The sequence below is a fragment of the Diuraphis noxia genome, unplaced genomic scaffold (genome assembly GCF_037042655.1).
Source record: "Diuraphis noxia isolate RWA-SAM2 unplaced genomic scaffold, SU_Dnox_SAM2 contig0005, whole genome shotgun sequence".
Classification (NCBI taxonomy): Eukaryota; Metazoa; Arthropoda; class Insecta; order Hemiptera; family Aphididae; genus Diuraphis; species Diuraphis noxia.
Window position 1 is genome coordinate 20,087,808 of NW_028301715.1, and position 130,054 is coordinate 20,217,861.

General features: G+C 30.0%; 2 protein-coding genes and 2 long non-coding RNA genes across 7 annotated transcripts; 1 reads left to right on the plus strand and 3 right to left on the minus strand.

Moving 5' to 3' along the window:
• Positions 1–65,225: 65,225 nt before the first annotated feature.
• On the minus strand, positions 65,226–74,802 carry LOC149055023 (uncharacterized). The gene is made up of 4 exons (XM_089228247.1): positions 74,119–74,802; position 73,973; positions 65,473–65,588; positions 65,226–65,411 (listed from the first exon to the last, which is right to left on the minus strand). Exons 1-4 carry the CDS (start codon positions 74,298–74,300, stop codon positions 65,345–65,347), a joined length of 366 nt encoding a protein of 121 aa, XP_089084373.1. The 5' UTR covers positions 74,301–74,802; the 3' UTR covers positions 65,226–65,344.
• LOC149055024 (uncharacterized) lies at positions 65,364–73,848 on the plus strand. Its single transcript, XR_016191865.1, has 2 exons — positions 65,364–65,733; positions 73,730–73,848. It is a non-coding gene; the product is annotated as an uncharacterized LOC149055024 (long non-coding RNA).
• An 11,526-nt stretch (positions 74,803–86,328) lies between the features above and the next one.
• LOC149055025 (uncharacterized) lies at positions 86,329–86,867 on the minus strand. The gene is made up of 3 exons (XR_016191866.1): positions 86,777–86,867; positions 86,513–86,702; positions 86,329–86,449 (listed from the first exon to the last, which is right to left on the minus strand). It is a non-coding gene; the product is annotated as an uncharacterized LOC149055025 (long non-coding RNA).
• Positions 86,868–87,868: 1,001 nt separating this feature from the next.
• Mcm10 (minichromosome maintenance 10 homolog) lies at positions 87,869–121,180 on the minus strand. 4 transcript variants are annotated; one of them, XM_015515001.2, is made up of 8 exons: positions 120,909–121,171; positions 109,345–109,557; positions 91,812–91,876; positions 91,220–91,426; positions 90,755–91,132; positions 90,547–90,687; positions 89,530–89,789; positions 87,869–89,454 (listed from the first exon to the last, which is right to left on the minus strand). In XM_015515001.2, exons 4-8 carry the CDS (start codon positions 91,329–91,331, stop codon positions 88,468–88,470), a joined length of 1,878 nt encoding a protein of 625 aa, XP_015370487.1. In that variant the 5' UTR covers positions 91,332–91,426; positions 91,812–91,876; positions 109,345–109,557; positions 120,909–121,171; the 3' UTR covers positions 87,869–88,467. The 4 variants fall into 4 exon arrangements, with proteins under 4 accessions (XP_015370487.1, XP_015370486.1, XP_015370485.1 ...); XM_015515000.2 differs by having other exon boundaries at positions 91,220–91,876; positions 121,040–121,180; XM_015514999.2 differs by having other exon boundaries at positions 91,220–91,876; positions 120,940–121,171.
• Between the last annotated feature and the right edge of the window lie 8,874 nt (positions 121,181–130,054).

The window sequence follows — 130,054 nt, forward strand, 5'->3', positions numbered from 1 at the left end:
TGTTTGAATAACCATTACCGTCGCCGCCGTTGTTTGCACAATGAAAAAAAATATATATGTACACGTACCTATAATACGTACTTCACATGGTAAATAATATTGATAAATTTTGCGTTGATATCAATTCTCGAGACGGACGACTGTACGTTCGTTGGAATTTGATTTATTGGTTTAAACTTTATTTTTATTTTTTTATTTCCATTTCCAACACATTAAACGTCTACTTGTTGCTGCAGAATACACGTGCATTTAAATGCACATAATATATTATCATTTTTTTTTATTTTTTTATGTACATTATTATTATACACGCTTGTACAATAATAATCGTCAATTATTATTATAATATTAATCCGAACGATGTGTGCTTAATAATAATTATTACCGACGCCACCTCGTTATCGACGGGCCCACGTTGCCGTTACGTGTACTTAAACGCGATCCGGCAACGTTGCATAATTAAATGTACATGCGAGTGTGTCGGGCAAACACACACATCGCTCACACAAACGGTTAAAATGTTGTTGTCGTTGAAAAAAAAAAGCACTATTTCGATAACCCTTTTACGGCATAGGATCACGCATAGGACTTTACCGCATAATATTATTATGTAACATAAATTTTACCCACTCGGTTAATGCGATGTAATAATATTATTATCATGTGCGGCTAAAAAGTAAAATCGTGTTTTGTGTTTTTCGCCGTTGATTTACACACGTGGCAAGTACAACAATTTTCGGTTCACCGATCTATCCAACGTGTACGGTGAAAACTGATATTGTATTAGTATTAAACTTCGTTCAACGAACGGTTCGAAATGTTTTTCATAATATTATGTTTTTTTGGGTTTTCGTAATTTTAATAGTTGTACGCTCGCGTTTTATACTGTTTTGCGTAAATAATTGGCGCCTATAACCTAACCTATTGTATATATTTTCATGATATTCGTCGGCGAAAATTCAAAACGAACGCATTTTGTTTCAGACGGATTTTGTATTGTTCAACTAAAATTTAACTAAAAATCTGACCTACATATATCGATTTTTCGTCATCAAAAGAAGACAACGCTTATACTATTATAATATTAATAATATGTATGTAAAAGTGAAATTATCCGTCGCAGACATTGCAGCGTAGATAATAATAATAATAATATCAATAATATTAATAATAGGAACATGCGAAGATATTGTAGAATATTGATTTGTCGCGTGTTTTGTGCCGAAACACGTTTTTTTTCTGCGATAAACGTTATAATTGTACAAACAATAATTTTATTGTTTAATCTTCTGCGCCCGGTGAATATCTACCTACAATATTTTGACTGTCGATAATACAATATTATTGTTGTATTTCTTCGTTCTTGTCGTACGACGTCGTATATACGTATTATTCGATGGTTTCGGCCAATTGATCGTTAATGTTTTTTTAACGACCGGAAACCACGGGAATTGTGTCCTTTCGGAACACATTACTACAACAATCATTATTTAACATCGTTCAATAGGGTACGCGAAATTAAAATATAAACTACAACTACTGTGCCTGCGCAAACACATGCCGATATCATTTCGTATCAGCCGTCGTGGATTCGTCATCCGACATGAATGTCGACCGTTTTCGTTTGATTGTTCTGGAAATGCTGGAAAGTAAAAAAATAATAATAATAATATTAATAAAAACATTAATTATTGTTGCACACAAAATATCGATTATGGAAAACGGTCAGAGAAAAATACAAATATTGTGCCCTCGTCTCGTTTTGTGCGTACCTACACCACAGAGTGCAATCGTATATTACAATACTATACGGAGCGACGTAATGACAACGACAATAATAATATGACGTGCTCCGATCGATTAAAAACATATTTTTACAAATCGAAGCTATTATGTTATTATAATAATATAATGTGGACGACCTCTGCGAGCACTATGTCGGTCACATACCGTAATATTATTATTATGATTGAAACAATAATTCGTACAGTCGTAAGATATTATTAACATTATTATTATTTATAATATTAGACAAGCATAAACAATATTACGGTGTAGTGTGTTGGTGTAATATGTAAATCGTTGAATAAAAAAATACGGTTTTTTTCTTTTACCCCGTCAACGGTTTTTTGGCGTTCAGACAGGTTAGCAAAGAGGTATTACATATTGTGTGCTATCGACTGGGCGTGGGGTGGGTTACCGATGTCACAGTCAAGTCTATAAATTCGTAACCCAAAAATAATATACCAATCATTTACAATGATAGATTTCCGTGAACTGCAGAGATAACTTGGGTGAGCGACTGCGATATGTTTAATGGGTTGGGTGGGTAACATTTCTGTGACTGCTCTTGAAATACCTTTGTGCGATGTTGCAATAATACGTCGACGAGTATAATTGCACAGATGTCTGTCAGTAATAAACGCATTGCAGTGCATCATAATAATATTATTGAATCAAATAAGCACCCGTCGAATAAATTTTGATTTGCTGAAAGCGACAGAAAAATTCTTTTGGCGCTTTACAGTGAAAAAAAAAACCAATTACGGATAATCCAAAATCGTGCAACGAAAACGTAATTTTATAGTATTTTAAATTTTATGGGTGTTTATCGTGTTGAAACATGTTATTAATAATGATACTATCGTCGTCGTCACAACGAGATTGCTTCAGATAACTGAACGAAATGCGACAAGTCTGTACTGTCCGTCGGTAATTTTATTGGGACATATTATTTAAAAATAATCTGATAAAACCGACGTGGGTTGCGTACGTATTTGTTTTCGTCGTCCAGTGCAGCAGCTGTGAACTCTTTATTTCGTTGTGCCGTATTATTATAGACAAATCTTGGGAATTTTCACAATTTTTATAGTCATAATTTCTGTATGTCTCACGTCCATCCAATGGAGATTTTTTAAAGTTTCAATCGGTTAGGTTAGGACACGAAAAATCAGTGAATCAATGACAACACGAAATCATTTGCAAGACATGAAAACAAAATGAGCTATAGTGGCTTGACAACAAGTCGCGCAACGTGATTGAGAGCACGTAGCACCCGCTGCCACTAGTTCCCGGATGGGTGACCACTCGGCTTCAGGTTGGCAAAACCCTTGCCACACATACGCGTGTGTTGCCAACCTATACCATCATGCCAATATTTCACACGGTAAAAAAAACCCACCGAGAATAACCACCCAATGGCCAACACGTTGCCGAGGATTAATTGATCAAAACATAAATAAATAATATTGTTAGAGGAGTAACAAATTCCATTTCTCGAAACCGCTGCGAATCTTATCGTGTTGCATCGTATGTTTTAATTATAATTATTGTAGGATTGCTGACTTTAAAAATAATATCATATTTAATACGGTCAAATGTAAGATAATCATTAGATCAACGATATTACGAATGGTGTGGTTTTTTTTCTTTATCCCCATTTCGTCCCGAAACGACCGCGACTGGCTCGTAAATTATTTTGTGGACAGTTTTAATTACTAAATTTACGATGAAAATATATATTACAGCACTGCAACATCGTTGTCCGTCAGAATGTTGTGAAATCCCATTATGAAGTATTATGGAATATCAATATAATATTTTTATGTGCGAAGTCGAGAACGGCTAAACATCGACAGCGGCGGCCGTCGGGCTTATCGCTGCAGCGTTTTTTTCCGTCGCTCACATCGTTATCAGCTGTTCGCTTTGGCTCATGCCCGCGACCTTTGATACGCCAACGGTCACGTTATAATAGGCGTTCCAGACCGTATAACCGCGTCGATGTGAACAACACGACCGAATAATATTATCACGAAACGCAGTCAGTCGAGTGTAATCGGAGCAGTAATAATAATAATAATAATTTACTAATCGAATGCTCTTCGAACAAAGAACGATGATGATAATATTATATTAATATCATACTCCGCACCAACGTTGAAGTAACGGATGAACATTATTCCTATTTTTTTTTGTAAGACCGAACCGATGACGTGTCGGTACAGTCACAGTGTGTGATTATGTAGTGGCAGAGTTCGTGTAAAATTGTGGCAAAACACAACGACTTGGCATAACGCAGGCAAAAAAGCCCCCCCCCCACACACACACACACACGCGCGTGCGCGTGGCAAACCGAAACTTTTTGCATTCGAATGTTCGAATAACTTACTTCGAAACCTGGCTAAAAGCAACTCAATCATAAAAGTCTTAAAAACAACCGACTTACATAATTTTCTATCTAAATCATTTTTTTCTCCATTTTTTCTTTCACCTTGTGTGATATACTCTGACGTTTCAATCTCGTATATCACGATTCCACATATCTCTTACATTTTTAATCTCACGATGTAAACCACTTATATCGTAACACTATTGTCGACAACATTGCAGGTTAGTTGCGGCTCTGTCATGATCAAAAAAAAAAGCAACTGCAGGACATAAGGTCTGCCCCTAAGGTGGTGAGGGGGACACATAAATCGAGAAGGTTAAAGCCGAGAATAAAATATTCGACAGGATCAATAATACACATAAAAGTGTAGTAAATACTAAATAGGAAAAGTATTATGCGTAGTACATTTGATATTTTCGATAAAAGTATTTTCCGGAATGATATAATCACGCAGGAAAATTAAATTCAAGGACCAAAATATCTACTAGATGAATCAGGCGGTGTATGGCGTACTCCTTCATCCTGCAACGATCACAATACACTTTGCGATGGTTTTTTTTCTTATGTTATGCACAATATTTTTTAAGTTGGCCCCAAAGCACTCTCGTGGTTGTTGGACATCTGTAAGAAAACGTAATCGTATAAATAAATATATCGTAGGTACCAACCATAGTATGTTACAAGTTAAAATTTATTCTCTCATAAAAATTATGTAATAATAATATTCTTTAACCTCCCCCCCCCTATTTTGATGTTTACACAGTGTAACGCCCAGAACGCTATATTATATAGTTTTGTGCAGTCTAAACGAACAGAAGAGTAATACGCGGCATAACATGGACATTATTTAATTGGACAGAACTACAGAAAATGGAAGTTTTGGGGTAGAAACTCTGCTAAAAGAATTCGAGGTTAAGGAATGTGTCAAATTGGAATAATAATTACAACAAGTGTATGTCATTATTGGTTCAATGCATAGCTGATACTCATTTAGAGTATATATATATAATATATATATATATGTTAGACTTGTTAGAGGTAAGACATCTTTTGGCCCCAAAGCACTCGCGGTTGTCGGACATCTGTAAGAAAACGTCATCGTATAAATAAATACATCGCACAAACTATAAGTAAAAAATTATCTCTCTTATAAAAAATTACATAATAATAATATTGAGTATGTGTTCCTTATTATTCGAAATATATTAAATTTGAATTCTAATTTAATATATTCACAACATTAAATGCTATACCTAATCGATTGAAATGCCAATAATATAAAAATAAATTATGCACACACACATACGCACACGCGCGCACACACAAACACTCGCGTTTATATATATTATAATAACTATATTAGAATGCTAATGTGTTGTACACACAACCATTATGAATACTTCAGCCACACGAGATATGTAGCAACCGTGTTTAAAACGTCATCATCGTCATCATCATCATCATTGTTGTGCGAAGACAACCAATCGAGTGGAAATAATCTTTTGAATATTATTATAATTTGACTGATAAAAATGTAATTTAAATGTTTTAATTTTAAACTATAATAATATGCATTGTCGACGCTCGTGTTTATGACAATCCATTAATTTCAGACCACTTTTTATGAAAACTTGTATATAGTTTAAAGTCTTTAAATAGATATAAATGCAACATTCCAAATATGCGAGTTATTTTTGGATATTTTTTATTATTACTACAATTAATGACGAGACGAATTTATCGCTCCATTTGTGAATGCTAAGACCGCGAAAACTTTCCAAAGTACGAAAAGTTTTTTATTTATATTTTTTGATTCTATAAAATCGTATTTTATTTCAATTCATTGCGAGATACGAGTAGAGTTCAAAAACAGAGTATTTTTCAGCAGAACAATATTCAACGAAATCCACGCGTAAAACGTTTTATAAACTTTTAAATCACGAACTTTTCGCCAATCAAAAATTAATAAAAACGTGTACTTGACGAAATAATTTGAAAATTATATTTGGGTGGGGCAGAGAACAATATTATACCATTATAGATTTATGTATCATATTTAAATATCAATAAATAATAACCAATACGTTCGGCGGACACATTTTAATTTATCGATAATTATTAATTTTAATAAATAATTATCTAAATTTCAAGCGACGTTTATTTCGTTAATCACGCGTTCACGATTTTATTGATAATATTATATACGTTTAATTTGTACACATTATATATTGCTATTGCAGCTATTCAATAAAACTTCACAATAAAAAGTGATTATAGAAAGTTAATAGTATAATAGTAATACGTTTAACGTGTACGCTCGTGTATGAAAACTATACCATAATAATATAAGTGCTTATAAATTGTTCGTAAATTACACTCAATCATTAAAACTCTAATGTTTAATTATTTTATAATTTTCTCGGTTCCAATAGTGATTAAGAAAAATATTTCTCCAAATACGTAATGCGTGAATGTGCTACAACTACGGAATAGGTATCAAAAATAATCTAATTTTGGATTCGTTATTTTATATTATTATGATATTAGTGACGACGTGCAAATGTGCAATAGCAGAATAGTAATAACATTATATTATGTTCGAAGTATTGTAATAAGTTAGAAAGCCGATGTCATGACACAAAACAATATCACATGCAATATAAGTCTCAAGACTCAAGGTGTCCTTTGGATCGTAATTGTATTTTAATCGAATTTAAAAACATTTGTCGATAATCGTTCAACGAACAGCGATTTAGGTGTTCTAAATTCGGTGCATGATAAATATTCTACTATGTCGTACATAGCACACATATTGACATCGTGTAAGTACATCGAGTTATGTGTGTTGAAAAAAAACATGAATATTTCGTATGGAAACTAACAGGTAAAACTATGTAGATTTTTTTTTCATTCATTCACCACACATAATAATAATATACTTAGTGCGAGAAGATCTATAGTGTCTATTGTTTTTGGAGGGAGTGGTAAACTGAACGCTAAAAAGTGATCATATAGAATATTCATAACCGTACGCCATAGAAAAAAAAACTGAATATGATTACAATATTATTATACCTGCAGCGTACAACCAGCATTGGAATATTATTATGGCTTTTAAAAGGTCTATTAAAAACAATATTATTATTTTCAGACCGATCATTAAATTAATTGCCACAGTAGCCTTCGCTGTAAATTACCACGAGAAAACTATTGAAAACTTTGATATATATTATATAGTCGTCTTTATACGAACCTCGAGAAGTGTATGTACATATTATTATGTACCAGTCATAAAATAACGGACAGGGTCGCTTAAAAAAGGCCATCATATACGCACACGACTACAACAACAAGTGTCTGCATAGTGCATGTTTGCAGCCATATTATAATAGTGTTATAATGTCTTCCGGTGTTATCAGCTGATAACCATAAATTATGTTATTATTTTTTTTAACTATAATTAAATAGTACATGTTAAAAAACCAGCCAATAACAGTATTGTCAATTTCTATTATAATTTATCTTTCTATTCTACATATTGCAACACGAGTTAAATTAAAAAGAGCCAGTGGTAATCGAGAGCCCGGATCATAAATACGAAGGGGGGCCCGGGGTGCTACTTGGTGTATAGCACCCTGGACCAGTCCGCCCCTGCCAAGAAGTAATTCTTAATATAGAATCAGAATTAGACACGCACGGTTAACTCATAAACACCTAATAATGACCAAAACGAATCCCGAACCTTGTCTCACTTGCGGTGAAACTCCTCTTCAGTCAAACACATCATCGTATTATGCTTCTGCCGAGAATACAACGGCATTAGAATCAACCACAAGCTAGCTGACAACCTTCAATGAAGCACTATAGGCCCTGATCCGGATAACACCAAAAAAAAAATTTACTAAATTATACAACCTAATCTAATTATACGCCCCTGCAAACTTGAATTGTATATACCTAACTCGCCCGCCGCTTCCTCTTTATATTAATAAAATGTAATACTCTATATCTAAACACATACGCGCATATTACCCCATTGTGTATAAAAAAAGCCAATAATCTACGTTGCTGTGGCTTATTAAAATAAAAAAATAAATAAATGAATAAACGTTGGGCATAATGACAATATTTGTCGTGGCGCGCAAACAAGCGACGTCCGCGTAAGTACTTACCTATACATTATTATTGGTGCTTATATATAGATTATAGTTAACTACGAGCACTTCCTATTTAATATTGTTATTATTGTATAATATTGGTAATAAATAATAACTAGGGCTAGGATTTATATGCAATAAAAAATTGTAAAATATGCATTTTATTTACAAAAATATGGAAAAACAAATTTTTATTATTATTTATTATAATTCATAATTTATTATTAACTCATATTATTACATTAAATATTAGTTTAATTAGACGTAACTTGGCACTTTCACTTTGAACTTTCGGCATACTAGCTGGACACTGTTATTAAAACCATTCAAATTATTAAGTATAAACGTCTGCACACATTTACGCAACACACGACGTACTAATACAAATTATTCTGTGCTGTCTCACTGTATAACAATGTGTAGTAATTCTACCAGTCGTTCGACCAACGATAAGGTAACGAACGGATATTATCCGACCCAAGATAAAGTAGGTAGTGTTTATGCTATATATTTAAAAAAATTCAACGGATAAACCAAAAGCTGTCGGTTTCGTGAAGTACCATTTAAAATAATTAACAATAACTTATGAAAATTAAAAAACATTAGTTAAAAAATACCTAATTCTAAAAAAATCTATGAATATGCAATTATATGCATTATGTTCAAAATATGCAAAAAAAAAAATTGGTCTTATTTAAACGAGAATAAGCCAAATAGTGGACAAATCTGACAACCACTCAATTTGGACTTAAGGAAAAAAAACATGCAAATGCATATAAATCCTAGCCCTACTATAATAAGTAATAACTATAAGAATATAACTGTTATAACTGTTTTAAATTGTGAGTAACGACGCGGCCAATGACAGGGAGACACCACCGTATAGGACTATTATAGTCCATAGGCGTATAGCGTGAAGAGTTCATTTGGGGGGGGGGGGTTAAATAAAAAATATTTCAGCTCTCATACATTTACTTAATTCTGGGGAGGTCTATAGCCCCCTTAGACCCCCCCCCATTCTACGCCTGTATAATATATATATACGTTTTTCCAAACGACAGTTGTGATTCAGTCGTATTAAAACGTATTATTATTATTATGCACACACACGACACGTGTCCTTCTTTTACGACTGTATATAAAAGTCGTCGGATTTTAAATATTTTATTTTTTCATCGCACCACTCACAGCACAGACTACCGACGACGATGAATTTTTTCAATTTCTTTCTCTCTCTCTCTCTCTCTTCTTGCAGCGATTTTCTGCGGGCTTAACGCTATCCCGAGCCGCCGGTTATAGAACGGAATACGAATATTATTTACTTACCACCTGCTGAACATATAACAGGTGTCATATACATTATGTAATGCACTAAATGTACACAGTGTAAAATACCAATCGTTATCGATATTTTTTCGTTGCAGCGTTGCACAGCGGCAATATTATACAGGCAAAGTCCCCATTTTATTGTCATACACTTTTGCACATTCTACTGCAACTGTTGTTGTTGTTGTTGTTATAATAATAATAATTATTATTATTAATATAACAGTTTAAGAGGGCGCGACACTCGTATTCGTTGTCTCGGTCTTACAAACGCGAAACATGACAAATTTACGCTCAGCAGTTCACGTTTTACTCCGTTAGCTTAAAGATTAAAGCGAATACACGTGTTATGAAACTTTATGGTGAGAACATTATCTGTGTTTTGTTGGAATTTTCGAAAAAACACTTCCAACAAAACACGGATAATGTTCATAATAGGTCTATTCCTTCTAATTTTTAAGCTGACGGAGTAAAACGTGAACTGCTGTACGTATAAATTTTCTATTATATATATGTTGCGCGTTTGTAAGACCGAGACAACAAATACGAGTGTTGCACCCTCTTAACAAATTATTATTATTAAACTACCCCCGGACGGAGAACATTATAATATCTTATAAATTATTATAATATTGTTGCGATTTCGTTTTGTAAACGAGGTGATGTTGGTATATAATATATATATATACTATATATTATATGCACTGCACTGCGTTATGTTCATATATACAGCGTTTTACCGTGCAGTCGGTTGTACGACACACGATGCCGGATGCTGCTGCACATCGACTGTTAAAATAATAATGGAAAAAAAATTATTATAATTTAAATATACGTCACGATATCCGCATAATATATACCGCATCACGCGGCTCGTACAGTGTGGCGTACTTGCGTCGCGTGATCGGATGTAAATTAAACGAACCATATTTTTCGACAGTTTTTGTGCGGGGTCGGAGACCACAAAAAAAAAAATAAACATATTTCGTTGATAAACAAATAGTACGTATATACAGGACGATTCACACCGAGAATGTTCAACCCCTTTTTTCTTCTTGTATATAACGCGTATTCGATGGCGTCATTCAAAATCTGATTATTAGATTTTTTAAACATTATACTTAAGTACTTGCAATATTTTTAAGATTTTTTTCACTGCTCAACGAGTGTCCATCCGTAACTTCCGTGAAGAAACAAACTTCTATTGTTCAAATTACAACCTTCATATATTGTCTATACTGCAAATTTGTAATAAATGTTTTTTATGAAAATTGTGTTTATTAAGATTAAATTTCGAACGAATAGTTTTGGTGCTATTTTACTTATTTTAATATAAGTAAAACATTTTTTAATTTTTATACTAATACGTTAATCTATGAATATTAATTATAATATTTAAAAAAATGGTTCAATTATTTTGATTACTATATAGATATAATATTATATCAACTTTACATAATTTCTGTAAAACTATTTTTAAGGCCTATAAAGTATAAGTTTTTTAGTATAACTAAGAAATCATTCGTTCGAATTATCAATAATTGGGTGAATCAACATTTTTAAAACAATTATCCATTAAATGATTTACCACAGAAAAGGGGTTTCTAATTTGAAAAACCGAAGTTCTTATAGCCACGGGACACTAGTTAAGTATAGTATGAAAATACTCAATCTATTGTGAGCCTGATTTTTTGTTCAACCATAAACTATCATAACCGAAATACAGAAAAACATAAAAATATAACATTTACATGTTCTTTTGATTGGTGACTAGGTACAAATATTTTTTTATTTTTTTAAATTAATTCCATTCCGTCAAGTAATATGCATTTATTTTTTATAACATGATCAGAAGAAAAAATAAAATATTAATGGATAAAAGCGCGGACGTATATAACATAGTAGGTAGGTATGTGTGTGTAGTGTGAGTGGACTTTTGGCATTAGAACTCGTCTTGTAGTTTTCTAATGGCCGCAACACCAGTTTTGCGTTTTTTTTTTTTTTAACGTTTTCTACGATGTCTAATTTTATCTCAGTTAATAATGCAGGTATATCTACATACATAATATGTGTACACGAAATTTGTGTTTATAGTTGGTATATACCTATAATACATTTATAATATATGATGTATACCAACCCGTTTCCCGTAACGCATTACACACAGCAGCGCATACACCAGAACAGGTTTTATAATTAAAAAATCGGTTTGATTTTACATATTATTATGTATACGTAAAAAAAAAAAAAGGAATGAGCCAAAACGCATTATAAAATAAATTAAACGCATTTTTTTACAACGTTTATTACACACACTTTATAATATGTATAATATTATAATATACTGTATATACCTATTGCCGATACAAAAAATATCACAATCCTTCTGTATGCCTATATTATAATAGTGCGGGTTGCTTAAATTATTATTAATATTATTATTATTATTATATTTAAGGTTAAAAACGCGCGATGACCGTCGGTAGGGCGCGGTTGGTCTATTATTTTTCAGTCGACATCGTATAAATCGTAAATAATATATTATAATAATACATATACGATATACAGTGTATTCACCGATTTAGGGAACACTGAATTTCTCGGCCGGATTTGTTTGGAATAAATCGATTTTTTTTACAAACTGGTGGTATATGAATACACATTTTTCGATACATTTCAAAAATTTTTGAGAATTTGGTATGCGCATGCGCAGTAAAAACTAATAGCAACACCTATTTTTAACACCATATTCGGATAGGCCTATTTTTTTAAATTATTTTCGTGTATCAACTATAGCTTTAAGTTCAATATTGACTGAATAAGAGCCATGTCAATTGTATTAAATAAAACATTTTTAATTAATTCTTATTGGTTACTTTTTGAATATTTGTACGTATTTTTTTTTTTAGAAATGTTATAAACAAGACTAACATAATATGGATACAACATTATTTATTAAAAATCGACTAGGTACAACAAGTGAACAAAAGTTATTTTATAATTACACAATAAATTAAATAAATTGTTCAAAGTTTGCTTCTAAGCAATAAATAATTATAAATGTTTAAAAATGTATTATTTAATAAAATGTACATGGCTCTTATTCAGTCAATATTGAACTTAGAGCCACAGTTGAAAATTACTTTTAAAAAATAGGCCTATCCGAATATAATATATACCATATTATGGTGTTAAAAATAGGTGTTTCTATTTAAAAAAAAAGTTTTACTGCGCATACGCAGACCAAATTCTCAAACAATTTTGAAATGTATCGAAAAATGTGTATTCATATACCACCACAGTTTGTCAAAAAAAAATCGATTTATTCCAAACAAATCCGGCCGAGAAATTCAGTGTTCCCTAAATCTAAAACCCTAAAAGTTTAAATAAAAATATATATAATATATATATATATGTATATGTATATAGGTACGTACTTCGCAGTACATGTGTCCAGATTAATCCTCCATCGTGCTAACTTGAAAACATTTTTTTTATATATATACCAAGCAGTAAACGTTAAACAGTAAACTAATATTCGACGATTGTTTCTGCGTCACGAGCCTCGTCCCGGGCCGATTCACTGGCGCTCGCACGAGATCGTCATCACGAATACTATTTCGGGATTTTTGAAAAAAAAAACACAATTATTTAGCTGCCGACCTCGGCCGATTGCGAAAAAATCGACCCCTTCGCCCGTTCTTGGAACATTTATGCCACACCTCAAGTACAATGTTATTATTATCTATAATATTACCGCGTGAACGTATTTTGGGTTCCAAGGCCTCCTCCTCCTCCTCCTCCTCAATTGGTTTATCTATACGAATTATTCTGTTTCTGCAGATTATTGGTTTTACGAATAATGAATTATCAAAGATTGTCGTGGGCGCTTCGTTTTAAACGTTATCAAATGTTGCCCCCTTCGTTGAGTATACATCATATTATGAGTACTAATACGTAACAGTGGTATTTGTTGTCTCCGTCTTACCAGTGCGTAATATGGCAAATTTACGCTCAGCAGAACACTTGTAGCTCCTCTTTAGTTTAAAAATTGCAGTGAATCGACCTATTATGAAACTTGACGGTAAGAACATTATCCGTGTTGGTACGTTGGTTTTTTACGATAATTCAATTTTTAAGCGAGTTACGAGCATTTTTAATGCTAATAATGTTATTACATGCTCATAACTCACTTAAAAATTTAATTATCGTATAAAACCAACGTACAAACACGGATAATGTTCTTATTACGCACTGGTAAGACGGAGACGATAAATACCTCTGTACTCTTATACGAACAAATTCTTCAGGAACGTTCACTATAAACGTTTATTCGACTCATATATAGGTCACTTTATAAATATCGTCTCTATTCTTTATACGAATTACACGATAATATTATATTAGTCTTATGACAAAATCAAAATATTTTGACAGAAGTTTTTTGGTGAGTTTTTTTCTCGACCGAGAAGGTTCCTAACCCAATAAATTAATAACATATACGATCAACACCGCGATCATCGCCGAGCGAATTACTAATAGAAAAAAATAACGTCAAACATTGTATTTTACTTTAAACGAGTACAACACAAAATCGTATGTATTCATCGGGATTGTTTTATTTCGTATACTCGAGTACGACACGTGCAATACCCACACACGAATTCGGCCAACCCCCCCGTGACAAACACACCCTGCGTGCCAACCGCCCCGAAGAATCGTCGTCGGTCACGACTCGAGTGTTCCGTACCGGTCATCGGTATACCGGTACACGGTATATACGGTTGTACCATGCAAGTCGTAATGGAACGACAACGTCGTGCGTCTGTGCCGGTGGTAACGCCGCCTGAACCGCGGTATACGCCAAACATGGCCGTCGGCCCGTAACGTGCATGTAGCACACACACACACGCGTGCGCGCGCACTCACACGATCGCTCACACTCGCACTCGAAAATGCGGCTGTGGACGGTTGGTGCGCGTGCGCGAGCGTCCGCTGATGATGACCGGTTACCGCACCGCTGCGACGTCGCTGGTATGTCCGTACGAGTTTTTTTTCCATCTCTCTCTCTCTTTCTCTGTTTCACTGTTTTTGTCTCTCTTTTTTTCGTTCTTTCCACACACACACACACCACGCTGCCGCCGGCCGAGCAGAATATAATATAATATTATTATATTATGCTCACCGTGTCGTCGAAAAAATTCTATACGTATTCGGACGAAGAATATTCTAGAAAAAAAAAATTCGTAATAACAATATAAAATATAATAGTTAATCGAATGACTATTTTTTTGTTCGTCTGAATTCTGAATCGTTGCGTCGCACGACGTACACCGATTTAGATAAGAACCCGCCACGTTTGGTATACACGTCAAACGCTGAGTAAATAATATTATAATATTTATAAGTACCTTTGTACCTCGCGCACCACAATGATTATGAATTATTTTCGTACACACTGCACCCAAGTCAACGTCTCAACCATAGCATTATTAATATTAAATTTTTATTATTTTATTATTTGCCAACCGCGAGTAAGCGCATACGAACGTGTGCGGCGAGCACACGAAACTCAACGCGTGGAATAATATTATTATCCATTCAGTATTATACGCACTTATTCAGATTTGGGTAAAATGTTCGTGAAAATTATGCTTGGAATAAAATGCACTCGAATACTTGTGAAAATAGTATTCCGAATAAAGCGATTGAAAATCATTTCTAGTTTAAAATATATAAACACCAATATTATATTATAATATTATATAGTGCTTTTCTTCGGGGAAAATTTGAAATCAGCCCCAACATAGTATGTAATGATTGAATAATTCTAAATGTAACATAATAATATAAGTGTTGTTGAAACTCGGCGGCTTAAAGTGTGTGTAATATCTTAAAAATGTGTTTAAAAACCATTTATTCATAGGCATATGAAATACCTTTAAAAAGTCATCGGAACAATAATTCATTACAGGTACTTTTGGGACAATTATTATTATAAAAGTATTCAGAATAATATACCCCAAAATATTGCGCACCTCCATTATACGCCATTTTTATACAGGTACACAACGACTACACGATTAATAATATTATAACGGCAGTGAATTAGAATAAAACAGTCGCCCGAATTCTAAAACGATAATGTCGATCATTATTCCATACCATGGGCATCCAATTGAAATCGATTCATTAATATAATTATTCATGTGTAACCACGTTGTCTACTTATATATTATTTTATCTATATAGTCGGTCAACATAAATCATATGTAAATAAATCGACGTCGTCGATCGTGTTCTATATTAAAATGCCCCATTAGATACGATTCGAAATATTGTGTTATCATCAGAAACATTAATTTTTTATTTATCATTTAACTATCCATGCGAGTATTAACACCAAGTTAAAATATTCAAGATCGTTTGAAAAACGCATAAATCGAGATAATTTAGCATAATAGGCCAATAGGGGAGATTATACAAAACGAGCTACATTACGGTAGAAACGAGTGGACCTAAGTATGAACCTACAGAGTGATTCACCGAGCAAATTCTCGACACCCTTTATAGTTTTTTGTTTTTCCTTAGGTAATGTATATTTTTTTAAGCACTGTTATTTTTAAAAAATTTTAAAGTACTTACTTACAGCCATTTTTTTTTCAAATGTTTAGTGGGACGGTCAGACTTGATGTTTTCAAATTCCACAATTTCGACCATAAATTATTAAACTGATGGTTCTTATTTTTAAAAACTTTGATGCTTCTAAATCACGAGTGTGTATATAATGTATCCTACATGAGTTGGTTAAGCATAATGCTAAAATATATTGGATAAGTACATAATCAATTATTTAATTGCGAGTTGTCATATGATTTACGCAATGTTACGCAAGACATATTTTCGATATTCCATTATTTTTGCTCAAAATCATCATAGGGTACTAAAGCGTCAGTACGTCGCGGTAATTTAAACTCCATTAATGTTAAATAACATTTTGAATGTCCGAAACACTAATTTTCATTAGCACATCACAACACAACAGGTGGTTTTGAATCGGTCGTTGAAAAAAAAAAAAAACGCCGGGTCATCGACATTAGACCGGATTGGTATAAAACATGTACACACATTTCCTTTGGCTATATCATAGGAACAACGTTGAGTAAATGTGAAAGTTTACGACCACCGCCGAAGAGAGCTGAGGAACGAAATATTTTCAGCCTGAAGTCTGAACTGTTGTTGTTTTATTTTTTATTTTATTAATATCACAAACTTAAATTCGTTTCCATTTGAGTTTTTAAAATAATATGTAATACAGGTGTATGATGATAATCGATATTATATTTCAATACTGTACAACTATTGCCTGAATACTAATAGCACAAGCCATACAGCTAGTTGAAATAATAATCACAACCTATATGTTATTATTTTTATTATATACCTAGAAATGTGTAATGGGCATCTGCAGGATTTATATCAATCAATAATTCGTGTAAATATCATTCTGTTATATTGTATTATGTTAAACGAAGTACTTACGTTAATTTTACATTATTCAAGCGCTAAATCTATTATTAACCATACAGAATAATAAAACGGGATATCTCTGGCTATTTGTGTAGGACGACGATCGTATACTATATGCATAATAAACGTATCCGAACAGCATTTTAACAACAATCTCCTGTATGGCTGTATGCATATTATATTAGAGAAAATATTCGTTTATTGAAACATATAATCCATCATTATTGTTTTATAATAATATACTGTCATGGCTTTTTTTTTTTTTAATAAAGTGAATAATTTTTTAAAATGTGTATTACTTTTATTTGAATCACGAAATCAAACAATAATTACGATTAAAAAGATATTAAACATATTTTATGAACTCGCGTCGAGTTTTTTAAGGATAAATTCAATTTAGGTACCTAAAAAATAAAATGCTTTAAAATATAATATACATCAGTCGATTCCGCTTAGAATACAAACACCGGTTAACATAGGACAACCGCTCAATCGGGACAATTATTCTTCAATTACGAAAACAAATATAATATAGTTGTAGTGTAATCCGATAAATTTTCATCCCATTTTATAGGATATAATATACTTTTTTATGGGGTATTTATTTCTAAACAAGATATAAAAAAAATTAAAAATTTTTTTATTAAATATGTTGGTGAATATTTGTATTAATAATTAGTTTCGGTATACCATATTTTTCTTGCAATATTTATAAATAGTTTGTATAATATGTATATTATACGCATTGATAAGTAATAATAAATATATCAGTTTTCAACAAATTTGTATGTTCTTTTATTTTTATTCGGTTTATTGGGACAACCGCTTAACTGGGACAAAAATATAACATAAACCAACAATGTGTCTCAATAAAACGGAGTCGTCTGTATTATTAAATATATTCTTATTACTTATTATAAAAGGTTTAGTGGACAGAGACTACGATGATTTCAAACGTGTCCAATACATTACGACCTAACAGTGAAATAATTGTTTTCGATGGAAACCGTCAAATCGTACGACTGCAACACAGAATTACAGACCAAAAAACGTGTAAGAACGTAAATCGATGTCTATGTAGTGAGTAGTGTCATTCAAACGGTGCAAGTGAAAAAATAATTATCGACATAGTAGTTTGTCTGCACTCGGATAAAGTTTTAGTTAAGGAAAATCGAGGAGTTTGTTGTGAAGAAAATCTAAAGCAGTCGAACATTCTGAAATATTGTCTTCTCGCCTCTCGGTCGCGTAAAATATTATTATTTTTTTGTAGAAACTACCGAACCCAAAATAAAGACAGACCGCACGTCATAACTCCCAAAGTAGGTATAATAATAATAATATTGTAATAAATCACGATGGGGCCCGCACTCAGTTTTGTTTGCAAATACCAGTCAACCGCGTCGGCGATAGGTACATTTAGATATTATAATATATTATCCAAAAACCAGGCAACATAAGACATCATCAAAAATCAAGGTGGAGTCTTTTGGTATATCGTGCGTATAACACACACTCACACTACGTCGTAGTATCGATATCAACGACTTGCCACCCCCCTCCCCATATAGAATTCCTTGTTTTTTTTCTTCTTATGCGGGGCGACATCGCTGGTTACAACACAAATCCACCTTGACATTCTCACATTTCAAACGCGTTATACACTCGATTTTACCTCCCGACATTCCATCGCACACACACGTTACCAATTCTCTAGGAAGAGAGTTATTATTATGTATATACATATAAAGAAAGATGAGAATAAACGCACACACACACACACATCTCGACTGATGATGACGACGCAAGGGATTCGAAAAAGATCGCAATTGGTGGAAAATCGAAACAATTTTCACCAACAAATCAGACTATATCGGACGCACATCGGGGGTTATACGTCGGTGAATTTCAAAGAAATATCGTCTCGTAATATCATTTTTTCTATCTTGATGAAAAAAAAAAACAGGATAATTATTAATGATAAGTTTATATTATGTAGTATAAGGAAAAATACCGACAAGATACGACTGCAGAAACCGGATATAATGTTTTGAACACTCGTTTCGCTTCTCTCACCTCCGTGCTGCAAGAAAGAGTGTATATAGTGTGTAATTATTATTATTATGACTTTGAATGCAATAATAAATCATTGCAGTCTGCAGAGACCTATAAAATGGCTGCGAGCGGAGCTCGATTTAGTTGTGTTATAACATTACGTTAATATTTGAAAATGTTGATAATGATTAAGACATGTATATTATTTTAGACGTCTAATAAATATTTAGATATTAGGCAATGATTATATTATTATGTAGTTTAACTCTGTGTATTAATAAACAAAATTATACGAATTATGCTACATACACTGATAACCAGATGTGACAAACTGCTAACCTTGTAAATTACAAGTTGTAATAAGTTTTTAGGTCTCTAGAAAAAATGTCAAAATTGTGCAATATATAAATTACATTGTAAAACTGAAAAACAAAATGTTGTCTAGAATATTATTATATTTTTGAAAGAATGGAATAACAAATAACAATTGCCATAAATGACGCAATTATTTTGGGGTAGTATTTTTGAGCACGATGAAATTTATCAAAACATACCTATTACCAGTTTCAAGTTTAAACAAGGACAATTTTAACAACTATAACAAGCTCGAATAGAATGAAATAATTTGCATTACATTTAATACATATACAAATTATTATTAAATGTTGTAAATATATAGTATATATTATATTATGATCGTATTAATTATTGATTGCGCCGAAAAAAGTTTCCTTCAATTCCAATGACTTCGAAGTTTAATGAAGCACCCAAGTGCACAATAATATATTTTATTTTATAAAATTCAACTTACGGAGGTTATACTTCATCAAAACAAACAATATTTTGTAGTTGAATATAACATTAATATCCATCCCGGCATCCCATTATAGTTCCATAATCATATGTAAATGAATGTACCTAAATAATACCATCGGATTTTATCGATCAACTCCATAGAGTTACTATAATATAGAAAATAATGTAAACGAGCCGACGGCAACTGGATTGCATTCCTCGGAGGATTATAAAATTTATTATCTCCGACACGATTATAACCATCCTATTTTTCTTAAATACGAGTTACCATTATATTAATGGACTGTCATTAACTGACGAGTCTTATCAAAATTAATACGATCGACAAATTTATCGGTACTTTTTAGAATATTATCTGTAAAATAATGTTGTACACACATAACAATGGGGAAACATATTATCTAAATATACTCAAACCATAATTAACGATAAATTAAGTTTGGTTTACGTAAATTAATGAACAAATGGGACCACCAATATTATTACACATATTATATTAAATTTTCCAATAAGATTAATTATTATTTTCAATGGCACACAGAGGTATTTTAAGAGCACGTGCAGTTTTTAAAAAGGTTTGTCACTCACCCACCCAATTTAAATTTATAAAAAATATTTGTAAACCCTTTTTTATTTATTTTTTTCATCTTTTTTAATAAGTAAATCTTTGTTGCTGTAGCTCATTCGAATTAAATAAAATAAAAATATTTTCACTTATTAATCACTAAAGTTCTAGGAAATTAATTATTATAGTTTATGTTTAAAATGTATAAACTTCCCTGTGACACCTGCAGTGATACATTCCCACCCCCTTCGAGAACACGATAATAATATGTAGTTGCATTATTAGCTAACCTGCTTGGACGCCACTGAATTTATTTTCATAATGTTTACGTATTTTCAAACCATACAATCATTGCGTAATGAGTAGGACTGTACCTATCCTTGCACACAGTGCGTATTTGTATGGTATAATTATTGTGATTGTTTAAATAATTACAAATCGCGTTATTAAGATTAAATGCATTGCAAATACATCGGCGACGGCCCCTCTATAATATTAATTTAAAAATCGATTAACACAAATCGTGTACTTCACGTCAAATAGGAGGGTGTCTGTTTGTGTATAGGGCGCGTAAAATACAAACCGTCAGATTTAAAACAGTGTATAATAAATTAGTGTGATCCCGCGTACTCTCCAATTCTCGCCGACCCTAAACTAATTTAATTTTAACCGCTAAAATGTATTGTTTGTTTATTTTTTAATCGAAAAATAAACTCGACTGTGTATATTGACATTTAAAAAAAAACGATTGGGCAACGTCGACGGGCGTTCATTGACAGTGGAACACTGCGGCCATTGAAAATAATAAAATTCGGGTAAAGCGATACACTCTGTCGTAAAAATATTTAAAAAGAGTTGAATCGATTTGTCAAAACTGTGGAATTTGGCGGTGTTAATTATTGTTCCGATGATTTTTAAAATGTTTGCAGTGCCACTTCCCTCCCTTTAACAATAATATTATTGTACCCGATTTCCATCTGCAGTGAATTTACTGAAAACAAAAAAAAAATTGAATAAATAACGATGCGATTTCTACGGTCGGAGGCCCACGTCCCATTACACATAATATTCAAATAATGTATACGTCACGCGGTTAGGAGTGTTAGGACGCCTCGGACTGTGTCTCGGAAAGGGTATAGAATTGAAAAATAATCTCGACTCGGGAGGTTCTAGGGCCAAAATATTAGTAATATATATTGTATAATTATATTAGTATAATATATTGGGTGGGCACACGTTTTTCGTCTTCTCTCCTGCGCAAAGACTGCAGGCTCTCTTGTATTTTCCCGCGCGGACACGTGAACCGTGATGGCCTTGTCTACGTCGACACACACACATAAACACACGCACACACGCACACACATACAAAATACACACGCAGAGCGTTCCTCTAACCCTTTTCTCCTCTCTCTCACTCGTTCCCACACGGAACGGGCAAGAAGAGGAGCGGAGAGGAGGTGGCGGCGGCGGCGTTGGGACGCTGACAAAATACTCGTGTGTGCAGCATACACATGCACACACGCACTGGCGGCGGGACCCGCATGCCTATAATATTATTATACGATGGAACCGGCTATATGCGTGTACGACGACGACTACCTACTATAATAATAATAATAATAATGTACAAACGGGCATTATAACGACTCCGACGACGACAAACACGGCGGCGGCACAAGAGAAAAAGCGCGGGACGTAGTCGTGGCGACGTTCACACAAACGATGCGTCGGTCAAAACCACCACCAATGTTCGGTTTTCTACGACAAAACGAATCGGTTTTTTTCGTTTTAGAGAAAACGTCGAGATTTTTACCTGACGAAAGGTCGGTTTGGTTCTGTTTTTCACACCGAACGTGTTTTTCGAGCCCTGGACACGAATACTATTATCATCATCACTATATTATAATAAAGTGAGCACAGCCTGCTAGAAAAGTGTAGGCATTATAATAATACAAACTCGTACGTTTGTTCGTTTTTATATTATTATTATTATTGTATGGGACCCGAGAAAAAACACACTGACTACGACGACGACACGTGTACACCTGCTGCTGCTGTTGCCGTCCTCTCGTTTTTAAATCGGATGACATTTTTACGGTCACAGAAATAGGACATAATATTTGGCTATTTGGCTTTTTCTCGGTCACGATGAAAATTGTTTTTTTTCCCTTTAAACTTTAATGGAATTTCAACCAAGCCAGAAAAATAGTATGATATTTACGACGTATTTTTATCGGCGTCGTGCGTCGGGTTCTCGTAACGAACTCGTATTATACAGCGACATTAATTCTCATTTAAAAGTCATCAAAAGGTTTCCTTCCTCGTCAGCAATACGCGTATTTTTTTTCTTTACGATTTTTTCTAATAACACATCCAACCGCTATTACGGTACCTAAATACTATATTATACAGATTGGTGGTACGCGCTCGTGTTCGAATTTCGGTTAATTTGCGCGCAAGTCAGATAACATCGTCGGTTTTTTTCCTGACACTTGTTGATGTCCATTGATAGCCCGCCGTAGATAGGCCAACGATTTATCAGTAATTTACATACACGCACACGTAGTCCAGAGAACACAACACCATCTCTGATATTCCCACAGCTTCTCACTAAAGGTATTTTTCTCTCTGAATCTATAAAAATCGTTTACATACACTGCAGCCGGTTTGGTACAGCCGCTGTGTGTACTACAATAATAATATAAACTAGCTCCTTCTCGAACGGGGAAAATCTCCTCGGTCGTTATAGACGACTTTCGTGGCATAAATCTAAACTGGTTTTTTTTATCCGCTTTACTCGTATATAAATTCTAGTTCGATTCACTGCGAGACTTTTAATTAATAAAATATCTATCTATATACATAGGTACGCGACGACGTATTGTCCGAACCTTTGCAGCACAACTACCGTCATCTTGATTCTGGTTATTTTAATTTACTTTTACAACACTGAAGAGATAATAATATCCATTAAACATAATCGACATTCCACTGCACCAGACGTTAAATAATCAATAGAAAAGATGTGGCCAGGAACGCATAGAAAAACACTATAGGTAGTAAATACATTTTAATCCGATAGAAATAAAACGTATAAGGTGACAGTATTTTTAAGTGATCTGAAAAATATATTTTAAGATTTCTACTTCTAATTTAAACAGAAACAAGTTCCCGTAACAATGATTTCAATGTTGAAATATAACAAAATTCTATAAACTATTCAAATTTCGAACTTGTTAATTCTCGATTTATAGGCAGAAACACGCATTCCTAAGCGCCATATTATTATAAACTTAAAACTTGAAATACATTTCAAATCTATCATCAAGTTTGCTTTTTAAAATCACATAGTTAATACTAAAAACAAATGCAGCGTGCAAGCGCTTATGTAAATTTGCTTGTAATATTTAATAGATTTATAATTATTAAATCATTAATCACAGAAGTTATAGCACTTAGTAGTGAATATTTTAGTACCTATCAAAGTAATCAGTTAGATTTTCATAACAAAATATAATATATGCATATATACAGGGGAGTTTAATATTGGTAGGTATGTTTATTTTACTCTTAATTGTGTATAAAGGCGTGGACAAATATTTGTCTACTAAATACTATAATATTGATGTGTCAATAACAAATATAGTAAAATGTATTTTATCTAACCTAACCTCTGTATAAAGGCACGTTTTAACAATATACGCTGGCGAGTACCGTCGTACGTGCATAAAAATTCTTTGCTATGATTGGTCGGTATTCATGGTAAGCATTTGGTATACCAGAGTGTTTATGTGTGCATTCATATTCTTATCACACAATCAACCACGTTACCGTGAATCTTACTCAATATTTTTAAAAACTCGTGTACGTAGAAAACCATTCTTTAAGACTAGAAGATGATTATCTTCAATTTGTTGAATATGTTATCCATAATATTATTGAGAACCATACATTATAATATGACTAATAAGTTTTTTAGTAAAACCAATGTGAAACGTTTGGAGAACTGATCGAAGTAAACATTTCCACGTACACGCGAATGTGTAAAATGAAAATCTGCCTCAAATTCAAATTTGTTAAATTTTAAAACATAATACTACGTTTTTAATATCTTAACAAATGTCAATACATTGATGGTTTAATATGATAAGTGTTAGTTTCACCTAAATTTTCTAATTTTACTCAATCCACCCGTGTACTATTAAAATGTATATAGACCATACACATTTTGTTATGTCAATTTCCGCGAGTTTCATTAATAATATATCATTGTATCACGCATATCCATTGCAATAAGAGAAACAAAATTACCAACAAGAGCACTTGGTCTAGTTGTGATTTTCAAACCGAATTTCCAACGACATCGCTGTAATCGTATGATAAAATGGTTTTCAATAGAATCAACGATTTGTTGTTTGACGTGTGGTATACACTGTACACGTGGACCGGCGGTGGTTTTTTGAAACAAAATAAGTGTATTACACTCTGGATCGGAGTTGTCTGTTAATATTCTCTTTACAATTTCGAAAATAAAACCAAGCTTTCAACGGGGTTCGAAACTCATGTAAGTATTATGGGAGTTTACCAATGCGCTTTTTTGGACCGATAAACCAATTGCGCTCAATAAAAAAAAAAACATTCAATGAACGCCAATATTAATCTATACTTAGTAATACACTTTTAAAATTTAATAAATTATTATTGTAATATTATTCTACATAACACCTAGTATATATTTAAAAAAAAAATGTGTATTCATAAAAAAATTACATGATTACATAATTAACGTCAATAATACTCAATAATATACACACAAATAATTAAATAAATTACTTTTATCATATTATTCTTCATTACACCTAGTACTACTTTTATAAAAATTTATGAGCAGCGCAATATTGGTGTACCGACATAAAATATAAGCAGCACAATATTGATATACTGAGCTAAAATACAAATTTTTTTTACACACAAGACACAACTGGTAGATATTGAGCAGTTAACGAAAGGTAATCGAACTAAGCGTATACAATTTTGGAATTTCTTCAAGGTCATATCAAGTCAGCAGTTTTTGAAGAGGGTAAAAAAAATGGCAAAAAATAAAAATAATCAGTGCAATTTTTTAAGACAGAGGTAGGAAGAGTTTTATCTGTGCACATCAAATGTCAAATGTCAAGACCTCTTTTTTCGTCGAAACAATAGACTTCCTTTTTAACAAATACCGCCGTAATTACATGACTAGATTAATTCGTTAAATATATTATAACCTAAGTTTGTAGACGAAAAAAAATTATCTTCGTAATTCAATTAGGTATTTTATGTATGTAAAATTAACTAAATAAAAACATTATTTTACTTACTATTAAAACGGAGAATTATTTAAATTTAGAGATTTATTGTAACCTAAGCGTTAAATTATTTATTTCATTATAAGTATAACTATTCTTGTAATTTTTATTTTAAAATAACAACTGAATAAAATTTAAAAAAATATGTATTTGCGCAGGAAAAACACCATACTAATTTCGTATAAAAAATGTATTTTAAAACATATAATGTAAGTTACTTATATTATTACACCATTAACATGATGTAAGCGTTTACAGAATTTGTTATTTTAATGTTATTACATTTACAATTTTTTAAGAAAATCAACGTGGTACAATTTTTTTAGTTATTATATTAGTAAAGTAAGTTTACTTAGTAGTATTATACTGAAGTGGCGTAATACAATAATTGGTTTTCATGAAAAATATTTACACGACATATTATGTAAAAAAAAAAATAATACACAAAAAATATAATACGATTAAAATAACTGTTTTTAAATCGATTGAGCGTTGAAGCAGAGGTATTTATTAGCCAAAACACGAGGTCAAGAATAAAAATAGAGAAAAACACCTTTTTTTGGTTTAGTTATCTGACTCACATGATTTGGCAATAGCTAAATACTCAAAAAAAAAAAACACCTATTATTATAGAATAGGTCATATTGTGCTTAGTAGATTCCTATTAATAAATATAATATTTATTCAATTGAACTTTTTTCTACTCATTTTTATATAACCATGATAAAAAATAAACACATTGTACACAGTTCTAAAGTACGATACTGGTACTTAAAAATGTATGAATGTAAAAATCTGAAATCTGAAATCTTAATAATATTATAACAATTGAACAATGCATTGTATTCAATTTTGAGCTATATATAACAGCCAATAATTATTTCTGATTAGTTAAAGAAAATGTGTTACTCAAATATAATATGAAAAAATTTTAATATGTCATTCCATTTGTTTTACTGCGTACAATTATGCAATTTTATTATGAAAATCCGTCAGCCATCACAGACTGTTTTATACGTCAACAGTTAAATTTAATACTTGTGATATCGATACTTAACTATATACATATTTAATTTAATTTCGTAAAACTTCGAAGAAAAATATGAAAACAAATCGAGCATTTGTACATAATTAGAATATTCAAGAGGTTTTTATACTAATAAAATACACTCAACCACTGTCATTTAAACGTTAAACGCGTTTTCTAATAAATCTCAAGTTTCTATATGGGATATCAGAATAATATACTATACTTATAGTTTAGCGAAATGAATGATTCACCTGTTTACGGGCACACAAGTGTAAAACACAGTTTTACGTTTTACCGAGGATCTGAAAAGTGCCACTTACACGACAAAAATATCATAAAATATATTTTATATCACAAAGGTATATTTAGTATACAGACGAATACGATGTAAGTACTATGAATTAACAACATCCCGGAGGTATGAAGGCAAAAAACAAAAAGAACAACGACGGACCACGAAAGTTTTTTTTTAAAATTACAATTTCGTTGGCTTAATTATGATTTTTAATGGAACGGTCCTCAATGACAATTATTACATATTTTGCTGTAACAACACTAAAATTAAATATTATATGATCATAGATAGGGTGTAAGACCGACCGAGAGACGTCGTCGTCGGAATCGAATTCAGCTGCCTGCAAAGACGACAATAATAATAACAATAATGCGACTATTACAATAAAACATCCACTCGTCGCAGGTTCAAAAATCAGAACCGACGTATTATTACCTGCACGCGCGAGACACTTACAAAAACACTGCACCAAGAGTAACTTTATATATATTTTGTTTTATTAGATACACGTAAGGGGGAAAGGAAAAATATTTTATAACAGTCGGAGAGATAATCAAAGAACATGGGATTTTTTTATTTTATCGTCGACCTAACCCTCAAAAGGGCCACGGGGCACACCGCACAAACCCACTCGCATACGCGACCGACGAAACCGGTTTTCACCCCAAAGACAATAGACGGAGGAAGAATAAAAAAAAACGAAAAAAATTAATAACAAACGCGGACATACTCGAACAAGGTCAGTGAGTAGGACAAAAAGCGGGCGGCCAATTATGATTTTTTAATCAATCTGCAGGAAAACACAAGACGTGTGGATCATGACTAAGGACTAATAATTAATTATAACAACAAAAACGACGACGACACGGGCGGTAGTTCAGCATAGTATAGTACCTTACCTATAGTAGTAATAATATAAAATCATAATAATAAAAATATCAATAACCATGAGATTAATATTAAATTAAACGTACAATTAGTGTTATATTATAGGTAAAAATCGCCGAACGGTAATGAATGATTAAAAAAAAAAAATACAAAACAATGGGTAGACTAAACATACAATAACCTAACCTCTCGCGAGGAGGGACACTAAAAAAAAATCCACCGTAGATCGTTGCAAGTCCAAGAGCACGGTATGAAGTTCCTACGAGTAACATTCAAAATTTGAACGTAGGAACTCTATACCTCGCTAGTGGTCATTGCTGTAAAGTATCCGTGAACCGTAGATGATGATGATGTGGTTGTCGATGCCGTTGTGGTCGCAGAACCATGGTAAGTAGTAGTAGTAGTAGTTAGCAGGTAGCATGGTAACCGCACCGAAGACTACCACCCGACGGCGACGGCATAGAGAGGAGTCAAGAACGCGGAGCGAGGAGCAGCAGGCGGGCCCGCCGACCACCATCTGCGTGTGGGGGAATTTTATGTCTTTAATTTTTTTTTTGTTACTTCGAACACGCATTCAAAAGAAACGCAAACGACACGACACCCGGAGCGCGTTGGATTTTTATCGTTATTATTTTCGAAAAACTTGGTCGTTTAAACCACCATTGAGTTTGAGTAGGGCGGACAACGGGGCACACCGCACACCACGTGTACCACAGATGATGAAGTTTCTTGGAAACAAAACCCCGAAATCCCGAGAAAATAGTAGGTATTGCGTGGAGGATTTACAAAAATAAAAAAAACAAATCCGTAGATCGACGACAGGCCGGACACAAGTTAGTGGATAAGCCTACGTCGTTTTTCGCTTGGTCAAGTTTTAAAATTAGACGCGAACCGAAGACGACGACACGCGGTATTTTTTGGCGCGCGGAAAAAATACAAGAAAAAAAATAATATACCAGTTCGATAGTCGGGAAAAAATAAAAATAATATTAATAGTTAACGAAGCGAGTAGCAAAAATCGAAAACGTAGAAAAATTAATTTTAATGAAAACCATGTGGTGTGATGATGACGCGGCGACACACGCCCAACGGCGGACGCGAATGTGGAGGACGATAACATTTTATTTTTTTTCAATAAAAATTTCTAAATGTAAGTACTAGATTTGAATTAATGAACACTCAAAGAATAAAAAGAAAAACATAAAATAAAAAAAAATTACTGAGACTCACCTGTGTGATGATGTGCAGCAGCGGCGCCGGTCTGACGTTGAGTAACAGACAACGGTGTGTGTGAGTGATACACAGTGTTGGCGCTGCCGGTGCGGCGCAAGAGGCAGTCGACGGACACGACCGATCGTCAAGACGGTGGCGGAGAAAAGGACGGTGGGATCGCCAGTGGTCGGACGCGCCGCGTTCGCTCGGCCCGAGTCGGCGGCCGTCGGGCCGCGCCACTTGTCCGCCGACGAAGGTACAGTAGAGGGGGGGTAGAGAAGCGCGTGCGCACTGAGCACTGCCGCGACCCGCTTTCGACTTCGCCGTCGTCGTAGACGTCGCCACTCGCCACGTCAAACGTTACCACCACCACTCCGCCGCAGCCGCGGCCACGACCGACGCCACTGGACACGCGCAACCTTCGCTTGGACGCGACGACCGTCCAACAAACAATGTACGGCCAGCGCGCCACGTTTACCGCCAAAAACTAACGAAACGCACACTACTGGCGACGCGTAGGCACTTTCGAAAACGATTTTATACGATTTTTCACGGCCCCACCCGACGAAAACTCCCACCCACCAAACCGAAAGTGATCTACACCGGCGCCGCGAGCGTATATGATAGGTATGGGTAGGTTCGGTTAGATACCTATCTAACCCACCGCACGAAATCTGCGGCGTCCATTGAAAGATAGAATGGTCGCACCAAAGCGTGGAATTTATAATATATGAATAATTTTATTGTCGCGATAAACTCGCCACGTTCACTTACTACGGTCAACTAAGTAGTTAACGAAAAAAAAAACGATTGCAACCGCGAGTTTTGCGCTTCAGTAAAAATTGTATACCTCATAAATATCGTATTGAATAATATTATAGCGATCGCATTATTAAAATATTATATCGTACCTATATGTTACTGCCACCTAGTGGATTTGACGAGAAGTAATTTTGATAACCGAGCCGAACTACACACATAACTTTTGATATTAAACACGCAATGCGTACTATGTTACACGTCGTTTTTAACGTTTGTTTAATTGCCGTGATAATTAATGAATCTCGGTAAAATAACGTAATATCAGATTTAAATTATTATATTAAATAAAATTATTTTAGACTGTTGAGGTGGTCATCTACTGTATAATAATATTATACGAGCACAAAAGTAAATTTTAATATTTAATAGTAATTGCTTTTATATTACAGTTGACACGTCATCCCGTGGCGTTTTCAAAATCACGTTAAAAGTTTCGAGATCGACTGAATTAGCTGCAAGCCTGCAATTTAACTTATCGATATATTTTGGTGATGTTGGTTTATAATACTTATCTTGCTACACTAAACAGTAAACAGGACCGAATTAGTTAGAAAACTGTAAGTGTATGGAAAGAAAAAAAAGATAGATTACGGACGAAATGATAAATATCAAATTTTAGTTTTGTGACTGACTACAGACATAATAATTAATGATAATACGATAACTATTATGGTATGTAAATAATTGTTATGGTATTACCCGTCATCGGGTCACCATTGCAATCCATGGGTGGAAAATATGAACAAATCAATTTCAAACGGTGCGCAGTTAAAGAAGAAATATAACATACTACCATATTATTGTATAAAATAATGTGGAATATATGTTCGCGTACGATTCTGTGCGTGTGGGGAACAATCATACGTACCGCACCCCATTTTGAAAGTTTTTTTTTGTATGTATTTTTTTTTCTGGTCGGGGTATCGTTCCGGACGACCTAACACACAAAATCGATCGGCCGCCGGATTTGTCAACAACAACGCATCGACCCCGTTAGAGTAATCCAATAAAAAATGTTCTCCGGGATCGGGGGACAGACACACACGCACACATACGAAAAAAATAAAGCCAAAAACACGTATTCCACCCCCTTTTGCGGACGTCGCAGTCGGTAGTCGACGCCATTGACCTTCTATCATAATATTATAATCGTATAATATGTATAATACATAATATTATAAAATATGCACCGCGACGTTATGACTACGTGTCTACGTATCTAGGAACCGATAGATCGTTTATACCTAACCTAACCGATCCCAAGGCCGGGGGGATGGGAAAAAAAACTGTTTTTACAATATTATTGGGCAGAAAACTAAATGTAACCTATTAATGTTTTGATAATTTTTTAATGACTACGATGAAATGCATACCGAAAATATTATTATGTACCTACGCCGAGACATTCGTATCACGTGTTCGAGGAGTGCCGTTCACTGACAGATCATACCACCGTGTGTGTTTGGTTGTCTGCCGAAGACGCCTGCAGTGTAGAATAATTGTGGTGTTCCAACTCACTAAGTATTAATAAAAATATTTTCATGATATTCTTACATTATTTTCGGGGGAAAAAAAGTGTGTATGTGTCAAAGAGTGTTTTAAAAAAGAGAACCGCATTATACTACAGGAGATCACCACCACATGCATAGCGTTAATTTTAGGAACAAAAATATACGAAACGCGTTGAGGTTTGTAAACGAGCAGAATAACATTAAGCCTATAATTAATACAAATAGTACATTATTATTATTATTATAGCAGAAAAACGTTTATTTTTAAACACGGATTAGGTTTTTTTTGTCTAACGCGAGTACTCGCACGTGTGTTAAAATTTACATTATTTTAAATATAATTACGTTACAGGATATACGAGAAATGGTTTAAACATGATCATATTATAATAAAACATTTGAATATTACTATGAAGATAGTTAAATCAAATATCATGAATATTCAAAGAGAGCTTAGGAAAAAAAAATTTAATAAGAAGAAAGACAATATTCGTTTAACCTTTTGTGACAAGACTGAAAACCATAAACATTTGCGTGAAATGTTAATAGATAATAACTACTAAAAATCATCAAATAAAGTCACCGAATTATAGTTAGCAGAAACAAAAAATTATAATAATAAAGGAATAAAGGATAATTTATGAATTATTGAATGGTCGCCATAGTATTATATATTATAATATATTTGCGATGATAAAATATGCATTACACAATTGTGTGTTAGGTATAGGTTTTTTTAAGTTGTTAAAAAGATTACTCAATGGTACATATAATAAAAGATATAATATTGTTTTGAAATAACGATAAAATATTATTTATCTCAAGGTAACGGATTATATTAATTATTTAATCAAGTTTATTTTTGTTTCTATTACCTAACAACATTTCTAGATAAGTGGGTATAAAAATTAGAATAACTTAATTTATTTACTTATACAAGTAATCTATTTAAACTAAACGAAGGAAATTAAAAATTAAAAAATATGCAATACTATTATTTTATCTTCATTTATAAAAAGTGTACCTACCTATTCGTTTATTAAAAATTACCACACAACGAAATTAATAATAATAATGGCACCAAAAAATATTTAATGGAATATATTTTAAATTAGCATGATACTACTGTAATTTAAGTTCAAATAATTAATTTTTATTCCAAATATTTAAATTATATTTTATAGATTTTTCAAATCCATCAAAAGAAATTTTTTAATTTTGCTTTGATATTTAAAATAAGTTATTACATTATAAGAATACATTTACATTTTCGTAATAACCAATTATATTTTATTATTGGAATCCGAGATTAGAGTATACAAAGGGAATTAATCCTAACTATTAAATTAGTCCGAAAAAATTAGAAGAGTAAATAAAAAATATGTTTCATAGTATAAAACCCGAAAACCGTAACGATAACATGACACTGTTATTATAATATAGTGTTTGACACGTCGAAAAAACACCTGTGACACTTATAATGATCTATACTATAACACAATATATGAATTGCCTGCAATGGTTAGTTTATTATAATTATGTACACGAATACTTGCAGGGATATTATAATTTTGATTGTATAAACATATTACAAAACGGACTTGAAAAAACAACTACAACAGGAATAATAACAATAATAATAAATAATAATAATACAACCAATAACGTTTAGGTAGGTACCTACAACCTACCAATATTGAATTTCGAGACAGAGATTTACGACAAATTATTATTGAACAGAATGGATAAAATTTCGACCACGTCATAATGATATATAAATTATAAGACAATAATATTTTTGTCCATAACATAAACCTATAAAATATTATATAAATTGTAGTATTATTACGTGTTAAATAATGACATACTGACCTTAATGTGCGACGACGGTGGCGGTGACGACGGCAGTGGCGGAGAAATTAAGTGAAAAAAAAATCGGTTACATATTTCAATTATTGTAATATTATAATGTAATAATTGAAATGCGACTAGTCGCGTCGTGTGAGATGGCAGAAAAGATGCCGAAAAAAAAAATTTTTTTAAAAATGAACGAAATTATCCGAAACATAATATGGTTACGTGTGTTGCGGGAGAGGCGGTGCGTGTGCGAGTGATGAGAGTGTTTCGGGCGGAACGGGGAGCGAGAGAGACGGAATGAATGTGAGCGGCGAAAGAACGGGACATTGAAAAAAAAAAATCGGAATGTTCTCCGAGTTGGCAGAAACGGCCGCGGGTGTGAACGGGACTCGTGTGCGTGCGCGCGCGTGTGGGGAGGGCGCCGACGACTGACCGTGGCCGATGGCCGGCGGCGCGTGCGCGGTCCGTCGAGCGTGTTGCCGGCCGAGAGCGCGCGAAGAGAGTGTCGGCACGGCGTCCGCGGTCGTCTCGTCGTCGGCCGCGCGGCACCACCGTCGGCGGCGGTACGCGCGCTTGCGCACGTCCCATTGGCCGGATGGCCTCCGGTCGACACGCCTACCGCCGCCTCGCGCGCGGTCGTGGCTTCAGCCACCGTGGCCAGTGTCACCAGTGCCGCTATCTGTGTCCGTAGACGTCACAACAGCCGTAGATTTCGAGTCTCGAGCGGCGTACAGGCCGCGCTACCATCGCTACTGCTGTCACGAGTGCAGATGGCGTTTCCGTTCCGCTTTGCTACAACCGCTAGATGGCGCGTAGTGTACGTACCACCGAGTTATTGAAACAATATTATTTTATTATGTATTCTTGGGCTGTGGAATATATTTTTTTTGGGGAGGTTGAGGTGGGGGGCAAATTATAAAGTTACCTTATATTACATTCTAAGTACATACTTGAGCTATCATAGTTTCAACTAATAGCTAATAAAAAAAAAAAAGTACATACTTCTTGACTTTTATATTGAAATCTGTTTGTTTTGACATATTAATTCAATGTAACTACATTTTGATAATTTTAAATAACAACTACCTATACAATCTATTAATTTTTTATTATCCTCCAGGAAACATAATATCTATAAAGCAATCTTATTCAACTAGCTATTCTTAGCTTAAATTTGACATTAACAAAGATTTTAACACTTATGTTTGAAAATGCAATACAACAGGTACAAATTATAAAATGGAGCAATCCACTCAATTACAAAAGTGTAATAAGTAAATAAGGTCAGTAAAATATATATGATAAAAAATTTAATTTTTTATACTATTATTTAAGATTACATGAAAACTAGTGAACAGGATTTTTTGAATTTCTCATGTTCACAATATTATTCAAACAAAATAACTTCAAATAATACCAAACTATAAACAACTCTCATAAGAACTAATTTTATGGTTACCACAATTCCTAATAATATTAACTTGCCCGAATCCACAATTTTTGAGTGTATGAATCCATTTAAACTTCAGAGGAGGCTAACATTTTTAACTTTGATATGAGGATAAGGGCTTCAGTCCCACATAATTAAAAATTGCTAATTTTCGGTTTTGTTTTTCGATTTGCATCCGGTACGATGCAGAGAAGACTAAAGACTTTATTATGTCATTGCATGACACCTTGAATACGTTTATGAATTACAACGATTTTCTTAACGAATTTGATATGATAAAAAACAAAAATAAATGAATAAGTTACTGATCATATGAACTCATATAAAAGAAATAAAACAAACATTTTAGATTAAAAATTTTCGTGAGGGGGAGGGGGCAAAAGTTACTGTTTCCCTTCTCCCCGAGAGATACGCGCTAATGCTTATAAATAATGATATAATGTAACTGTATAACATTATTCATACACCACTTCCAAGTCTTTTAACGATTTTATTACGTAAAGGCATTGATTAATTAACTTACTAAATTTATTTAAACAATGGTTAAGGTCATTCATAATCATCTATCCATACTTCTGTACGCGATAAGTCTTTGAGTTTTCTCATAATAATATGAGCCTATAATACTACTTTATAAATATAATATATATTGTGTTTATACATTAACATTAACGCAATCTGAATAGTGTTTTTATCATAATTTAAATTTAAAATTATGATAAAAACACTATTCTATCTAATCAATATAGATAAATATTTAATGACATACCTAATGGACCTACGACCTAGGCAAGTCACAATGTACACCTGAAACAAATAAACATTGTTAAAATTAGGTAGCTGGTAGATTGATTGTTAGGTACTTAAATTTCATAACTGATATGATTGATAACTGTTTATTACAATTGAATATTCGTAAAACTGACGTAAAAATGTAATAATTTTGAAATATTGTGTAAACCTATCACGTTGATTTTGAGGCCGTATTTGTGAAAAATCAAACAAAAGAATATCATACAATTTATGCATAATGCATATACCTATAAAATGGTTAGAATATTATTTGTATTAAATTAGACAATTATAACATATTGTCATAAACTTTACAAGCAGGTGCTAGATAGTACCTTAATTTAATTGTATATATTTATTTTGACTTATCCATTTGCATATTAAGCGAAACTAGAAAATGTTATTGGAACAGGCCTGATGATTAATATAATGATAATTTTTAATAATTAAAAAATAAGTGTTAAATTTAAATTTCTATTAAATGAGAATGTCATTCAGTCAGTATTATAGGTCAAGTCGTCGTTTCCGCTTACGTCTATATTGGTATGTAGGTATGTGTTTAATTGTAATTACTTTGTATCGTTTGATCAACAAATATCGTGTGAACGATCAGTGTGTCTACTGTAATAATTGCGATACGTTGTGTGAATTTATTTTACCCTTACAATATGTTACCGAGTTGTAGATCCACGGCTTTTGGTTCGTAGTGGTTTACATTGAAAAACGAATATGATGCGTACGACGATTATGTCGATCGAGTCGCTAAAACGAGTGTAGATGAGTCGTTAAATTCACATACGATAAGATCAGGCAGGAACTCGAATTGAAAAAAATTTATATACTTCGTAGGTTATTCTCGCAGTTCAGTTTAAAATCGATATTTATTGAAAATAATCAAAATACGCGAAGAAATGATAAATTTCTTTTATAAAATGTTTTAAAAAAATATTTCAGTACTTACGACGTAATCAAACAAAATATCATGTACAAAAAATTATACGTCGTGTACTACATAGTAAGTATACACACCAGTGCACCACCAGAACCCTATCAGTGGGCGTCTGGCCATTTTGATTGATCATCGACGTCCGTAACGATAGATTGGTTTTTTTAAAATGAGTCAGTGCATTATAATAGCGCATTAAGTGAAATTACGGATTCCGACGTACAATAGAATTCGTTGTTCATTCATTGTTCATCTAAGATAAAATCATTTATGGAATATGTACCGGGAAATAAAACACTTATCCCCTTCATACATGTTTAGTTATCTAAACCGACCGGCAGATGTCGTTGTGTATTGGACTGTACCACGATTATAAAGAACAGGTTGGCTGTCGGTAATATGATTTTTACACGACTGCCGGGTCACAACTACTTACGGTTCTCGTGGTTGTAATAATATCCACTAGGTTGGCGCTGCTAGTCAAACGAGCTATCTCATAAGTGAGTTTGATGATGTTGAGCTAAGACTGTTTTACAAGTGGATATTTTAAATTATATTAATTATATATTGATATTACTTATGTCTTATTATTAATACGGTAGCCTGTAAATTGAATTAATATTATAAAATTACAACAAAATAACTAAAATCATTGTTCTTAGTTATTTAATATTTAATATTTATATAATATGATGTAATTTTGTCCAAATTTGATCATAAAATAACTATAAAAATAACCGTGTGCTTATATTTTTGAGATTTTTTGGTTACATAATAACCTACTAATGTGGAACCATGTTTTAAATTTTCAGTCCATAGCTATAAACATTTTATCAATATTTAACTACTAAATAACTTGTAAATTTTCAACTTGATAAATTTCGTAAAAATTCGAACTTTAAATGCTTATAGAAAAAATCGTACATTTGAATTTTTGAAATTTTACAACTGCTATTGTAACAATATATCAGGAGCCTTATATTAAATTTTCACGCTTTTTGGGCCAACAATTAAAACTTTATTGATATTTATAGAAAAAAAAACTAAAACAATGGAAATTTGAAATTGTCCATAAACAGCTCAAAAAGAGTCAGAATATTTTAAAATTTTATGATATATATAAAATGAAAATATAAACATTCAGTCAAATTTTCAAGCATCTACAGTGATTCTTTTTTGATTTACAACAAAACTAGAAAAACGCTACATGAGAAATCGGGTAAATATCCAATGTTGTAAAAATGTGAACTTCAAATGATCATAAAAATTTAATTTGACTTTCCGGTAGAGATTTTTTTTTTGATAAAATTCAAAAAAAAAACCTAAAAAAAGTTGGAAACTAAGTATATCCGTAAACAGCTCAAAACAAGTCAAAATATTTTGAAAATTGTATCAAATATAGAAAGTGCTAATATAAAAAACCAGTGAAAATTTCATGGATTTACGGACATTTTTTTTAGAATTACGCCAAAAAACGAAACGTTCTTTTCTAATGGGAATATATGGAATAATAAAAATCTAGCCCGTCTGACTAGCAGCGTTCGGCGGTTTTATGAAGTACGCGGAGCGTAACTAGTTCTGACCGCTGATACGGCGCGCGATGCTTAACCTGTTCTTTATAATCGTGGACTGTACAAGTGTACTGTGTAGTAATAAATATAACTATATGAGGTTCTATCTGTGAACTCAAGCTGTGACCAAGAACTGACTATCAATCGTATCCACTCTAGAATGCCAACATTTCAACAGTTCCAGAGAGATTTCCGGAAACCCATTAAAAAGCACTTGGAGAGGAAAATTCCAAAAATAAATAAACAATTTTCACTAACAAAGGTTTGGCAAAAGTTCTGTAAAAACAAAAAAAATGTATATACCACTCATTTACATAGTATATTTCGCTATAACTGTACTATAACTCCTTCTAATGTTAAACATAATCCCCATAGCTTTAAGACCGTGCAATATTTTATAATTAATACAGGCTAACGAACTCAGAAGTAAAAGCATAATTATTAATCACCCCTCCCCCTCCAAAAAAAAAAATATTTTCATGTACCTACCTATATCACTATTGGAACAGGGGAAATAATATTATTACTATGTATAGTACCTATATGTTTTTAATAATATCGCAACAGTGCGTTTTTTTATCATAATATACTTATTAGTTGAGTATATATTATAGTGTGCTATTATACTCGTTTAGTTGAAAAAAATTACAGCCAATTATTCATATTTGTTGTAGGTATAGGTTTGCTAATCGTTAAAAGATATTATGACTATCGATGTGTTATTATACTTATTATATGCATACTCGATATTCGATTATAATAAATCGATTAGGGTAATACAATATGCATTGTGTATACAATATATATAATGCCGACGATTAAGCAAATTTAATCATTTGAAGGGTATACTTAAAACGATTGCATTTGAATTTACAAATAATAAATGCATATATGAAAACTTAATCTCCAATATCATATTATATTACAAGGTGATCCATTTAAGAACCTACATTCATTAAATTTCTTAAAATTTTAGGTTCTATAAAGTATTTTTTTTACGTAACTTGATGAAAAACAACATTTTTTATTGTTACAATTTTTAAGTGGCTTTACTTTAACACTTTTCGAAAATGTCGTTTTGCAATGAATTAAAAAATTTGAAACTTTTATTCAATAACGAGTATAGAACAGTAGAAACTTAAATGAATCATTCTGTATAAATGGATAAATTTAAGTGCGAAATATTTAAATTATATTTCGTGTATTAACACCAATAAACGGTAGGTGGTCGGATCGTTACTTGACACTCGTTATTTATTTTGTAATGCATTTTTTTTTCACAATAGATATTAAAAACTGTTAACACTTATGTTATTTGAACTCGCATCAATACATTATATTATATTGACTGTTTAAAAAACAATTAATTAATTCACTATAAGTTAAAATTACGATCGTTATTGTTGCGTTTAGTGTATATTATGATATAATAAATATGGAGTTAATCTTAATAATTTTTTTTCTTATTAACATTAAAAAAACGTTTTTTTTTCTTCAAATAAAATGTTTATCTATTTAATATAAATAACTGTCTGATGTGAACGGCGACTATTCACGCGATTAAACAACGGATCATAAACATACTATAGGTAGCTCATAAGCCACTGACTGGTTAGGTTAATTTGACGGAACTATAAAAGTTATGAAAATAGTTGATATTAGTTCTATTCATCATGTCCACATATTGCTTTTTATGTTTTATTAAATCAATGAATTAACTTATTGTTATTTATGATGTTTATTATCAATGGCAAAAATAAAAAATAAAAATAAAATTGTTTTCGTAACAAGACATATTTTTGGAGTTCTTCTGCAATGAATGACGGAATGCTGGTGGAACATGTCTGTTACGATAAGTCTGGTACTGCAGGAAAAGTAAGCCCTGCAAGTGTGTGAATATACCGTATATGTATGCATAACTACCTACCTATAACTTTATGTGCAATCTGTACACCAAAATCGAGTAGAACAGGTACCTCCACACATATTAATATTATTCTTTACGGCAATATTTGGTCACATCAGCAGTGGTGTGTCAAAAATACGACGACATTAATGGGATTGCGTTTGCACGAATGGAAAGTTAATACAATTTATGCGCGTATATATATGCGATGGTGTGCGCGAGCGAAGACTAATGGATTGGGCTGACAGGGACCTGTCAATAATTGTGCTCACGTGTCACATCTACCCACCCACATACACACCTATATGTGTATTGTATAGATAATGCTTGTGTGAGAATATAGGTATAAATGTGGGAGTTAGTGGAATAATGCAGCCGTAATAATACATAATTATATTGTGTGCGGATACGTGTTTACACGAGCTGATATAGGTATAATAGTTTATTATTATTATTATATATTTATAAAGCCTCAGTCGCAATTTTGGTCAGCGAGCGCGGCACGCACTATTTTTTATACCATATTATACATACTATGTATAAATAATAATAGTAAAAAGCATTACAAACACCGCCCACAAATGTCACCACGATAATGCCCTATACATGCGCATAATTTAATATAATATTACTTATGTTATTATGTGCTTATATCCGACTGCGTATTATAAACAGTTACTTCCATGGTAACATGTACACGGAACGTGTACGAAAACTATATACACATGATGACTTTGCCGACGATTGGCGAGTATAATTCATAAAAAAAGATTAATAAACATTCAGCTGAAAATATGCTTGTACATACATATGATTTAATTTAAATAAGTGTAGAATATAGTCCGATTGCAAATCAATCTTACGGAGACGTAACCGTAGAAAGTACATACTATACAACTGCATAATGCAGCATAAGCAGAAGTATATGCGTCTATACAATTCGTATCTACGTATAATATATAACATACCTATGATAAATAGGTATATATGCCTATAAATGAATAAACGCATTATTTGGATTGTTATTGTAATAAAATAATATTATAAAATATATGCCTCTTGTAACAGTACATCCAGAGAGCAAAAAAAATCCAAGAAAACGCGTTTCATATGATTCAGCCCCACGTACGTTGTTTTTGAAAACCCTCTCTACCGCGATAATTCATTCCGTCGTCTCACCTGCCCATCGTTCGTGCACATTATAATATTATATATATATATGTAGCACTGGTGTGTACCGTGAGGCATTCTCTTCTATACATGTATCGGGTACACTGCCAACTCTACCCCAGGGATTCAATATGTAGCTAATTATAATACTACGCAGCGGCAGTATATATAGGTACCTACATCATCTATACATATATATATATATCCTATAACTACACTGAAAAGGGTTACCTTCGCGTTACACATATATAGTTTACATATTGTATACACCGCGAGTTTATAGTAGGTCAACGACCAAATATGATCGTTATACTATACGTGCATGTGAATAATGTACTCGAACGCTCGTGTCGCGTATGACGTGCGATGAGTTTCGAGTGTTAAAAGATAACGTCTGCAATAAGACATATATACGCCTGTATGTACATAGAATGATGTGTTTTTCATCACGCTGGAATCGATGGGGTGAAAAAAATTCCTGTGTTATACATTTGCATAGATGATCCATATACACAAGATAATATATCATATTGCATGACTATTGGAGACGTATCATATAATAAATAGATATCGGATATAATATAATAGGCACCTATATCCAGTACCACCTATTATGTATATACACATACAATTCGAAATGAATTAAAAACATTTAACCACTGTTAAGAGTTTAGGTACTGTAATAATTTCGACATGTATAATTATGATATTATGTACTCAACTATAGCTGATCCTGGTGCACTTGGTTGCCCGTTAAAAATACGAACTCTATATTATATGATTCGAAATTTGTGTTGAATTCGTCGTAGCAAGTGATGTTCAAAACTTCCCGTGGAGTTATCCAATCTTAATCCCTATCAAGTGGAAAGAGGACGTTATAATACCCGCTTGTGTTGTCTCCGTCTTACAAGTGTGTAACACAGCAAATTTTACGCTCAGCAGATCACGTTTAGCTCCGTGAGCTTAAAATTTAGAGTGAAATACAAAATAAAATCCCTCCTCTACTTCTTCTCACACAAAAAAATCGGGCGACGTGATGATGATACTCAAGAACAACTCTGTTAAAAAAATTGCAACATAAAAAAGGCCTGTTCTTTTATAAGGATATAAAAAGTGGATTTACACAATTGTATAAGGCTACGATCTCGATATATCTACCTATATATTGTAATTTTCACTACCCCTCACTCGCTCTAACCATCTCTCCTCAACACTCATCGTACATGTGTTATAGTACATATTTTGACAAGACTTTTAAGTCGTATGATAATAACTTAATATTTTAATAAGACAACTGTGAGTTGAATCGTTTTTGAACGCAATTATAGATTTTTAATGATGATGACATAACCTGCAGTAACGCCGGGCCATCCGATAGGTAGATTGCACTATATAATTTAGACGTTCAATTTAAAATAAAACATACTACAATGCACTATATATTATATTATACATTCACACTACAATAATTGACGTATTATGTCTACGAACATTGCACAACTCGTTATTGCCAATCGTTATAATCATCATCATTATTATTATTGTTATCATTATATAATATACATACTTAAAACAGGGATAGACAGAGAGAGAAAGACATATATTATATGTATAGAGAGAGAGAGAGATGCTCGCCCGTAAAAAGGGTTTAATATTATGTGTGCGGGTTTCGATATACTACGCGCGTAGTATAACACAATAATGATACGGTTAAAAAAAATTGATCTAGGCCAAACATACACACACTCGCGGGCGCATCAAAAGAGACCTAATAATAATAATAATAATAAACACTAGGTCGCGGTAGGCGTGAATAGTCATTTAACGTGAAAACAAGGTGTTGGGTATACATAATTTTTTTTAACCGTTATATTGTTGTACATGAATATATATATATAATATGCCTACACACAACACACACAACCGTGTGCGGGGCATCCGAGTCAGAATTAATGGGCTGTCTGTTTGGTCCGTCTGGCCGCATAAAAGGAACATCGTTAAGGAACCACCCCGCGATATTTGTATATATAACATTATACGTATGAATATACACGTTTTTATGCAGATGGCATGCACGCACATACACAAATCATCGTATATATATACTGCAGGGGTGAGAAAAAAACCGATCAGCTGGCCCGCGGGGAAAGGGTTATGACGTGAGCGCCGCTGTATTCATAAAAAAAAAATATATATTTCGAAAAAAAATTTTTTAATACTGTTTTATTTCTATTCGCCTAGCCAGTGTCCTTTTGCAACCGATCTCGATCGCAAAAACAGGATGGTGCATACATAACGTCCTATTGTGCAATCTGGTTATGCTAACGTATAATATGGTCCATATAAATATATTCTGCGATTTAACAAAAAATATAGTTTTTCTTTTTTATTTATTTTATTATAATGGTAAAATCTATTAATAAGATACTCAAGGTACTAATATTACGTTTCATTTTCAAAAATCGTCTTTCTGCAGCGTACACGGGTATGCTATAATGTTATCGAAAAAAAAAAGGATAATTATGTAATAGTTGTATCGTCTCTGGAAACGACAGGTCTCACGTGAGTAACAATGCGATATGTATATTTCAATGTATATTATATTGTATATGGAAAGGCACTTTTTTGCTACCGCACCGTTTAGCGATTTATAGACATACACGAACGTTTACAGTCAACGTGTCTTACATTTATTCGTATATGTATATTATTATAAATTTATAACTATTACCTGTATGGCTGTATAGTAGGTATATTATATATATATATATATGATGTACTACAGTTTACTCTCCACGAGAGCTGTTTTTTATTTATATAGTTAAAGTATAATATAGATACCTACTCGGGTGTGTACTTTGACACTGTCACGTGATATCGTGTACGTAGACGTTTACTCAGTTATTTTTATTATATAATATTCGAAAAAGGTTTCCTGCAGGGAAACGTCACCGGTCACATGTCATATATTTGTGATATACGCATGGTAAACTTTAAGTATATATACAATATACATGTATAATACGTGCTCATATGTATATAGTAACCAGATACCCACCCAAATTGTATATATACACATGCATATATATGTATGTGGTCTACTGAGTACAATACATAATATATATATATATATATATATATTATGTATCATGTCAGAAATATTATGGTTGTCTTATATTATATATTATTTAAATGTCATTCTGTGTATAATATACCTTTGGAAATTGGAATATGCGCACCGTAGTCATCCCTTCCGCGACCGCTAAGAGTCTTTTTGCTATAGAATGCGTGTATAATGTACTTAGATATAAAGTGTATACGTGACGCGTGCGTTGCAAAACCACCATATAAAAGCATCCTGAAAAAATATATACTGACAATAAAAGTTTTCACTGTTCAACGTGCTTAAATATATTTTCATGTACATATATCCTATATTTGCACGTGAGAAATAATAAACCAAGTCAGCTGCAGCCGTTGTGTAATGTTCCTAACTTTAAGTCTAAAGTGTTTTACCTTATAATATTTTTGTCTAAGAATATTTATAGGTACTTTGAAAGAATAACACTACCGCTACCGCTATCTGTGTATATGACAAATATATATAATTTGTTAAAATATAAAACGAGAACATCGTTAAATTTCTAAAGAATTATAGTTGTTCATTTGAGTTTATTAAACTAGTGTAACAATAAATACATAAATATATATCATATGTCAATAGAAATTTTAATACAGTAGAAATCATTTATAATGACACCGGTTGTAGTGACATGCTGAGTTGAATGATCTAAAATTAAAGGTTCCGAAAAACTATTATGTTATATTATGTTCTAAGTTTTATCGGTAATTATGAGTTATGACGTTCTTATAATAATTAATAACCATATAGATTTAATAACGTTTATTATTGGTAATTTTGGACAAATATTATATTTATAATGACCACGCAGTTTATGGACCGTGTTACTGACGGTTTATAACAAGAATACATATTAAGACGATGCAAACAGATTTGAAAAAGTAAAAACGAAACTAATATGTTTTTATAAAAATGCATGTTGTTAAAAACTAAAATAACAGATTATTTCGAATGTAGAATAAATAATAATTTAGTATGCAATAAAAATTTTACATTTTCTGTAATTTTTAGTAATATACATGATTAGAGTTTAAATGTTGTGATTAAGATTTAATAAAATTATTATATTATACTGGTGTGTAATAAGTTTTTTTTTATATTTTGGTTTTTATCACTATCGGTTAATATGGTATATTTGTTCTGGTCCCTTGAACTTTATTAGTTTATTACAAACTATTTATACTGTATAATGTATCTATCACAATGTATTTAATTATTTAATATGTATATACTATTAAAATCGATTTTTTCAACAAGAAATTGTTGGAAATATTTTTATGTTTTAATTTCATCGTATAGACTATATTAAATATTTAAATATTATGAAAAGAGAAAACCCAAGAATCTACTTTACAAAATGATATAATATGAAGAAATATTTGAGATTTTCACTTTGTTGACGCCATTATATCGCCCATACATAATATTATATATTGTCGGAGTGGTTTGAATCGAGCTCGTACCACGAATTAATCACGATGATCTAAATATCTAATGTTAGTATAGTTCCATATATATATTTAAAAAAATAAAAATAAAATGCTGTATAAATATTATTTTCTGTCAACATGTCTACAAGAAAAAAAAAGAATAATTATTTAAAACACGACGTGGTCACAAATCACAATAAAATATTATGATTTGGATAATGTAGTAATCGCAATCAAAGACTTTTTGATTACGATTTTAACGTAAGTAAGCATGTTATATATTGACACGTAATATTAATATGATAATATATGCATCTATCGAAAACGGAAAGAATGATTTACATAAACATGTAGGTATATGCCCGTACGTGTACAAACGAGTTTTTGCTTTACGTATCGACCGTTAAAAAGAAAAAGTATTTTTTTTAATTTTTTTAATCACGCGTGTTTTATTACAATTCATCGGAATATAATATTACATTCTTATCAAAAAGAGCGTTGCACGCAAATTATTTAACTATGCACAATGTATAATTATATAATAATATATAGAAAAATATCAATTTTGTTTAAGAGATTTGATATAAAATTATTTCCAGACGAATAAGGTGAATAAGGTTGTAATTCTACGATACCAAATTACGAAACAAAAAATAATCTCATACATACACGTATAGACCGTATAGTATATGATATTGAATTGTTTTCGTTTCGTGGTAACAACCATTACTGCTGACGACAACCGTTTTTTGTATGTTCTATAATAATTTTTCTTTTCTGTTATAATATATCCATTGTGCTGTCCCAGTTTTTTTAGCGTTTCGTGGGTTTTTCGTAGGTACTATATACATAATATAGCAGCAGTTCAATGAGCGTATATTATATAGGGTAACCACCGCGCCGAAGAGGGTTGGCCATTTTGGACGAGGTCCGGTAGACCGAATCGATATTAAATTATATTTTGAGGACTGCCTGCCTATTGGTCGACATCGTATACGTATGCGTTGATAAAAACTTATAATTTTCACACATGATTTATCACGCAATATACTTTAACCACAGTAAGTAATCTACAAATTACAATAAAGTAACTTTTTCAGGATTTGAATTAATAATAATGTATTTTTGATATTATAGCTTTAGATGAATTTCGATTTAAGTACAGGTAACCACTAACCGCTTTATTTTACTGTAGGAGTCTAAGAGTGTACACCACGTCATTGAGTTGCACTGTAATAGACGATGTGTTAAACCTGAATTCAATGATAAATTATTGTGTATACTATAAACAAGTACGTATACTGTAGGTATTATAGTACCCTACGATTGAAGATCGAGTTAGTAGGTACATATAGTCATATTATATATATATATATTTTTTTTTGTGGTATCGAGGACCGGAGCGGGAACTGCTTTCGCATTACTTCCACTATCATATTATATATTAGAAATTACCCGAAAAATATAGGAGTCCGACACGTACCTAAAACCTACATGTTTATGAGCTGAACATTTTTACCTCCTCAGCAACGAGTTGTAACTACGTGACGTCATAACTATATACTATATAAACGCGATTAAAAACGATCTCCTTGTCACGAGTAAATGCCGTAATGCACCCGATAACAATATAAATATGCTTAATACTTATTTTATATATATCATACAATTATATTATATGAGAAGATTTTCCACACAATCGATCGTCGCTGTCACATAATAATAATACAAGAACCTTACGCTATACTCGCGTGTATATGTGTGTAAGGTATTTTATTATTATTGTTAATATTGTTATGACGTCGCTAGCGCGATGTGTTATAATATATAGGTAGGTATATGTATTATGTATGATGCTTTTCGAATGGAAAATAACGAGGGAAACGACATATTATTTTCGTCACGGCATTTCCCTCTAGTCGCGAATTTGTATGTATATTTTTTTATATATATACTATATTATATATTCGTATCCCTCGGCTGCTGTTGTAGGTTCGTTAGAGTACGACATTTTCGCGCGTCCATCGTTAGTAGGCAACACACACAGACACACACGCTCCACACACGCATGAATGTACGTTCTTTGAGCTTGGGAAAATTGAATGTTGGGGTGTACGAGCGTCGTAAACTTTGACAACGGCGTGCGCCTATTTTTCTGGTATATATTATATATTATTATAATAATAATATAAGGCATATTCTCCTGCTTCTCCATCATCGTAGATATACGTAATCATTTTGAAAAACGGATTTTTTTCGGCATGAGTTATATACAATATGTGTTAATATGATTTATTCAAGGTGTAAAAACTAAAAGTTAAATTTTTAGCTCACACAGTCGAAGAGCCACTAGCATATGTATCAAAAACACTGAAAGTAGGAGGCATAATATGCGCATCGTGATAGCACTGATAGCGTAAATTATTGAATAATATACTGTATACTGTGTACTATTGTATATTTAGTATTATGAATGCTATATGATATGGCATCATACTGTTGACAATATTGGTATTGTATATGAACGATCAATGTATCACAAACATTGAAACATATTACTAATTGTAGTAATAATCTGTCATTTATCCAGCAAGTAGAAGCCTAATATTAATTTTCAAGTCGACAGTTGAATTCCCGTCACATAATTCCATTTGGTTTTTATACTAGGAAATTAGGTATAATTAAATGCAAAAGTTTTCATACAAAATGACTAGGTACCGTGGTTTCAGTAGTTACACTTCATCAACCTTACATGCATTATACAATTTGTTAATGAGGATTTGCGAATTATAAATATTATTGTAGTTACTATTGTTAGTTGTAGTTTATATACTTCATATGAAAAAATAATTATGCTTACCAAAAAAATTGACGATGTAAACCATAAACTTCGAACTCCAAAATGGTTTTTTCTTTCTTAACTTAAACGTTATTGCTCTTAAATTTAAAATATAATTAGTAAATTAGATAATTCAATTCATAAATTTTAGTAAAAAATATGCAGGAACGAAAAAATATTCATATATTTATCAGCAGAAAATTATGATATGGAGATGGAAGACAATAATATTATGACCGCATTTTATAATGATCTATGGTTATTTACAACATACTAGTAATCAATAGCCATGATTATTATTAAAAAATAATTTATGTGTTATATTAATGCGGTATTAATATAACAGTTAATATTTAATGCATTATAAGATTTGTGTTTTGAATTCAGTAAATAAATTAAAGTGATAAAACTAGAAAGTTATATTCTTTAACACTATAAATGTTATCAATAAATAATAATAATAATAATAATAAATAGGTAAATAAGCATTCGTTTAATTTAATAAACAATTATAAGTTTAGTGTAAATACTAAATATTCTGGCCCCGTTCGTATGAGTTGTTTGTGGCAAACGCAAAACGTAATTACAATGAGTGATGACGATTTTAAGTGATTATATGTTCACCAAAATTGAAACGTTTATTTTACCCACCATTAATTTTTGCACAAGCGTGTAAAAACGTATTAAATGTAAACCGGATGATAAATGAATGCACATTGAAATGTGTTATTGTCATGATGTTTTGGAACTCAAACCGTTAGTGGTACGATATGGTTTGAAAAAACATTGCCGGTTACCATGGTAATAATTATTATATTATGATGTGCATATTGTGTATATATTATTTATATTATAATGTGTATATTTCTTATCACAACAGATAAGTGCAATATATGAAAACTGAACTACCTGGATTTAATGATATATCAGATATTATTCTCTAATAATTATTCTATTAATTACAGATAAGGTGTAGGTACATATTTTAAAAATTTACTCAAAAAATACGATAAAAACAAAACTAAATGACGTTTCAACAATGTTAACATAGGTAGTACCGTTTTAAATTATTGCCAAGAAAGAAAGGACATTGATTATTTTTTGTAGTTTTTATTTGGTTTTAAGAGAATATATTTTATTTTCAATTAACTAGTGGGACAACTCAGTATGTTTAATGAGCATAGACAATATAGCATGGCCATAGCGTACAGATAAATGTAGTCGTTTAAAATTATCATTTATTTATTTTTTTTTGTAGAAAATCGGTATGAGACATATAATATACAGGACACTACAAAAAGTTGTTAAAACTCTTTTGGAATGCAACGAATTTTTGGTTAAAAAAAAACTCGTTTTCAGTAACTATTATGCATATATATTAATTTTTTTGTTATTTAGTACTACATCTACACGTTTAAATTTAAATAATTTAATAATAAATAAAAATAGTTAATAACAAAACATAATGCAATTATTTAAAAGTACACTAAATGTGTACCTATATTAATATAATAGGTTTAAGTTTAAAGTATCAATAAAAAGGCATAATGTCCACAACATTTTTTTAGTGTGCAGATTTGAAGCAATGAAATAATTAAAATCCAATAATATCTTATAGACTATGTTTTCTCTTTCGTTTTTACGCCCATTGGATTATAAATTATAATAATATAATATCCTGGATTTGTTTATTATTATTTATTATTCAGTGAAAAAAAACAACGGAAAAAATATAAATAGACAATAAAAGGTCTTTGGGGTTTTAAAAGAGTAAAAAAGAATAATGTTAAACGAGCAGCGGCAGTAGATTGTAATTATCTTCTTTATTTTCTATAATGCTCGTCACCATCTGCCCAACGCGTAAATAATAAGAAAGGGTTCTCTAGAGAGACCGTTTGAGCTTCGTCATCAAACACCTGCATTGTCTTCCTCTACCTCACCCCGTCGATTAATAACCGGATGTGCATTTGCATGTGAACCACTGCGTTCTATATTTACTGGGGAAGATTTACTTTCTTCCGAAACTAATAATGGCCCACTCGACAATGGGTTTATAGTTTATATAGCCATTAACCATATTATAATGTATCTATACCTAAAATATAGGCCTTCAAAAGTGAAAGGTTAAGTAAAATATAGTTACGATAAAAATTTAAGTACAATATTATTTTTTTTAAGACGAATAAAGTATATTATTTTTAAGAAGTATATTTTGAAGATGTGAAGTACACTTTATCCAATCAAAATAAATTTGATTAATCTGGCTTATCGATTTTGTGTTTTGAGCAAGCCAATGGATATCATTATAGACATTGTTAAAATATGTATTACTACAGTGCTAAAAATAATAACAACGTTATTTTATTGATTTTGCTTGAAAAGCGGAAATTATTATATAAAATATCACATTTTATGACATACATAAGCGTAAAATGAAAGTTTAATGTGTTACGAAGATTTTTGATAACGGTGCCTATGTGTTTTTTATCGTTACATTACTACAAAGGTATTATCGTATCTACGTAAGCACAGAAGAAACTGATAAAATCTAAGTTTTGCCGTTATACATGATAAAAATATTACAAGTAAATTAAAAAACTAAAACATTCATATCGTAGTTAATAGTTATACATATTATACTTTTGGTTGTTTGAGTTAAGAACTATTCTTCCTGGTACCTTTTATGGCATTATAAATTGATTTCTGTTGTAATTAGGTAATATTTTAATTTTAAAGAAACGTATTCATACATATTTTATTGAGTTAGATACATAAGATACATTGTATACATAAAAAAAAACTATTTTTATATTATATGTACATCATGTATTTATTTATAGCTACTTTCCTACGAATTATTTATGTATGTTAGTCATTAAAAAAGATGTCTATCATCATAATTATTTTATTTTATCTATTTTATCAAGTAACAAATATAAGTGTATTCTAAACCACAAGATTTATTACTCGTCTCAAACATTGAAATCTAGTCAACTTGACCCATTAACGATATTTTTTACGAAGGTAATCGAGTTCCTTTTGTTGGCGCTATTTTCAAGCACAAAAACTTGCTACTTCTTATCGCGAGGGCGTCTTTTGAAAACTTTTCGTTTTTGTTCGCTTATCGGAGCTGTAAACTTATGCACGCCGTGAGTAGTCATATATGCACATAGAACGCAGATTTTATGTTTTTTTTTGACACGAAAATATAAAATATTGTGTTACAGTTATGTATGGAAAACGCTGTGTTATGTGGTGTGTAAGGGGTAGAGGTGCGGCATTCACATTATTTAAAAATCACAAAACCGAATTGGCAACCATCATCACGCTTGGCCAGTATCACATAATAGAATTACCGTAAACATTACATACATGCATATAATATACAATGCTTGTTGAAATGCAGATTTTTCGAGGGGTTTTGATTTTCGGCAAAGTCCTTATTATTGCTATTTTTTTAACCGAAAAATATGGTCCATTTAACCCATTGGCCTTGTAGATGGCAAATAAACAAAAATTATACGTAAACATAAATATATAATATGCACACGGGGTAATACATAATAACATGCAAAACACACGTTTTTGACAAATGTTTGATTTCCCTGCGTTTGTTGTTTATATTTTAGAGGCACCGTCGTTAAACACCGGTTATAATAATGTCTTTACGGTCCTTATCGTTATGCAGTCACTGCACACACCTTTCTATCGCCACAGCGATCAAAGCTGAGGTTAATTTGTTAGAAAATGAGAAATCTAATGAATTACGCGCCACTCACCCCTTAAACGAACTAAAATATATACTTCGTTCCTTAAATTTCCGGTAATTTGTATTCTGTTTTTGCATTTTGCCCAAATTATCTTTTGTTTAACACGTTTAACAAGTTAACGATGATAGTCATATGTAGTTATAATTTATTATGCGTCACATTTATTAAATGTATGTATAATATATGATATATATATATTACAGATATGCAGAGGAAAAAATAATTTTAGTGGCAAAATTAATACTTCAATAGCATAAAATGTTTTAAGTTCTTGATATATCTATAGACATGTAAATCATATAATTCATAGTTGCGTATAATTTGTTGCAAATAATTTAACTATCAATTTGTAATCGAAAAAAATAGATTAAGTTAAAAATATAGTACTTATTTAAAAGTAAAACCTATTAAAAAAGTGCTGTTTAAAGAGCAATTTCTAAAGATACGTTTTGAAACTTATTTGATGCATAAAGACATAAATTGCATTCGTTGGATTTTTTTTTTAAATTAATTTCTTAAACGGTTCCATCGAGACGATAATATAAATATATATTGTACATAATGATATATGAAATGTATTTTGATATAAATGTTGAACTGCAGTTAGCAACTAAATTATGTACGTGAAATAATATATGTATACGCCTTTCACACCGAGGCAGCGGCGTTCTTTTTATTTATATTACTATACAGAACAGTGATTTTTTATTTAAAACGCTGCCGCTGAGTAAAGTTATACTGCCAATTTGATAATATTTTCCATAAAAGGGTTACGATTATTATTATTATTATTTGTGTGTTTCATATTTTCCTTTCTATTTTTTAGCATAAAAATGTGATACTCACTCGCGTGTACAGAGGATATATTATATGCACTCAGAGAATGCGTATATACGCGTGTGTGCGTAAACATGTATATACAATATACATATTATATGTGTAATAGTACGTATATATAATATGTATACGGATATACATTTTTCTCTTTATATTGACGTACGAGCGAGACACATAAGTGGGTAAGCGATAGAGGGTAGATTTTCTGCATGTTTTTGCAGATATAGAAAAGAGAACGGTCGTAAAAATCCCCTTTTTTCATGGGTTCGATGGGAACGGATGGACGGGGATGAGCTGCTGCAGGTCGGGTGGGTGCGCGCGCGCGTGTGTAGTTCCATATATGTTCTCAAATTCCCTCATTTTTTTCGTCTCTTCCTCTACTGCGTCTCCTTTTCTTTTATTTATAGACACGAGCACTGTACGTATATATTATAAGTATACGATGTATATGTATATATATATATATATATATATATATATATATATATATATATTCATCTACGTGCAAGTTACATTTCTCTTTCTCTATACTGTATCCCCTTACCAATCTCCATCACTTTGTCTACCTCTCTCTATTTTCTCGTGCAGTTGTGTGCAAGACGAAAAGCTTCTCTCTCACGATAACCTATCTTTTTCCTATACCACCGCTGCTGTATACCCTTTTCTCTCACCATCTTCACTGCTCTCGCCCGCGAGCAAGACGAACCACATGTGTGTGTGTGTGTTACCTCAGGGTTTTTTTATATTATTGCAAGTTCGCTTTTTCATTTTATTCCGGTCCCGTACTTGGCATAACATAAAAAGAACTCGTTTTTCCTACCGCCGCCACACTACTTTATATATACGCTTCCTCACGTCCTATATTCTATGTGCACCACTCCGCCACTATCGGCGTAACCCTACTATTTCCAACGTTCTTCTTATACACGATTTTATTTTTTCGTGCCACCGCGTGTTGTATATATATAATAATAATAATAATAATATAAAAACGACCATAGGGTGGCGGTGCGTAACTGCTGTCGAACACGGGGCCGTGGACGGAATATTATTTCATTTTGCACTTGCGCTCAGAACATGTCGCACATACGGAATTTTATTAAACGATATATAGATATATTATATATGCGCGCACACACACATATATATTTATCATATAATACACAGATATATGAACACACAGATAGAAATTGAGGATATAGAGAAAAATTCAACTTTAACGCGTGTTCGTATATATTTATGTATTTACGAGCGATGAAAATATAATTGATCGAACTAAAACTAATTGGATACATATAAAACATAGGGTCTAAATAAAATACACATTGTTATGTGAAGTGCATCATGCCCATGTGACACAGTTAATAATTTAATATATAGCATAATCTATCTACATAAAATCTAATAAGCTGTTGATGATTCAATAACAAATTTAATAGTGATTTTCTAGTTTTAGAAATTATTCTAGCGAGTTTTCAAATGTGTAGATATACTTATTAACTTTTTGTGATGAATTAAAATAATCTTTACTGTTTCGTCCTTTATGAAGAAGTATTTTATAACATAACAAAAGTTAAAAAGGAATGTAGATATAGGTACATGTTATTTTTTTACGTTGTAATACTTTCAAACGTAATAAATACAAATACTATAGACATTTTTTAGCTAGTGGCGAGGGAACAAATCACAAGAGAAGGATCATTAAATTAAATCGTATTTAACAGGTACCTAGAGATAAACATATTTTTCAATTTTCAGATGTTAATTTTGAAATACGTTTTTTTCAGTATTCAGAGAAGAACATTAAAATTTAAAACATCCGAGTAGATGCAAGTTGATAAATTATAATATATATATTGTTATTTTAGTATATATATAATTATAAATGTGATATGTAACATTGTACTTACTAAATGTTCTAACGAGTGCAACTGTATTAAGTACCTATACCTATGTCTTAAATATTAACATTTTATTCGATATAATGCTCAAACTTTACTTATGTTAAATAAATTCAAACGATTACAAATTACTGCAATAATTGATTATAGGTATTGTTTAAAGAACTTATTAGTTTTCTAATTACAACACTACCAAATATTGTCAAATAATTTTTTCATAATAAAATATCAGATAAAAACAAATCTTATATCAAATGATCAAATCTATTCGAACATTTTTTATCTTGCTGGCGTATTTTTGATGCTATACCATTCAACGACAAAATGGATTCTAATGATAGAACACGCCTGTTTACTTCTACTCACTTTTCTCGGAGAAGTTAAAAAAAACCCCTTTTAACCTTTGTCAGATATTATATAAAACTCATACGAATTTCCACTGTATTTTCGTTTTTCTGAAGAATAAAAATGAATGTTAGGGGGGGATGAATGATGGGTGACGAAGGGTAACGGTCTGGAGGAGAGCATTAAGGCTGACTTCGTATAATAATATTACTATATAATATATTATGCATATATACTTATACACGTGGTATAATATATATATATATATATATATATATATATATATATATATATATATACGTACCCTAACCAACCCCTTCGTCTAAAATCGTTCAAGAATTCCATAAAATATTGTACCGTGTCGTGCAACTGTGTGTACATCAAAATAAAAAAAACTCTGGTGCGGAAAGACGAAGCGCAGGGTAGAAAGTGAGCTGTCATGAACACGTGTGACACAACTACACGAGCCGTCGTGTCTAGGCTTTTCCATTCTTTCCTCGCACTATACTTTCCCTATATATTTCCACCCACCCACCTCTACCACATCCAAGTATTATTTTTATTGTATATATTATTTTTCCGCTTTACTGCACCACAAAATTGCGTTGGTGAAGCAAAAACGTTCTTTAAACACGCCATACACCGCCTGTACCCTGTATATTATTTGTAAGTATGTATATCCTATCTATATGTATCTAATATGTATAAGGTTAAAATGCGACGCCATTATTATTGTAATATAACTTACGCCGCCGGGATTTTGGATTGTCGATATTTTCAGAAGCAATCGCTGAAATTTGGTTACCACGCCTTTGGAAATTTATATAATATATTTATATATGTGTATGTGATGTGGAAATACGGGTAAAGTAAATGACTTGATTGAATAGTTCAAAATTATGAAGACAAATATTAAATTTATTTGGATCAAGTGTTCTAGAAATTATATACCTAAACCTAATTATATAAATAATCATTTAAAATACTTTACATTTATAGAAACAAAGAGTGCTATGAATATTTAACAAAAAATGATACACATAACGAAAAAGTTCTGTTTTTGAACCTAGAAATATTTACGAGATCATAATATCTAACTTACGTTGTTGAAAAGTATACAAAATTCACAAACTAAGAAATTGTTTTGTAAAAAAATATAGCATGATAGAAATAAATAATTTATAAAGTACAATTTTAGAAGAAATATCTTGGTATTACTATTGTATATAAATGCTTAACCTACTGCAAGATAATAGTTTGTAATATTTATTTGTTGTATAATGTAGTATATGTTTAATGTATTTATTAAACTTTTAATATTTGACAATGACACAACTTGTATATCTCATCATATACCTCGTAAATGGTTATATATTAGTGACGATTATGCTATATTAAATAAATAATTATAAATATACTGTAAAGATTGACCAAATTTCAGCAACAAAAGAAACAAGTAATTTAAATATGTATACTCATATAAATATATCTATAATTAAGTACTGAAAATAATCTGCATATAATTCTTACACATGGCATAGTGAATTTTCCTTTGCATACTGTTTATTGGAACCAATTATAATCTGGGTAAATGGTTTTATCTAACTATATAATTTAATTTTTTAACTAATTATATCTTATTATATTGCATCGTATTAAAGTATATGCATCAATACATCAATAGACAATAACACTGCTTTAAACAATATTTTTGTATGGTATTTTAACTATTTTTCGATTTTATCCAATTGTTATATTGTGGTTAGTAGTAGTGCGCTAAAATAATTACGGATCGAAATTAATTGCACCTGATAGTATAGTATAGAGATATCACAAAACGCACCTGTAAGTGTAATAGCTCACGGATATCATTATTCTCTCCTTTAGTCCCACTGTGTGTTTGGCGCTACAACCTAACCCTTTTACCTCTCACGTGTGAAAGTATTGATTCAATGCACACACACACACACACACACTAACAAAATACACAAACTTCTCGCTGTGGCGTAATGCGTATATATTAAATAAATGCGGTAGAAGGGATGTATATGTGGGGAAAGTTGCAAAGGGTTTTTTCTCTTTCTTCTTGTCGTCCCTCTGCTCAATTCCATTTTCTTGTCGGTCGTATATTCTCGTGTATCTTACAAAAGATATGCCGTTTGATCTCGGTGGACGAAAATCCCTTTGAGAGGAAAATAGAATTTCCAGTTATACAATGGAAGGGAAGTAGAGATGAACATTTTCCCCTTTATCTCATACAGCATTATAGTTGTTTTTTATTGGACATATGACACGGAATAAACTTATATATTATTTTTTACATCGATATTCCGTAAATATACGAGTATACCTACGATGGCTTTATACTAGTTATATACTAATACTATGTAGCAATATGATTGGTAGAATAATACAAGTATTAAAAGCTTGTCATATTTATTATTATTGCGTTTAACAGAAAAACAGTTATATGCTTAAAATAAAAATGAAACTACCGAAACGAATAACTAAACCGTATTTTGCAGAAAATTTTTGATGAAAATAAATAAAATAATTTTATTTCATTGTAAATTATTATTTAAATAAGGAGAAACTCATAAACATTTTACGACTAACATTAACAGCGGCGAAGAATGATGAAGTAAATCGTGCAGACAATATCCTAAATATTAAATTACGAGTACGGTTAAATCTAATAGCTGATTCATATCGCGGGTCTTAGAACTAAAATTATTCGTTTTAGCGACCGTTAATCCGTTAAAATGGCATTTAATACTCTGCGAAAAAATTGATTGCAGTCTATATGTAAATAAGTGAAAAGGGTGTTCATTATAATATGCGGGTATAGAGGATAGGCGGAGCGTAAAGCGTATGTGCTTACTAGCTATGTATAAAAAGGCACCCTTTTTTTAATGGATAATAATTTATATTTCGCGAAATATTTTTGCGTCTTCTACACGATTGTTATTATTATTTTTTTGAATTTTTTAATCCATGCGTGAAATATAATTTATGTATTCTCGGAAGGGTTTACGGAAGGGTAGTACGCATCTGCAATCTGCATATAAGGCAATGCGTTCCCACCGGCTGACAAAAAAGAACCCTCTGCAGGTACACAAAAGGGATACAAAAATCGATTTACGGCGTGTTTGTTAGTACCTAACGTTGTAGAAAAAAAAAGTGTTTGTTATTCGAAAATATAGAACGGTTTCGAGTCGGTATACGATTTCGTTACTCGGAGAACCCGTCCAAGTATATGGAAATGGATATCATGTTCAAATATTGCAAATGTTGCAAATGTTCAATTAAACTTGATGCAGATAATTTCAATGTAAATTTGAATTATGGTTCACATGAATTATTATGTCTAAGTACTTTACATCGCACCTTATGCTTTCTTTTAATTTAATAATTTATTTAATAATAATAATTTAAGCAAAATATATCTATATTTTGTATAATAAATATATTTTATTATGTGGTTAAAAAAATATGATTAAAATAGTAGACAACACATTTACAGATACTTTATTAATTTTATAATGGGCAATTATTATATAAAATATTACTAGACCGCAAAGAGTGGTATAAAATAAGTAATGGTGGTATTTTTTGTTCCAAAATGATTATGTTAAAACATGAATTTATATCTTAAGAATTCAAAAGACGAGTTAATAGACAACCAGTTGTTTACCAGTGTGTTTGCAATTTTGAATTTATATTTAATTTAAAATACCGGTATAAGACCTGTTGGTATAAACTGATATGTCTACGTTCAATTTGTGGTAAAATAAACGAAACCATGTTGTTCCATATGTTTGGAAACTAAACATTCTAAGCGTGACGCAAATAAAACGAGTTATTAAAAAAGTTCCATACTGTAAAATCTACAGTGTATATATACATAAATATACGAGGTTTTTATGCACACTTATAGTCAAAGAGATCGAGGGTTGTGGGATTCATGATTTATTTCGGATGCTAGAGCAGTAGAGTACGTGTGAAATCGATGGACTTATTGGTGTGTCGGGTTAAAAATCAATTGACGGGAAACCGGTTCCAGGTTATAAAAGGGGAAACGCGGATGTCATTGTCATCACAGGGACTAAGGGTAATTTTTTTTATACATCCGGGTGTACACAGTGTTCGAGTAGGACATCAATGACAGGTAGACACGTGTATATTCAATCGAATTTGTCGGAAAGAAAAAAATATTTGAACCAAGTGTATTGGTTTTGCTGAAGGTATATAAAAGGTATTTCAAAAGATTGTTTAGCACGTGTTCAAGATAGGTAATTTTGCAAAAAAAATAAAGAACGAGAATAAGTTGATTGCTATTTTTTTATCTTTACATATATCTTACCTATTTAAAATCATAAAAAATACATTACCCAAAATAAAGGTTTAAGGATATGAAATTGGATTATGTGATAATATTAAAGTTATATCAAAAGTATCATAATTTGTATGATTAAAAAATATCAGTATCGATTATAGCTACTTTAAAGTATACCTAAAGAATAAAATAAATTTTAGAATATTTTAAAATATTGGAAATAAAAAGATATGTTTATTCTTACTGTATAATTTTGATTATTAAATTGCTTCAGGAAATGGAAATTTCATACTTATATAACGTTTTTTTTTTTAGTTACGTTCAGTAATATTTAAACCATTACCCCGTTAAGAATCAACCCTAAAAGTATGACGTATCGAATGAATTGGTTTGTAATATATGTAATATGTATATTGTATGTGACTAACGAATTTGACACTTATTTCAAAACCATTTCTGTCCAGGTGTTTAATATAAATACGGCATAAAATTCACGTAGAGTAATTCAATAACGAATTATTATGCAAACTATTTCGATGCAGTGTACCTATATACTATATAGGTAAATGTATAATTAATTCAAAACTAAATTTATGTGGTAATACCTACAGATATTATTGAACTTCTTGTTTTTATTGGAATTTAAGTTAATTAATATAGCTATAAAAGAATAACAATTATAGTTATAAATCAAATGTCTATATGTCAGTTAAAGGAAATGATGATATAAAACAATGATGTCTTGAAAAATATTGTGTTTAGGTTAAATTAATGTTCAACTAATTGCCAAAGCACGGTTTTACGGAAAACATAAATAATGGTTTGGAGAGGAAAAGGAGGTCGACGTTGGGGCATTAACCCGAAGGATTTTACACACGCTTGTAAACAAAATGCAGTGCAAAAGAGATGGTGGTGTTTGTGGTGGAAAGGGAAGCAGGGCAAAAGATGAATGAGTTTATTTAACGTAAACGCGGATTGCGCTCTGGCGAGTAGAGGGGTAGGCCCGGCAGGCATGTTAATGACTTGACTTGCGCGCGAAATTCTCCCTCATTCACGAAATACATACCCCTCCCTACACACTCAATCCGTCCTTGCACATCCGGGTATATGGAGTTCAATTAACTTTGTTTGCTTCCCCTTCTTTCTCTCACTCATACCCGCTCTACGTCGTCTCTTCCGGAACCATTAAAACGAGGGCGAATAATAAAGCACTATGTGTGGGTGTGTATATGCACGCTTTTTCTTATTTAAAAACTTTCTCTCATCTGTTTTCGTTCACCCTTATTATTATTTTTTCTCTTGGCCATGACCCAAATGTCTGATCTTGACCTGCCCGACAAATTTTTAAAGCCAGAATAAGGCTACGTATGCATATTTTAGTCGTGTTTTTTGTTTTTCTAGAAAAAAATTTAAACGTCGTATATACGTATATATAACTAGAAGAAATTTATATGTGTATCCTTTTGTCGAGGAAAATGAATAAGAGAGACTATGAATATGTTACCAAGGCAACAGTTCCAGCCGTTCCAGGGTAGTTTGAGGAAAAATAGCGCGGGAGGGTGTACACATACATGCAATGGCCGACAATATGCAATATGTGTGCGTGTGCGGGCGTCCCTGTATACGAATGGGGTAAATGCACACCACCCATTTCCTCACTATGCTACTAGAAAACGTATACCCTTAGTTGATTGCTTTTGTGGAAGGAGAGTGAAGGATTGAAGGTGCGTAAGGAGATGGGAAAAATACGAGAAGGGTAGAAGAGGGAAAAAAGACGACCTGTCGCTGCCAGTGGTTAGTGAACATTGCTCAACGAAAAGATACCACGCCATGCAATGGCAATGATGTAGGAAGGGGAGGTTTAGAAGTATAGCGTATTCCCAAGGGCAAAAGTGTAACGAAAAGGCTTTCAAGGAGAGGAAAACTCAAACGAATAAGTAAAGGAAAAATAAAAACGATAGTGTTTTGAAATCACGTTATTTTCTTATCCACAGATGAGGTTCATTTTTATTTGCCTAAAATTTAACTCTATTAATTTTTATACTTGGAATATCTGAAAGTAATTTTTTTTAATCCTGTTAATTTATATGGTATTTTTAAAAATCAAAATTTTTTGAGCAACACTTGACTACTAATGTATGTATAGTTACTTACATCATTAATAACTAATAAGTTTATTTTTTAAGAAATTTAATTGGAAATTAAACTATTGGATATAAGATATTTGACGAAGCAAAATAGATCAATAATTTTTAAAAACAGCATTTTTTATGCAATAAGAGGTGGTTATACTAAATTATTTTATCCAACCCTATTTGTATGAGTCAATATCCGCATAGTTGATTTATTTTTGAAACCAATTAACTGTAGCATTTTTTACTGTAATATATTATATGATAATATATGCGAGTATTTGTAGCTATCTTAGGCGTTGTTCGTACATCGGAGTGATTTTATTGTACCTCCCCTTTCCACGCGTGTACATAGAAAAAGAATCGAGTGCAGTGATACGTGTGCACAAATTAGCCAATAATGTCGGCCATTGTTATTATTGCGGGGGATGGAGTGGGTCACCGCACTAACAAAAGAAGAAAATATAAGGCAAATATTCTCGTACATTTTATACAATTGGCGCATAGTTGTCGGGGACCTGAGAAAAAGTGTTTTATATTTTTTCTCCAACAGAACACGGCAATGGTATTTTTATTATAATAATATGAAAATTCTTGATATATGTTTGTGTGCATATTTACAGTTTTACACACACGCGAAAAAGATGTGTGCTATTCAAATAGGGTGATGTATTAAGCATGGAGAAGATTTCAGCCAGGGATTCGAACAAATATAAAAAAGAGAGAAAAATACATATACAAATATATATTTATATATGAGAGTATTCCAAACCGTATTACTACCGTGTGCTCGGAAGCACGGCGAGCGGGTGTTCGGAAAGACGCTCGAGCGTGTGTACATTATACATTTTATTTTTGACTCGAGTGGTTGTGTACACTTTTCGCATACGTCATACGTTTCTTCCAAATGGAACGGGATATATACGTGATCGTTCGTATGTATACACATATATATATATATCTGATAAAATGAGGGCGACGGGGAAAAGGAATTTCAGTGAAATTCAAAAATCAAATCCAAGACGCCGAGATAATTCGATAAGAAAAAAAAGGGCGAAGCAAAAAACCCAGGCAAGCAAATCGAATGTCGACTGCACATATACGTATGTGACTGTCCAAAGAGAGCGTATTACCAAACGAATAGCAAAGCCTGAGAAAGGGGTGAATGGAGGGGGTTAGGTGGTTTAGCAAAGTTCAACCTCCTTCAGCTTTATCGATTCGTTATATGCGTAAAAAAATAAAAATGTGTATTATACATTATCCATATTATATGTGAGTGTGTATGCCAAGATATATTATTATAGTTAATATAAGTGATTGTCTTATATTTTATTTTTATACGAATAGAATCAAACCACATTCCGTTGTAAAATACGTCCAATTATACTGTATGTGCATACTGTATTATATTATATTATTATTCGTTTCAATTTTATATACACTACATATGCACAATTACGTAACACCGCAAATTAAAGTGACTTAAAAATCGACAAGTCATATAATGATGTCAGCAGGTGGTTTGCAATTCTTGTAATTAAATTATCGACTCCCTCCGGAAACCTCGTGACCTCCTTAACTTCATAAATATCTATATTATATACCTTCCCCGGAAACTGCAATTGCATGCAAATGAATGTATTACGTACAAAGCTATCCAAAGTAGCTATACTACCAATGTATTACTACACCTTTAGAATAAGACGAATAAGTTATTGTTCTTACGATGACAATTATGACAATGACTAACCCACCGAATTTTGTTTTTATGCTATACCCATCGAGCAACGTCCATAATTCAAAGTAGGTACTATTCATAATTAGTATAAATATAATCATAATAATTTTAGAAAATTCACGTGAGTATTAATTATCTACAAATTTAAATTATAAAAGAAAAAATCTGTTTTTTCCACAAAATATGTTTTTACGATGATATGTGTTTGTAATGTGGCAGTTCTTTCTTAAAATGTTAAACTGTATTGGTTTTTTTCAACTTTAAATATACAAACCTATTGATAATTTGAACGTCCTTTCAGTCTATTATAATTTATAGTATTATATATTATATGTATTTTTGATTTATAGATTGAAATATATCATCATTATAAAAATAGGATTATTTAATAATAGACCTACACCGGGATCCATTGGAGAGGGTCAAATTCTGAGGAAAATGATCACCTAACATTAATATTATCGGGTTGGGTCATACATATGTAAGGTAGAAATATGTCTAATAACCGAAACAATCGTTCATTAATCATATACGCATGATATTATACTGCAGCTTAATAATCGTGCTTTGCAAAACATTTGAAGTTATTTAAAAGGGCGCGGTTTGTCTTAACTGTCATAGAATGCGTCGGATATCAAGCTCACGGTGGAACAATGGAAATGACAGGGGTTTGTTATTTTTCCTTTTAGTTATTTTTTAATCGCTACTGAACCATGATAACCCTCTCAGCAGGACCTCTTTAGCATCTGTACACGTCCGGGCACGACATGTTTACCCGCAACAAAAATATACGTGCTATCGATACAATATAATACATAGTCAGATAATTGAATAATTATTAATAAACAATACAAGACTGAAGAATATGGTTTTTTTGATGAAATTATGATTAAATATTATTTTATAATGAAATCCTACGTTAAAGCTTGAATAGAGTTATGAGTTACCAGTTACCTACCTATACATGGATAAATAGCTATATTATAAACGCTATAGTAAATATTATAGGTACATAAATATTTAGTGTATTATATAAATATAAGTATACGTATAAAAAGGACAAAAATGTTTAAATAATAATTTCATATAAAGAGCAATACATTATTAATATTAAAAACCTATCAAATAAACTATATATAATATGTTATATAACAGAATTTGTTTTTAGAGCCCGACGAAACTCTCTGAATATTTCATAATAATTTGCCATATATTGTAGCGGATATTATTGTATAAGTGACACTCGATTTGTCTGTTGCCTAGCTAATTCCGTTGAAGCCTTGCTCGTAATTGTGTGTACGCGTGGAGTGTTTAATGAAAGGGATCCGGGGATTATAATGAGCCGGGTGTATGGGTAAAAATGGTAATTTAAGAACAGGCTCCGGGTACGTAGACAATGTACGTAGAAAAATGCTAATTTATAAAACGAACCGCTTTTTTTTTTAAATATTACCCACTTACCTCAGTGTGTTGATGTGCCGGGGTACAGCTGAACCAACGTGTGTAACCCTTTCACTTCTCGTTTTTTCCTCTCTCCTCCTTTACATACATTAAAAATATTACAATAGTTCATAACCCTTTCCTCTGTACTGCCACATTACCGTTCGGGTCTTTGAAAGATAACATATGCAGTTCGACTGGATCATTTGGCCGCGATCGTTACCAGCCGATGCATACATCACTCCGTATATCAGTAATATATTTTTCTGAAATAATAGAAATTATATGCATCTTAGTCAGTATCTATATGATTATATAACTATATTAAATACATAGTTTTACTAGTGAAATAAATCCCAAGATTTTTATGACAGCATTACGAAGATTTCAAATGGAATACAATATTTTCTGGTGAGTCATTATTAAAGAACTGTTAATTATTGTCTTTTTAGATAGAGTTAAATTAATTTTTTCACGAAATTTATTCGTTAAACTCGATATAGCTTAAAAATAATGTCAATTTTTTTAAATATAGTGTTTGTAAATATAAATATAATATATTATAAACCATTAATACCTATAGAATCTTGTATTAAGAATGAATCACCCCTTATGTATAATGTATATATGCTTAATGCTTATGCAGTAAAGTATATATATTACCATAAAACAGATACTGTATGATATAGATATCTAATAAATATTTATGTTATATCATCTCCGTTTTAACTCGTTATTATTGTTGATCAAAATTTGACTTATCATTATTTTTTATTTTTTTTTCGCTGAATCTATTGTTTAACCGTAAATATACCATTTTATCCCATTTAACGTTGAAATACTTGGATATTTAAATATATTTTAAGTGATAAATTATTTAGTAATAAATTATTATCAATAATTATAACTATTGTAAACATCGGTCTATGAGTAAAATAACGAATACTGCTTAGTACTTATAGTGAATAATAATGTTTTTTAGTTCTCTGTTTCTGATATAGGTATAAATTGCACATTAAAATATAAACATAGAATCCAATTTAATAAATAATATATCATCAATTGCATTGATTTAAGCAACTAATACTGTAAAATTTATATTTGTTTAATGTTTTATAAAAATTATTTTAATTATATTAAATACATTTTCAATCTTAATAATATCAAAAATAATTGTAACCACAATATTACTCTTCAAGGTAAAACAATTTATAAAAGATACAATTATTAAATATTCTAAGCATGGCAATAGTTTTAAAACTACCTGATTATGGAATAACTATAAGTTTCCATGCATTATTTAATGAACAGAAATTGTTTTAACTATAATACGTATAGGTACATGTACCTTATTGCAATAAGACCTATTACGATATATGAGTTATGACTGATGAACCGAATATTCAAACATGAAGTGCAAAAATTGATTTATAACAGGCACCTATATTAAATTTATTTTGTTACGACAAAAAATAATTATATAAATCACGTGTTGAGTATTGTATTACTTTTTTCAACATCGTAAAATTTATGTCTATAACTATAAATAATAGCTTTATAGTCTAACATAAAATTTTAAAGGTAGTATCGTAATAAAATATACAGATAAAAATACGATGTCGTTGATACGAATGAATTTTTTTAGAATAATATTATCTGTACACCAAAGTATTATGTTTTTAGTTTATTGAGTATCGTATACAACATTAGTCTAAAAGTTAAAACAAAAGTTTTAGTCATAATTTTAAATTTTTGAACAACCATAATCTTAAAAATTAAAATATATTCTATGGAAATAAAAGATTAAATAAAATATAGTTAATTGTTTAAAGAATAGTTGTTATTAATTCATTTAAATTAAACAATAATGATGAGGCTCACTTTCAAAATGAGATAATATTTTCTGCTGTTTCTCACTACTATATTTTTTTTTTTTTTTTATTAGAAATAAGCCTCGGCTGCGGAGGTCACTACTATATTTGTATATAATATCAATATGTATATTATATATATATGGATGTGATTATTTATTAGTTATTATACAAACATGACAAGTTTTTTTTTTTGTGCCTAGGTTGTATGATAAATATTTATGAAACTTATTTGATATTCATTGAAACATTCCTATATTTTTAAAGTGAAGTTTTTATTCAGTTAAAATCGAATTTTCCAGAGACTATCATATCGAGTAGTATGATTAATATGAAATAAAATTATGAGATTCTTTAAGAATTGTATACAATTTGAATACATTTTTAATGAACAATCCAACTTTGGATGCAAAATACACGTTTAGAACTATGAAGTATAAACTCTAGTGCCTAGATAGTAGATATTAGATAAACATTCCTATATTATTATATACAATGTACATGAGGTACCTACTTACATAAATATTATGCATATTATATTTATATAATTTATGATTTTAATACAATTTAACTGTTATTATTTATTTATAATAATTCAAGAGTTATAATATAACCTTTGAAAATATCCATACATTTTGTACAATCACAATTATTTATGTGCCTATGCCCTATAATGAATAATATTAAAGACAATTATCATTCACATTATCGTATCGTTCTAAAGCTTACTTTTTTGTTTATTGTGATTTCCAATGCTTAAAAATATCAATACTTATATAACATGATAACAATATATGTTACGCAAACTTTATGCGAAGGATTATTTGGTATAGGTACTGTTTAATATATAAATGTATGTTATTTGGTATCTAATTTGACTTTATATTAAAGGAGGGGACTATACTGATGAACACGGGAAAAAGTAATTTCCTGTGTATCTGCGAGTTATTGGTGTTCGGAATTACCGGACTTACGTCCGTGTCACCCGAAAACAAGACAAAATCCTTTGATAATCTTATTTTGAAATCATTGAGTTTTTTTAAATTGTAAAATATTGTAGATAGAAACTCTTGTTGTTCGTAGGCAAGTACTAAGAGAGCCCCTCACACAAAATGGCCGCTCACCCCCAAAATAATAATATAAAAATAGAATGCTGGGGGTGGATTGTCATGTTATACAGTCCAAATGTTTGCGAGCGACTACCGCACCCCCGTACGTACCGGAAATAATATCAGTTTTTCTTCATATTGATTATTCTGCCAACTTGCTTAGAATGGTGGAGGGAGTTACGACGATGAGGGAAAAAGTGTATACGTCTCCCTCGACCCTTTTTCCACATATTCCCTTCTTTTTTTCGACGTATGTGCACGAATATATATTGAGAGTATTTTCCGACAGGCAAAACGCTTCTTTTCCACCCCTTCTTCGAACGTGTCCCCACGGACTGACGTTCAATAAATATAAAAAGAAAAAAACTCTGCAGGTATATAGGATTTGTGAAACAGAAAAATAAATACAATTTTTTCTCTCTAAAACTGAATACCCATGGGAAATATTAAAATATTAAAAAAAATTTCTAAAATCATATTGGCGTTATTGTGCCTATATTTTTTTCTAATAAACTGAGCATCGAAAATCAAATCATATATTCATATTATAAAAACTAATAAATGAATATAAATTGAAAATAAAATATACCTACTTATAGTACAATGTACAGATAATACTATATATTATAAAAAGTAAATAATATATATATTATTATTGTATACACCAATATATAAATGTTGACAAATTAATAACGTTTTAAACAATCAAAGAATAAAGATGCCGTTTTTTATATATTTTAAAATTACATAGTGTCTATACACATTACAAATTGTATATATAATGAATATTCCTTCTTCATAATACATAAAGATTTTAAAGTAAGTTAGTATAATAAATTATATAAATTTGTAATAAAAATAAATATATTATTTAATCTATTAAATTATAATAACTATAACACTTTAATGTTTATATAATATATAATATACTATGTATTTACTATATATTATTCATACTGGTACGCATATATTATAATATATTAGATTATTTAAAACTATTTATTAGTTTATATTGGTTGAAATAATATTATAAATATGCTACATGGACATACTTCATAGGTATATCTAATATCTATATAACGTTTGTATATTATAGGTATTTAATATTTAAATATTAAGATATCATATACTGAAGTAAGCAATAATATATTTTAGTTTAAAATGTATTTACAGTTTAAATAATACGAATTTGGTAGTTTAGGTACTTAGATAGGTATACAAAATGCAGTTAAATATCTATGCGTAATATGCATGAAAGATTATACATTATATCATTAGGTATACATATTTAAGCACCACCGATGGAGTTATATAAGACCAGCTAATCTGAATTAGGCGTATAATATAAATAGGAATTACATACAGTGTTTAATAGATATTGGACGATAAATAAAGTAATAACTATAACTAAATACACAATTAAAAAAAACATTTTTATTGCTTTATTAGCTATTAAATGTAGATACAATTTAGTTATTATTTATTATTAATTTTAATTATTGACAATATTTATACTACTAGCAAGAACAAGAACTAACAATCATTCAAGTATGCAGTTCTTCCAAAGTATTAAAATATCTCTTTGACCCTAAGTAATCTTTCATAATATGAATTAAAATAAATTTTGGTAACGAGCTTTCTTCGATAATGAAATACATATTTAAAGTGAAATAATATTTAAACTATAGATTTATTATATATATTAATTGGAGGCAATTCAAAGGGTAAACCACTTTATGTGGAAGATTATTCGACTAAAGTAAATGTTTTGAAATGTGGAGACAATTTGTTGGTCACACCGGTATATTAGACCATTAGTGGGCCATACTATATTCATACCAATAACACGTTTCGTTCAAATGTAGTATTGATAAAAATAACATTATACGATTACAAATTACATAATAATAAGTATATACAGTACACACCTAGTATACGTTTTACAGTTTATCATATAATCTATATTCTAAACCAATGTTTAAGTAATTTATGTTTTAAAAATGGTATATATACTTATTTATTTATTTTTTAAACGTAATAATATCTAATACCTTATGTAAATATCTGGCACGATTATTGTCATTGCCATTGTTTGTGGTGTGAGGGGGATGTTTTGGGTGTTGAAACATACCGATGGCCGTAGATATGTAAAAAATAAACTTTCTGCATATGCTTCAGATTTATACAAAACATGTAGTCATATACTCACATGGCTCTATATTATGAGTTCTTTTTCATATTTGATTTTATATGAAGGTTTATTTCTATAGTGGAAAGTGTGTTAAAACCCTGCAAGTTATATTTAAATGAAAACTTAAACCTAATTAATTGGCTACGCACCTGATTACTGTAAGTAAATAGTTATTCATACATGGTCATCAAACTTCACCTTGATATTAAAACTATGTTTAAATATAATATGCATACGCCATACAGTATTATATACACCACCCGTGATCAGCGCAATATTATAGTGCATATATTCGTATGATACGTATGACATTGAAATAATAATTACACAAAGATTTACCTGTACTTACGGAAGTATACACATCACGATTTATACATAAATAAATAATAACTTTTAAATCTTTGTATGGATATGAATAATAATTATTTGAGCGAGTAACGCGTATAATAAATTATATCATTTTATACACTTCAGACATCATCGATTGACGCACTATTTCGGAACGACTGAGAAGAAAACACGATTTTCATTGCAGCGTTTAAGTCAGCTGCAGACTGCTGCCGGAGCGGGGTGGCGCGCGTTAATGAAGGCGGCGGCGGCGATGAATCGTAAGTGGGTCGGTGGGGCAACGCATCGCGTATTATGAAGAAGAGAAAACGCATTAAAAATAAAAAAATAAAACCCTCCAAGAAACGGAAAGAGAGAAAAACTATAAGTCGCGCGTAATGATAATATGGCGGTGGCGGTGGTGGTGGCGGTGGCGGCGGCTGTGTGCGTCCTTCGCGTGGGGTGGTTAATGAAACTACGCCCCCGTCGCCGGCCGCTCCTCGTCCATTGGGCGCGAAAATTACCCCCTCTCGTCCGCGTACGCGCTTGTGCGTGCGTACGTGTGCGCGCGCGGAGGAACAATAATGTAATAATATAATGTATATACGCACGCGCGCGCGCGCCGCGCACACACACACATTGCAAGCATCACACGTATAAAATACGCACACGATGCCCGATGAGTGTACATGTATAATAATGTACGGCGCGAGTGTATATTTTATAGTAACCTTGACACTGAGAACGCACAGCCACCGATTAATGACGTCTCCCCGCCCGTGTCGCCGCCGACGCCGCTCATTAGCATATTACACAGCCGCCGCCGCCGCGCATAATCGATCGGTGGCCGCCGGAACGCTCAAACAACAGATGATTGTTATTAGCGGCGGTGGCGGTGGCGCGCGTATATATACATCATTATTACAGTAGTTAGTCGCGGCCAACGCAACTTTTTTCGCGCGCGTCCCTTCGCCGCCGCGCACCAACAGCTGTTTATACGCAAACGGACGTCATCACACGATCACGACGACTTATATAATATAGCGGCCACGCGGGTCCGACTTTGCAATTTTTCTCCTCCGTTCTCGCACCAATACTCTATATATATTGTAATTATTACCTACCATAATTAAAACGTAATGTATAATATTGGCTAATATAGGCCAACTGCAAATGCGGAATTAGGGGAACAAGCCATGTGATGTGCAAAGCCTCACCCCGTTTTTAATCATATTTTAACTTAAAATATCAATTGTCAGAATCTGTGTTGCTGGTTCAATTCTAGCCTCCTCAGAAAAATGGTCCTAGTTATACAAATTTTGGATCACAACGCAGGCTAACACAATCAATTGACTTGCACAGTGCACCATTCCTTGATTGCGTGCACTGTGATACGATATCGTGGTTAATAATATTTTAAGCGTGTTGTACATTTTAAAGACCCAACATATGTATATATGATGTACCTAGCACCTGCTGTAGTAGTTATAGAAGTTTTAGAGTTATTCGAGTGAGGATAAATAATAGTCTTATGCGACTTTACAATAAGGCACCTATTGGCCTTTTATATCGACGAGTAGCTCAGGCCAAAATGTCTAGAACTTAACAACAGTCTACATATCTATATCTAGGCTAGGTATATAGTTTATACTTTATAGAATGCCAAAAAATGTAACTTTTATTATGCTAACCGAATTTGATAAACGAATGTTTTGTTTTGAAGAGCAAAAAAACTGATGATATTATGATAAACATGAACTATTTTAATATAGATAAATTTTAGTCATGACCAAAAGACATCAGAACATTTAAAACAATTCCTAAACACAACAAATAATGATATTATATAAGGTATATAAATGTATGAATCACATTAATATAATATTTTAAAATTGTACAATACTATAGGTAATATGAAATTTGCTAAATTTAGACTATTAATATTTACGAATTTCTATACTATCGTTTGGTGTCAACATCGATTTCACAATGAATATATTCTATAAGTTTATCACTTAAAAGTTTAAGTGTGAATTATCATTTTATTGATCTAATATATATAGTTTTATTATACCACATATTAAATACCTATATATATCATTTTAATATTTGGAAAATATAGATTCCAATTTGCCTAATAGTTATTAAAATGGGATGAAAAGTGTCTAAAATATTAGTTTTTGTGTTAATAAATAAGTTAATTAATAAGTTAACTTGGTGTTAATAAGTTTAAAATATAAAATTAGTAATAAAAAACAGTAAGTAAACAAATATAATAAATAAGTAAATAATACGATAACGATGGTTAACGCCTAGTTACCATAAAATATTCGTAAGGTAATATATATATATATACACAATTATCAGTTATAATTTTATAAAATACTATATTAAATGTAATCATAAAAATATGCATAAATTCATTAGACCTAATTATAATTATAATTATAATGTATACATATAAGGAATCATTAATAACCTATACTTAAATAATATATTGATTAAATATTATACTTGCCAATTATTATCAATATTTTATTAAACTATTATAACGAATTTATTTTATCCCACTATATATCTAACTTTATCCACGAATGACAATATAGTAATTTATACGCGTTAATACGAGGAGCAGAACAAAATTTTTATTTTAAAACTAATATCCTATTTTGTGTAATACGGTGCATCCGTTCCACGAATGAGTTAAACGAAAAAAAAGTATAAGAAAAGAAAATGAAGAAATTACACTGTCTGGTGATGACGGGAAGTTTTCACGGATCATTGATACGGAAATAATAATAATAACACACCAAATTTATACAATATACGATATTATTATGGTTATATCGTTTTATGTAATACGCAACAAATAAAATGATTTTCTATTTTTTTTTTTTTTTATGTTACAGATACGATCAACGAAGAGAACATCATTTTTGATTTTGACATTATGACTCTAAAAATCTTATAATTTTTAACTTTATTTTTATTTTATGTGAATAAATTGTGTTCAATAACAACTTCAAAATGGTGTGTTAATTAATTACCTCAGTTTACATAATATAATATACAATATTTCTATACGTCTATTGGTACAAGCGTCCTACAGTGATATTAGGTAACCTAAATACTATAATTTATAAGGTCTTTACTCTTTAATATACATATAGATGAGATACAGTGCGAACAAGTACAACATATAATATATTATATAGATAAAAACTAAAAATGTTCAATAATATGTAACATAATAAGCATTTATATATTTTAATGTAGTTAATGTATTTGTCATTCTTACCCGAGCAGAAGGTTGTTGAACGAGGAGTTCCTTGAGCTGATGTGATGCTTGCTGCCGGTTGCCTCGTGGCAAACACCGACCCCGTCGAAGCAGCGACGACGGGTCACGCGTGCGCGACGGCAGGCCACCCGGGTGTAGGTGGCGGTGCCCGCGCAGAGGGGGCGAAAACGCACAGTCACCATTATGTACGAGTGCGCTCATATATGCCACAAGGGTGGAGGAGTGTATATAGGAAATCGACAATCTGAGTGAAATGAAGGTTCCTCCTTTACATTTTCCGTTCCTATATAACACACAACCAATAACCTCGTATGTATATATAGCTTAGGTTCCTATACATTATGTATAAGTAAACCCAACCCAACACGCATACACCGAGGTATGTGAGAGAGGAGGATATTGCTGAATTGAGAAAAATGAAAAGTATATTATTAGTGTAATAGTGTATACTGCATATACGTATATGGTATTATATAATATAAGAAACACGAATTTGGTTTGGGGCAACAGGAAATCTGATTGAAAACGATATTTTGATTGGACGATTTTTGAGAAATAGTATACCGCAGTATAATATATTATGATACTTATTACATAGATATTCTTTATTACACGGTATATGGTATTCTAAAAATGTATTTTAAAAGGGTTTAATAAATATATTTTATGAGCAAGATAGCTGAATTCAGAATTGGATTTTCAAATGCAGAAAAATGAAATCCTTGATAAAATGAGAAGATCATGGTAATGGATATTTTTGCACATAAATAAATAAAAGATAGTATAAAGATAAATTATAAGTAGTAATATATAAGGTATTGTTAGCTTAATTAGTACCTACATTTTTTTTTGGCCCATAATATATATTTTTTTTTTTTTAGATAAATAAGTTTGTTATACGAATAATATACATATAGTATTTATTTTAAAAAATATCAACTAGTATGGGCATTTAAATATTTGAAACCTATCGAACACTGTTATATAATACATAAATAATAATGGTTATTGGTCAACTACCTAACTTTTATTTATATAATTTATTTGGTACCTATACCTGAATTACACGTCTGCTGCATTAGTTACTAAAATTAGGCAAAAATAATAAAATATTTAATTGGGTGTTCTATTTGTGGATTTTAAAAGGACAAAATTTAAACGTCAAGTAGGTACCTAGCATAAAAATATATAAATTAACACGCATAAAAAATGTTTTCATATAAAATAATGATGTTTGTAGCATGTTAAAAAACCACTTGTACGATATTACTTAAACGAGTATAACATAAATAAATAGATAACTGTTAAATCGAACTTTATCTAGATTTATTTATTTTGTTACGATAGATTATATGAATAATACATATATAGGCACAGTGTAAAATTAATGAGGTATATCGACTATTATATTGTTTTCAATTATAACGTGTAAACTCGTATCGGTATTAATAGATATTTAATCGGTATCAGTATATACCTAGTATATAATATTAAACAAAATATAAAGTACTACCCTAATACCTAAATAATATTAAAATGTGTCATATAAATTTGAAAAGTGAACTCTGTATTTTAACTTTAAGATATTGTTTTTGTGAATAATTTAGACGAATATGATAATATTATATTATATACTCGCACAGTTGCACGCATGTGGCATGTGGTACCTATATAGTATTACACATTGTACATATATAAATTTATAATCATAAAAAAAATGTTTGATGAATGTAGAAAACATAAGTTAGGTACATTATATTGTATTATACAGTATAATATTATATTCCTATACGTTATATAATGCACTCCGTGTCGATAGCAAATGGCAATAGACGCGGAAAGAAGTATTTCACGATGTAAACAATCTTATGAATAAAATCTCCTACATAATATTATAATATGGGCGCGAGCAGATAGAAATACCTAATACGTTTTTCTTCGGGCTTGGAAAAAAATGTATCTATTATCACGTAAACCACTGAATTCGATTGTTGTTTGCCCCTTTGAATTATACTCATATATATTTCTATATAATATTAAATGTACTATAATATTCTATACACACAATATAATACTCATACAACAACACGCTTTACATAATATAGGATCTACGCATGTGCGGTATAGAAGACCTAAATAAATGTTATTTGTACACGTTATGTGAAAACACTAATATTCTTGTAGAAACAAAATGTAGAGGGAAAATTTAACATCACTTAACGCAATGCCAAGCGGAAATATAATTCACTAATTAGTTATTGACATCGTATTACAACTTGCAGTGGCATAATTGGATTAGATTGTATACATGCAATAATATATAGAACTGTGAGCACATTCAGCATAATAGAGTACCGAACAGTAAGTGCAAAACCATAGAAGTACAGAATAATATTTCTAACACAATTATATATTAAACTATAAACAATAATAATATTAATTAATTACGATTTACAATTAGGTATAGCTGGTACCTAATGGAATTTTAAATGATTAATGTAGATAATAATATTAATTCTTAAGAAAATCCAACCTATACAATATAATTTACACTTTCTGCTAACGATAACCATAATATTAATGTTAGTGGAAATCACATAAAATTAACACCATATTAACTGTATAATTTTAGTTCTAGAAATCACTCATTATGTATAAAACAAAAAAACTAATAACCTTTTCTATTGATGTTTTTAAGTTCAATAAAAAAAAAATTATAATAATAATATTACTATAGTTGATGTTTTTATACATAATGTACATATTATATACATAGGTATAACATCAACAAGTTATAAGCATATCTACTAACCGCATATATTTTTAATTTCTGATTCCGGTATCATTTTAATAAAATGTTTAACTTCTAAATGTATACTTGCAAATTGTATTACATAAAAATGATTAAGTTTATTCCTAACGTAACTACGTCGTATCAATAATTAGGTATGCAGGGATTGATTATTATTCAAACATTTAATCATTCCTAAATACAATTTCCAAGAAAATATGTGTATGTACAAATCAAAACTTTCCTTTTCTCCTACTATATAATTTAGCCTCCGAGATCTTGCGGTTTCCCTATACTATGTTGGAAAATGTATATAGATTGCAAGTAATTATACTTATTAGAGTATTATGCACCCCTTAAATTGTGTGCTGCATAGAGTTTAAAGTATTTGTTTATATATTATCATCTAATTTACTGTAAAGTTAATATTATTTTTGTAAAAATATTTTTTTAGTATTTAAAATGTATGCATTAAGTATTTTAAAACTATTTATAGGTATTAATTTATATTTGTATATCAACCAAAATATTATATTTGTCTCAATTATATATTGATGCTTAACCTATAATAACATCGATTATCGATTTAGTGCTCAAAACTATCACATAATTTGTATTCGTTGTACATGATGGGTACCCACCTATATTTCTAATCAAATAAAAACAGTATTTCATTGTACATGGTTGAATGAGCAGCATAGATTAATGTAGGTATCTACTAGCTAGTTGACCTGTACGGCATTTTACTTGACAAATTAAACGCCCGTGCATTTACTCTCTCTTAAACATCATGATTAAGTATTAAATACATGGATTTTTAGCATATTACTATTATATATATTTAGGTATAAAATTATATCCAATTATAAAAACTATTTCATTTTTTGGAACCAATGCAAATAATATATTGAAAACTAAATCAAAGTAGGTATGATAGTCTTTCATGAGTCAACTAAATGTCTAAATTTAACATTTATGTGTTGAAATGTTTGAAGTAAGTATGTAGTAAAAAGTAGTAAATGTAATACTAATAGCCTTAGATGTCGAAGCAGAAATTATATTGATAATTTCAAGACCAATAAGAAAAAAAAGTAGTATCTTATGATATGTACTCAGTCACTCAGAGTACAGTACTCTACGGATCTTACTGAATCTACTGACGAACATTTTATGAAAATCAGTCGAAATTTGTATACCACGTATCCTCGAAAACTGCGTACATTCATTTAATCAGTTACTTACATATACACGTATTTTATAATTCTGTCTGTGGAAGATATTCATGATTCAATAGTCTATGCGGGTTTATTTCATACAAACAGAATTCAAAAATATGTATGGGTAACCGAATAATATGGATAATTTAATAATACAGCATATCATATCTGTAAAGTTCATCTGTTAATCTGTTATAGACCTTTGATTTTATATAGTGGATATAATTATTACAATCAAATTTGTATAAACCGACTTCACCTCGGTTCAAATTAATCTATCTTTCTATTCATAGACCTAACCTAAGATACTCGTAGATTCTAAATCTATCTTATTTCAGTTGAAATATAATATAATATACAGACATAATATTAAAACAATTTAAAGGTAAATCTATGATTTTCCATTTCTTAATTCAGGACATTATTATGTTTTATGTTGGCGCAAAAAACTTAAGGCATATTTATCGAATTTAAAAGCTTACGTAAAGCCAATATTGGTATTCGTCTTTACGTGTTAATATTAAAAATCTGTTTATAATATAATAATTATTTATGTGTAGGCGGAAAATGACAATATATTTTACGTTATCAACTAAATAATTAGATTCATATTATATTACAGTTGCAAATCTATAAATAATAATTATTCGGTTTGACATTATAATAAAAACTTAATTTTCGTAGCCCTAGATATAAACATATGATGTACATCAATCGACTTTCCAGATTAACGATACATGTATAATAATGGTCAATGAATAATATAAATAAAGAATTTAAATGTTATTATAATTATATATGAGTGTATTTGATAGTAACCGAGAAAATAAAGCAGTTTTCCGACGATCTCATTTGAAATATATTCGATTTCATAGTAATGAGAAACGTTTATAACACCCACACATCCCTATTTGGGACTTATTTATAACTATTTGGTTCTAGAATAAACAGAAAAAATTATTTCATCGTGTGAAATTAGATGTATATAATAACACCTGCCGGTTAGGTTATTCCGGTAGTAAAACTTAAAATTATATATATATATATATATAAACTATGGATATATTCTCCAGGCCAAAATCTAAATACTGTAAATTATTATTGCACTTTTATAATACGGTACATAGTCTAATATTATAATAAATAAGGTGTGACATATTATAATATAACAAGCTGATGATCATCGTGATCAGTATTGAGCGCGTGATATTTTATTTCTGTTAGGGTTTTTACAACCGAAAGACTGGCCTCAGAATAATCCGAGTGGGTCTATTTTTTTTACTAAAATAATAATAATAGGGGCTTAATAATTTTGGTAGCGAGAGGGGGGGGGGGAGTAACTGTGTATAACAAACATTCCCCGCGTACGCATGCACGTGTAACCGGGCGCTGACGACAACGACGCGACGGTTCGACGGTTGCATCACGGGCGACGAGGACAAACCACCTCAGGACATATCACCAGTGGCGAGGTGAAAAAAATGTTTAAAAAAAAAAAAAAAATTATAATAAAGGCCCCTTCTGTTTTCGGCAGCGGGTATAATATTATGCAAATGGGACCGCTGCCGGATGGGAATATGTGCGCGTACACAGTGAAAGAAAGGGTTGTAGGAATGTCAACTTATTTGAATATGAACACAAACCGTATGCAAATTAAAATGCCCCAGCGGAGAGACCGGAGCAAGCCCTCTCGGGTATTTTTGCATGCTGTACCTATGTATGGCATACATCACATTATACAGGTAACGTCGTTCCCGCGTCTTCCTTTTCATTATTTTTCACGTGTACATTATTGTTTAGGAACCCCGGGGCCGGCTGAACGGGGTGAACGCATACACACACACACACACACAAACCTACACATTTGTATATATAAAAAAAAATGTTTAAAAAAAAAATTACTACGCTCGCGCGCGTTCTCCCGCGGCAGTGCTCTCTAAAATATATTTCAGCGCTTACCTCTATACATAAACATAATAATAATAATACGAGTATAACATGCAATGTACATATGTATATTACGCGTACATATATACTCGCCACAGCTTCAATTTTGATAGCAGTAATATTAATGTGGGTACAGGTAAGGTATAAAGAATTGCCGTCGTGTGATGTGTAATATTATATTATTCGAGTTCCCTTTTGTTGAAGACGCAACCGGAAATTTGTTTGTCGTGGTCGTACGTATAACAATAGTATTATTACTATTATATACACATAAACGTCACGAGTGCAATAATTACAGTATAATAGTACGCTGTTTCGGAAGACCGTTTCTTTTAACACTTATACATATTAGTAGTGATTGAAAATTTCATGAAATTTCACAAGAAATATTTCATACCTCTAACTCTATATTATATTAGGTATGATTATATATTTATTAAAAAGCAGCAACAACAGTGGAATTTGAACGTAAAGTGTCATTGGTATATTAATACCAGTTAGTTAGCTCCCCCTCCCCTAAAACTAGGACTCAGTTAAAAATTTTATGTGTGGCATTAAAACCTGAGATAAGTCATGTTAATAATATTATGTTTGCACATCATGCAAGTACCTATATGAAGTAATAACAAAACGTCTCGACTGTTAATAAAAATCTTTTGATGTCATCAATACTTTTTTTTCTTTAATTTTAAATTACTGTATATTATTTATTATTTACCATATATCGATAATAATGTATAAATCAACTTACAGATACTTTTGTATAATAATATTAATGAGTAATGACTATTAATAATACAACTTACCTACTTACCTAATGGAAGTTCTTCACTTGTGTTTCAGGATTTGAATATTCACTCACATAGAAGTTTTAAAATGACCAAAAGAAAGATTTGAAAAAAAAATATAGCTTAGATGTATATTTGTCTGCAAACAAAGAATTATACATTTCAATGCCTGGAGTAAAAAATTTGAGGAAAAAACGAATGGATGAGAAAAATTTGGTTAATTATTACGATCTGCAGATCTGCTGCGAACGTGTTGAAAACAATTCCAGGATTTGAGTATTTATTTACTTAAAACTTTTAAAACGATCAAAAGAAAGATTTTGAAAAAAAACTAGCGTATATGTATAATCGCCTGGAAACAAAGATTTACACGTTTTAATGGCTGGAGTAAAAATTTGGTTAAAGGCGGGTTTTCCACTGACCACTATGCCCGTGTGCCGTGTACACGTTAAATGTTCAGCTATATGTCCAACAACACGGTAACGTGGTTAATCATGTGGTAACTTTACCTAACCAAACAATCACAGCATGGGATTTACGCGAACGTGTATAGCGAAAACCCATCTTAATAAATACGATCTGCAGCGAATTGTTGAAAATAATATTAATTAAAATTATTATGTTTACTCACATTTTTCCGATGTTCACACACTGTAACATACGGTAATATAATAAATTAGAATAAACCAATACGATATAATAATTTCGTGATTTAAATGATGAGTAATGACGGTGGTGTTTCGATTTAGGTACCGTGAAATATCTGTACAGCTGCTGCAGTTATGTCACGCTTAAAAACAGCGACGGAGTTTATATTTTGTGTACAACGCATAGACATAATATTTACTACAGTAATTATTAAGCTGGTTATGGACTTATGGTGCAACGGCAACGAAACAGGCGGGTGATCAAAGTCGGTAGACGAAATCGGCAACGATTACAGTGTGCCAGTGTGACCGATTAATTAATCAATAATAACGTAAATATTTCGTGATAATTATTTTAATATTATTACGGTATGCGTTGGTCGAACGCGGTCTAACAATTCGTTTTTAATGACATCATAATCTTTGAGACTTGAATTAATCTCAATACGTTGATTGGTATACATCACGATAATATACTACAATAACATTAACAATAATAATAACAATAATATATGAGACATGAGTACCTATATACGTTTTTATTGCGCATTCGAATCTGCAGAAAAGACGGTAGGTAATATAAATAAAATATTATAATGATATGTCACTAAAAAGAATATCTAAAATCGACTGCGTCGACGGCGAAAGGGTATTTCGTCAAAATGCTCAAATGCGGTAAAATCACGTTTCTTCTTTACACACACACGCGCTATAGTGCTATACGTATACGTACGTAATGTGTGTGTGTGTGTGTTCAGCAGTGATTGTTATTCAAAATAACATAAATTCTACGCACCATTTTGACACTTGTATTGATTATATCCAAAAACTAAAAGTTTTCCCTTGCTAGCAAAGGTTTTTTTTTTCAAAAGGGATGCGACGAGGGGTCACCGCCGCGGCACACCCTGAGCGAAAATCGATTGGCCCGCGCACTTTTCTGCGGCAAGGAATATCTTTTACGGGACAAAGGCTTTTCTATATATACATATTATATTATATATATTACACGATGAGAATTATAGGACTATTGCCGAAGTTTTATATTCTTCCAGTGTCGTCCTATTGTTGCATTCAATACTCATATATTATATCCTCATCGTGTCATTATAATAATATTACATCGTTATACATATAATAATAATATATATTGCTGTGCGTGAGCATATACCACTTATATATTTTACCAGTGTAGCAGTATATATATATATATATGTATATCTGGTATAACCATTTCGTGGAAGGTTGGTTATTTATAAACGAATAATTCAGGTAAGTATATGGCCCGGCGTATTGTACCTGCCCGCAAAAATTAAATATTCAAATATGGGTGATGATATTAATGGAACTCGATATATATACAGTGACCCGCAGAGATCTCCGATATAGAATTACCTAGTTATACTGGGAGATTTTTTAAGCATGCTCTTCCTATTTTTTATCGTTAAATTATCCACATATTCAGTGTAATATGCAGTGTAAATTCAGATTTTCGGGATTTTTAAATACACTCAAAGACCATTTTTCGAATCATTGACATTTTTGTACTATACTTAAGGATCATTCTGTGGCAATACAAACTTCAGTTATTCAAATAGGAACCTCCTTTTTTTGTATTTTTTTTTAATAAGCTGCAGTTTTTTGTTGCTGAGAATTTTGATGTATCTAGATCAAAATTCAAGCTAGTAGTTTTTGAATTATGTAACTTTGTGTTTTAAGGATAATATGTTTATTGTAGAGGGTTAAATTAGTAGGGGACTTAGAAGATTTGAAAAAGTATAATAATTATTACTATTGATTTATCAGTATTAATAATTTGTGAAAATTATAGAAGTATAATAAATAATAAATATTACATCCAACGTTACATATTATGGTTTTTATTTTTATAAAAACTATTTTTAAATATTCTTATTCTTATAGTATAAACATTTTATCAACTAAGATTAATTACTCATTTGATTTTTGATTTACATACATTAAAATTTTCAAAAAAAAAATATCAACTAAAATATGATCTTCAGTAAAAAAAGGGGAATTTCGTTTGAAAAATAGAAGTTTACAGGATACTCTTTATACAAAAAATATCAGGAATTTGAAAATATGTTCTTTAAGTCTACTCAAAAATTCTAATTATTAGAATTCGAATAAATGTACTATTAAAGGGAAAAATGATAGGGACGAGTATGCTTAAAAATCACATCATTGTATATTATAGAACTTTTTTTCATCAATTCACATTTAATATTTTTACACCACCTATTCTGAACGTTTTTCTGTTTTATCCTTTCATAAAAAGGACATAGGTATTATATTTATACCTATTCGTCGCGAGCACTGCAGCATAAGAAGTCCTCCCACGGACTTACGCGGATGTCGTTCGTTATACTTATAATATTAGGAAGTATTAGAAACACCGTGGCAATTGCCCGACCGGGAATACATAGGTACCTCCAACCTTACGATATTTTACGAAATAGGAACAAAATAAATATGCGTAGAGTGCCGGGGGCCGTGGCATATTATTTAATGCACATCCGGGCGACGATGATCCGATGATGATAATAATAATAATATTTCGTGTGCTAGTCGTATACTTTTTTTACATCATCATTATTATTATTATTATTATCGTTATACACGATACACGACGAACAGCAACTATAAAGGAATTATATAGTTTGAAAAATGGAAAAAAAAATCAACAGCCGATGCGAATCGAATTCGTTCGGAGGATAATAACAAAAACAAAAAACCAATAAACACGGCGGCGGTTTTTTGTCACCCAATCGTTTTCACGGCATCGTGGGTTCTACCATAATATTATATTTTTAAGACAAATAGTCGTGTAGTGCTGACGCCGCCACGAATATCCGGTGCGACCATTATGGTGACGGTTAATTCATTTTTTTTTCTACTGCTGTTGTAGGCACGATCGGTGCACGTCATCAATAGGTATATATATATATATATATATATATGTATATAAACAGAACTTCCCCCTCCCTATAACCGCATGGTCATAACTTACTCGCGTCGGTGTTTCGTTCGAAATATTATTATTATTATCATACAATAATACTATGACGATGAAACGATAAATTACGGATTTTCATTTTTATTTTAAAAGAGGTTTGGCTGATAGGTATTAGGCACTACTCTTACCCTCGTTGTGCATGATATATACACCACTATTTACAGCAGGGTGTATCTTATTATATGTCGTTATAAACATGTTTATGATGACTGTATATAAAATGTGGTTTGGATAATACAAATAAACGGTATAAATGGATCAATAAAATATAGAATTTCAAAAATAAACTTCATTTTTTACGTGTGTAATATATTCTATATGGTTATTTAAAATGTTCAAACACACAGTCGTAACACGTGTCATTGAAAAATCAACTTTAATACCTATCACGCTGTCCTATAATACAACTAAGTATTTTTTAACGGGTGCTACTACAGCATCTATTATTAATACTTTGTTTCTGAAAATGTTGATGGTTTAATCATTAACCTATATTGGTGTACTACACTTCGTACTTTATACGACCTTCTAAACATTGTGGTAAAATTTATCAACAGTTTTGCTTTTTAGAGGACATAAAATAATATCTACTATTTAAGGGGTTCGGTATAGGCAATTTTAATGACGTTTCCAGAAGAATTTCGATTTTTAGACCAATTTAATTTAAATATTAGCTAATGTCAAACGCCACTACCAAAAATAGATGTTTCATAACAAAGAGATTATGGATAAAAAGATTTCATGCCCGACGCAAAATTACGGTTATAATATTTACACCAGATTTACCACATTTTCAAACTATTTACAGGAAAACGCCTATATCTGCGCGTCGCAACGTTTTTATTTATTTTTTGATATCAATACTCACTATTCACTAACTTGAAATAAAAAATGAATAAATGATTGATTTAGACTTTCTTTAAAAAGTTAAATAAAAAAAAAACCCAACGACACAGATAAAGTTATTTTCTACACGACTATATGTCTATATTTATTGTGAAAATATGGTAAATCTTCTGTGAACACTGATGTTTCGGTAAGTTTAAACCAAAAAAAAAATATTTTCAAGAATAAATCACTGCTGATGTGGAGTCCTCTTGATTAAAAATATAATCGAAACAAATCTCATCGTGTTTTTCAAAAAAGATAAGTACATTTTTTTTTTTAAATGGCCTACTTCTGAATAAATTCAATCGCATAATATTGTGTTTTATTAAGAGGAAGTGCGATACCCGCATGTGTTGTCTCCGTTTTACAAGTGATTACATTATATAGCAATTTTTACGCTCTGCAACAGAACACGTCATGTAGCTCTGTTAGTTTAAAATGTAGAGTGACCTCTGATAAAATTTAAAGGTAAGATTATTATCTGGACAACCTCATAGGCTTTTTATCATATTTTAATTTTGAAGTGAATTATGAGTATTTTAAAAATGTAAATAGTCACATGCGGATATCACGTCTTCTTAACTATATTAAATCGGAAACGGATCACACTAAATATTGTGACTGGGTGATTAAATGCATTAATGTAATGTATAGCGGAAACTTACCACGACGTGGTATAAAAATAATGGTCAACCATCACGCGACCACTGTTAGTCGGTGTTGCGGAAAGGAACACTTGTGTCGTGTATAGGTATGCTATGGGTGGGCTTCAAATATTGTTTTACAAAATTTATTGTCCGAAAAATTAAAAAGGTTGAGAACCGCAGCTGATATAGCCGACTTGCGTCCCCAAAACGGGACTCAACTTACCAACTAAATTTACCATATGAAAAATATACCTTTTTTTTAGGACGCGTCCTCTCGCGAGCGTAACATGCAGCACCACATCCATTAGGTACCTAGTGAAACAGTGACACTTGACTGGCAGTCGACTCAATTAGTCATCACGCTAAAATGTTCTATGAACGCGAAAACACGGACATTTGATTGTACAGGTTAAAATGCAATGAAGATTAACGCACCTTTGTATGATACGACAAGAGTCACCATTGGTTGATGCGCCGACATTGATGGTTAGGTAATGTTGGCAAAAATTTTAGAGTTGTACGCGCACGCATACTGACTAGGTGAAACATTCTCGACGAACATGTTCGACAACAATGTTTGTCCTAGTGTGGACCCGGCTGAACAGATGTGACTTAAATTGCCTACCTACAACGCCGTTTTATTAGGATTGTGCGATTAAAATATTAAAAATATAACATTTATTACTGTAAACTACTTACTACTGTATTAATATTTATTAGTGTTCGGTTATATATTTTAATTCTTGTGAACCGCTCATTTTGCTTATCATATTTTAATATTGTTCAACTGCAATAAAAAAAAAGAAAGTTATTCAATTACAATGTTATTTTACTTGTTATATCATTAATATTTAGCAATTTATTATAGTAGTATATATTTTCCATCTACTTAGTAACTTTTTTCCCAGTAAACTTTGAATGATTTGGAAAAACAAAAAAAAAGTTAAACCGAAAATTTTCAGCAAAATCAGTTTTAGACAAAATCGTCAATATCCTATCTTCAGTGGCTTATAAAAAAATTATTGTTGATTTACAGTCACTTTTTTTCTTTCTAATTCCAGTATTTACAATTCATTGGGAACCCTGGATTAAATGTTCAAGCTCTTATGATATAGAAAACAAAAATCGAAGTCAGTTTAAATTTTTGGTAACTAACATACAATATTTAAATTTTGATAAATATGTTTGTATTTCTTTTTTGCTATTCATTATTATTTTTTAAAGTACCGACAATTTAAGGCCAAAAGTACCAACTAGATAAAATTTACTATCAAAAATTCTTATTGAAGTTGACATCAAAGCATTTCTCCACTAGAAAAAATGTCTTCAGACAAAACAAAAAATAATAAAAATAAACTATTTTAAAATCATTAAATTTGTCGCTCATAATCTATTAAATCAAATCGCAATCGACTGTCATATATACTGCTGTTATTAATTCAAAGTTACGATATAGAATTAAATTCTACAAAACGAAAAAAAAATTAATTACGATACCTGCTGTGAACATATCATTTTCACAATAATAAAATCTAAATCTAACAATAAAAATAATGAACAATTGTTAACAATTTGATATACAAAGTGATATAAAATTAAAAATTGTATGTTTTTTTATAAATTTTTTATTTTTATTGAAAAAATAGATTTTAAATGATAAACGCCTAATAAGATTTTTAATATCCAAAATTAATATAATATAATTAAAAACATATCTGGAAATTAATATTTTACTTTAAAAAAAAGTTACTGTGTTAGATTATACATTATAGTCAACTGTAATCACAACAATTAAAAATCAGTTATTTATTTCATAATATGTAAATTATATACTTGGCACCACAAGTTATGAATTTTCATATTAATAATAGTTTTATTTATATATACCTATTGCATGAAAATAATTGTAATAATATAATTGTCTGATTATTACAGTATATTCAGATACTCTTAAACCAACATACAGAGATGAAAAATTAGTAATACACATTATATTTGATTAAATTTATTGAAGATAAGAAATTAATAATTAAAATGTATTAAAATTAATATAGACGTTTAAAGTTCTAAAAGTAAAAAAAAAATATCATCAGTATGCCAATATCATACAAATAATACTTCAAATTATGTAAAATGTATTACAGTTTTTGAATGTTATAATTCTATTACATACTAAACAATTAACTATCAATTAAATTAAGTATAAAATATAGATTCTATACAAACGTAAAATTTATGAACATATCAGTGAATAAAATATATCAATATACAATTATTTAAGTCCATACAATTATTTTAATTATTTGTCATTATTCAATATTCATTAATCATGAAACAATTAGATAATAAATCTGCGAGGACAATAAAAAATGAAACAATTTTATTACTTATTAATCTTCTTCTGCCACCATCAAGCTCATACTAAGTTTTGGTTGCATAGAGCTCAAGAATGTTTGCTCATCTCCACGAATGCTCAAATGGATTTCATCAACTTTCTTGTGACTCATCATTGGTGCTCGTTCCCATTTGGAACCATTGCAGTTTTTGCATGAAATCATAGGAAACATTGTCAAACAAGCAATTCTCGAGTTGCAATCATTACATTTGAAAAATCTTTTAGTAGCATCCATTACACGCAACGCATGTTTTTCAGTTTTACACCATTCAGATGCTGAAAACCAAGTATATTTGCATACAAGACAACGTACAGCTTTGCATGGCATCTTGTATGTGTTCATCATTTTGTGTTCCATTTTTTCCTTTTTATCCATTTGATCAAAATATTTGTCTTCAGCTTCTTGCTGAGCTGTATCAATAAGATCTTGGTTCTGAGAAGTAGCTTTCATAAGTTCCAAAAATCTTGGTGAAACCTTTTCTTCAACAGCAACTTTCTTTTCTAGACCTAGATCTAAAACAATATCTTCAGGCAATTTTCTTTTTCTACCACCCTTACTTTTCTCAAATAAGTTGGGATTTTCTTTTTGGATTGTCCCATTTGATTTAATCCAATTCAATGCATTAGCTTTGGCACATTTTGGACGCATTGATCCAACATTTTTAAGATTTGATGAGCTACCTAGTATGTCTTTGAACGTACACATTTTTGGAGCTTCTTTATGATCAATATTCTTTTTTCCCGAACCACTAATTTCATTGGTTTTCAAACCGTTAACAAAATCTTTTATAGCAGTAGCACGACGATTGGCAATAGTAGCACGTGGTGCAGCGGCAAGAGATTCAATTGGGCCTAACTCAAGCTTTTTAGTAGATTTTAATCGTTGAAGTTTCACTTGGTCTTCTTTCATTAATTTTGAATGATTAGATTTAGTAGACACAAAACTTTGACCACCATAAAACACCTCGTTTTTGCCTAATATCTATCAAAAAAATAATAATAATGACAAACAATTAATAAAACTAAAACATTTTAAATACTATGTAAAACAACAAACTTTATCTCGTAAGCTGTGCGCTGCTGTTGGTCTAGAATTTCCAATATTTGCTCTTTGACTACAATGCTTGATATATTCTCGTTTTACATGAAATGTACAAACATCACAGTTATTAATGTTTACAAACATATCACACTTTTCTCCATTTTTCTTAACTCCTTTACAAGTTCCATAATCTTTGGATCTACCCCACAACATCACTTGATCACCGCTATTTATAGATAATGCTATTTCATCCTTCTTGTCTTTACCATCCATTTCTATTTAAGGAAACAAAATGATATGTTATGATTAAAATCACTAGTACTTAATAGACAAAATATATATGAATAAAAACTTATAAGTTTTTATATAAGTAAATAATTTTATTAGTTTCAAAATTATTATTTACTAAAATTATTGTATAGTTAGGATAATTAATACCTACTATATTCAAAATTGATTTATTAAATGAATTTAAAATTTAAAAGAAAGATCTGATGTATGGGGAACTCATTAAAATGTTAATTATTGAACTGAAAAAATATTATTAGTACCTAAATACTAAATAATATTGAAAACTGAAAGAAAAATACTCAACTTCCTAAAACTTTCGAGCCTTATTAATCTGATGTACCAGATTGAAATAGAGACTGCACTGATTAAATTAGTATCTTAATATTTACTCTCTGTGTACTACTATAGATTTGTTTTCTTGGAATATAAGCTAGGGGTAGTGGTTTAAAGAATTGGTAATGAAATGGTCAGCACATTGTGCATGGTTTTGTAATATCGAATTTAGTTAATTGGCTATTTATCAATTTAAATATATAATGTACTGACTAAACATGGTATTCAATTACTACCCTTAATTTTTGATATATTAATTATTATAGAACTCGCAGCATAAAACACTTAATTATTACCAAAACAAAAGAATTTTGTACCTGATAAATTTAACAGAAACTCATTATTTATAACATAATTTGTGTTTTTTACCTGATTAGTTATAATGGTCATTAGTCAATATAGTCTCACCTTTTGGATTCAGTATTCCAACCACAAATCCAACGTCTGTTTTCCACAAGTCAGCATGTGAGCGACCAAATAAAAATATTGTTATAGTACTCATCATACCTGGTTTTAAGTCACTTATTTTCCATATGCTAAAAGTAGAACCTACAATATAAGAGTATTTAAGAAAAAATTTAATAATTACTCTGTAAATAAGGCAATAAGTATTTACCTTTTTGTGAAGTCTTTGGAAGAGATTTGTTCACCAAGACGCCGGCTACAACCCAATCTGAATCGTCTGCAGACTTAAGATGTGTTTTCACTCGGCCGACGGGCACCGGTACTTTACCAATCATTCTATCTTGAATTGTCTGAGATGACAACAATGGATTGATCATACATAGACCAAACACAGGGTCTGCTGAGGGATCAAATCCAAATTTTGGTTTTTTGGGTATGGAATTCTTTTTTGGTTCACATTTAACTACCTCTTCATCTAAGTCAACGACTTTTGACTTCATTGATTTGAAAAAGTCACTAAATGATCCGGTTTCCTTTCCAGAATTCTCAGCTGGTTGATTACCATTGTCTTTGTTGTCCTTTATTTCATCTACAAACATTAAAAAGAACGACACACATGATCATTCAACAACACAGTTAGGTACCAAAATTAATCATTATTCAATAATGCACTTACCCTGTTTGCTGTCTGTGATTTTTTCTGTTGTCGGATTAGCATCGATTTCAGCATCCAAGAACAAAGCCAAAGCTTTTAGATCATCGTCGTTGGAGTTCATGTCGCTGGACATCGGACTCAGACCACTTTTCAAATCAAAGTATGCAAAACGTAAGCTGCAGCCGTGTCAGATGTCAGTAAAATATCGTAAAAACACTTTTGTATCACCTATTTATTTATTTTGTAAATTACCAATATTACCGTTGAATAAAAAATCCTATACTAAATAATATGTCTAATTCTAACATTATTATAGTATCATTATCAGTGATACCAAAATATTATAATATTGTTGTAAATGGCCATCAACATCATTATTCATTTTACAGCATGATTAAAGATATACTGATTTTATAAATATTAAAGGTATATCTTTAATCATGTTTTACAGTATTTGATATTTTTGATGATACGTATACATTCGTGTATCATCCACTTTGTGCAATTTTGGCGGCAAACGCAATATTGATAGTAGATGGAACGATTTTATGATAAGCAAAAATCAGTGGCTCCATCTAGCTCAGAGCTTGACGGTGGAACGTTAAAAACGTACTGTGTTTAGCGTCTTGTCACCGGCTCGTCGACGCCTCTCGTTAACCACAGAACATTGGAAAAACGCTAAAACAAGAAACACCAAACACGTCATTCCTTGCGATTAGAAACACTACATCCACGTTGCGCCACCTCGGCAGAGTAATAATCAAAAATCATAAAACTGCAATAAAATGCGTAGGTATAATATTTAAATCAAAATTATATTATAAATACACTTATTATGTACAATAAAAATGTAATTTAACCAAAGTTCATATTGGAAGTAGTGTCAATGGACTCTCCCTTCCCTCAAGCCGTCCAGACTGGTAAAAATGTTATCAAAAAAAAGGTATTATATTTATGAAATACACAAACTCCGATCAAAAATCATATCCCAATATTGCGCGAGAAATTATTCTAATCATCAATAATTGTGAGGGGGGGGAGAGGAGGGGAGAGCCGTCTTAAAAATTAACTGCACTTTTGTTTGTACTTTGACCGGTCTAATAATTTTAGACGTTTGTGAGTGGTAGGTATATTTTGAAAAAAGGTTTGTACAACTTTTAAGCTTCTCAACTTTTCGTTTTCAAGCAGAAAAAAATGCTCCGATTATAACACCTTCGACGGAGGGTTTTAGGAGCAAATTGGATGTAGTCCAATTTTTGAAGGTCTAAACTCTCGTAATTAAAAATTGATTGTTGACCTCGGTAAGATGGTTTTTGTTTGGAATGTATTTGATTAATTTTAGTTATTTTTTCCCCTGAAAACGTCAATAAAAAATTATTCGTTCAGTCAAAAACCTTCAAGATGTAATACGAAGCTCATCGTAAGTGTTTATAATAGCTATTTAAAAATATTTACAATACATAGACACGATTATTTTTTATTAGCGTTTAAAATTCAAATTTTAACAAAACCACAATTCATTTGTCGGTAAAAATTTATAAAATAATAAATTTATGTGGCCAAGGCTTGAAAATTGATTACAAGGTTTTACATACAAGTTGTTCACACTTTTACCAACAAATCATCACTGATCATTTTACGAAAATTGATATGCAAATTAAAACAAATTCAACCGACCTAGGATTATATTATTGATAAATGGCTACGACTAATCCGACAAGACGTATATGAATGAGCAGTTGAAAGTGCTTGAAACTTGATAGATATTTTCAAAAAATTAATGATAAAACGGGCAATGGTGGGTAGGAAGTTCAGACTGTTATCCTCCCCCTGCAGGCCCCACACATCATATTTTTGGCCCTGGTAAACAGAACTAGATCGGGGTCCTCTTAAATAACAATTAATACCGGGCCTCTGTATTCTGTGGAACTTTCTCAGAAAGACTTTATGACCCTCTTCCCCTCATTGCGTGCGTCACTATTCACGCATATAAATTAATTTAAAGTTGCCTGTTTTATTGAATAATGTGTAATAAATAACTAATAATTAGAATGTAGATGTCTACTGCTTATGTGATTCGAAACGTGAGTGATCAGACAGTTTTATTTTTTTTTTTTTTGATCATTGACGAATGATGATTCCTTTTCGAGCATTCAAGTGCGGTTTCGTAAATCGTAGACGATTCGAATTTAGAATGTTTTAAAATGAATTATATGAATTTAAAATTTAAAATTATTCTAGTTCTTACAAACCATGATAAAATTAAGATATGAAAGTAATTTTATAAAAATGTTATAAAAATTAAATAACTTTATTCGACAAGCGTTTTTTTTTAACTATAACATTAGTTCAAAATGTTCAAACAATAAATATGATCTATTTTTATACATTTAAAAAAAAAAATACTTTAATGAAGCAAAACAACATTACTGGTAAAGAAATGCAAAAATAAATTTTAGTTTATGTGGCATAACGTACCTATTGATTATAAATATATTTTGGCATTTGGTTCTTTAGAAGAGCTTTGGATTTATTCGTAGGCTTAGCACCCCATACGGCCATACGGCCATATTGCTGATAACTGATAAGTGATGGATCCATACGTAAATTCAATTAAAATAATATTATTTAGTTATCATAGGTTATATTATATCATAATATGTCATATATATATATACACATAATATATACAGGGTGTCCCGCGAGGATTTACCCATTGCTATATCTCCCAAAATAATGGAAATATCAAAATTCTGGGTTCTTTATAAGATTCGCAGGGATAAGAAATTAAATTATTTCATATTTTAATTTATTTGAATGTTTTGGTGAAAAAGTTAAGAAATATATATTTTTATTTGATTATTTTCAAAAAAATTCATTGTAGCCATTTTGTAGAGTTTATTTTTCTGAAAATATAGACGTTTCAAAATTTTATTTTCATTAATTTCCTGATTTTTAATATTTTTTCTAGTTTCGAAGAAATAAAATATGATTATAACAAGGCTCGCTGAAAACGCTAGATAGGCCTTGCAAACACACGTGTGACACGGCGGGTGGCATGTTTGAAAACACTACGTCGGTAAATAATTATCAATTTTTATCGAAACATAAAAAAAAAATTAAAAAGCAGGAAATGAATGAAAATACAATTTTGAAACATCAATATTTTCAGAAAAATAAATTTACAAAATGGCTATAGTGATTTTTTTTTAAAATAATGAAATAAAAAAATATATTTTTTTACTTTTATACCAAAACATTAAAATAAATTCAAATATGAGATAATTGCAGTTATCATCTCTGTGAGTCTTATTAATACAAAATCAGAATTTCGATATTTCCATTAATTCGGGAGATACCGCAATGGGTAAATCTTCGCGGGACACTCTGTATAATATCCATCAATCTATCATATTAAAATACCTTCTAATTTCTATCAAATAGTCAATAGATGTATAAAATATAAATAAGCCATTTATACTTTAAAAACATTAAAATAGTATTCTCATTCCTTAGATATTATATTTACACTAATTATGTGGCAGGTCAAAGGTACCAATAAAATCATCTATATGCAAGATTTCAATATTATATACTGTGTAATTCATACATTTGTTTCAATACAATATAACAAGACACTGCAATACATAATGGTAACAAATCATCATTTAATCACAGAACACAGTAATGAATTTTTGAAAGAAAAAAAGTTACAACATGACATGTCATCATCGTTGCACGTGTTTCGTTTATGACTCAAAACAGTTACCGTGAGAATGAATTTTATGTTGAGACAATATGTGATCCGGTGCGCAAAATATGCGTATCACATACGCGTGTACCAAAACAATATTTAGACCGTTGGTGAACCAAACTTTTTTTCTTTACTTTACTTTAATGGATATACGGATACGGTATACTTAAATCATTATTGTGTTCTATACGGCTGTAATGAGTTTTTTTAAATACAATATTTTTCCTCTGCCCCTGTTGCGCATTTATAATAATATTATAATAAATAATAATATAATACTGTACATTACATGCTATATATACATGTATAATAATACGTACTATATGTATATAGTGTATACACGGTGAACCTATTGTTCCCTACCCTATATGCTCCTCAGTCCTCGTCACTATATATATATATATATATTATATACAGACCTCGTCGTCTCGCGTATTATTTATCTGTAGGACCGTTGACAACATAAAGTGCTCAGCTATTTAACATACGGCTATACAGAACTATAGGAATAAAAAATATCGTTTATTTTTTTTCGATCGTATATAGGTACATAATATATGTGGTACGTCACAGTCAGGACGCGAGAACGCACTGTCCCATTCACCCGCGAGAGAACAACTGCACGGCGTGGGGAGCTAAAAGAACTCATCGTCCAATTCAAATTTGTGCATTGTTTATAATAATTTTTTTTTGTTTCCCACACACCCGTCCGCGTATACGCATAGATCAGTTTGGGCGTAAAAAAAAAAAATTATATTTCAGCTGCTTGCAGATTCTCTGCCTGCACCATAAATAGCCGTGTGGGTTTTTTTCCGGAGTTGAATTTTTTTTGTGTATATAAATATACAATATTGTGTACAGTGCAGTGTATGGGATCAAAATTATAATAATATGAATATATGATAGGAATTTTTTTAGTAATTTTTTTCGTGTCCAGAATTAACGAATCCTTTCAATTAAACCGGATTTTACTTGCTATAATAATATCTACTACTGCACCTTTCAAACTCTGAACAGGAGTTTTCAAATAATACACGTTATAATAATATATGAACACCACTTGATTTATTATATTATAAAGTAAATACCAAACCGGAAAGGGAAATTCTGTACACGCACCAAGAAACACACGCATGAAAACAATAAATATAAAATATTATTTCACGTTTAGGTACAGCTATACAAATACAATAAATATATTATAATTTATAACAATGATTTTTTTTCAAAACGAATCGAATTAAACCTTTGCTTGATGAAAACGTAATCAACATACACACAATAGGTATACCTACTTTACCAATGGTACCTACCTACAATATTCTGATCAATAAATTTGTTTTCACTTAGTAAATAAATCTACCTAGTTATTAATGAACAGAAATAGGTATAGGTATGTTGTTATTATTATGCATATTTAGTTATTGTCAGACACACATAACATACAATATAACAGGATTGGTAAGGCGTATATTGGTTATTTGCCAAACTACCTACCTATTACTTGATCGTCTGGTTGGTTGATGCACATATTTTCAAATTTCCATATAGTTTAATAGACATTTATTTAAATAATTTGCGTAATAAAATCCCCAGCTATAGCTCATAAGTGATATCTGTGTGAATAATGTATATAAGTAAACAAAACTGAATAATAATTAATTTAAAAAATCATTATAGATTTATATTTTTAAGAAAACTGTTATACTCATTTAGTCAATCATACTTAACATTTAATTATTAAACACATCTTATTTGATGAATATGTTGTATACTTGTACATATTATGTATCCTTATTAAATAAATTAAAGCATTAATACAACTTATATACATAGGCATTGTGGTCTATGAATTATATTAGTTATTTGCCAGGGTAAGCATGCAATTATAACTTATACATTTTAAGTAATTATTTAATGTTTATATGAGTGGAATAGTGAATCAATATTATACATGGTAGCCTTGTGCCACTCTACTTAAACTTGCTATAATTTATAAGTACTTAATATATTTCACTTATTAATTACTCAAATTTCGATTTTTATGCATTGAAATAGATTTAATAATATTTTGTTTCGAAATATGAACTAAAATGCTATACAATGTTGTCATTTTAAAAGTAAAAACTTTTAAAATGATGAAAATAACAGTAATTGTATGACATTTTTTTTTCAAACATTTTGGTTGACATCGAATTATGCAAAAATAATATTTAAAAAAAGCTAAAACTTTTTTAAAATAATAAGTTAAACAATATTTGAAACGAAACCTAAACGGATAATCTTGGATATTTGTCAGTTTTATTTAACATAAACAAACATTTTAAGAGTTCTATGACAGTCACGTTGTATAGATAATTAATATTTTTTATTGTGACTACTATTTAAAAATTGGTATTCCAATTTAAAAACTATTCTTGTTCCATTTACCTCTGAAGAATTAAAATTTCTACAGGAAACACGAATCACTCAAGACAGAATCGTCTTCAACTTCATATGTCAAACAAACATAATGAATCTACCAATTAAATTATAATACCTGATTATTACTTAGAAGTACAAAAATGTTGTATGAACAATATGTATTTATAGCATTATAAGTATATAATAATCTTGAAAATATTTTTTGATCTTATTAATTTTTTTTTGTCGATTATTTTTTATTGTAAAATGAGAAATATATTTGTATCTATATTTATATTACACAAAAAATATTCAGACCAAAACTTCTTAAATATATTGTATTCTCTTTATATACAAAGACTAGGTAAATTGTATGGAGATTTTTCGTATGATATTATTTTCAAGTACACCTATACTTATAGTATACATATATAGGTGTACAATATTTTAATGAAAACTCATTAAAATTTTTTTGGTTAGAAAGATCTTTGTGCTAGAGTTAAAATGCAAAAAATGTAGGTACATTTTCTATGCGTAGATAGGTACAAATTGAATCAAATGTTTCTACCAAAGTTGTGATTACATATTAATATATTATACTTGTGTATAGGTAGTATATATTTGTATAATCTGTAGCTACTTACGAAGATATAGATTTTGTGTTTATTTATAATGGTTTATTATTATATATTATGATTACCATAATTTGCATAACAGGGAATCAAAGAAAAATGTTTATTAAGAATTCAGTATAGGAATATTATACAGGTACATAGGCTGTACATAATTATACGATATAACCAAAGAAAGAGTTGAAGAATTTTGATGTTTCTTATGAGACAATTCTGTAAATACATAGAATATAGATACAAGTAAAACAATATACCACAATATCAATCTATAAAATTTGATAATTGGTGAGAGAATTATGTCCATTAAAAATCACATTATAAATCTATTATCCTATAATATCGAAAATATTATATATATTATATTATGTAATCGATAAACCACATCTAATAACAATTTTTTATGGTATAGTAGATAAATAATTAATAAATTATACCTAGATATATAGGTACTATTTGGATGATTCCCCTCCGAAGGTTATAGTGAAGGATGGGAGGGGCGCAGAAACCAGCGGAAAAACCCGTCAGCGGAGGTGGTTACCGGCGCAGTGTATAGGTACATAAACTGTTTTCGTCGATAAAAAAAAATTTCCCAGTCGGCCCCGCTTGGTTATATATAAAACACACGCACACACATTACACACACACGCATATATATAATATCTACATCCAACGGCGCGGTTTGCCATTGTTTGGGGGAAAAAAAGGCGGACTACGCGTGTGGGGTCTTCGGAATCGGTGGAGGTTTGATCGATAACGCGAACACACGAGGGGTAAAAAGCTCGTGCGGGTGCGTGTGCGTTATAATATATATATATATATTATATGTATAGGTACATATTCGAATATACGATATGCCTATGCAGTATGCGTAACGTGTGTTCACCAATTTAGGGAACACTGAATTTCTCGGCCGGATTATGTTGGAATAAATCGAATTTTTTTTACAAGCTAATAGTATATAAATACACATATTCAGATAAATTTCAAATTTTTAACCCTATCGGTACGCGCATGCGCAACGCAGCTTATTATTTTTTTAATAGTAACTGGTATTTTTGGTGCCAAATTCGGATAGACTGAATTTTTTTAAGTAGTTTTGACCAATTAACCATGACTCTAAAACCAAAATTGACTGAATGAGAGCCATTTAAATTTTAATAAAATAATACATTTTTTACAATTCATCACAAAATGCATAAAACCATTTATAATTATTTATTATTGGTTACTTTTTGAATATTTTTACGTATACATTTGTAATCAATTTTAATTAAATAATTGTATATCCGTATTATGTTAATATTGTTTGTAACACGTATAAAAAAAAAAAAACGTAAAAATATTCAATAAGTCACCAATAATAAATAATTTTAAATGGTTTTATGTATTTTATAATGAATTGTAAAAATATATTATTTATTAAAATTTGAATGGCTCTTATTCAGTCAATTTTGGTTTCAGAGTCATGGTTAATTGGTCAAAACTACTTTAACTACTTAAAAAAATTCAGTCTATCTGAATTTGGTATCAAAAATATCGGTTGCTATTAAAAAAATAATAAGTTGCGCATGCGCGTACCGAGAGGGTTAAACATATTAAATTTATCTGAAAATGTGTATTTATATACTAATGACTTGTAAAAAAATTTGATTTATTCCAACATAATCCAGCCGAGAAATTCAGTGTTCCCTAAATTGGCGAACACACGGTATAATGCATGTGTATATTATGTACATTATACAAGTTTACACGACATACGTCGGGTGTGGAGAGGGAAAGAGAAAAAAATAAAAAGAGAAAGGAAGAGAAAAAGTGTGTGTGTGCGTGAGAGAGAGGGAAAGAGAGAAAGAACTGCAAAATATGGCTGGTCGGTGAGACCGCGAGGATTGTGCGGGGCTGATGGTGGTGGTGGCGGAGGAGTCGTTGTCGTCAGCGCGTTATTCGGGAGCGTGTGTGTGTGTACATGTTGATGTATATAATACATATATACCATTGTGTATAAGTGTGTGTGTGTGTGAACTTGAGGGAGGATGCGTATATATATAAAGGGTGTGCGAGAGTATACGTGGTGTATGTGGGGGTGGAGGCGACGGAGTATCCCAGAGAAGGACGACGAGAAGGTAGAAGTAAAAAAAAAAAAAAAACTATAGAGAAAAAAATATACGATCGTCGGCTAATGCAAATGTGAAGTTTTCCCGGGGTTTTCTTATCGTTATAGGTCGTTCTTCCGTTACCACTGATCCCACCTACTCCATGTGTTTTCCCTTCTGTCTTTCTCACTGGGTCTCTCTATATTTCACCGTCCGGAGAGCCACGCTTGCGCAGTGTGTATACTGGTATGCCATATACGACGCGTGTATATATAATATTGTAGAGGGGCTTTCAGGCTTTTTTTTTCTTGGTTTACCCGCTCTCACCCTCATCTCATCTCGCGGCCAGTCGTTATAAAAGAGCGACTATACAGAGTGAGAGAGAGATAGAGTGAGACGGCACGGGATATGGAATTTATATTATTATATACATTATATGCACGAATATATATTATAAATATTATAAACCGTATTTTTTTCTCCGCACTCTTTTCCCCATTTCTTAACATATAATATTTACATTATTGATATACATTATATAACTACGTATCATAAAATCGTGTTTTTCCAGCATTATACCACGCGCGCGCGCTCTTGTACAACCACCGACGACAGGAATTGTATTTTGCTTATCTCGCTAGGCCACGTCAACCCATTTCATTTGCTTTCTTAATGCGCTCATCTACTGCTACCACCGTAGTTTTTTGGGTTCAGTATTGGCACAGGAAAACGGACTACGTAGCGGTGGGCTACCCGGGTATATAAAGGTTATTATTTTAGCCACTTCTCATATTTGTTATATTATTATTATTATATATACAATATTCATACCTACTTCGTAGTGGCATAAATTGTATCCCTGTGATGTTAAGTCGTTTAGATTTTAATTCGTAGTATCCTAACATTCAAGTTATCCCGAATTGTAATTTTATTCATATTGTTGCACTCAGATAGTCAGATAATCTCCGAAATGAATGTGTTTGTAATTAATTACCTATTATCATTCACTTATATTACGTCAAATAGTTCCAATAGAGTAATTTCTTTATTTTAAATTTTTTTTTTTTTAACGAGAGAAGAGCATATTTAGGTACACAGAAACTTGATTTGTTTTTTACACCTAATTATATTTAAAAGCATTTAAAGCCACTGTAAAAAAGCGGGTAAGTGGGTATTGCTCTGCTGTATATTAGGGGGTGGGTTAGACCTCTGACTAGGGTAGGTTAAATTTGAATGCAATGATAGGTATCGTTGTATACGAAAAACGATTCTGAACGGAGACGCTTGTCTAGACTGTCAGTCTAGGATATATTATATTTAAATATTGTCATATATTCTATTTTGAAACAAATATTTTATTTTTCAATTAGGATGCATTTTGCATAAGTTATGGTTAATCAATTTTCCCAAAAACATTGCATGTAGTTTCATAATTCATAATACCTTATATTATCATAGATATACATATACTTGGTTTGAGGATAAATCGTTATCGTTACGCGATTTCATAAAAATTTAAGGCTGCATCCGAGTTGGGTCCCAAATTTAAAATTGCTACACTAGTTGGATACCGAATTATTTTAGGTACTTCACTAGTTGGGTCCCGGATTTTTGTAGGTACCTACTATACTAGTTGGGTCCCGGATTTTTATAGGTGCTACACTAGTTCGTTCCTGAATTATTTTAGCTACAACATTAGTTCTTGAATATTTTTTGGTAAGTACTACACTATATTAACATTTTCCTTCCCATTTTAACAGACTTAGGACTGTATATAATCTATTTAGACCACAGGTATAGTTAAAAATGTTTTTAACAGTTTTTTTTTTTTGTTTTGTTTCTTTTCCATTATAATATAAGTTATTAATATTTAAAAAAAAAATCAACTTCACAAATTCACTTTTGTGTTGGTAAAAATATTGAAAATGTTAAAAACCAAGTATAAAAATACATATTATATAATATAAATATAGCCATATAATTATATAATATAAATACAAATAAAATAATATTTTTTGAAACATGTGTGTTGGTAAAAATGTATACGACATTAATTTTACAAAATCAAATCGATTGATTACCTATTCCTGCAATTTTTTTATTATATATTTAAATATTTAAAAAAAAAACTGTAAAAAAACATTTTTAACCATACCTGTGGTCTAAATACATCATAGACAGTCTGTTAAAATGGGAATAAAAATGTTAGTATAGTGTAGTACTTACCAAAAAATATTCAGGAACTAGTGGAATACCTAAAATAATTCGGGACCCAACTACGAGTAGTATAGTACCTGCGATTAGCCCCTAGTACTCGGGAGCCAACTTGGATGCGCCGAAAACTCAAACGCTCAAAACATTTCTCCTATAATGACGCTTCAAATTTTCTCTATAGCTATTTGAAGCGAAACTTATGGAAAACTTAGTGTTAAATTTTTTAACCTTAGATATAAATACAAACAATTTTATGAATTTTGAACTACAAAATAATTTGCAAATATTCATGGTTTTGACGAAATTTTGTCAATATTTGAACTTCAAATGCTAATAAAAAAAATTGTGCCTATGTATCTTTATAATTTTTTAATTACTATAAGAATCACTTATGAGGAACTTTGTATTAAATTTTCAAGTATTTTGATGCGGCCAAAAAAATTTTATCGACACTTCAAAAAAAATTGTTCAGAAAAATTTCAAATTTCAATTGTCTATAAATACCTCAAAAAAAGTCAAAATATTTTGAAAATTAAATCATGCAAAGAAAATGCCAATCTAAATAACTGGTAAAATTTTCAAGTATCTACGACTTATACTTTTTGAATAATAACAAATATTTAAAATCGTTTGAGGATAAATCGTTATCGTTACGCTTTCGTAAAAATTTAAAATTCAAACGCACTTAAAATTTTTCCTATAGTGATGCTTCGAGTTTTCTCTATAGCTACTTGAAGGACAACTTATGGAAAATTTAGTGTTGTATTTTTAATCCTTAGTTACAAACACAAAAATTTTATGATTTTTCAACTTCAAAATTACTTGCAAATTTTCGCGTTTTCGACAGATTTCGTAAAAATTTAAACTATAAACGCTTATAAAAAAAATTGTGAATAACGATTTTTAAGTTTATTTTAGCTTCAATAAAAACAATTTATAAGGAACCTTGTATTAAATTTTCAAATTTTTTTGATAATCGAAAATTATTTTACCGACACTTCCATATAAAAAAACGATTTGGTCGAAAACTGCAGGTTTTGAGTAAAAATTCTAGTTTTTCTGTCACTTTTATTTTGTTTTTCTCGATTTTTTTGAAAACTGTTGGAAAATGTTTACTTTTTACCTCTATAATACACCAAGGATATTCAATTTTCCATCGGAAACCACCCCCAAAGTTTGAAATTGAAGCATTATTTCAACTAGTTATGCTGTACACAGACACAGACACACAAAAAAAACACATTATTGTAAAATCAATATATTCATTACTCCGTTCAGAATTTAAAATTACAATAATCACTAACCATCTTTTTTGTCCCAAACTAAATTGTACACGTTGATAAATGTAATTAGTGTTATTTCATATATTTTGTGGTTTTCTATGTAAATACTAGAAAAATGCTCTCTATTGTAACTTATTAACTCAAATAAACTATAAAGTATTTAGCCTAATTAAATATACTATGTTGTAATGAGTTATGACTTTTTTATTTATTTATCAAATACACGGATGTGGCTTCAATAAATTATAAGTATTATAGAGCAGAATATAATGTAATTAACATTGTAATATATAAAATAGTTAATATTACATACAATGTTAATTTTAATAAAATTAACAAAATTCTAAATCCTTCAATGTTAGTTCAATTCTAGAATCAGAAATATTATATTTTTTAAATATTAAAAATTAATTAGACTATTTATTAGATAAGATGCAAAAGTTGAATTTACTGATATTTAAAAATAAATTAACAAAATTTGAATAGAAGTATGTACTATGGAGTAATATAAAAAAATGAATATTAATTAATGTTATGTAAATTAGTTAAACAAATATCAATTACAAAATTAATAGCAGTTGAAGTAGTGTTCGATATATAATAATAACATTTATATAAAACAAAAATTTCGAAATTAATAATATTATCAATCAACCAAGGTTGTATTGTGTAAATAATTGTATAGTATTAAAAGGATTTAATATTTAGACTTAGTTAAATAAAAAACTAAATCCCACAGCTAAGAAATATTTAAGCTTTTTATGCTTCAAAGCGTTTAATACAACACTCTTTTATAGTTCTTAAATTAAAAACACAATCAAAACTCAAAACTTTCTTAGTTTGTTTACATTAACAAGTTTGATATATCTTTATATTATATTATCATTAGTTATATGTATATTATATTTTGAAGATTATCTTAAATGTTATAAATTTATGAAGTTATTTAATAATATACATTTTTTGTAAAAACAAACTTTTCTGTGTACCTTAATATATAATGTACAGGGCAAATATAAACAAATAAGAAACTCACCAGAGTTTAAATAATTTGGGGTTTTAGTTTTGTAACAAAGAAGTTGTAAGAGTTTTTGACCAAAAATAATTAGTGCAAATAGCAAAAATATTTTGAAAATTATATCATGTTAAAAAAATGCTAATATAAAATACATATGTATTAGGTGAAAATTTCAAACTCTAAGGTTAAGAAAAAAACCTCGTTAAACCTCACTGGCTCAGCTCAGAATCTTAAATGAATAAAATTATGTTTTAATCAAATAAAATATTTAATAAATGTCTAAAATGATCTTTACATACAATTAGTAATAGACTTATAGGTAGTAGTTATAAGTATCTATCAGTGACGTAGCAAGGGAGTGGCTAAGGTATAAAGTACCTAATTACATTTCGGAGTTTCAGGTGTACGTTTTTTGGGACGCAAGTATAGTTTGCAACCATTTTAACAAAGATATTGCGATCAGAGTTTGTGCTGTATGGTATTATCGCATGGAAACAACAAATTAATGTAAAAAAATAATATCATGATACGTCTTTGCTAATTTAATTTGAAGTTCTGTTGTTAATAATAGCGTATTTTGTAGGTACCTAGCATAGTATAGTGTATACTGTATATCATATAATTTGAATAATATTGTGTACCTACCTACGATAATCATGTAATGTATATATTGTGTAAAATTTTTATCAATAACTCGTATTATTCTCACTGGATTATTACTAAGCCTCGTTTGGTGTTTATTAAATTTTCAGCGAATCATTAATTATCGACAAAAAGTTTTTGTAACTAAACTTAAAATATCTATGAAAAAATGATGATGTAGTTTTTAGATATTTTGGTTTTAAAATTACCACTTCTGAGGAACCTTATATTAAATTTCAAGCCGTAGGTATGAATATCACATTTTTAACTAATTTTTAACTACAAAATATAATTGATAATTTTTGAGGAATCTTAAGAAACTTGTCTACTACACTCTTACGGATTATAAGAGTAACAATTTACGCTATGATCGTCTTACCCTCGAACACCACCTCGCTAAAGAGTAAAGACAATGACTGTTAGTTTTAATGTAATGTATGATTGTTAATTTAACATGCCGTAATATTAAATATACTTAATAAAATATAATGTTGCTTTAGCACATTTTGGTTCTTTGACCTGATCTAAAATAATTACTTACTAGCAAAAATGTATTCCCACACACAAACACCACTAAATACCAGGGGATCAATTTGACTATCTAGAAAAGTGTTTATCTATAATATTGTTACAAAACGCAACAAATAAATAATTTTTTTTTATAATTTTGTATAAATCTAGTTTTGTGTATAAGTGTTTCTTTTTCCTAAACCTTTGTTATTTACTAGAAAAAATATTTTAATTTGTAAATCAAAGAATTTAAATTGCTCCAAAAGATGGTTATAGACACCAAAAAAAAACACACATCATTATGAAATCAATACATTCATCGCTCCACTCAGTAACTAAAACATTATATTATCATAATATTTGATATAATAATTATATGTTTTTATATTTTAAGTCTAAAATCATTTAGAATAATAACGATACATTTACTAAATTATATTATTTGACATGTATAATTATAAGAATAGAAACATAATTGACTGTATCTTTAGCACCTAACTCAAATAGGTCTGTGTATATGTGTTGGTTCATTTGAAAGCTGTACTGATAGATTTATAATTTTAATACGATTTCCGAAAATAAAAGCTTTTGCAAAATAATCTTTACCGCTGCTGTAGTCACCGCCCCGCCGTTTTCATTTACTATCATAATTTTTCCTATCCCTGGTCGATTCCAAACTTCTTAGTTCTTTGTGCCATTAATTCTCATTTCAGAGTACCAACAAAGCTTGCACACGCATACCCGCCCACCATGACTTTTCCACCTGATCGCATCTGCTCACAAAATTACGTGTATAGGAGCACTGTGTGTATATACTGTATATACATATATATAGTATACATCACTTGTGGTGTTATTATAGTTATGGTATATTCCAACCTGAACACAATTCGCGTCAAGTCATCCCAACCTAGCTATACACACCCTCCACCCGCCGAGCCGAAACACGCCACACGCATCTCTCCGTCCCCTCAACAGCCCTCCCTATCGTCACAACAGCACCTACCTCCCCTAGTCCCCTAACGACCGTCGCACTTTTCCCGTCCCTAATGGTGCCCCGGTAGATCTCATAAATATTTCCATTAAACTGAGTGAAATTGGTTTTTTCGCAATAACGCAGCGCCCGTATATATATTTTATATATTTATTTATTATACGCGAACGAAATGCAAGACGAGATACGACGGTCGTATATACAACGACGCGGGGCATGCATTCAAAATGAGATGCAGAAGAAGGGAAAGATAAAAAATCGAAAGCATTGTACGCGGTGGTTATATTATTATCGCCCACCGTTTTAAATCTACCCCCGTAAACTGCCAACTGTGGTTTGGCGAGGAGGGCTGGGGAGATGGTTTTTGGCGTTTAACGCAGGCAGTGTCTATAAATTTAAAAATACATATATTTAAGTATATTTATAAACCTTAAGCGTGATCGTGATGTATTAGATCAATAGTGGCGTTGGGATAGAGAGTGAGATATGATTTTCAAAAATGTTGTTTGTATCTATATATTTTTCTTTTTTGTAATTTTGTGTAGTGTATAACATAATAATAGGTTAGGTGAGACTACGAAAAACAATTCTAAGAAAATAAGGTATGTCAGCCTATATTGCTAGGTTTAATTTATTATATCATTACCTACTATTAAAGAAATTCGTTTTACTATTATACATTATTAAATGTTATGTTGTCTATAAAATATGGTATTATTTTAAAATTTCAAGTACCAACGAATAATATTTTTAAATTACTACAAGATAGATAAAATTATCAATGTTCGTTTAAGCATCTATTTTCGACCAAAATTAAACTCATAATATTTAATAAAAAACTGTGTCTATATAATATTATTTAGATCTAAATAAATAAAATCAATTCTAATGAAAACTGGTTTTGCATACAAATTCCAGTTTTTTCTTAATCTTTTATTGTTTTTCTCTACACTTATGAAAACTTATGAAAACTTTACTTTTGATCAACCATTCCATCTTTCCTCCCTAAAGTACCTATTTAAGTTCACATCCCAACCACAATAGATACTGAAATAGAAAATGAAAGTATTTTTATTGCCTCAAAAAATAATGATGATTGGTATAATGGTATTCAAGAAAAAAACGTGAAAACTCTCAAGTAAATACATTTATCGCTCAGCTCAGAATCTAAAAACTGTCAACATAAAAATATTATGTATCTATAATGCACCGCCGAGTATAACTAGTTATTGGAGTGGTCAAAGATTTAAAAATAAAGGTCAACAGGTTGATAAAAATATGAAAATGAGCCTTTCCCAACCGTTTGTCGCTAAACAGTGGATTCCCCGACGTAAAAAAAACACTTTTAAAACTTTAAATGAACTAACGATAAAAATAATAAAACTCGTCTGGTAGCTTGGTTCGTTAATTATTATTTTAGCCAGAAATAAATTTAAGTTATTTACATCCCACTCTGCGCCCCCACAACAAGTATCATTGGTCCCTTATTCTCAATTACTTTATTTCTTTTTTTCTCTCTCGCCGTAAGTATCTTAATGAAACCTACCCTAATGATGAACGGATTAAGCACTGTCTCGAATCTTTTTATGCAAGTTTTCACCCTCTTTATAAGCGTTCCCACCGTAGTTCTATAATGCCAATGATTTTATTCATAAAATATAATTATAATCACCGCTGTTTATATTATTTGCTTTTATTTACAATTGCTTAATAAAGAACCTATGTGTATTATTCTTTTATTATTTAAAAAAATCTTTTTACGAGGTAAATAAATAAAGAGAAATCAACAATACGGTTTCGTACTAAATAAAATGTCAAAAACCTTAAAATACTATTATTTTATTGAAAACATATTTTAATAGTACAGTGGTGTAATGTATGTCAATAGTTTTTTAGTGTATCAATATTTTATGTTTGATTATAATATTGATGTAATTAAGTAAAAAGTATGTACAAGTAAAAACAGAAAAACTTTAGAACTTTAGAAGCGACAAACAAGTATATACGAAAATATTTAGTATAACTATGCTAGTGGGATGAGTCTTCTTAAAACGTGACAAATAATAATAATCAATGATAATTTTATTCCTAATTTAATATATATATACTATTATACTTAAAAGTTATAAATTAGAATACTATGAAGCAGTATAATATTACTGTTGTATAATTATATATATATATCTGCCGCGGGGATGAAGCCCACAAGCTGGGGACTATATATTATATTATATAATAATACATATGATTAATAATAATATATTATGTAGGTAACTATATTTAAGTGTTATTGTAAGACGGGCATCGGGCTCTCTACCACAGAATTCTAAAATTGTTTAATCCAGTTAAAAGCACTACGCCACCGCTATGGTATGTGCGAGTTGGAAAAGTTGTCGGTTTTTGTGGAAAAAATTTCTGCGAAACATTGGCAGCAATAGCGACATCAACAAACGCTTTTAGCTTATTGAACTGAAACTTGAGTTATTATTTTTTTTGCGCTCCCTCGCCATGTTTTGATATATATATATATATATATATATATATATATATATATATATATTTATATACATTTATAAATTTGAGGAGAAGGAAGAGAGAAAACTTACATGTATAGTTATTGGCCCGAAAATGGCTTCGGTTAACGTTTCCAAGGAGACCACGACGTGCAAGCGCCTCCGTCGTTCCGCCTGCGACTGACGCTCACCCGTCCGCCCAGCACACCACCACTCATGTCAATTTCGTGCCGTTTGCGCTTCATTTCTTTCCACCACTACGCGGGGCTGCTCGGGGCTCCAAGAATATTTCCATAATACCAATGGCTATAAAAAGAGAAGAAAAATATTACCCGTTGGAGAGAACATTCATTTCCATCAACGTGACATTGCAACGTTGCATATTGTAATATTATATTATATTCTCTGTGAAAAAGATCCTATTAGATATAAATGAAAATGAACATAAAAGTTAATTTAAATAAAATAAATAACGTGTTTCCCCGACGTCAGAAGTTAGAAGATCATGTGATGCTAGAAAAATTGTTAAACGTGCATGTATACAAATTATTTTATTAAATTATTATACTTCCGTGGCTAGATTAGTTCAGTCTCGCGATTAATGACTCTATTCGAGTTGAATAGAATAATAAAAAATTAAAAGTTACATATAATGCAAGCCATAATCCATTTAAGTGCCTACCTAAATTCATTAGTTTGAAAAGTTTTAACATTTTTTAAAATATAATTTTTACATAATTCGATGTCATTACAAATCACCAGTTTTTTATATCATTATTATTTTTCACTTTTTGGTTTTGTTTTATATTTTTTAATGATTACACATACATTGCAGTTTAGAAACTGAAAGTAAAAATACTAAAATTAAGTTTCAAATCGACGTATTTTTCAACATTTTTATTTCAAATGCTTATAATAAAATTATGCATATATTTTTATCTTTGATATTTTTAAATTGCTATAACACCAAACTACGAGAAACCTAGTATTTACTATAGCTTTTAGACAGAGTGAAATTTATTTTAATGAAAATTATTAAAAAAATCTCAAATCTCAAATGTCTATATTAATAGTTGAAAAATATTTATTTTTTGAATATACCATCATATTCCAGTATACGATGCTAATTTATGCATTTTGTAACAATTTAAATTATCTGATTGTAATTTTTCTAAGTACATTTTTAAATTTTATGCGTAGATATCAAAATACTTAGAAAAGTATTCTGATTTAGATTATGAAAAAATCAAAAATGTGTATGTTGTCTTTAAAAAATATAACAAATAAAAACAAAATTAGGGATACATATTTTAATTTAAAATGTAGTCAATAACGATATTTCAGACGATATTGCCAGTTAAGCAATAAAAATATTAATGAAAAAGTTAAAAGTTTACTAAGTTAATTATTCTGTACCCTTTTTACCATAAATGATGTATTTATTAGCGTACAAAGTAAAGGTGTTATAGGTATACTTATATTTTAATAATTAAATGAGTTATATACATATATTTAATTTGTTAAGAAGCATCGGAAAGTTGAGCGATTTACAATGTTTAGCAGCATGCAACAGTAACTACTTTAAGTTCTTGGTTAGTTTTTGAAATACATTGAAACAATTTACATATTATATTATCAGTTATGATGACTCATGCAAATAATGCATAATTGAAATTTTACAGCAAAGCACTAGACTGTTTTATTAATGTATATTCAATTTGGTGTAATGATATATATTTTATCAATTGTTAGTGATCTATTTCACCTATAGGTATTTTTATTCAAAAAATAAAGACAATATTTATAAAATTGTGGATTTTCATATTTAATGGTATTTTCCATCAGTTTAAAGTAATTAAGCCCATACTCCATGGGCGTGTCTCAGTATATGGAAAACTGTATTACAGACTACAGTCTAGTTTGTCTACAGTGGTTAATATTGTTATTAGCAGGGCTGTGAATTTAATGCATTTGCATGTTTTTTTTGCTACACTTTATAAAAAAATGGATTCGGTCAAAATTTGTTTTGACTTATTTGTAATTCAAATACTAAATTTTATTTTGCATATTTTCGCATATTTCATGGGTTAGGGCATACAAATGCATGTTTTAATAATATTTTTGTTTAAATGTTTTTTTTTCGTAATATTTACATTTTTTCGGTCAATCTTATAGTAGGTATAAACTATAACTTTTATAGTTTTATCGAAATAATTCTATTTTTACTCGGGTGTTTAATGTATAATATTATTGACTACCTATTGTACTATTGAAGTCGAGATTAAATTAATTTGCTGATATCAACTCGACGAAGACCAAGACTAGTTAAGATCAATAACTCATATACTCATATCAAGAAGTAAAAATACTAATATTTAAACTAAAATTAATAAAAAAAACATTTACTAATGAAAAAAATAAAAATAAAAATTTAATTTTTGTAGTTTTTTTAGCATATTTTAAGAATTTTTAGAACATATTTTGTCAGATTTTAGTGCATACATGCATGCATATTTAATAGTTTTTAAGTGCATTAAATTCACAGCCCTGGTTATTAGGAAATGAAACATATTTACAATTTTTAAAAGCGTCACCATGTACCATTAAAATTTACTTTTTCCCCTTACGTGGTTACAGTTTACACGCACCATCATATTATATGTAATTTCTGTTATAAACTGCACTGGTGATATTAAACATTATCATGCAAGTCGTGCTCACCAGTGTACACTTGTGCAGTCAGATTTATAACACTAATATATACATCACTTCAACTTTGTATGATAGTATGTAAAGTTTTATTTGAAATAATTAACTTATAGTATACAACTTTTTGTAAATTTTGAGGACATTTTAACTAAAATCCTAAAATTTAAAACAATTTAGGTTGGCTAATATAATTCATAATATAATATAAAATACATTTTTATTTTAACGAGATTTTAACATACGAATATAGGCAAATTGTTATATATTATTATCGTCTATTACAAATATAATATAATCGTATCACATAATAATTTACAGATAGTAAATAAAAAATAGTGTTGAATAACTTAGCTGTGGTCTAACATTTTGCTGTGTACCACTTCACTCCGTTCATCTAAACTTAAAATGCTGTTGATTTATAATTTAAGATGTCGAATTTAAGACGAGTAGTTTATAACTTATAAACTACTCGTCTTAAATTCGATTTTTGTTTATTGAAATACTACGAAAAATGCTCTGCTTTGAAATATGAAATAAAAACTGTACGTTGTCATTTAAAATAGTAAAAAACTTGGAAAAATTTGAAAATAAAAAATAAATATTTTTTTATAGTTAGAAAATATGCATTTTTTCCAAAAATATAATTCCTTTTAAAATAACGAATGTTCAATGATAGAAGAATCATCCATGGTGGTCGGCAGTGTATAGTGTATAATGTATATTACAAACACGGTATCTTTAATAATTGATCATAAGATCATAAAAGGTATAATCTATTCGATTCTATTTGCAAAATTGCTCATTCGCACTACTACGCATAGTGCATACAATAAACCTATTCAATTTTATTAATTCATCATATCATCTTATAGTATAATATATAAATACGTTTGGATAACGATAAAGTTTATATTATATATTTTAGTGTTAAAATTATACGGTGTTTGTTTTTAGTAAAAAATATAATGACTATAAATGAAAACATTATTATATTTGACCTCATAAATTCATAATTTTCTTTTAAAAATCAAACAACTGCGTATTAATACGTGTTTACGTTTAGATATATAGTGGGTAATATTTTAACTGGATGTATAATGTATATTTAATCGAACATACTCGTAAATAATAAGTATAAAACATATTTCTAATTTATACATTATGAATTTACGATACATACGGCGGTAAACGATAAGGACCAATTATTATGTTTTTATAGCTTATTTTGTAGATTTACCTAATACTTTTTTTCAGAGAAAATTATACTATATTTTTAGTAGAGTATTTTTTTTTTGTTTTACATTATACCCTGCAGACCCCTAGCTTAATTTAAAATTTCTATACAATAAATATGTGTAATTTGTGTTTGACTTTTTATTAAAAAATGACTGCAGTAAACAATGTATCGTGCTTTCTCCGTGGCCAATTATCTACGTATTAACCAACAACTGCATAATATAAATAAACCTATTCTCTCCAGCTTAACAAGATGCTTAATTTCAGTCCAAAATTCTTTCCATCTAATTGGGGATAATATTTATATTATTTAAAATAAACCCGCAGCTGGTTATTTTTGTTTCTTTCCAAACTTAACATTTGCATTTTCTTTAACAACCATACACACACCGCATCATATCATTAAATTAAGTAGGTATTCATTTTTTAAACAAGATTTTAATTTTCGAAATATTATTATAAATATACGAACTTTAATAATGATATTTTTTATTCTTAATTCATTACATAATACAACGTAGGGTTTTTCAACAAGGAGAGCTAGTATGATGGGATTCTGTGAATACGTTTCAGTTACACATCATAATATAATAATATACCTACAGTATACATTTTTGTATAGTTGTACATATTCAATTTGTGTTTTCAACGTGATTATACTAATGAGTAGGATTTGAATTAAAATAATCTACGATAAGTTTAATTTAATAGTACCAAATTTTATATAGGTATGCATATTTAAATGAGTCGTATAAATGAGTAATATCACTATTTGATTTATATTTTACATTTAAATAGTAGGTTAATTCTGATTGATATTTTATAATTTTAAGTGCATGTACCTATATACTTAAATCTAGTCATAAGCACATACATTTTTCACTTAAGATTTGTATATGCGTATCCATTGACTTTAATCCGTAAGCCTATTCATTTTATTATATGATGATGTACTGTGTACATGTAGCTATACTTTAATCTATTTTATTTTAAATAGCTATACCATAGTCTTGTATATTTAAATATGGAAATTGAACTTTTTTTTCGCAGGTAATTAAAGATATTATTAACGTAATAACGTAATACGTATATTATTTAGAAATGTACCTATAATACATATATAATTATATATAATACGTACAGGACGGTATAAACTATTACAATAGTAATATGTTATTATTTATTTACTTGCTTTAAAATCATAATAATTAAAGTACCTAATTCTAAGATTCTTTTATAAAAGCAAACTGCAACACACACTAATTAAGAATAAAATATAAATTTTTACTGGCAAAAATAACATTCACTCTTTTCTGTTTATAATAATTGTAATTATGTATTACTGTATTGTGTATTAGTGTATTACCCGGAACAATTTAAAATATACTCATGTAAAAAAAATGTTCTATTACAGAACGTATAATACGTATTTATGTTACATACAAATCATACAATGTCCGGAATTGTACATTTCGCAATTTGTACAGTGATTTTTGTACACACAATTGTACAATGTTGCTGTACAAAGTAACTAGATTGTACAAGTTTCATTATACAATTTGCGATATGTACAATAATCAATATACAAATTGCGAAATGTACCTTTATTGTACAAATCACAAAATTTAAAAACATAAATTACAATATAATAATTAATAACTGGTATGTTTTTAAAGTATTTTCTTAACAAATATTACATATTAGTATATCATATATAATTAGATGCACCTGGTCTTTACGTATTAGTAAACTATAATCATCGAACAAATCACAACATTTAAAAACATATTATAAAAATTACAAATCGTATAAAACTACATATTACTGTACAGCGTACACAGTACACATTGTGATATGAAATAAAATACGTGAATCTATAATAAGATGTATAATTTCATCTCTTATAGTCATATGAGTTGTTTTTCCCACATTATGTGGAATCTAACATATTAGTAAAGGTATAATGCAATAAAAATGATAAAGTTTATCTAAACGACTTTACGATAAGTACTGTCGTTGAGTCGTTCAGAAATATAATTTAAACAGATTTTAATACGGACTAGGTAGTGCATTGTTATCGGAACTGCTGCAATATTTCAACTTATATTATTGTGATTATAGTATTATACAATCGGGCAAAATGAGTGAAGTTGAAAATAATATTAATTTAAAAAAAATTTTTATATGATATACTAATATGTAATACCTATTTGTTAAGAAAATACTTTTAAAACATACCACTTATTATATTGTAGTTTATATAACTTTATATTAAAATATCCAGTATTTCTATTTATTTGTTAATAATAATTAAGACTTTAAAACTAGCAGTAATCTTGTGATTTGAACAATGAAGGTACATTTCGCAATTTTTACAGTGATTATTGTACACATCGCGAATTGTATAATGAAACTTGTACAATCTATCTAGTTACTTTGTACAGCAACATTGTACAATTCGCGATGTGTACAAAAATCACTGTAAAAATTGCGAAATGTACAATTCCGAACATTGTATGTCATATAATACATATAATATTTTTATTTATTTTAAAAATTTAAGTAATCTATAAATAGTTTAAATAATTAAATTCTATACATTTTTAACATTTTACCAATTAAATTGAAATTAATCTTTGACAATTTTAATTTTACGACGGTTCGTTTAAGTTAGGCTTAACCTAACCTCAAATCTTATTTAAATTTTAAAGATTCAAAATTTAATTTAGAAAATTTTTGATCTAATTATTGTAACTTGTATTAAATAATTAGTCGTCTGGAAACAAAAATTGTGTTAACTTTGAGATTAGTGGTTTGTTGGACTAGTATAATAATAGTATAGAGAAAATGATTTTCCATGGATCAACTTCCTTTGTTAAAGCTCTAAATTAACGTATTATACAACTTGTAATAAGTTACAAATTTCAATTAAAAGCTTCTAGATCATACATTTTGTTCTGTGTAATACATTAATAATGAACTCAAACTATCTTTAGATATAATTTAAATAACATATTTAAAATTTAATTTTTCTAACTGCAGTATATAGACGTATAGCTAATATTATTATTACTAAGTATTTGAATATTAGTATAGCGTGTGTTACGAAAACTATGTAATATATACTTAACCATTCAAATCATACCTTTTACGAATAGCATTTTATACGCACGTTAATATATAATGTTAACTTTCATATAACCAGTACATTTCAGACGGTTAAAAAGTTATATAATAAAAAAATAAAAATAAATTCTACCTCAGTTCACTTGTTTTACTCGGTATTATAATAATTTTTATATATATAGTGTAGGTATTAAAATATATACATTTATACACGCGTATACATGAATAGGTTTGCAGACCATCGTGTACAATGAAATACAAATACCGTGAATATAAATAAATTAGGTCCTCGTTATCTATTTATTTTTTGCTTCAACTTTGTAATGGCACTTAAGTACTCCCTCAAACAGATTTTACAAAATGGAAAAAAAAAACTTTCTTTAAATTAAAAAACTTTTTCCGGTCTCCCTTTTATTCGGGAGTTGTGTATTGGCTCACTTGAGTAAGGACCGAGGACCGCACGAGGGAGGAAAGAGCATTGATTAATAAGAAGACTTCCATTCCACCATGTAAAATTGTAAAACGTACATCGTTGTTAGTTCTGTATAACGTCGTATATGAGTGTGTATATTTTTATGTATATATTCATATAGTATTATTGTGTGTAAGCCATGTGATTCGTGAATATTGCTCAAACGTCCCCTTTAAGAGCTTTTCTTAAAGGGCTTGTATAAACCAACCAACCCTCGTCAAGGAGAAAAAAAAATGGGAAAGGTCCCGGAAGTATTATTAAAAAGCAAAAAGTACTCGTAATCTGATATTATCATCAACCGTTTTTATTTTATTTTTTAATACTGGTGTTTTCTTTTACAATATATCGTATATACCTATCCGACCCTAAAAAATAACATATATATATATATATATATATATATATATATATATATATATATATATATATACAGTCATTCTACCGATAATTAGATTGCCTTATTATGTATAAACACCAAGACATTTAATCGGAGGGTTAATTGCAAATTAGACGCAAGACTTTAAAACGTGTTAAAACATTGTAAAGGCAATAAGGGTTCTTTCCTTTGACCGGAATAAAAGGTTTTAATGAAACTTTTTTTTAAAAATTAAACAGTATTATAACTTAAAGAGGGGAAATTAATAAGGTTTTATTTCTACCACATCATTGAATACTAATGTTTTATTACTACTTTTATTTAACTTTGGTAAATGTATTAAAACTAAAACTTTTTAAACAGAATGTTTCACTTAATATTTTGTTTATCTAATATTTTAATCATACTTTTATAATTTATTGGTAATAAATATTTGCATAAAAAGAATTTGAAATATTGATAATTGTTGAATTTGAATATTTCCAAAGCATGGATGAAAGTATAGGATAGATTTGGAGTGATGGACACCACATAACGAAATTCAAATAGGGTCAAGCATTAAAATTTACGTTGAATTTATATTGTTCTTTTTATAAATATTAAAGTATTAATTATATAATATACCTTTAAGTTGTAACTAAATTATTTATACAACTGTTTGTAAGATAATAATTAATAGGTAATACGTAAAATTGAGATTTTTTCCGTAAATAATGAATTATTATTATTTAAAATTGTTATCAATAAATGAAATAGAAAAATTAATTTTTATGAATTTAATTTTTCAGGTTAATGTAACCTTACGTTTCAAATAATTTAATATTATTAGCAACGATAACTTCTTACACTGCGTGTAAATTTGTACATATTTACCAATGTCAATTTAATTTCATGTCAATATATACATATATTATTATTTTATGCTATCTACATATTTTTATAATTATTTAACCTAAAAAATATTGGCATAAATTTTTTTAAAAGTACAATTCAATATCAAACACTTTCTCTAAATTATTAATAACTTTTTCGGCTATACTTATTTTAGTATCGTAAGTTCGTAACATTATAAAATATTAAATGTTTGTCATTTACGAGATAATATACATAGACGATACATTTTTTCTCTGATTACAAATGTATCAAACATTTAGAATTTTCCTTCGTTATATTAATACAATATTATACAAAGATCGAAATGATATTATATACCTACCTATTAAAAAGAAAAACGTTATAACCATTTCACATTGATACTTATCAGAAGATGTGTACGAAATGGTAACAGATATAGTACTTAATATATATATATATATATGTATTCGATTATGGCCTAAATGAAAATACTAAAAATAACGTAAATAATTTCCTTATTACACGTTACGGGCGACACTTTTTTCGTGACATTTTTATCTTTATACTCGTTATTAAATTATAATAAAAAAATGTCTATATACATAAAAACCAGTGAGGAAACTAATTTCATTTTATTGCAGTAAAGAAATTACATTTCATATAATATAACTCACACGGTAGCATCGGCGATGGTGGCAGGGACAGACGAACGGACGTCCAGATTTAATATCGAGCCTATAATATAACTGCAGCCTGACGGTGAACTTCCCTCCCTTTTTCCTTCTTCCCTTCTATTTTTTTTTATTATTACATCAGCAGCTGCCGGCGTTTTCTTTTTCGTTTTCAGAATATACTTTTACGTTTATTATTCGTGAATTTCCCTCCACTGCTCACTCTGTCTGTGACATTTCTCCTCTTCGCTTCCATTGTAATTCAGACTTTCCCTCTACCGCGCGTGGTATTCGAAATCGAACGCCATCGCGTTGGCTTCCTTTAGGCTCTCTTTTTTATATATGTATACACCTATATAATATTTAAAATATAACTAGCTTCCCTTAACGCACACTCAAATGGCTGTTTCTTTCTCTCGGAAATATCTAGTTCATTTTCTTTACTTTACTGACTATTTTTCTCTCTCTTTTTTCATATATTATGGCTATTATGCTTTCATATACAAGTTCAAAAAATCAATTACTAAAAATGACATAGATTTTGCAATCATTAAAATTGGTTTGTACTTAAGTATGTTTATTAATTAATTAAATAACTTAACTTAACTTAACCTAAATTCAAGATTTAAGAGAACATACATCACATATTATATATATATATATTATTTAATTATTATTATATCATTATTTAATATTTAATTTAATATTGTTATTATTATATTTATTATATTATTATTATATCATCATATTATTTTATTCAATCTTTCTTAAACATATGAACCAGCATAGCAAATTTTTTAATATTAAAGTAAATTATCAAACTTTAAATGAAGAACATAATCTGTTTTTTTCCTCATTGCACGTTTTTTAAATTTTAATATTTTACACATTCATCACTTACTCAGGCACTAAACTATGGTAAAACCCAATGAAAGAACACAGACAGCATTAACTTTACCATTGATATTTACTCTATTATTTATACTAACAACACGAAATTTGAACTACTTATTAACGTAAATTTGTATATAATATATTAGTAATAAGAAGGAGACAAAGCATAATATGTGATTATTACTTCTTATTTTAAATATTTGATTTTGGTTTGTATTATGGTATTTACTGATTCCTGATAATTTTTAGCCACATATTATTATTATTTTTATATTAAGTGATTGTTAACAGCGATTTAAAATCTTTATCTCGGTTAATTGTTAGGTTTATCAAATAATATGTTGGTAAATTTAAAATTAGTTGTTTAGTTAATACAACTAAAATTTAAAACTTATTCGCTGTAAATTAATTTACTGAAATCTTATTACACATATTTAAAACATAATGTGGTAAATTATAAACGTCGGTGAATCATTTCATACCTAATTTCTACCATAGTCAAATGAAGTAAAACAAGTAACAAATTTAACTTTTTAAGACTTAAGTGATGCTAATTTAAACTCTCCGGCAATATGCAATTTGTATTCGATAATTATAATATTTATTTGACACACATTGGCATGTTGGCATACATTTTCTATCTAACGAATAATAGGTTAATATCAGCAGATTTTAGAAGTACGCGTATATTTATTAACAGAATAGTGAAAGAATATGCGTGTTTTTTCACAGTCCAGAGGGAACGAGAGAAAAATTATTAAAAACGAGAAAAATAAATAGAGGGGTTTCTTGTTGGATTCTGGTGGCGGGTAAAGGGAAGTGTGTCGCCTAACAAGGCTCTCGGGAAAATCTGGTGAAAAAACTGGATAACGAAGCGTAAATATAATAACTGTATATAGACGCGAATGCAATTATTATAATTCCAAATTTATTTTCACAAATATTTTTTGTTAACATGCAACTTTTACACAATCAATTTTACAGACTGAAAATAAACATATTTTATGCGTTTAGTCAAATGCGTAATAAATGATAAAAAAGAAAAACACTGTTTAAGAAAATAATTTTCCACGTCCTGCTGCAAATTCAAAATAACATTACGGTATGTGGGCATAAAAATTTCAAACTTTAAGTGTGACTGTCACATAACAATGAGATATTTAAATATTTTATTATTGTTATTATTGTTATATTACAAATTTGTTTGAAATTAATCTATAAAATGAATACACTATTACGTTGTTAACGGGTTGTCGAAAACCCGTCGCGTTGAAAATATTATTATAACTGGCGGGTGAATTTATACATATATACCTACCTATATAATATTTATATAATATATTAAATACCAAGTCTTGATGGTCACAAAAAAAACATTTTGACGATGATGATTAATATTTGTTGTGAATTATGATACATGTGGTAGCGGCGGCGGCGGATGTTACGAACCTGTTGATGTACTTGCAGGTAAATTTTACATCAGGAATTACAACATTTTACAGGAAACATAGCGCGATTTGATTGTTATAATATTATAATATTAAATACATTTTGTGGTAGTCACGACAGATTGCGGTGCTATACTGCGGGCCGCTGCGATGCTTGATGCTTCGCACAACGGTGTTGTAGCTACCGCTCATGTGTGACAAAAAACCAGTTGTTATTATTATACCGGTTATACAAAAGCCCGGCCGGGTACACACACACACGCGGTATATTAAAAATCGGCGGGCCATTGTCTTGGACAGAAAAACTAATCTGCATAATATTTTTGTATGCTCCAGCGCGATGAGAAAGAGGACGCGGCATGTCTTCCTTGAAGGGATTCCGGTATACGGTCGACATGGGGTCGTATGTGTGTGTGGCGCGCTCGTTTGACGTAGTACGTATATAATGTATATTATGGTCTCGTCGAGGGTTCTTTAAAAATACCTTCGTCGCATATAGTCAGTGAGAGTAGTAAAAAAAATACCTGACGGATATAAAGGATGTGAAAAAAAACAAAACAAAACAAACGAATACTGGCGCTGGACCGGTGAGAACGTTCATTAATCGTATGCAAAAAACCGAATAATAATTATTGTATTATTGTCCCCGGGCTAACTGGCGAGTGTGTGTGTGTGTGTTTGTGTGCGTGTACATACACATAGAGGAAATAATAACAATAATAATGGGTGCACGCAGGGGATATTGTTTCTGTATACGCGTATACACAACGTATAACTTTTTTTCGTCGCATATATTTACATAAAATTATCTCATCAGGGGTAACACGGTAACACTATATATAGTATAATATTATATTGTATATACGACGTGTACGCAAAGTAAAATTTGTCTGTTGGGGATGTGTACCTATTACTTGTGTGTATATATGCACGTCATCATCATCACCGCCGACTCGGGTAGGTATATATATTATATCTAGTATACTAATTATACTTAGTATAACATTTACGTGTTTAGTGTGTAGTATATAGGTGTACGTGTATTGACTATTATAGCTTAAGACGTCCTTTCGCCGCACACTTTCGGATTTTGTCACTCGGTACTCGGCAGTGGTGCGCAAAACGAGGTGAAAAATATTATATTATTTTATATTTTTTTTATTTTTCCATCTATACTAAAACTATGATTTTATACTCGCGTTTACCCTTATTGTTAATTCCGCTATAATATTTTCGAGCAACTTCCGTAAAAATCTGAATCTATTTTATAATACATTATTGTACATAAACAGTGCGTATATTATTCGTCGGTAATCCACCCGTTAATAACTATAACGTGAAAATAACTCGCAATATACGTAATACGTGAAATATACGCCTTTACGATATATGCATAAGTGCATAACTTCAGTACCTGCAATCGCAACAAGATGAACTATGTTAAGTACTACAGTGGATAAAAATATTGTTGTTTTAAAATAAAATACGAACTATATATTTTACACATTTTATCAAATAAATTAAAAAACTAACTTCAGAAGTATATAATTAACTTTGATGTGTAAGCAATTCATTTTAAATATACTTGTATTATTTTTCTCTTATCTTCTGCTCATTGTAAATTATAGAACACAGTTATTATTATTGTAACAATATGTAGGTATAGCTCAAAATTTAACTTAATGGTACAATACAGATAATACAAGACAGAAAATAAAACATACCGACAATTCATAAATATTCGAGTTTATTCTCCAGGTTGTTCCGATAAAATATTCATTCCTATAACGTTAGTTGCAGCAAGCTCATACATCATATAGGTACATGTCATATAAGTATATTATTATAGCATACATTCAAATATTTAGTAACGTCTAGAAAGTTTTAAACATTTTAAACAATTTATATACATACAGAATATTTCTAAACTTACTAGACCTATAAATACTTTAACCTGTAAACATTTTTCCTCGTTAAATTAGATATTCTGTGGGGAGCACAATGCTATTGGTTTTTTTTTTATTTTAGTACTGTAGTTTCCTTAAGTTCAAATATTTTCTAGTAAGTAAATTTACTCAAAAATTGAAAAAAGAAAGATTTTCCTTAATGTATAATTTTCTATTATATGCTCAAGAACACTTCGAAAATATTTTGATCTATGCACCCTCAATATATAATAATGCTTGATTAATGATAATGGTTAAGTAAATACTATTATAATTTATAGTCATTCTTATAAAAATTAAAAGATAATGATGATACTGTATTATAAAAAGACGTAATTTTTTTACTTAGCGTTTGAAGTTAAAATGTAATTGTAATTGAATATAAATGAAAAACAACGATTTTATTTTAAACGATAATAATTCAATAATAATAATAATAATAAATGCTAAATTTTTACAATGATATCAATTTTTAAACTCAATTTAATGTATTTATATCACATACGATTTATCATATAAAAAATTTAAATTTAACACACAAATTATAGTGCATGTCGCATATCTAATAAAAAGTTACATCCATAAGCTATAGTTTCCTGTTTTTACTTAAATCATATAGCTTTAATATCTCAACAATTTATTATTAACTTTATCAAAAATAAAGTATTGCTTATTATGTCTTATAGCTTATATATACACTTTAATGTTAGCTGTATGTATAGTAATAATCACACCGATATTGCTTATTCCTTATTTCAATATTGCAATATATACGGTTAGATTTATATTTATGTTAAACAACTCTATTTAATTTTAATTTATGAAATATTATCATAATACGCGAAAACACTATATATTACATAATATAAGAACCTATACTAAAGAAAATTATTATTTAATTTAACATCAGGAAATTTACAAAGTATAATTAAATTTATTATTTTTAAATACAAAACCAAGCCGTAATAAGTTATAAATGTGTATCAAATGTATGAATTTCACTCATTTCAGTATTTGTATGATTAGCCATTTAGTCATGCCACCATAGGTGAACTATAGTTAGTCGGCTTTCAGTATTTATTTGGATAAAAATAAAATACCAATATTCATATACCTATTAAATAATATTATATATTTTAGTAACTGAAAAATTAATCGTTTAAATTTTGAATTCAGAACAAAAACATTTTCAAAAAAATTATCCTCTAAATATTTACAGAAAATAATTTAAAATACATTTAAACAACAAAAGTTTGTACCAACGTAAGATAAATCATTAAATAGTATGAAAAAATCTCGAGAATTAAAAAAATATGGTGGTCTTTATTATAATTTTATTTGTAAGTAACTCAGACTTTGAAATTTGAAAAACTGTATTGATGTAGAAAAAAAGGGGTGAGTGAACATACTTGGTAAATCACTTTATATTGTTTTTGACAACACCATCAGTCCATTTAGTTTTTTTAAAACGATAACTCTATAGGCTCGTACTCGGTAGCTGGTAGTTACTTTTAATAATGAAAACTTACGATTAAAATTTATTTTTTAAATGATTAAAACAAAAATCATACGATTAACATCACTAAAGTGTTATCAAGTTAGTAGAATTTTAATAATATTATCTTAGCATTTACTCAAAATACTCAAGATAATATCCTAATACTACAAATTTACATTACAAAATATAAGAATATTATATTACCTACATGATTTTTAACACATTTTTCTCCTACAGTTTAACGTAGAAGTTTTTAACTTCAAATTCATAAATAAACAAGGTATATAAAGTCTAGTTATTTTTCATATAAGACACATATAATAACAACTAAATATAATATTTTATATTTGAATGCTAAAATACGATACTCGCCTAGATTTTATGCGTTGATCACATATGACGTATATGCAGTTTGTATACCTTACTCAGTGTAATAACTAATAATAGTCTGTAAACACAAACGTGGCTTAAAAGTGTGATCACTAATGGTAGGGAGACACTATTTCCAATCTGTTTGTCACATTTTTTTTTCCCCAAAAGTTCTTTTTCTCAATACCATTTTTCCCAAAAGTTCTCTTCCACAATACCATTTTTCACAATATATTATATAATATATAATAATAAAAATTATTTATTTTTTGAAAAACTATATTCCCCCCAATACAAAACAGAAATGATTTATTCAAGTTAATCTACGAAAAATTACACATTTGGCAACAACTGTCAAAATGAAACTAAACAAGGTACAAATAAGACATTCGATAATCGATATCGAATGGATAAACTTACTATATAAAGTATATTAACGCATATGCGTATTTATAATCTATAGATACTATATAGGTATAAATGTATAGTTGAACGGCAAACGGTAATAAAGATAATGATGAAATGTGTACCATTTAGAGATATACGAAGATAACCAAGATAAAATGCGTATACGTATCATAGCGTCTATCATCATATAAGTAATAAAAATAACGGTGTGCTAATGCCGATCAGCACGCGTACAATTATAGTTAATTTATATGCCACTGTTTGTTATTATGTATTATAATTATAAATTTATCTATTTCGTTAATTTGGTAGCCAAATTGCCGATTTCGTGTATTCGGCAACAGTGTTACTTATTTTATTTTTTTTTTGAAAAAATATTTAACTTGTAAAAATTTATTCCGGGAAAATGTTTTTATGGTCAACATTGAAATTGGAAAAAATGGATTGGGCATATTAGATTTGGGAATAGTAAAATTGGGAAAAATTAATTGGAATAAATTGATCGGGAAAAACAGATTGGGAAAACTGTACTACAATCATCCACTAATACTTGAGACTTTTATACGATAATATTAAAAATTATAATTTAACGACATCATGAATAGTATATAAAATATAAATTATAAAAGTTTTAAAATATAACGATAATAATACTAAATAGGTGCGATTGAACAATCATCGGCATAATGAGAATGAAAATAATTTTTTTTATAGAATATGTTTTTGATTCATCCTCTCGAAATTTTGCCGGAATCATTATCATTACAACTAAGGTAACTCACAAGTACCTATGAGTTATTTTAAAAGTAATTTTTTCAATTAAACTAGGTATATAAAATCAAAGTATGTTCCTCGAAAGCGTCGTTGAATTCTATATTAACCCGCTATAGCACCGTTGGAAAAAAAAATCTAATATTCAACTTATTTTTAGAATAACATTAATCAATTAAATAAAAATTAATCATCCTTCCTCTAATGCCTAATTTCTATAATTATGAAACTAATGATATCATAATGGTAAATAATATTAAATTCTTTGACTGTGGTTTTCTATGGTTGAGGGAGGGGAAGGGTGTAAAAATTATTTCATACATTATACTGTCTTTATAGTTTATAATGTAATGAATATAAATTATATTAAAATGGAATTTGTATTTCTATGTAAATAAGTAAATTAATATGAGTTAGTAAAAACCTAACACGCGAGCAATCGCATAAAATTAAACACGCAATTGATCCCGGGTCTAACGAAGAAAAACTTTACTAATATTATATCATATAAATTAGCGATGCTACTTTTTTGTTAAAATAGTATTATAATTTATAACCATGACCTAACATATAATATAGCAGTTATTCAGTGTTCTATATATTGAAAATTTAACTATATACGTAAGTAATTTATTGTATACATAAACATAATATTGTTATATTTGACTCGTGCGTTTTTTATCTTCGGTTCTATAATACATAATTATACCTATATATATATATATATACATATGAAACTGCACGCGAAGGCAATATTAAAATTTGTATAATTGTTTTTCCGGAATTTCGAATTTCGAATGAGGTATTTTATTTTATCGTTTTCCTTCGCCACCCTGATTATTACAGCGTGCGTTCATTTATATTGTATATGTATAAGTGCAAAAATATATTGTGTAATTGCCCGTTGACAAACTCAATACGTGAGTGTGTGTGTATGTGGAGCTCTGGGTGTGTTTTATGTCGGATAGTGTGGTGCACGTGGCCTGCAGGGGTAGATAGATTCGGAACGAGGGTGTCGATTTAGCAACGCGAAACGAACGGCGGCAGCGTGGTGGTCCGTCGTCAGTGGGTCAGAGGGGGATACGGGAAAACGCGTCGCGGCCATGATGTTTTTTTTTTTCGTGTGTGTGTGTTACTTGTGCGCATTATTCAGGAAATTGTGTGTGCGGGCTGCAGCCATGCATTATGCCACAGCCACCGCCGCCATTTCCCAGGGACCTTTTCCAGAACTCGGTGCACACTTTTCTTTATTTTTATTATCGGTTTTCATCAATTCGTTTCAAAAATATGCATTATTAGCCATATTATATTAAATAAATTATATTATTCCCGTACGCATCCTATTATATCCAACTACACTACAGATATATAATATAATAGTGATAATAGTGGATATGTCGTAATATGCATATTATACGAGTGGTATGACATAACTATGTTATGTGGATTTAATCTTTAGGCTGATCGAGAAACATTTTACTTATAATTCCGCCACCGATAAAATATCACACATATATTAATTAGTTAATCAATTAGATATACTATTTCAATAAACATATATACATTAATTAAATTGTTGAATAATAATATCATTTCAGTTATCATTTAGATAGTTAAGTTAAGGTTATTTTTGTTATTTTTATTAAAAACGCTACAAACGCTATAATAATGGATAATAAATTGGCCATCAAATACTGTATACGTGCATTGTGAATTTATATATTAAATTAGTATTTATTACTATACACAAAATCTAAGTATAATAATATATTTTAAATTATATACAAGAGTATGAAACCCGCAGGTATTATAGGTATATAGAATATAGATATATTCAACTTTAGTGAGCTACCAATTTACTATTATAGATTTATAGTGCAGTACCTATTATATATTATATTAATCAGTGACGTCGGAAGGTTTTGCAGAATCATAGCACATGCCCAGTCTCCCACTCCCCCTCCCACCCCACCAACTCGGATAATAACACGATTGTTAACAATTGTAATGAATCATGAACTGAAACGTTACAAACATACTTAGGTAATTGTAAATTCTAAATACGAGTAGATTATAAGTAATAATGCATAATGGACAGTCATATACACAATATATTATTCATAATTATTAATTACATATTGTATAATGTCCACACTCATAATGCTTATAACTATAAAAGAGACACGCCAAAACGTGTGAACCATCATGTCAACTGTCAAGTTCAATAATCGATAAATCTAGATAGTCAACAATATTCGATATAGAGAATTCCGGAGCCAGGATGACAATATGGCGTTGGCATAAGTCTTTAGGTTTTAGTTTTTAAAACTGTATACTTTTTAATTTTGATTATTTGTAATAAATAATAATATAATAACAAAATACAAGCTAGAACATATAATTTTAACTGTATTTCCTGAAATGATCTTGAAATTGACCTAAAACTCTAATGTAACGAAAAAAATAAAAATAAAATAGTGTTGTGTATCTACACATCATGATAACTGCAATGTACATTAAACATAAAGGTTACCTTTATTGTAATTATACTACATTGGAATATTGTTGGGGTGACTGTTAAATAGTTGTAGCAACTTAAACAAATTTTCCGAGTTAATTATACCTATATGGCTATAAACCTATAACAGATTTCCTAACAATGTTACAAATGTGCTGTATACATGATGGTATAATTTTCAAAATATTTTGACTTTTTTTGAGCTACTTGAAATTTTTGAATTTTTTTTTTTTTGTTTATAAATTTAATGACGATCAACATTTTTAGCTCAAAATTTTTTAGGTAACAACAACATTTTTACTTGATATTTAATCATAATCCCCAAAATTAATCCCAATATACCTATTAAGCGCACCATTAATTATGATACTATACCATATATTTTATAATACTCATATTCAAATATACAACAAATAACTCACGCTAATATGTATTTTAATTTTTTAAAAGTCAAACATAATATGGGTACAATATTTAAAAAATCAATTTAAACACTCGTATGAATTTGAATGCATGATAAAGATTAGTTGAAAATAACATAAGAATGACGATAAAAATAAAATATATTTATCATTTTCAACTTTTAGAATAGTTCACAAAAACCGCTTGGAAAAACTTGTTTTTAAAATAATGTTCACACATAACTTGTTTTAAAAATTCCTATATTGGTATTTGTAATATGATGGCATTCATCATTATTACTTATAATATCGTCAGTATTTTTTAACGATTGCTTCCGACAATATGTACCTAATAATAAATTATGCTTAAGTAAGATATATTATAGAGGAGCATATAGAATTAAGATTATATTTTAAATCTGTATGTTTTTATTCACTTCATACATGAAGGAAAAAAATAGCCAATGGGTATTTTAATTGCAAAAGTCACTATATAGGCACAATAGGTACATAGCTTTATTTTCTCTTTGATTTGGACGCTAATAAAAACAAATCTATAAATGAGGCTTGAATACATACATTACAACCAAATCAAAACGAATACGCATTATCTTACAATATTTTTATATTTTTATAAGTTATAAGATAATTTTCAATGACCAATTATGACTTGTTTTAAAACTATAAAAATTGATTGAATCCTTACTACATTTATTTAAACTTTAAGGTGGGTCATTAGGACTGCAGCCACTAATACAATTAAAACTTAGGTAAATGTAGCAAATAGCAACTTCATATTTTTTATAGATAAATCTTATGAGTGTACCTATAATATACGTTACTATAATATGTAACAGAGAATCAAATAGGTATACGTCAATATATGAAAGGCATTAATTAATAATACCTGTATGCGAAGAAACGTTTAACCCTATATGAATCATATACGCATTAGAATATTAGAACACTGTATGTCATTAACAATTCATTCATTTATGAATCATTGGACGGACAAAAATAAATTAAATTCTGTTAAACGACAACGATACTAGTGTAATATATTCTTGTTAGAAAAAAAATACAAATGCCTTCGTATACATATATT

What these genes read in the sequence shown, in the direction of transcription:
- LOC149055023 (XM_089228247.1), bottom strand. Translation starts at nt 74,300, where the DNA reads ATGGTGACTGTGCGTTTTCGCCCCCTCTGCGCGGGCACCGCCACCTAC. An exon ending in ACCCGAACGGTAATGTGGCA is followed by an intron (nt 65,412 to 65,472) that starts GTACAGAGGAAA and finishes AGGAGGAGAGAG; the next exon opens with GAAAAAACGAGAAGTGAAAG.
- Mcm10 (XM_015515000.2), bottom strand. Translation starts at nt 91,331, where the DNA reads ATGTCCAGCGACATGAACTCCAACGACGATGATCTAAAAGCTTTGGCT. An exon ending in TCCAAAGACTTCACAAAAAG is followed by an intron (nt 90,688 to 90,754) that starts GTAAATACTTAT and finishes CTTATATTGTAG; the next exon opens with GTTCTACTTTTAGCATATGG. An exon ending in TGGAATACTGAATCCAAAAG is followed by an intron (nt 89,790 to 90,546) that starts GTGAGACTATAT and finishes TTCCTTAAATAG; the next exon opens with AAATGGATGGTAAAGACAAG.